This window comes from Lepidochelys kempii, chromosome 14, assembly GCF_965140265.1.
Source record: "Lepidochelys kempii isolate rLepKem1 chromosome 14, rLepKem1.hap2, whole genome shotgun sequence".
Lineage (NCBI taxonomy): Eukaryota > Metazoa > Chordata > Testudines > Cheloniidae > Lepidochelys > Lepidochelys kempii.
This window is the reverse complement of record NC_133269.1, coordinates 40,999,313-41,138,513: the sequence shown is the minus strand read 5'-3', so window position 1 is coordinate 41,138,513 and position 139,201 is coordinate 40,999,313. Positions and strand designations below refer to the sequence as shown.

At 52.8% G+C, this 139,201-nt stretch overlaps 7 protein-coding genes and 4 pseudogenes across 7 annotated transcripts in view; 1 reads left to right on the top strand and 10 right to left on the bottom strand.

The window, feature by feature from the left end:
• LOC140897903 (acetylcholinesterase-like) overlaps positions 1-252 on the bottom strand; it is a 3,639-nt gene extending 3,387 nt beyond the window's left edge. The window contains exon 1 of the mRNA XM_073311156.1: positions 1-252. This exon is cut by the window's left edge and continues 1,235 nt beyond it. Within this exon, the coding sequence (XP_073167257.1) occupies positions 1-252 (252 nt within the window).
• Positions 253-3,435: 3,183 nt separating this feature from the next.
• Positions 3,436-7,376, bottom strand: LOC140897533 (acetylcholinesterase-like). Its single transcript, XM_073310248.1, is given in 3 exon segments — positions 3,436-3,500; positions 4,582-4,748; positions 5,872-7,376. Coding segments are annotated over 3 exon segments (1,737 nt in total).
• Positions 7,377-16,964: 9,588 nt separating this feature from the next.
• Positions 16,965-21,705, bottom strand: LOC140897902 (acetylcholinesterase-like). The gene is made up of 3 exons (XM_073311155.1): positions 20,204-21,705; positions 17,996-18,144; positions 16,965-17,097 (listed from the first exon to the last, which is right to left on the bottom strand). Exons 1-3 carry the CDS (start codon positions 21,703-21,705, stop codon positions 17,060-17,062), a joined length of 1,689 nt encoding a protein of 562 aa, XP_073167256.1. The 3' UTR covers positions 16,965-17,059.
• An 18,461-nt stretch (positions 21,706-40,166) lies between these two features.
• On the bottom strand, positions 40,167-40,941 carry LOC140897532 (acetylcholinesterase-like; annotated as a pseudogene).
• A 10,411-nt stretch (positions 40,942-51,352) lies between these two features.
• LOC140897531 (acetylcholinesterase-like) lies at positions 51,353-57,617 on the bottom strand (annotated as a pseudogene).
• A 4,660-nt stretch (positions 57,618-62,277) lies between these two features.
• On the bottom strand, positions 62,278-67,762 carry LOC140897530 (acetylcholinesterase-like). The gene is made up of 4 exons (XM_073310247.1): positions 67,704-67,762; positions 64,825-66,328; positions 63,247-63,413; positions 62,278-62,312 (listed from the first exon to the last, which is right to left on the bottom strand). Exons 2-4 carry the CDS (start codon positions 66,318-66,320, stop codon positions 62,278-62,280), a joined length of 1,698 nt encoding a protein of 565 aa, XP_073166348.1. The 5' UTR covers positions 66,321-66,328; positions 67,704-67,762.
• A 4,126-nt stretch (positions 67,763-71,888) lies between these two features.
• On the bottom strand, positions 71,889-77,373 carry LOC140897529 (acetylcholinesterase-like). Its single transcript, XM_073310246.1, has 4 exons — positions 77,315-77,373; positions 74,436-75,939; positions 72,858-73,024; positions 71,889-71,923 (listed from the first exon to the last, which is right to left on the bottom strand). Exons 2-4 carry the CDS (start codon positions 75,929-75,931, stop codon positions 71,889-71,891), a joined length of 1,698 nt encoding a protein of 565 aa, XP_073166347.1. The 5' UTR covers positions 75,932-75,939; positions 77,315-77,373.
• Positions 77,374-81,466: 4,093 nt separating this feature from the next.
• LOC140897528 (acetylcholinesterase-like) lies at positions 81,467-87,710 on the bottom strand. Its single transcript, XM_073310245.1, has 4 exons — positions 87,652-87,710; positions 84,020-85,523; positions 82,436-82,602; positions 81,467-81,501 (listed from the first exon to the last, which is right to left on the bottom strand). The coding sequence occupies exons 2-4, from the start codon at positions 85,513-85,515 to the stop codon at positions 81,467-81,469; spliced, it is 1,698 nt and encodes a 565-aa protein (XP_073166346.1). The 5' UTR covers positions 85,516-85,523; positions 87,652-87,710.
• Positions 87,711-98,252: 10,542 nt separating this feature from the next.
• On the bottom strand, positions 98,253-103,124 carry LOC140897901 (acetylcholinesterase-like; annotated as a pseudogene).
• Positions 103,125-104,745: 1,621 nt separating this feature from the next.
• Positions 104,746-109,428, top strand: LOC140897527 (acetylcholinesterase-like; annotated as a pseudogene).
• A 23,198-nt stretch (positions 109,429-132,626) lies between these two features.
• LOC140897897 (uncharacterized) overlaps positions 132,627-139,201 on the bottom strand; it is a 7,815-nt gene continuing 1,240 nt past the window's right edge. The window contains exons 3-4 of the mRNA XM_073311133.1: positions 137,338-137,454; positions 132,627-136,677 (exon numbers count right to left, since the gene is read on the bottom strand). Of these exons, the coding sequence (XP_073167234.1) occupies positions 134,627-136,677; positions 137,338-137,454 (2,168 nt within the window). The 3' untranslated portion in view covers positions 132,627-134,626. The remainder of the gene's footprint in view (positions 136,678-137,337; positions 137,455-139,201) is intronic.

Below are 139,201 nucleotides of genomic sequence, written 5' to 3'. Positions count from 1 at the left end.
ATTGCCGAAGTCGGTGGCTTCCTGGACGTGGCTCCAGGGCTGGTGGGGAAGTGGTTTCTGGAAGCGCAAGGCCCCCACGGGGGGCTCGGCGTAGGGGATGCCCAGGAAGGCCGTTACTGAGCTGGAGCCGGCCGGGAGGCGCTTGCCCCGGATGGGGCCGCTGGTGGTGAGCACCACGGTGCAGTTGTCATCGGAGCCAGAGCTGGGGCCCGGCAGGGAGAGAAGGAGCAGGCAGGGGAGGAGTCCCAGCATTGCGGCAGCTGGAAGGGAAACACCCCACCAGAGGGAGTTACAGGGGAAGAGCCATAGGGCCTTTCCCCTTCAGCCATTGCCAGTCCTCATCTGATCCAAGCCCTCCACCAATAGATGGGGGCAGGAGGTTTCCTTTGCTGTCCTTGAGCCCCTTGAGCAAATACAGCCCTGCCGGTCAGTCACCCTGGCACACTGAGTCTTTTGCTGAGCTCACTATGGTATGTCCTTCACCTCACTGCAGGTGAGAGCGCCCTTCCTGCCCTGGGAGAACACGTCTGGACAGGAGGGCGACCATCACACTCCCCTACCGGTAGACCCCATCTTGCCCATCTCTAACCCCCTAGACTCCACTCCCCTCCCAGAGCTGGGGATAGAACCCAGGAGTCCTGACTCCCAGCCCCCACTGCTCTAACCCACGAGACCCCACTCCCTTGCCAGAGGTGGGGATAGAACCCAGGAGTCCGGCTCATGGTCATCTCACACAGTGGCTACACAAATTGTACCCCTGAGCTGTGAGACCCGAGACACTGACCAAGGCAGCAGAGAGCAGAAGAACAAGACAGGGCAGAGGGAATGGGGGGACAGTGACAAACAGGTGGTCCAGACCTGGGGAGGAAGCTGCAGCGTCTGTGTGGATGGGCACAGGATCTAGTGGGTTGGGGGGTCGGGCATCCTGGGTTCTAGCCCGAACTCTGGCAGGGGAGTGGGGCCTAGTGGGTTAGACAATGGGGGCTGGGAGTCAGAACTGAAGAGGCAGGTTCGGAGCATCAAACCCTCCTTGGAAATGCATCTCCTGGGAGCAACGGGAAATATAGAATCCAGACCCAAGGTCGGGGACTGGCTGGGTTCGGGGGCAGGGAATGAGACATGGGGCCTTTCCCCTCCAGGGGATGCTGGCTCTGATCCCGGCCCAGATCCCCCTGCCCCTGTCTCCGTATATTGGGGTAGAAAGAAGACTCATCCACCTGTGTGTGTGGGGTGACTGTCATGTGCACTGCCATCTGGCCGGGGAAGGAACCTGTCCCTGCGGCTTGTATTGTATAAGGACCTGCAACTGTCATCAAGAAACCACTGATTTTCATGGGCACCCCGGAGAATACGGCTTTTCCTTGATGTCCATTGAGCACGAGCAAAGAGGGGAGTGGGGTCTCGGAGCAGTGGGGGCTGGGAGTTAGGACTCCTGGGTTCTATCCCTGGCTCTGGGAGGGAAGTGGGGTCTAGTGGTTAGAGCGGGGAGGGGGGGCTGGAGACAGGACTCCTGGGTTCTATCCCCAGCTCTTGGTGTGGGGTCTGAGAAATGGTGTATTGGATGGGTAATTCGCAGGGCAGATCCCAGATCCAGCCCCCGATGCCGCATCATTCCCTCCCTTGACCCTCTCTCCCCGTCTTGGAGCTAGGGGGACCAGCAGCAGCACAGACTCACCTGTCCGTCCCCCCAGTGCAGTCGCCGCTTTGTGGCTCTCACTGCGGCTCACGGTTCAGCGAATGGGGGATGATGGATCCGACTGGATGGCTCCAACCCAGAGACTTACGGCCCCCGTGGTTTATTGATCCGGAGAGCAGTGACCTTGTTGAGCTCAGCTCATGCAGGGAGAAGGGGGGCATGGGCCAGCCGGAGGGAGTCCAGGGCAGGGGCCGAAGGCTTCGAGGCACAGCGGAAAGGCTCCGCCGGCTGAAATGCAGCCACCTCTGGGGTGGGGCAACGAATCACATCCACCCAGCAGTGCTGCTCGGGCATTGCTCCCTCGGCACCGAGATGTAGCCGCCTCTGGGGTGGGGCACAGCAGCCATTGAGCACACGGGAAGGTAACGTAATGGTTTAGGAGTCACGGAATTGCATAGGAGCTGGGAAGGCTGAGTTCACCTCCCAAGACTTAGTGGGGGTGTGGGAAGCGTCGGGGGGCAGGCCTCATTGGAAAGACCTTGGGGAATATGTTTTCTGCCCCAGGCAGTACATGGCAGAGTGGCCGCCCCAGCGGCAGTTGGGGTGAAGGATCGACTCCCTGCTCCAGCAGCTTGGGGGGAAGGATCGGGGAGAGGGTTAGGGCTTCAAAGGTTTCAACCACGCTGTGTGTAACTCGTGCATGCGCGAGCTGACGTCTGCACTGGAGAGCCAGGTTCGGCGCATCAAACCCTGCTTGGAAATGTATCTCCTGGGAGCAATGGCAAATATAGAATCCAGGCCCCGGGGCGGTGGGGAGTGGGACATGGGGCCTTTCCCCTTCTGGCCCCTGTCTCTGTATATTGGGATACAAAGAAGCCTCCACCACATCCCTGGCATATGCGGGGTGACAACTGGCCAGGCAGGAACTGTCCCTGTGGCTTGTCTTGTATAATGGCCTGCAACTTGTCATCAATAAAACACTGATTTTTTGAGACTCCAGCTCTTCCCCACTGTCCACTGAGCACCAGCATAGACAGGAGTGGGGTCTAGGGGTTAGAGCAGAGGGATGAGACCCTGGACTCCTGGGTTCTATCCCCAGCTCTGGGAGGGGAGTGGGGGTCTAGTGGTTAGAGCAGGACAGGCTGGGAGCCAGGACTCCTGGGTTCTATTTCTGGCTCTGGGTTGGGAGTGTGATCTCTGGGCTTCATCAACTGTCTGTCGAAACCCCAGAGCATCATTCACCTCCCCGTGCAATCTGTGCCCCCTGTTATCTCGACACAGACCTCCCAGCCCCCAACACACACACTCTCTCGCTCTCCCTCCCCACTGCTTAGGAGCAGCTAACCAATCTCGCACATCAGGGCAGTGTCTGTAGACTGAATATGCTTTAATGCACCGGGAGGCTGCAGGGGTCGGTTTAGTCCGGCGATGCCCGAGGGGTTTATCAGTGGTGGGATTAATAAATCAGCAGCTGCCGCAGGCGCTAACAGGAAGTGGAAGCTCTCATCTGCAAGAAGGTCGGGTCCCCCCAGCAGGGGAATTGTAATTGCTCAGTTCCTCATACGCTGCTTCCTGATCCCCCGACTTCTTCGGCGTTGTCCTGTGGGATACACAGCGAGGCGGGGGATAAACTCAGCCTGAGCAGGGTTTGGTCTGGCTGAAAGCGGGATGGGAAACCTGCAGCCGAAGCCTAGGTGCTGGAAGGAGGGGCTCAGTAGGGGGCGCTGTCCCCCCTGCAGGCAGTGCTGACCCTGGTGTGGCCCTAGGGGGCGCTGTGCTGCAGGGAGCAGGGCAGGGGCTCAGTAGGGGGCGCTGTCCCCCCGCAGGCAGTGCTGACCCTGGTGTGGCCCTAGGGGGCGCTGTGCTGCAGGGAGCAGGGTGGGGACTCAGTAGGGGGCGCTGTCCCCTCGCAGTCCGTTCAGACCACAATGCTACATTCTACCAGTAGGGGATGCTGTCCTGCTGGAGTTCCCGTGTTTCCAAGTAGCTGTGAACGCCAGTGTCCAACATGGAAAGTTCTGTTCTGCCTCCCATAAGAGGCCAGTGGCACACAGGATTCCCAGTGTCTATTGGTTTCTCCTTCATTCCCTTGTTACACAGCGGCCGGGCCTGTCCCCAGAACCCAGCTGCATTTCATTCTTTCATCACCTTCTTTCTCTTCCTCGCCCTTACTGGCCCCCAGCCCCCTCTGTTTTTGGATCCATCCTGTCATGCTGACACAGAGCTGGTCCCAGCTGGCAAATATTTTACTGTCTGTAACAGCCACTTCTGACAGGCCTGAGAAACTCACTACACCTAACACCCTGCTGTCACGGTATTTGTCCATAAACTCCGCCATGTGAAGCTTCTGTGATCCCAAGCCCTGTAATCATTGCGAGAGGTATGTATGGGGGATGTTTAAGGAGCTGTGTTTAAGTACTAAAAATATGTTTTGGAGACCAAGGGAAAAGTAGAGTTCTGCCGGACAAAGGATGGCTTATTCACCTGTCTATCTCGGTGCCCCAGTAACCGAAGCCTCACTTATGTACGGCATCCACATGAGGATTTGAAGTTAACTCAGGAGACAAGACACCGGCGAATGAATCATGGGGCGGGGAAAGGGAGGGCACCCTCACTCCGGGGACAAAATCACGCTTTTGGGGGGATACGAAGAGAAGAAAAAGGCCAAAGAGGAAGCACCACTAGGTGGCGCTGTTATGTAGTCTTCCAAAGTTCTTTAGCGCGCAAGCAAGTTTTGACTCTTGGGAAGACACACCGTGGAGGTGTGACATCCAATGTCCCCATGGGGTAAGGGGACTCAGATATGAGGCCCTTCCCCTTTGGGGGCGCTGGCTCTGATTGAGGCCCAGTGCAGAGGGGGGACTGGCTGGCTCAGAGGGGTGGGGGGAGGGTCACAGGGCCTTTCCCCTCTACAGCTGCTGTCTTCTCACCCCACTGCTGCTCACCTTTGGTGTTCGGCTGCATTCTGGTCAGCCACGCCAAGAACTTGCAGTGCCGGGCAGGCGATGGCCCCTTGACCTGGGGCAGCTCCATGCCAATGCGGAAGAAGTTCTGCTCCGTGGGGTCATAGTGGGGCCACTGCTCCCTGCTGTTCCCTGCCCCTGTGGGATTCCTGGGGGGAAACACGCCCCACAGAGGTTAGTACCAGGCCTGGGCAGGGATGGGAACATGCTTCTGCTGGAATCGGACATCCCAGACCAAGGGGTCATTAAAGTTGCAAAGTCTAGCCCTTTTCCAAAATGGCTACCATCCTTTGTTGTTCTTAAGGAGAGTGAAGCCGCAGGCTGCCCTCTGTTAAGATGGTGGCTACCTCCCGTCTCCTCATATGGGGTGATGCCACAGGTTGCCCTTTATAAAGATGGCTGCTGTCTCCAGGTGTTCTCAAGATTGAAGCCACAGGCTGCCCTAGGTTATGATGGCTGCCATTGGCCTACGGCCATTGCATAAAGTGAGACTGCTCCTAGGAACAACGGCATGGGTGGTGGGTATCATAGGCTGGGGGAGCTGTGGGCTCCAGTGGGGGGTGCAGAAGGGGCACGGCCTTGGGTTGAAGGGGCAGGGCTGGGGGGGCTAGCCTCCCCCAGCCAGCGGTTCACGTGCCACCCATGAACGATGGCCACTGTTTTCCGTTATCTAAGCCCTAAAAGTTAGTCTGCCATAGCTGACTGAGGAAGCTGTGCCGACCCAACTCCCAGTGTTGGTAGAAGGATGGTGCTGTGAATGCAGTGGTTGTGGCTGTGGGAGGCGCTGTTCCTACACCGATGGAAAATCCCCTTCCCTTGAGGTAGGCTGTGTCTACACTATGGGGTGACCCCGGTCTAGCTACGGTGCCGGAGCCATGATCATATGGTCTTCGTAGCATAGACATCCCCTGAGTTTGTGTGGCAGGGCTGGGAAAGGGCAGGCAGAGTTCTGAGATCATGGGCTACTAGCTAAAAAACATGTTTCCTTTAATGAGAGCGGGTGTGTTCATGGGATCACCGACCTCCTGATAAGGGAAGAAGGCAATTATCCCTAACCAGGAATCAGGGGGCTCAGATTTTACATCCCCGAAGTAAGTTCAGCTCTAGGTCAGGGGCTTCCACCAAATAGATTAACTGTTTTTCACAGGGACGCCTTCTTGCCATGGCATTGAGCCGGGTCTTCCTGGATGTTGTGTTCACCTGGCCAAAGGGTTACAGCAGCTCTCATGGTCTGGATCAGGGGCACAAGAGGATTCTGGGGAATTCCCTTACCCGCATCTGGCGAATTCTGACCAGTACTGCATCACCCTGCGGCTCAGCCCCACCTCAGCCTCCGTGTGCGTGTGGTTGGCTCCTCTCACGGACACCAGGGTCCCGAACGTGAAGAGCAGATCAGAGCTGTGTGGCACCCCCGTCCACTCAGGTGAAGACAAACCGCTGCTGCGGTGGGTGAAGTAGTAGGCATACACGGGATTGCCAGCCTCCGCCTCTCGCCCAGCCACCTCGGCTACCGGGCACACAACGGAATAGTCACCAAAGATTTGTTCCATGGCCCATCGGTACTACCCTTCCCCCTGCTCCTCCCCCTCCTGGCTGTACTGCTGTGCCATGTCCTGGACGGCCTTTTCTGGTGCCTCTGGCGCTATCAGCCTCACCAGTTTCAGCAGCTCTTGCCACCCGATGGAGCTGGCGTTCTCCAGGTTGAAGCTGTGGACACTGTCCCTTAGCAAGTAGGAGCCTTCGTTGGCAGTGATGCCAGTCAGGATGGGTATTATAGGCTGGTCATGCTGGGCCTGGAGTAGCCTTGGTGGTGTATCAGGGAGGAAATCCCCATCTGGTGTTGGCCCAAAGGACGTCCCGATCAGATCCGGGTACTGCAAGACGGAGAACTGGTGTTTGGGGAACTCCCCGGGTTCCTTCCCCTGCAGGCAGCCCACCAGGGCGGTGTTGTCACCAGCGGTGCAGCCCAGCAGCTGGCCCAGCCTCCAGCCCCTCCGCTTGGCCTTCGCGGGGGAAATCCAAGCCCACGGTGCTGTCGGGGCTCCGCTCTGCATCGCGACACGGGTGAAGAGGGGCCGGCTCCCCGGGGAGAGGAGGTGGAAGCCGACTGACGCAGCCCCGGCGCTCTGGCCGAAGAGCATCACGCGGGCTGGGTCCCCACCGAAGGCGGCCGCGTTGTCCCGCAGCCAGCGCAGCGCCAGTCGCTGGTCCCACAGGCCGGCGTTCCCCGGGGCGGCCGGGGGCAGGGACAGGAAGCCCAGCGCCCCCAGCCGGTAGTTCATGGAGGCCACGATCATGTTCTCGGTGGCGGCTAAGAAGCGGCCACTGTGGAGCTCTACAGAGGTTGCACCCATATAAAACCCCCCGCCGTGGATCCAGACAAGGACGGGGGCCGGCACGGGAGGCCGGGGATGGGGCACCCAGACGTTGAGGAAGAGGCAGTCCTCGGACTGTGGCATACTGACGAAGAAAATTTCGGCATCGGGGTAACTAGTAAGCGGAGGCTGGTGGCAGGCCTTGCCGAAGCCGGTGGCCTGCAGGACGTGGCTCCAGGGCCGGTGGGGAAGTGGTTTCTGGAAGCGCAAGGCCCCCACGGGGGGCTCGGCGTAGGGGATGCCCAGGAAAGCTGTCACTGTGCCAGAACCAGCCGGGAGGCGCTTGCCCCGGATCGGGCCGCTGGTGGTGAGCACCACGGTGCCGTCGTCATCGGAGCCAGAGCTGGGGCCCGGCAGGGAGAGAAGGAGCAGGGAGGGAACCACGTGGAGGAGTCCCAGCATAGCAGCAGCTGGAAGGGATGTGTTGGAGAACTGTGTTATGAATTGTGTTAGTCAAATATATACTAAATAATGCAAGAGGCATGGATATTATATATATAACAGTATAAGAAAATATACAGGAATTTTTGCTTTTGCATGTGATTTTGATAATACAGCACTTTTGACTTTGCTGCGACCGTTTGCACATCCAATAACTGGCTTGTGTGTCTGACCTGTAAAATCCTTGGGCTGTGAATATAGCAGGATGAAGCTGAGGGTCAGGAGGGAGCTGTTAACGCCAGCTGGGCATGAAGAAGCAAACCACAGAAACAGAGCAGTAAGAAGTATAACAACTGTTGGAAGGTCAGAACACCTGGCGGGTGCGTGGATGTGTAAGAGCAAGGCAGAGATGGGCTAGGTGTAATTCAAGATTAGCAGGAGAAGTAAAAGTGCATTGGTTTAGGTTACTTATTGTGATTTACGCACAAGAAGGTTGTTAACAAGGGCCTGTGGAGGGTGGCCCAGGCTGGAGGCCCTGCTACTCTGCTGCACCCTCAAGGAAACAGCTTTCTGAGAGGAAAAGAGCAGTGAATATTAGACCTCCCAGCTGGCAGCCATTTTGGACACCCGGTCCTCCAGCAGCTAGAAGGATTGGGGATTAGCAAGGGCCAATCAAGACCCAGCAGGCTGAAATTAAAGGACCTACTGGCTGCTAGCTTGACAGTTCTTGGTTGGAGTTAGTGGAGTGAGCCCACAAGTTGAGTGCAGCCCAGGCTGGGCCACCATCAGTGGCTGGTGTTCAGAAGGAGCCTCGCTGATTCAGTCCCTGAGAGGGGATTTAACTCAGAAGGTGTGACGGAATACACCCCTGCATTCACACCCTTCACGCTATTGCAATAACCTTTGTGCAAAATATGCCGTGTGAGGTATCATTTGAAAATGAATACCTCCCTGGTCAATAACGTCATGGTGAAATGTGTATAACAACATTCTCTGTAAAGTTATGAACATAAGCTGAAATCCGGTGTTTTTCAGACAAGTCTGGGGAGGGGGTAAACCTGTTTCTCAAGGATAAAGGACAAGGTGACACCCCAGCCAGGTGTCATCAAAGCTGATGGGCCATCACCTGTCAAGTGGCCATTCTTTGATAAGGAAGTGGAGCGGGGTGGGGGGCAGGAACAAACAGACCTGATCTTAGCAAGCAACAGCATGAAACCTCCTTCCCCCACTCCCAGACTCCATGCCTCCTTGCTCTCAGTTGGAAAGAACTTTTTCTGGGGGTTACACTCAGAAAAATGCCTTTCAGAGGGTGACTGAACTATAAAAGCGAGGGGCAAAAACACCCCAGTGGTATCTCTCCCTATCCATCTCTCTCTTTTCATCTAAGAAGACAAAAGAAACAGCCATCGGGCTTTGGGAACAGATCCTGGCCTGAGAGTCTGGTCAGCAATGTACTGAACAGATGTGGTAAGGGACTTCACCTTGACCTGAGTCTAGTTTGTTAAGTTTAGAAAGTGTCTTATCTTTGTTGTAGCCATTCCTGACTTCATGCCTCATCACTTAAAATCTGTCTCTTTGTAGTTAGATAAACTTGTTTGATTCTTTAATTTAATTTAATTTAAAACTCACCCAGTGTTGTGGATCATTTGGGTAACTCCCTTTAAGGTAGCAGGCTGTTGTATGTTGATCCCCTTAGAGGAGCAATGGATCTGATATACCTGGACTGTACAGGGGAGGGCTGGACAGTGCAGAACACATGTTTTTTGGGGAAAATCCAGGACTAGGAGTGTGTTGGGGTCACTCTGCAAGTAGTAACCCAGGCTGGTGGAACCCAGAGTGTGGCTGATGTTTGTGGACAGGCTGCGGGGGTCAGGATTGCTGGACCAGGGCTGTGGCTATACATGGACACTCAGGGTGTGACATGCATGCTGGCAGGCGAATTGTGAGGGACCCAGGTTGGGAGCTACAGCAGCAAAAGGCCCCCCAGGTTGCAGGGCATGTGGTGACACAGCCCCCCACTGGTCTGGATTGCACCCCGGAATGTGACAGAAGGGCAAGAAACTATTTTGTTCATAACTGGCCCTGAAGGGCAAGAAACTTCTCTATTCTGAATTCGTTGCACTCCAGAAGGAGGCTATGGATTGTGTAGCCTGAGCCACAGAAGACCCATGGAAGTAGGCTGGCAGCCTGCCCAGGGGGTGGGGGGAGCCAAAGAGAGTGGCAGTACCACGCTGGGGCAGCAAGGGGGTGCTCAAGAAATGAGTGCAGCCTGCCTCAGGGGGTTAGGATAGACAGGTTAACCAACGAGGTGTTGTGGTCAACTGAGTTGGTGCCATACAGAGGAGTGAAAGTAGATGGAGGAGAGCAGAAAAGTGAAGAAGAGCCAGGGGGAAGAAGAGTCGAATGTCGCCGAGAGGGGCAGGTTTGAAAAGAGTGGAGCCTTTACTTTCCTTGCCTCATCTGGCTGTGTGTGTACATTTAGTTCACAGGCGGGAATAGCATTGCCACAAGGAACGGGATAGGGGTTCTGTCGCCCATCCATCGCCAGCCATCCAAATACAGACAGTAGGAGGGAGCTCCTGTTACAACCCTCTGGTCTGTCCCCGCCACAGCACTCCGGAGGCCCCAGCTCCATGTCAGTGCACTTTGCTGTGTTCCCCACTGCAGTCAAGAGGCCCCTTCCTGCCAGGGACAAAGTTTAACAGGCTGGGACAGGCATCTACACGCTCCTTGCCTGAGCTGAGGGTAGAACCCAGGAGTCCTGGCTCCCAGCCCCGCACCTGGCTCTAACCCACTAGACTCCACTCCCCTCCTGGTGCCAAGGAGAGAACCCAGGAGTCCTGACTCTCAACCCACCCTGCTCCAACAGCTAGACCCAACTCCCCTCCTACAGCTGGGACTAGAACCCAGGAGTCCTGCCTCCCATCCCATCCCCCTACTCTAACCACTAATCCCCACTCCCCTCCCAGAGCTGGGGATAGAAGCCAGGAGTCCTGCCCGGTTGCCTTGCATGACGTCTGCAGGAATTGTACCCCTGAGCCCAGCAGCTGCGAGCAAGGCTACGGAGGGGATGGAAACCATGAATTTGACTAAAGTCCATGAAACTCCCCCAAATCGAGTGGTGTCACAACCTGGCACAGGGGGCTGCTGTGCTGCTCAGGTTTGGTCCACCTGCCCTTCTGTCTCCATCTACGGTGACCCTGTGTACCAGGTCCCAACGCCCGGAGTGGGGGAACTTGGACCCAGCAGCTGCTGCAGGGCGTGTGTGTGTGTGGGGTGAGTGCGGGGGCAGGGGGGGGTGAGCTGACTCTCCATCCCCATGGCCACCCGCTCCCTCCATTTCGGTGACTGATCAGATTCCCCCCCACACCCTGCACCTCTGCAGTGACATTGATAAAGAATGCAGTGAGATGATCGTAGCCCTAGGGGTGAGATCTGGCTCTCGGGCAGGGCAGCTTATCTCTCCCATGTTGGAGCTGGTGGGACCCAGGCAGCTCAGACTCACTTGCTTCTCTCCTTGGTGCAGTCGCGGCTTCGTGGCCCTTGCAGGGTTTCGTGCTGAGTGCGAAGGGTATTGGCTGGTGCTGAAGCTGACTGGATGCCTCCCAGATGCTGAGAACGGCAAAAACAGCCATCGGAGCATATTTATCCTCAGGTCGGCTCTGCAAACACAGTGGGAGGGGGATCTGGCCAACCGGATGGCACTGTTGGACTGGAGCCAAGGGCTTTGGAAACAGAGATCCAGGGCGGGTAAACAGCATGAGTAAGGATATGATTTGGTTACGGAGGTCATGGATTCCATGACTTTAACAGAGCTCCGTGATTTCCACTTCAGCCCCAGCCAGTGATGCTCTGTCAACCCATCGTGGCAGATGCTTCAGCCCCCCCGCAGCCAGTGGGGCTCCAGCTGTCAGTCCCCCATGGCCAGTGGGGGTTCAGCAGTCAGTCCCCACAGCACGGGGCTTCGACTTCCATAATTTATGGTTTATTGCCCATCTACTGCCCGTGAATTTTAATAAAAATCCCTGTGCCAAAATCTTAACCTTAAGCATGAGATTTCTAGGGACGGAAGGGATGTGATCCCTGAATTGCAGCCACCTCTGGGGTGGGACAGCCAATAACAGCTGCACAATAGACTGTTCCAATTCCATTGGCCAGCACTGAGAGGCAGCCACCTCTGGGGTGGGGCAGCTGGGTACCAGGAAGCCAATGGGGAATCCTGTGTCCAAATAAAGCAGAAGTGGATTTTAGAGGGGCAGGCAGAATGGAATATATAAAGGGGGTATTTAGCCAGGAGACCAGGGTTCATACCCTACCAATGAGTGAAAGTGCTAGGGGATGTTGAAAGACAAAGCAGGGACAGTGATTTGCTTATTTATTACTTTGGCTGAATTCGATTTAAACAAAAAATGTTGACAGAGAATATCGATCTTTATCTTTAACCAGATTTTTCTATTTCTATCCATTAAAAATTTTCCACAAAGGTACAGGGTGTTGTGTCAAACAGTAATTATTTAATGACAGTGGATGCGGGGATTCAAAAAGGTAAAGCCTTTTAAACTGTTAAAACACAAGTGGTCAACGTCAAACGGCAACCTATACAAAGTCAATAGCCTTAAATCTACGGTGTCCTCAAGCAGCAGGGGAATTAAACTCTGGAACAGACCTCCAGCTGAGGTTATGAAATCTCTCACTGGAGGTTTTTAAGGACAGACTGGACAAAGACCTGTCAGGGACAGTCTAGGTTTATTTGGTCCTACCTCAGCACAGGGGGCTGGACTTGATGACTTCTCAAGGCCCTTCCAGTCCCACATTTCTATGTTTCTTCTTACTTGGCCTACCTGTAAATTTCCACGATTATCGGTGGAAATATTTTTTGCACCTGTTTACCATGGAGGCGATGTCGACAGACATTTACTGTTAAAAATCGGTTCATTCCAAGTGTAGTTATTTCTCATGTGCAAGGCAGACTGTCCTGCAGCATTGCGCCCCCTAGTGGCACACTGGGACATTGGGGACAGTGCTGATTGTCAGGTACAGCACCCCTACAGTGCTCCCTGTCATATCTGCTGACTTCTGTCGGGCTCCTTTGAAATCCTACCCGTTCTGCATTCACTGGTGAGAGCCGCTCCAGGCAAGATCCTGGTTTTGACAACACATGGTTGCGTCACCATCATTAGTGAGAGCTGTGGAAATGTTTGTTCCTCCTGGGTCTGAAATTGCCCTAAGTTCCCTGGGTTGCTTCTCTTAGTAATCACTATAGGAGTTTTGTTATTTCTAGTTGCCAGCATTGGTCACAGGTTGGTCACTGTGGACCTGAGTTGGATGAGTCACAGCTGAGTGCATGTTACATCAAAAAATGTCACTTGGATATCTGGTGTGGTAGCAGAGGAGGGGCAGCGCTGTGGGGTGGGACTGAGGGGAAATGGCAGAGCTATGGGAGGAGATGGGGGGCAGCCCAGGGCTGGTATAGCAGGGGGCTGCAGGCTGAGATTGAAACACATCAGCAGAGCTGGAATAGCAGGATGCTGTGGGTCAGGCCTGAGGGGCATTCGCAGAGTTGTGGAGTATGGGGTGGAGGAGCCGAGAGCTGGGGTAGCAGGATGCTATGGGTCAGGACTCAGGGACATCGACAGAGCTCCGGGGAATAGGGGAGCTCAGGAGTGTGAGCGTATAGCCAGGTGCTGTGGGTCAGGAATGAGTAGGTGTCACGTTAGTTTTTCTCCTGTTGCTAATTTAATGTATCTCCATCCTGTTTGTTCTCCAGTTGATCCAAACCAACCCCTGGCCCTTTCCCTACATCATTCCTCCCTGGGAAATTCCTGCCCGGGGTGTTCCCAGGCCTCAGAACTGGCGGTGTGCCTCCTGAACTCTATTTACACCAGGAAGCTGTCGTCTCTCTGCACCGGGGAATTGTCTCTCCCTGGCCCAACATCTGCCAGACAGTGACCCAGAGAAGCCCGGAGTGGCCCAGGCTGTGCTCCATGCAGCCTCTGCCATGCTGTGTCTCATGTCGGGGGGTAGATCTGGAGGAGGGGATGTCATGGCTCGGCCTGTGCAGAGACTTGGGGACAGCTTTGGCTGGCTTGGCCCCTATGGCCAGCAGGGGGGATTCTGGTACAGTGTATACCCCACAGGCCTGTGCAGGCTGCAAGGGGACTGCGCACAGATGGGCACCACCTCTCTCTCTCCCTGCATCTCTCTATCTCCCCCTACTCCGCCCATCTCTCTGTCTCCTTCTCTGTGTCCATTTGCACCCTGCTGTGGGGGGCCTGCAGTGCCGGGAGTGTGCCATTGCGATCCCCCAGGTTGGCCGCATGCCAAAGGGGGACGCCTGCACCGCTGGGCTGGGCCAGTTCTGCAGCGACATCACAGTCATCAAATGTGAGTCTGAGACACCCCCATTCACCCTCCCTTATGTGCCTTCATTTACACACAAACCCCCATGATCACCAGCTGGGAGAGAATCCAGGACCTTCAGCGCCACAGCAAAGAGCTGTCACTTGGACTGAAAAGAGAGCTATCTTAGCTTGCAGCAGTGGTAGGGCTGTTATCTGCTGGGGGACAGCTGCCAGAGGACTAGTGTGTGACTCGATCTCTGACCTAAAAGTCACAATATTACAACAAAAAGACTTCAAAAACAGACTCCAGCGAGAGACTGCTGAATTGGAATTAATTTGCAAACTGGATACAATTAACTTAGGCTTGAATAGAGACTGGGAGTGGATGAGTCATTACACAAAGTAAAACTATTCCCCCCCTCCCCGCCCCCGTTCCTCAGACGTTCTTGTTAACTGCTGGAAATGGCCCACCTTGATTATCACTACAAAAGGTTTTCTTCCCCCTTCACCACCACCCCCCCCCACTCTCCTGCTGGTAATAGCTCATCTTAAGTGATCACTCTCCTTACAGTGTGTATGGTAACACCCATTCTTTCATGTTCTGTGTGTATATAAATCTCCCCACTGTATTTTCCACTGAATGCATCCGATGAAGTGAGCTGTAGCTCACGAAAGCTTATGCTCAAATACATTGGTTAGTCTCTAAGGTGGCACAAGTCCTCCTTTTCTTTTTGCGAATACAGACTAAACACGGCTGCTACTCTGAAAACTGAATTAATGATTCAGCCCCCCCCCACCCCCCCCGGCCACCCATTTCTGCACTATCATACAGTGTTTAGCTCAGGACACGGGGGGCTGCCTCTGTTCTTGGGTCCCAGGATGGCGTCTGCCTTAGGTGGTCTCACCCAGACCATTTAGGAGCAGGTGATGCCATGTAAATGGGCAGGGGGAAGAGGGGGAGATGGGTAACTTCAAGAGGCTGGCTGGGGTGGGGGAAGTGATTCTGGGCGGTGCCTCTTATGGCAGAGGCTGGGAGCAGAAGGGTTGTTGGGCGGAGCAGCTATGGGCGTGTGTGTGTGGAGGGGGCAGATTCTCAGCCTCCAGCTCTGGGACGTGTGTGGGGCAGGGGCCCATATTGCCAAACGTAGGAATTCAAGTCAGACCCCTCCCCCACCCCGTAAATCATGAGATCGTCCCCAAAATAATATTTTAAAAAAGCAACAGCTCATCTTCTGGTTTTCCCTGGTCTGTCTTTTGATTTTTGAACTCCCCCCCACCCCTCCCGTGTGTGCGCGTGCGAAAATCAGTCTGGCCAAGGATCCCAAATCGATTGGGTCAGGCGGTTGTGGCTCCTGGTTTCTTCCCACCACCCTGCCCAGCTATTCCTGCTGCTCCCCCAAACTCCCCCACCCATCCTGTCTCTCCAGTGCCCCCATCAGTTCCATCCCCACCCAGCCCCTGATCCCATCTGTCCTGTCCCCCAGCCTCAGCTCTGCTGCTCCTGGGATTCTTCAACCCCCACCCCCAGGGCTGGGGGGGGCTGCATCAGGGACCCCCGCTTGCAGCCCGGGAGGGGGCAGCTCCAGGGGCTCTTCATTCCCCAGTGCCCCTTCCCAGGCAGGGGGCAGGGGGCAGGAGCAGACATGACCCCATTGCTCACAGGAGGGGCGGGGGAAGGAGAGGGCAGGGCTGTCCTGAGCTGCCGAGCTCCTTTCACCCTCTCATGAGAACAGCTTTGGGCTGTGGAGGGGAAGGGGCCCATGCTAACCCTCTCCTCAAGCCCCTACCAACCTTAGCCAACTTCAGACCCCTAAACTTAGGCCTGAGCCAGCCCCAATTCTGCTTCCTTCCTTGCTTATGCAGGTGGTAACCCTATGACCTCACCACCTGTCTGCAGAGCCCCACTCACCCTGTCAGAGCTGGAGAAATAATCCTAAAGGCACCAGCAGATGATGACAGAAATGGTGTGATGCTTCTTCAACTGGGAGCTGAGCAGAACTGAGCCATGGGGCATGCTGGAAGTCAGGATCTGGGGGGCTTGCCCTTCTCAGAGGGTCTGAGCCTCTTTCCCTGCCCTCTGTGCACATGTCAGTATACGGGGGTCCCCCGTCCCTCTCGGGAGTGTTTGAGCCTCTTTCCCTGCACTCTGGAAAGCATATGCTCTGGGGGTCTACACCACCAGGTCTAGCTGCTAGGAGAATGAGTAGGTGATGGGATATGAGCCTTTCCCCTCTAGGGGCTGCTGGCTGCCATCCAGCCCCACAGACTGCAGGGAACTGTCTGGCTCATGGGAATGGGGAAAGGGATATGGGGTCTTTGGGTGGCTCTGGTTCCAGTGTTGATCATTCCCATCGGTGCATAGTGAATTGTGGAGGCTCAGTCCAGCCCCCCCTGTCCCAAACCCCTCCAGCTCCTGAGCAGGGAGGCTGGGGGCTGATTGTACCAGAGTCCCTGCTCCCAGAGGGGATCTGTGCAGGGAAGTGGTCATGGCGAGGGGGGCTGTGTATGTTTGTGGAGCTCTTTCTGTCCCTATACCCATTTAATCTCCTTTCTGTACACTTCCAGCTGATTGGGCAAGAACCTGTCTCTGTGGCTTGTATAATGGCCCACAAGTGTCATCAATAAACCACTGATTTCCTTAGATTCCCTGGTATGTATGGTTCTTTCTCACTGTACACTGAGCACCATCACGGAGGGGACTGGGGTCTAGTGGGTTAGAGCACAGAGGATGGAATTCATGACTCCTGGGTTCTCTCCTAAGGACTGGGAGGGAAGTGGGTTCTAGTGGTTAGAGCAGAGGGGGACTGAGAGTTAGGACTTCTGGGTGTTATCCCCAGGTTGGAGATGAGAGTAGGGTTTAGTGGATTAGACAAATGTGAGCTGGAAGCCAAGATGCCTGGGTTCGATCCCAGTTCCGTGAGGGGATTGGGGTCTAGTTGGCTAGACCAGGGGAGGCTGGGCGTCCGGACTTTTGGGTTCCATATCTGGCTCTGGATGCACAGTGTGATCTTCCGGTTTCATCATTTGCCTGTTCAAACCCCAGAGGATCATTTAGCCCCACCACCAATGTAATCGGTGTCCCTCATTATCACAACACTTAACTCCCAACCCAACCCCCAACACACACACTATCCCCCCTGCTCAGGAGCAGCTAATCATCAGACAGATAACATGTCTCCAGACTGAATATGCTTTAATGCACTGGGGGTGGAGGGATTGCAGAGGGAGGGCCAATCCATGGCCCAAGGAGGTTTATTAGCAGGATCCTCATCAGTGAATTAGCAGGTGCTAACAGGAACTGGATGCTCTTGTCTGCAGGGAATGTTCCCTCTGTGAGGGGATTGTAATTGCTCAAGTCTTCATTCACTGCTCCTTGGGCTGGGCACGTCCTGGGTCTGCTCCTGCAGGACATACAGCGAGTGAGGTTAACAGCAGTGGGGATGAGCTCAGACTATGTAGCGTTTGGTCTACTTGTAAACGGGAGGGGAGACCTGCAGGGGAAACCAGGTGCTGGATGGGCTCAGTATGGGACGCTCGCCCCCTACAGTCAGTGCTATTCCCCGTGCACTAGGGGGCGCTATGCTGCAAAGAGCGACATGGGGGGTTCTGGAGTTGGCTGTCCTTCCACAGTCAGTGCTCCTCCCAGTGCTACATTTTAGCAGTAGGGGATGCTGTGCTGCTCGATTTTCCATGTTTCCCAGCATCTGTGAACTCCGGTGTCCAATGTGCAAGGCTCTGTTTTGCCACCCCTAAGAGCTCCCCTGGCACAAAAGATTCCCAGTGGATATGGGATTCTCCTTCACTTCCTGTGCTACACAGTTACACAGCAGTCATGCCTCTCCCCAGAGCCGGCTGTGTTTCTTTCTGTCATTGCCCCTTTTCCCATTTTGGGCCACCTGCCCCTTGCCCCCACTATCCTTGGATCCCTCCCTCCATCCCCATTCACCGTGATGGGGATCCCCTTCTGAGTTCAAGCCTCCTCCACTGGAAGTGGGGGTACAGGAAACACGGGTGCCATCCTCCTTCCCAGAGTGGCTGAGCAAGTGAAGATGGGGTAGAACCTGAGGCTCCCTATAGCAGATGGGTTCTGGTGTCCCTAGGATAATTGAGATCTACCCCAGGCAGGAGAATGGGGCAACTCTAGGAGGCCAGAAGATCCCATGGAAATGGGTATCTCCCCTTTAGGGGGTGCTAGCTCCAATCCAGGTCGAAGGTGTGGGGAGTGACTGACTCAGGGGGGTGGAAACATAAGGCCTTTCTCCTCTAGGGCTGCCATCCTCTGACTCCACTGATGCTCACCTGCGAGCACTGATTCCAAGAAACCGCAGCGCCGGGCGGGCGATATCTTCTCGACCTTGGGTGGCTCCGTGCTGATGTGCTCGAAGTTCTGCTTTGTGGGGTCGTAGCGGGGCCACTGCTTCCCTCTGTCCCTCAACCCCAAAGGAGTCCTGGGGGAAAATTCAACATGCCACACAGAGGTTTGTACCTGGACTTGGCAGAGAGGGTAACAAACTCCAACTGGAGCTTGACATCCCAGGTGTAGGGGTGATTAGCAGCCAACTTGAAAAATTTGACCCCTTTCCTAAATAGCTCCCATCCGCTCTTGTTCCCAATGAGCATGAAGCCACAGGCTGCCCTTAGTTAAGATGGTCACTTCCTCTTGTTTGTCTCATGTGGGGTGAGGCTACAGGCTAAAGATGGCCACTGTCTCCCATTGATCTTGATGACATTGAAGCCACAGTCTGCCATGAGTCACGATGGCTGCCATTGGCCTACAGCCCTTTGCAAAGTGAGTTTGCCCCTAGGAAAGATGGCCACTGTTCCCCATTGTTTCCAAAGGGACTGAAGCCAGGCTTCCCCCAGGGAAGATGGGCATCCTTTGTGCTCACAGATGTAGGAAGAGGCAGTGTGGGGAGTGGAGTAACATGAGGGGACAGGGAAAGTCACAGGGGTGTTAGAGAACAAGGGAGCAGAGATAGGAGGATCTGCACTGGAAGATGGTCCAAAATCACCATATGTCCTTTCTTTAGATTGACTCGTCCTTCCAAACTGAACTGCCCTAATCAAAAATGGCCACCATCTCCCACTGTGCTGGATGAGACTGAAGTTACAATATGATTGCCCTGAGTTGGCTGCCATTTTCATACAGTCCTCGTATGTCCCAACTAGGCTGTCCCTAGGAAAGATGGCCACCACCTGCCATTGTTCTTAAGGAGCCAGAAGCCAGAGGCTGCCCTGAGTTAAGATGGCCTCCCTCTGTCTGAAGCCTGGGAAGTAGCAGGGACGTTGCCTGTAACAAAGATGGCAGCGGCAGCCTGTGGGAAGAGCGGCTCTTTGGCTCCCTCTGGAGGTGAAGAGAGGGACCAGAGTCAGCCTTTCTATCTGCTGATTGGCTAAATGCATACGCAGCTTCCCGGCTCCCCCTGTGGGTACATGGGGAAGTGGGATGAGGCTCCCGCCAGCCCGCAGGTGTAATCTGCATAGATGTCCCAGGTGCTCCATGCAGTGCCCGCCGGGGATTTCTTCATGTTTGACACTCACCGTCTGTGTCATGTTGACTGCGGGGAGGGGAAGAAGGTGGCAAGTGTGAGAATGCATGGGGGCGGGGTTAGCAAGTGGCCTTCCCTAGATTCATAGACTCCAAGGCCAGAAGGGAGCATTGTATTATCAGTTCTCTTCAGTTCCTAAAGTCTGATTTATATTCATTACGATCAACTTTCCCTGTCTTCCATATGTTGGATTTTTTTTCCTTTTTTTTTTTAATTTTCACAGCTGCCTTCACTCCCCTAGTCTGGGAATTACTGGGCCCAAGCTGGGTGGTGCGAACCAACAGGCAGAAGGCTGAAGATATTTGTATTGGAGTCTTGCTGGCTTATTTCCGGTGCAAGGGCACAAGTCTTTGTATCTAAGCCCAGGTATACGCTTAAATCTTAAATGGCCACATTTGTCTCCGTCAGAGATGTGACAAAACCACCCCCCTGACTGCCACAGCTGTGCTGACCTAGCCCTAGGTTAGCTGCAGTTATGTTGAAGGAAAGATGCTTTTGTTAAGGTAGCTCCTGATTTTGGGCAAGCGATGTTCCTCCAGTTCTGGAGCCACCCCTTTTGCTGCTGCAGGCTGTATCTACGTGACGGGTGGATGTACATATGCCTGTACAGTCTCCATAGCAGAGACATCCCCTGAGTTTGTGTGGCAGGGCTGGGAAAGGACAGGCAGAGTTTTGAAAGCACTGACTACTAGGTAAAAAACCTTGTGTCTTTGAATGAGAATTCGTAGGATTGCCGACATTCGGATGAGGGAAGAAGGGAATTAACCCTAACCTGGAACCAGGGGACTTAGCTTTTATTTCATTGAAGTAAGTTCAGCTCTAGGTTAGGGGCTTCAACCAAATAGATTTACTATTGTTCTAAGGGACCCCTTCTTTGACATGGCATTGAGCGGGTCTTCCTGGATGTTGTGGATACCTGGCCAAAGAGTTACAGATGGATTGTGGGGGATTCCCTTACCCGCTGCTGGCAAACTCTGCAAAGTGCCGCATTCCCATGTGGCTCAGCGCCACCTCAGCCTCCGTGTGCGTGTGGTTGGCTCCTCCTACAGATGCCAGGGTCCCGAACACGTAGGGAAGCGCAGAGCCGTGTGGCACCCCCGTCCATTCAGGTGTAGACAAGCTGCTGGTGCGGTGGGTGAAGTAGTAGGCGTACACAGGATTGCCAGCCTCTGCTTCCTGACTAGCCAGCTCGGCTACCGGGCACACAAATAGGTAGTCACCAGTAATTTGATCCATGGCCCATCGGTAGCGTGCCTCGCCCTGCCCCTTCCCCTCCCAGCTGTACCACAGTGCCACAGCCCGGACAGCCTCTTCCGGGGCTCCTGGAACCATCAGCCTCACCACCTGCAGCAGCTCCTCCCAGCCGATGGAGCTGGCGTTATCCAGGTTGAGTCTGGGAGCACCAAATATTAATATATAGGAGCCTTCGTTGGCAGTGAAGCCAGCCCCGATTGGTATAGGGTGGCTCTGCTGAGCCTGCATAAGTCTTGGTGGTGTATCAGGGAGGAAATCCCCATCTGGTGTCGGCACAAAGGGCAGCCCCAGCAGCTCCTTGTGGTGCAAGATGGAGAACTCATGTTTGGGGAACTCCCCGGGTTCCTTCTCCTGCAGGCAGCCCACCAGGGCCATGTCATCGTTATCAGTGCAGCCAAGCAGCTGGCCCAGGCTTCGGCCTCTCTTCTTGGCCTCCTCAAGCGAAATCCAAGCCCATGGTGCATTCGGGGCTCCACTCAGCAGAATGGCGTGGGTGAAGAGGGGCCGGCTCCCTGGAGAGAGGAGGTGGAAGCCGACTGATGCAGCCCCAGCGCCCTGGCCGAAGAGCAGGAAATGGGCCAGATCCCCTCCGAAGGCGGCTGCATTGTCCTGCAGCCAGCGCATCGCCAGTCGCTGGTCCCATAGGCCGACGTTCCCTGGGGCGGCCGGGGGCAGGGACAGGAAACCCAGCGCCCCCAGCCGGTAGTTCATTGAAGCCACGATCAGGTTCTTGGTGGCAGCTAAGAAGCGCCCATCATAGATGTCGAGTGAGGCTGCACCTGAGAAGAACCCCCCACCATGGATCCAGACGAAGATGGGGGCCGATGTGAGGGGCCGGGGATGGGACACCCAGACGTTGAGGAAGAGGCAGTCCTCGGACTGTGGCGTTTTGGGTGTCCATGTTTCGATCTCAGGGTAACCAGTAAGTTGAGGCTGGGGGCAGGCGTTGCCAAAGCTGGTGGCCTCCAGGACTTGGCTCCAGGGCTGGTGGGGAAGTGGTTTCTGGAAGCGCAAGGCCCCCACGGGGGGCTCAGCATAGGGGATGCCAAGAAAGGCCGTCACTGTGCCGGAGCCAGCCTGGAGGCGCTTGCCCCGGATGGGGCCGCTGGTGGTGAGCACCATGGTGTCATCATCCTCCAAGCCAGAGCTGGGGCCTGGCAGGGACAGGAGGAGGAGGCAGGGGACCGCGGGAAGAAGTCCCAGCATTGCAGCAGCTGTAAGGGAAACCCCCCAAGAGGGAGTTATAGGGAATGGATCTGGAGCCTTTCCCCTCTAAGGGGTGCTGGCTCCCATCCAGACCCAGCCACCTAAATCCAGACAGCAGGTCAGAACTCCCTATATCAGCCTGGATCCCCTTTAGAAAATACAACCCAAACCCCATGTCTTTTCTGTCTATGCTCCAGCTCACCGCTGAGCTCCAGATGTGCGTCAGCACTGAGTCTAGCTCTGGAAGAGGAGTGAAGTCTAGTGGGTTATAATGTGGGGAAGGGGGACTGGGAGCCAGGACTCCTGTGTTTCATCCCCATCTCTGGGAGGATATTGGGGTCTAGTGGGTGTTCGGATAAAGATATTCAGGCCTGTCTGTAACGGCCTATACTCTAAGAATTTAGGTGTATTCTTATCACTTGGCTAGTTCTAGAGGTATAAAAGAAAGAATCAAAATCACTGTCTGCTGGTGTAAGGGCCTTCTCTTACTGTGACAGTTTGTGGCCCTGTTCTTAGGCTAAGGCCTTTGGCTAAGCAGCAGAGGCAGCCATAAGCTGGGAAGCGACTGGTCACCTCCTCACATTCCAAACTAGTCACATTGAAATAAGGTGCTATTGGGCTGTTAGGCACTATCAGGACAGGATTGTATTCCTATCACCTCCAGAGAAAGGGAAGTGCCTAGAAAATGTAAAAGGAAACTTAGTTTGATAGCATCCTGTCTGGCAAGAACTCACTTATCAATAGCTGGGATGTGAAATCCTCACTTCTGTATTGTCCTGTCATTATAGTTCCCACTTTGCTATTTGTCTGTATAATCTCTGTCTGGTTCTGTGATTGTTCCTGTCTGCTGTATAATTAATTTTGCTGGGTGTAAACTAATTAAGGTGGTGGGATATAATTGGTTACATAATCATGTTACAATATGTTAGGATTGGTTAGTTAAATTTCAGAAAAATGATTGGTTAAGGTATAGCTAAGCAGAACTCAAGTTTTACTATATAATCTGTAGTCAATGAGGAAGTGAGTGGGTGGGAGGGGGTGGGCGTGTGGGGGAGGGAGATGGGAACAGGGAATGGGGATAAGAAAATTGGAATCATGTTTTGCTAAAGGGGGAAATGGGAACAGGGAATGGGAGTAAGGAAGTTGGAATCATGTTTGGCTAAGGGTAGGAATGGGAACAGGGACACAGGTGTAAGGCTCTGTGGTGTCAGAGCTGGGAAGGAGGATACTAAGGAAGGAAACTGGAATCATGCTTGCTGGAAGTTCACCCCAATAAACATCGAATTGTTTGCACCTTTGGACTTCGGGTATTGTTGCTCTCTGTTCATGCGAGAAGGACCAGGGAAGTAAGTGGGTGAAGGAATAAGCCCCCTAACAGTGGGTTTCGAGTAGTGGGGGGCGGGGAGCCGGGACTCCTCAGTTCTATCCCCAGGTTTGGGATGGGAGTGGGGTCTAGTGGATTAGAGCAGGGGAGGCTGGGAGTCAGGACTCCTGGGTTCTAGCCCCATGTTTGAGAATGGGGTCCATGGAAAGGGTATTAGCTGGGCAGTTACCAACAGTGATCCCAATTCCCACTTCTTCCATTTCCTTCTCTCCCTTGACCCCCTGTCCCTATCTCGCACCCAGTGGCACAGACTCTCCTACCCTTCTCGTTGGCGCAATCGCAGCGTTGTGGCTCTCTCTGTGTCTCACAGCTCAGGACGGCGGTGAACGAGGGGATGCTGGAGCAAATGGGAAGCCTCCAATGCTGAGAATAACAGCCAGGGAGCAGCCACTGGGGCTTATTTATCCTCAAATCTGTGTCCTCTTTGGCCTGTGCACACAAAGCGGGAGGAGGATCTGAGCTGGAGGATGGGGCTGTTGGAGAAGAGCCAAGGGCTTTGCAAACAGACTCAGCTGGGTAAACAGCGTGAGAGTTCTAGGGATAGATGGGCCATGATCCCTGAATTGCAGCCACCTCGGAGGATGGGGGTCGTTCCGCTGGGTACTCGGAAGTTCATAAGGAATCGTGTGTCCAAATAAAGCACATGTAGATTTTAGGGGAGGGGGCAGAAAGGAATAACTGAAGTGGGCATATAGACAGGAGACTAGGGTTCATACCGCACCACTGAGAGAAATTGATAGGAGATCATAGAATCCTAGGACTGGAAGGGACCTTGAGAGTTCATCTAGTCCAGTCCCCTGCACTCATGGCAGGACTAAGGGTATGTCTACACTACGGAATAAGGTCGAATTTATAGAAGTTGGTTTTTTAGAAATCGATTTTATATATTTGAGTGTGTGTGTCCCCACAGAAAATGCTCTAAGTGCATTAAGTGAATTAACTCGGCGGAGCGCTTCCACAGTACCGAGGCTAGAGTCGACTTCCGGAGCGTTGCACTGTGGGTAGCTATCCCACAGTTCCCGCAGTCTCCGCTGCCCATTGGAATTCTGGGTTGAGATCCCAATGCCTGATGGGGCTAAAACATTGTCGCGGGTGGTTCTGGGTACATATCGTCAGGCCCCCGTTCCCTCCCTCCCTCCGTGAAAGCAAGGGCAGACAATCGTTTCGTGCCTTTTTTCCTGAGTTACCTGTGCAGACGCCATACCACGGCAAGCATGGAGCCCGCTCAGGTAACCGTCACCCTATGTCTCCTGGGTGCTGGCAGACGCGGTACGGCTTTGCTACACAGTAGCAGCAACCCCTTGCCTTGTGGCAGCAGACGGTGCAATACGACTGGTAGTCGTCCTCGTCGTGTCCGAGGTGCTCCTGGCCACGTCGGCTGGGAGCGCCTGGGCAGACATGGGCGCAGGGACTAAATTTGGAGTGACTTGACCAGGTCATTCTCTTTAGTCCTGCAGTCAGTCCTATTGAACTGTCTTATGGTGAGCGGGCAGGCGATACGGACTGCTAGCAGTCGTACTGTACCATCTTCTGCCAGGCAGGCAGGAGATGAGGATGGCTAGCAGTCGTACTGTACCATCTTCTGCCGAGCAGCCATGAGATGTGGATGGCATGCAGTTGTACTGTACCATCTTCTGCCGAGCAGCCATGAGATGTGGATGGCATGCAGTCCTTCTGCACCGTCTGCTGCCAGCCAAAGATGTAAAAGATAGATGGAGTGGCTCAAAACAAGAAATAGACCAGATTTGTTTTGTACTCATTTGCCTCCTCCCCTGTCTAGGGGACTCAATCCTGTAGGTCACACTGCAGTCACTCACAGAGAAGGTGCAGCGAGGTAAATCTAGCCATGTATCAATAAGAGGCCAGGCTAACCAGGCTAAGAACCAGGCCAGGCTAAGAACGATAACTTAGGTGCACCATTTCTTATTGGAATCCTCCGTGAAGTCCTGCTTGAAATACTCCTTGATGTACAGACACCCCCTTTGTTGATTTTAGCTCCCTGAAGCCAACCCTGTAAGCCGTGTCGTTAGTCGCCCCTCCCTCCATCAGAGCAACGGCAGACAATCGTTCCGCGCTTTTTTTCTGTGCGGACGCCATACCAAGGCAAGCATGGAGGCCGCTCAGCTCACTTTGGCAATTAGGAGCACATTAAACACCACACGCATTATCCAGCAGTATATGCAGCACCGGAACCTGGTAAAGCGATACCGGGCGAGGAGGCGACGTCAGCGCGGTCACGTGAATGATCAGGACATGGACCATCTTCTCTGAAAGCATGGGCCCTGCCAATGCATGCATCATGGTGCTAATGGGGCAGGTTCATGCTGTGGAACGCCGATTCTGGGCTCGGGAAACAAGCACAGACTGGTGGGACCGCATAGTGTTGCAGGTCTGGGACGATTCCCAGTGGCTGCGAAACTTTCGCATGCGTAAGGGCACTTTCATGGAACTTTGTGACTTGATTTTCCCTGCCCTGAGGCGCATGAATACCAAGATGAGAGCAGTCCTCACAGTTGAGAAGCGAGTGGCGATAGCCCTGTGGAAGCTTGCAACGCCAGACAGCTACCGGTCAGTTGGGAATCAATTTGGAGTGGGCAAATCTACTGTGGGGGCTACTGTGATGCAAGTAGCCCACGCAATCAAAGATCTGCTGATATCAAGGGTAGTGACCCTGGGAAATGTGCAGGTCATAGTGGATGGCTTTGCTGCAATGGGATTCCCTAACTGTGGTGGGGCCATAGACGGAACCCATATCCCTATCTTGGCACCGGAGCACCAAGCCGGTGAGTACATAAACCGCAAGGGGTACTTTTCGATAGTGCTGCAAGCTCTGGTGGATCACAAGGGACGTTTCACCAACATCAACGTGGGATGGCCGGGAAAGGTACATGACGCTCGCATCTTCAGGAACTCTGGTCTGTTTCAAAAGCTGCAGGAAGGGACTTTATTCCCAGACCAGAAAATAACTGTTGGGGATGTTGAAATGCCTATAGTTATCCTTGGGGACCCAGCCTACCCCTTAATGCCATGGCTCATGAAGCCGTACACAGGCAGCCTGGACAGTAGTCAGGAGCTGTTCAACTACAGGCTGAGCAAGTGCAGAATGGTGGTAGAATGTGCATTTGGACGTTTAAAGGCGCGCTGGCGCAGTTTACTGACTCGCTTAGACCTCAGCGAAACCAATATTCCCACTGTTATTACTGCTTGCTGTGTGCTCCACAATATCTGTGAGAGTAAGGGGGAGACGTTTATGGCGGGGTGGGAGGTTGAGGCAAATCGTCTGGCTGCTGGTTACGCGCAGCCAGACACCAGGGCGGTTAGAAGAGCACAGGAGGGCGCGGTACGCATCAGAGAAGCTTTGAAAACCAGTTTCATGACTGGCCAGGCTACGGTGTGAAAGTTCTGTTTGTTTCTCCTTGATGAAACCCCCCGCCCCTTGGTTCACTCTACTTCCCTGTAAGCTAACCACCCGCCCCTCCTCCCTTCAATCACCGCTTGCAGAGGCAATAAAGTCATTGTTGCTTCACATTCATGCATTCTTTATTCATTCATCACACAAATAGGGGGATGACTACCAAGGTAGCCCAGGAGGGGTGGTGGAGGAGGGAAGGAAAATGCCACACAGCACTTTAAGCACAGCACTTTAAAAGTTTACAACTTTAAAATTTATTGAATGACAGCCTTCTTTTTTTTGGGCAATCCTCTGTGGTGGAGTGGCTGGTTGGCCGGAGGCCCCCCCACCGCGTTCTTGGGCATCTGGGTGTGGAGGCTATGGAACTTGGAGAGGAGGGCGGTTGGTTACAGAGGGGCAGCAGTGGCAGTCTGTGCTCCAGCTGCCTTTGCTGCAGCTCAACCATACACTGGAGCATACTGGTTTGGTCCTGCAGCAGCCTCAGCATTGAATCCTGCCTCCTCTCATCATGCTGCCACCACATTTGAGCTTCAGCCCTGTCTTCAGCCCGCCACTTACTCTCTTCAGCCCGTCACCTCTCCTCCCGGTCATTTTGTGCTTTCCTGCACTCTGACATTATTTGCCTCCACGCATTCGTCTGTGCTCTGTCAGTGTGGGAGGACAGCATGAGCTCGGAGAACATTTCATCGCGAGTGCGTTTTTCTTTCTTTCTAAGCTTCACTAGCCTCTGGGAAGGAGAAGATCCTGTGATCATTGAAACACATGCAGCTGGTGGAGAAAAAAAAAGGGACAGCGGTATTTAAAAAGACACATTTTATAAAATAGTGGCTACACTCTTTCAGGGTAAACCTTGCTGTTAACATTACATACATAGCACATGTGCTTTCGTTACAAGGTCGCATTTTGCCTCCTCCCACCACGTGACTAGCCCCTCAACCTTCCCCCCTCCCTGTGGCTAACAGCGGGGAACATTTCTGTTTAGCCACAGGCAAACAGCCCAGCAGGAATGGGCTCCTCTGAGTGTCCCCTGAAGAAAAGCACTCTATTTCAACCAGGTGACCATGAATTATATCTCACTCTCCTGAGGATAACACAGAGAGATAAAGAACAGATGTTGTTTGAATGCCAGCAAACATACACTGCAATGCTTTGTTCTACAATGATTCCCGAGTACGTGTTACTGGCCTGAAGTGGTAAAGTGTCCTACCATGAAGGACGCAATAAGGCTGCCCTCCCCAGAAACCTTTTGCAAAGGCTTTAGGACTACATCTAGGAGAACCGCAAATGCCAGGGCAAAGTAATCCTTTCACATGCTTGCTTTTTAACCATGTATAGTATTTTAAAAGGTACACTCACCAGAGGTCCCTTCTCTGCCTGCTGGGTCCAGGGGGCAGCCTTGGGTGGGTTCGGGGGGTACTGGCTCCAGGTCTAGGGTGAGAAACAGTTCCTGGCTGTCGGGAAAACCGGTTTCTCTGCTTGCTTGCTGTGAGCTATCTACAACCTCATCATCATCATCATCATCTTCTTCATCCCCAAAACCTGCTTCCGTATTGCCTCCATCTCCATTGAAGGAGTCAAACAACACGGCTGGGGTAGTGGTGGCTGAACCCCCTAAAATGGCATGCAGCTCATCATAGAAGCGGCATGTTTGGGGCTCTGACCCGGAGCGGCCGTTCACCTCTCTGGTTTTCTGGTAGGCTTGCCTCAGCTCCTTCAGTTTCACGCGGCACTGCTTCGGGTCCCTGTTATGGCCTCTGTCCTTCATGCCCTGGGAGATTTTGACAAAGGTTTTGGCATTTCGAAAACTGGAACGGAGTTCTGATAGCACGGATTCCTCTCCCCAAACAGCGATCAGATCCCGTACCTCCCGTTCGGTCCATGCTGGAGCTCTTTTGTGATTCTGGGACTCCATCATGGTCACCTGTGCTGATGAGCTCTGCATGGTCACCTGCAGCTTGCCACGCAGGCCAAACAGGAAATGAGATTCAAAAGTTCGCGGTTCTTTTCCTGTCTACCTGGCCAGTGCATCTGAGTTGAGAGTGCTGTCCAGAGCGGTCACAATGGAGCACTCTGGGATAGCTCCCGGAGGCCAATACCATCGAATTGTGTCCACAGTACCCCAAATTTGAGCCGGCAACGTCGATTTAAGCGCTTATCCACTTGTCAGGGGTGGAGTAAGAAAATCGATTTTAAGAGCCCTTTAAGTTGAAATAAAGGGCTTCACTGTGTGGACGGGTGCAGGTTTAAATCGATTTAACGTTGCTAAATTCGACCTAAAGTCCTAGTGTAGACCAGGGCTCAGAGGCTAAGGAGAATAATTTTTCTCCTCCTCCTTGTAACAACCATTCATATTCTTGAAAACTGTTATCATGTCCCCTCTCAGTCTTCTCTTCTCCAGACTAAACAAACCCAGTGTTTTCAATCTTGCCTCATAGGTCACGTTTTCTAGACCTTTATTCATTTTTTTTGCTCTTCTCTGGACTGTCTCCAATTTGTCCACATCTTTCCTGAAATGTGGTGCCCAGAACTGGGCACAATATTCCAGTTGAGGCCTAATCCGCTTGGAGTAGAGTGGAAGAATGACTTCTCGTGTCTTGCTTACAACACTCCTGCTAATACATCCCAGAATGATGTTTGCTTTTTTTGCAACAGTGTTACACTGTTGACTCATATTTACATTTTGATCCACTATGACTAAGGCTGAGTATCTGTCACGGAGGTCACGGATTTTGTGACTTTCCGTGACTTCTGTAGCGGCCGGTACTGTCTCAGGGCTAGCAGCAGCAGTTTGGGTATGTGGAAGGGGGCTCAAGGCTGGGGCAGAAGGTTGGGATGCGGGGCGGCACTTAGCTGGTGGGTGGGTGGCGGGGGGGGGGTGTGGAACCCAGCTCCCTCTGGAATGTCCCTGCAGCTCCTAGGGAGAGGAGCTAGGGGGTTCCATGCACTGCCCTCATCTGCAGCCGCTGCTCCCAAACTCCCATTGGCTGCAGGTCCCAGCCAATGGGGGCTGCGGAGTGGGCACTTGTGGTAGGAGTATCGCACAGAGCCCCCCTGGCTGCCCCTCTGCCTAGGACACATGAAGCCCCTCTGGCTGCCCCTCTGTCTGCAGGGACATGCGAAGCTGGGTATAGAGCCTGCGAGTCCCATCAACCCTCCCCACCCAGCACCAGTGGGGGTCCTGTACCGTGTGCTGCTGTCTGCCTCACACCCAGCACCAGCAGAGGTCCCCAGCACTCGCGGTGCCCCCAGTCCGCCCTCCCCCAGCAGCTGTGGCCCCCCTGGCCCAGGTTTTACTTATAAAAAAGTAAAATATATACATGCAACCCTTCTGCCCGTCAGAGTTGGCAGCAACAAGGGCCGGGTTCAGTATCTAGGGGATCCATTCCAATAACACAATGCAAACCGGCTCGAGCCCCCACCCCGTGACCTGGGACAAATATATACCACCCCCGCTGGGCGCCTCCAAGAAGCAATACTTCCCCTCTGGCAAGCACAGAGTCTGAGTGTAGCAAAAAGCCTTTTAATAACAGAGAGAAACAATGTGGCATTGTGTTGGGGAAACACCACCAACAGGATTCCTAACACAACCCATGAGCAAAAAAACCCACCCCAAGCAAATTGGGGCATGCCCTTTCCCTTTGGTTCTTGAGTCCAGCAACCCCGAATCACCCAAAGTCCCAAAAGTCCAATGACCCAAAAATCTCTGTCCCTGGTCAGGGAAGCCCCAGAGTTCGAAAGTTTATCTGCAGAGTTTTACCTCCCAACCTGGGTGGAGATGGGGGTGGGGAAGAGGTAAGGGGCACCTTACATGATCTGAAGCTGACTGCCCCAAAGCTCCACAGGGCTTCGCTCCGCTCCGCTCCACCAGCCGGTCCACGAACTGCTCCGCTCCGCGTCCCACAAGCAGCTCCTGCCATCTCGCAAACTCTTCCACGATATATCCTCAGGCTCCCCCCCTACTTAACACAACGCTCAGTGATTTCAGCTCTTAGTCAGTTTTAGCTCTTTGGTGATTTCAGCTTGTAGTAAGGGAGCCTTAGTGCTGGTGCACCATTAGCCCAAAGTGAATTCAGTTCAGCAGCCTGTAACTAGACTCCTAATAGAATCAAAACTAGCTCTGATATTCCACAGTGGAGCGAGGAGGAAGTGCAATTACCATGTAAGGCCTTCACCAGGGGGCCCATACCACCAAGTATTAATACCTACCCCCAGCCTCTCTCCATTCAGTGGGTTTTGGAACCGATGACCCTTGCCTAGCGAGTGCTGCTTAGTTGATGGTGAGTCCCTCCATCATAACAAAAAGCCAAGTACAGTTCTACTGTCCTTGATTCCCATAATCAGGGTAATAACAATTTATTCTTCCTGCCGCAATAACAGAGACACTGGGGATCTCACAGCAGCCAAAGTGACCATTTGGGCAGCTATGGCCTCATTCTAGGCGGGGTGGGTGTGCCTATGCAAATAAGATCAGCCCCTGAAGTTCTTCTCCACAACTTGCCACACCTCACCACCAGATGTCAGGGTGGAGCTCATCCTGACTCTGCTTACACATATATAGTATAGTACTATATATAGTAAAAGTCATGGACAGGTCACAGGCTGTGAATTTTTGTTGACTGCCTCTGACCTGTCCGTGACTTTTACTAAAAATATGACTAACACGTAGCCTTAACTATGACCCCAAAATCCCTTTCTGCAGTACTTCTATCTGGCAGTCATTTCCCATTATGTATGTGTGCAACTGATTGTTCCTTCCTAAATGGAGTACTTTGCGTTTGTCCTTACTGAATTTCATCCTATTTACTTCAGACGATTTCTCCTGCGTGTTCAGATCATTTTGAATTTTAACCCTATCCTCCAAAGCACTTGCAACCCCTCCCAGCTCGGTATTGTCTGCAAACTTTATCAGTATACTCTCTATGTCATTATCTAAATCATTGATGAAGATATTGAACAGAACCGGACCCAGAACTGATCCAGAACTGATCCCTGCAGGACCCCACTGCTGCCACCCTCTTAGCTTGTGAGAGCGCCTCCAGGGGAGATCCTGGTTCTGACAACATGTGGTTGGGTCATGAACATTATTGACAGCTTTGGGCATGTTTGTTTCTCCTGTGGGGTTGGTCTGAAATTGCCCTGAGGTCCCTGCGTTGCTTCTCATAGTCACATGGCAGTAGGGTTTTGTTATTTCTAGTTGTCACCATTTGTCTGAAGTTGGGTGAGTCACAGTGGGACCCTGAGTGCACATTATGCCAAAAAATGTAGCCTAGATATCTGTTGTGGCAGCAGGGGAAGGGAATTGCTGACGCGTGGGATTGAGGGGCATCAACAGTGTTGTGGGAGTGGGGGAGCCCAGGGCTGGGATAGCAGGGGGCTGGGGTTCGGGACTGAAGGGCATTGGATGAGCTGCAGGGTGTGGGGGGAGCTGAGAGATGGGTTAGCAGGAGGCTGTGGGTTGGGACCGAGGGCCATCAGCAGAGCTGTGGGGGGCATGGGATCCCAGAGCTGGGATACCAGGGGGCTATGGATCAGCTTTGAGAGGTATCAGCAGAGCTGTGGGGGGATGCCTAGGGGTGGGATACAGAGGGCTGGGGGTTGGGACTGAGGAGCAGTAGCATGGCTGTGGGGAGTGGGGGTGGGGGTTACGAATGAGTTGGTGTCAGCAAAGTTTTTTCCTGGGGCTAATTTAATGTATCCCCCATCCTGTTTGTTCTCCTGTTGATCCAAAAAGGCACTGTCCCTTTCCCTGAGTGATCCCCCGCTGGGAAATTCCTGCCTGGACGTTTCCCAGGCCTCAGAACCAGATCTGCTGCCTCCGGGGCAGCAGGGAACCTGTCGTCTCTCTGTGCTGGGGAATCATCTTTCCATGGCCCAGCATCTGCCAGTAACCTGGAGAAGCCCAGCATGGCCCGGACTCTGCTCCTCACAGCTGCTGCTCTGCTGTGCCTCATGCTGCAGGGGGGGGTTAGGTCTGGGGGAGGATGGCACAGCTCATTTGGTGCAGAGACTCAGGGACAGTTTTGGCTGGCTTGGCCCCTAGGGACAGCAGTAAGGATTCTGGTGCCGCAAGTACCCCACAGAATGAGCTGGCTACAGGGGGCTGTGCACAGATGGACACCCCCCTCTCTCCCGTCCCACATCTCTCTATCTCCCCCCACCCCGTCCGTTTCTCGGATTCCCTCTCGGTGTCCGTTTGCACCCAGCAGTGATAGAGCTCAGCATGGCGATGCTGCAGCCACAAGGTTTTCTGCAACATCCCCTGATGCCTCAGCAGATGCCTCAACACTGACACGGTAACGCTATATGGATGTAGACCTAACTCTCATACTGACACCATGACCCTATGCCCATAGTGCTAACCCTGACATCTTAACCCTATCCCCATAACCCTAACCCCCTCTATTCGACATTGGTGAGGCCTCATCTGGAGTACTGTGTCCAGTTTTGGGCCCCACACGACAAGAAGGATGTGGAAAAATTGGAAAACGTCCAGCGGAGGGCAACAAAAATGATTAGGGGACTGGAACACATGAGTTATGAGGAGAGGCTGAGGGAACTGGGATTGTTTAGTCTACGGAAGAGAAGAATGAGGGGGGATTTGATAGCTGCTTTCAACTACCTGAAAGGGGGTTCCAAAGAGGATGGCTCTAAACTGTTCTCAGTGGTAGCAGATGACAGAACAAGGAGTAATGGTCTCAAGTTGCAGTGGGGGAGGTTTAGGTTGGATATTAGGAAAAACTTTTTCACTAGGAGTGTGGTGAAACACTGGAATGCGTTACCTAGGGAGGTGGTGGAATCTCCTTCCTTAGAAGTTTTTAAGGTCAGGCTTGACAAAGCCCTGGCTGGGATGATTTAATTGGGGATCGGTCCTGCTTTGAGCAGGGGGTTGGGCTAGATGACTTCCTGAGGTCCCTTCCAACCCTGATATTCTATGATTCTATGATTCTACCTTAACCCTATGCCTATAGCCCTAACCCTAACACTGACATTTTAATCCTATGCCCATAACCCTAATATCTTAACCCTATTCCCAGCACCCTAACCTGCACAGTGACACCCCAACCCTAACACTCATTTCTTAACCCCACACCATAGCCAAATCCCTCACACTGTTACCTTAACCGTGTGCCCATAGCCCTAACCCTAACCCTGACACCTCAAACCTAACCCACACCATTGCTAATGCCCAAATGATATCCCTTAATCCTGTCTCCCAACCCTTATTCTACCCCCTAATTCAAACCCTATTATGCTCCTTGTATCCCATAGCCCTATAATCCTGTCACCTCGCCCAGCCCCCCCAGCGCTCTCGCTCTCTCCCCTTTACACTCTACCCCATCCCCACTAATGCTAACCAAGAACCCCACCATTTACCCCCACACCCAGCCCTACCCTATAAGCCTGTTGCATCTTCTACAATCCTAACAGTCACCCCGTAACTCTGAACTGAACAGTTCCAACTATGCCCCATCATCCTTCCACTTAACCCTAACCCTCAGCTGCAACCGGAACCCATAAATCCCAGTTCCCAGCCCTAACACCCTACTTATAATTCTGCTCCCCAAATCTGACCCTAACTCATAAACCTTTAACATTAAGACTAACCTTAGCCACCCTGCCCGTCAGCTCTCCTCAAGCCCTTCCCAGCTTTAGCCAGCTTCAGACTCCCAAAATTTAGGTTTGAACCAGCCCCAATCCCAACTCCGCTGCCTTCCTTGCCTAACCAGGATGTAAACCCATCACGACAAGGCCCATCAGCAGAGTCCCACTTGCCCTGTCTGAGCTGGAGAAATAATAATAAAAGTAGCAGAAAATGATGAGAGAAATAGTGGTTTGATGCTTCTTCAGCTGACATCTGACAGAGCTGAGCTGTGGGGCATGCTGGAAGTCAGGATCTGGGCGGCTTGCCCTTCTAAGAGAGTCTGAGCCTCTTTCCATGCCCTCAGTGCCTGTTCCTGTATATGAGGTATCAAGGTTCCCTCCCCACTCTGAACTCAAGGGTACAGATGTGAGGACCCGCATGAAAGACCCCCTACGCTTATTTCTACCAGTTTAGGGTAAAACTTCCCCAAGGCACAAACTCTTCGTGCTTGGAGGGTACACTGCCACCACCAAGTGATTTAACAAAGAATTAGGGAAAGGACCACTTGAAGTTCCTATTCCCCCAAAATATCCCCCCAAGCCTTACACCCCCTTTCCCGGGGAGGCTTGAGAATAAACAAGATGAGCAAAGACCAGCCTTGGGTTTTTAGGACCCTAAAAACCCAATCAGATTCTTAAAAAACAGAACTTTATTAGAAGAACAAAACAAAGATAAAAGAACAACTCTGTAAGATTAGAATGGAAGATAATCTCACAGGCAGTCAGATTCAAAACATAGAGAATCCCTCTAGGCAGAACCTTAAATTACAGAAAGAAGAAAACAAACAAACCCACAAACAAACCCCCCAGGAATACACAATCCCTCCAGCACGGCGAATTTCACAAGCCAAAAACAAAAGAAAATCGAATGCATTTTCTAGCCAGATTACTTACTAACTCTATAGGAGTTGGATTGCTTGCTTTCTTGATCTGTCCCTGGCAAAGGCATCACACAGACAGACAAAGCCTTCTTCCCCCCTCCCCAGATTTGAAAGTATCTTGTCCCCTTATTGGTTCTTTTGGTCAGGTGCCAACCAGGTTACTGGAGTTTCTTAACCCCCTACAGGGAAGAAAATTTTATAGTACTGTATCAGAGCTTCTTAACCCTTCCCTTTATATTTATGACATGAGGATCCCCTGCCCCTCTGGAGGGTGTTTGAACCCCTTTCCCGGCACCCTGCAAAGTACATGCTTTGGGGGTCCGCAATCCCAACCCCAGCTACTGGGACAATGAGTAGCTGATGGGATATGGGTCTTTCCCCTCTCGGGGCTGCTGGCTGTCATCCAGCCCCATGGACTGCAGGGTATTGTCTGGCTCATGGGAATGGGGAAAGGGAGATAGGGTCAGCTCTGATTGCAGTGTTGATCATTTCCATCAGTTCATAGTGAGCTGTGGAGGCTCTGCCCAGCCCCCCTGTCCCAAACCCCACCAGCCCCTGAGCAGGGAGGCTGAGAGCTGATTGGACCACAGAGTACCTGCTTCTCAGAGGGGATCTGTGCAGGGATATGGGTCATGGGAGGGGGAGGGGGTTGTGCTGTGTGTTTGTGGAGCTCTCCCTGTCCCTATACCCACTTAGCCTTCTCCTCCGCACCCTGCCAGCTCGCTGGGAAAGTACCTGTGTCTGTGGCTTGTATCGTATAATGGCCCACAAGTGTCATCAATAAACTACCCATTTACTGAGACTCCCTGGTGTGTACAGTTCTTCCTCACTGTCCACTGAGCACCAGCAAGGGGAGGGTTTGTTTCTAGTGGGTTAGAGCATGGAGGATGGGAGTCAGAACTCCTCGGTTCTCTCCCAAGAACTGGGAGGGGAGTGGGATCTAGTGGTTAGAGCAGAGGAGGGCTGGGAGTTAGGACTCCTGGGTGTTATCTCCAGCTTGGAGATGAGAGTAGGGTTTAGTGGAGTAGACAAATGTGAGCTGGAAGCCAAAATGCCTGGGTTCTATCCCAGTTCCATGAGGCAGTTGGGGTCTAGTTGGTTAGACCAGGGGAGTCTGGAAGTCAGAACTCCTGGGTTCCATATCTGGCTCTGGATGCACAGTGTGATCTCTGGGCTTTGTCATTTGCCTCTTCAAACCCCAGAGCATCATTTACTCCCTTATATAATCTGTGTCCCTCATTATCTCACCACTTAACTCCCAACCCCACCCACAATTCTCTCTCTCTCTCTCTCTCTCTCACACACACTGTCCCCCCTGCTCAGGAGCTTCTAATCAACCCACACACCAGGGCTCTGTCTCCAGACTGAATATACTTTAATGCACTGGGGTGGAGGAGATACAGAGGGAGGGTCAATTAATGGATTCCCAGCAGGTTTATGAGCAGGATTCTCGTTAATGAATCGGCGGGCGCTAATAGGAACTGGATGCTCTTGTCTGCATGGAGGGTTCCTCCCATCAGAGGATTGTAAGTGCTCAGCTCTTCATCCCCAGCCGCCCAGGCTGGGCACAACTTGGGTCTGCTCCTGCAGGACACAGAGCGAATGGGGTTAACAGCAGTGGGGATGAGCTCAGACTATGCAGGGTTAGGTCTACTTGCAAATGGGAGGGGAGACCTGCAGGGGAAACCAGGCGCTGCGTGGGCTCGGTATCGGACACTCGCCCCCTACAGTCAGTGCTATTCCCCGTGCACTAGGGGGCGCTTTGCTGCAGATAGTGGCATGGGGGGTTCAGCAGGGGGCAGTCCCTGCACGGTCAGGGCTGTCCCCTAGTGCTACATTGTTGCAGTAGGGGATGCTCTGCTGCTGGAGTTCCCGTGTTTCCCAGCATCTGTGAACCCCGGGGTCCAGTGTGCAAGGTTCTGTTCTGCCTCACCTAAGAGGGCCCCTGGCATTCAGGATTCCCAGCAGCCACTGGATTCTCATTCAGTCCCTGTTGTACACAATTACACAATGGCTGTGCCCCTCCCGAGACTCAGCTGCATGTCATTCTTTCACTGCCTCCTTTCTCTTCTGTACCATTACCAGCCACCTGCCCCCATCGCCCAGTGTCCTTGGATCCATCCCCATCCACCCTGCGAGGAATCCATGTGTCTGAGCTCATTCCTGCTTCATTGGAATGGAGGGTATATGGGGGAACCTTGGAGAGGAAACATGGTTGTCATCTTCCTACCCAGCCAAGCAATAGAAGAAGGGGTAGAACCTGTGTCTTCCCTACAGTAGATGAGTTCTGGAGTTCCCAGGGGATGCGATTTCTACCCCAGGCAGGAGAATGGGGCCTCTCTAGGAGGCCAGAAGATCCCATGGAAATAAGAATGTGAGCTGGGATCTTTCTCTTCTAGAGGGGAGCCATCTCCAATCCAGCCCCACGTTTGAGGAACTGGGGGACTCAGAGGGGTGGGGAGACACGGGACCTTTCCCCTCTAGGGCTGCCATCCTCCCATCCTACTGATGCTCATCTGGGACTCTTGGTTTCTCTGACAGCTGTGATGCCAAGAATTCACAGTGCAAGGTGGGAGATGCCTTCTCAACTTGGGGTGGCTTAAAGCTGACGCGCTCAAAGTTCTGCTTTGTGAGGTCATAGCGGGGCCACTGCTTCGCACTACCTTTCCCCACCATGGGTTTCCTTTGTGGAAAATGAACATGCTCCACTGAGGTTAGTATCAGGGATTGGCAGGGACAGGAACAGGGAGCTGGCACCAGCTGGCATCCCAGATGCAGGGGTGATGATGAGCCAACTTGAAAAGTTTGGCCCCTTTCCAAAATGGCTGCCATCTTGTGTTGTTTCAAATTAGAGTAAAGCCATAGGATGTTCTCAGTTAAGATGGCTGCTGCCACCCGGTCTTTACATATGGGGTGATGCTACAGGTTTCCCTGTATAAACATGGCCACTGTCTTCCAATTATCTCTATGAGATTGAAGCCACAGGCAGCCCTGAGTTATAATGGCTGCCATTGGCCTAGAGCCCCTTGTAAAGTGAGACCTTCCCTAGGGAAGATGGCCACTGTTTTCCATTGTTTGCAATGGGACTGAAGCCAGGCAGATGGGCATCCTTTGTGCTCACAGACACAGGAAAGGGCAGCGTGGGGGACAGAGCAACATGCAGCGGGGTGGGGGGGGTGGATGGGGAAGGACAGGGAATGACACTGGGATGTCAGGGAACATAGGAAGACCTGAATTGGGAAGGGAGCCTGAAGCCACCATTTGCCCTCATTTAAGATGGCCTCTCTCACTTGTCCTTTCAACTAGGATGATGTGACATGCTGCCCTAATAAAAACGGTCACCATCTTACACTGACCCAATATGGCAGTTCTTATGTTCTTATGTACTTCCCCTCTCGGAAGTCTGGAATCTGAGTGTAGGAAAGAAACTTTTCATGACAGGAGGGAAGTAACCCATCATTAATTTGGGAAAACGCCCCAAAAAGAGTTCATAAACATTAGGCATGAGCAAAAGACCCACTCCCGAGTAAGCTGGGCAGTTCCTTTTCCCTCAGGTTCTTAAGTCCAGCAACCAAATGTCCCTTTGACATGCCCGTCCCATTCCCTGTACCCCACTCACAGTTGTTGTCCTTGGTTAGTGCAGGCCCAGAGTTCAGAGGTGCATCTGCAGAGTTCACTTCCCCCCCCCGGGTGGAGTGGCGGGGAAGAAGGTACCTTGCTCGCTCCACTGTCTGGGCACTTGTTCACTGCTCCTCTCTGCTGGCCACCCTGCCAGCCCACTTGCCATGACGTTTTCAGGTCCCACCACTTAACACAGGTCTCAGTGATTTTAGCTGTCAGTGCACGAGCTTACTAATACATACTGGGCAGTCTCTTGCATCAGAGACACTGTCCCAAAGCAGATCTAATACTTAGAGCTGGTTATCAGTGATTTCAGCTTTGCGGTGTGTAATAAGACTCTCAATCAACTTGGTTATCACACACTAAAGAGAAAAAGGATTAAAGAATGTCCAGGGTACTTAAGCAAAGCCCACACCACCAGGCACAAGTGCTTATCCCCACCTTTTCATAACTCACGGAGCTTTGGCACCCATGTCCCCTGCCTAGCGAGTGCCGTTTAGTTGAGGGTGAGTCCCTCAATCAGGGTACAAGCAGTTCTGCTGCCCTTGATTCACACAACAAAGATAACAACCCTTTATTACCCCTGTCCCAATAACAAAGAGTCTGGGGATCCAACACCAGCCAAAAGTGATCATTTGGGCAAAGAAATGCCATCATGCTGAGCCCCTAGGCAGGGGGCTTGTGCCCATGCAAACGAGATCAGCACCTGAAATCCTCTTCTCCAGCTCATCACTCGATGTCAGGGAAGAGCTCATCCAGACCTTGCTTACACTTGTTTATTTTTTCTGCAAGGGAGCATGCCAGTCTACATATGCCCGGATGTACACTTAATAGTTAAGTTGCCACAGTTATCTCAGTCGGAGACGTGAAAAAAACATACCCAGACTGCCAAAGCTGTGCTGACTTAGCCCCTGGAGCAGCTGTAGTTATGTTGTTGGAAAGCGGCTTTTGTCGATGTGGCTCCTGGTTTTTGGGCAGGTGATTTCCTCCACCGCTGGAGCAACCCCTTTGGCTGCTGCAGACTGTATTGACATGATGGGTGCTATAGCGATGCCTGTATAGTATTTGTCGCATGGACAGCCCTGGAGTTTGTGTGGCAGGGCTGGGAAAGGGCAGGCAGAGCTTTGAGATCACTGGCTACTGGCTAAAAGTCTTGTTTCCTTGAATGAGGATGGGTGTGTTTGTGGGATCACCGACATCCTGATGCGGGAAGAAGGGAATTATCCCTAACTTGTAACTAGGGGGCTCAGATTTTACCTTCTTCAAGTAAGATGAGCTCTAGGTCAGGGGCTTCACCCAAATAGATTAAGTATTTTTCAGAGGGATCCCTTCTTCCACATGGCATTGACCCGGGTCTTCCTGGAAGATGTGGACACCTGGCCACAAAGATACAGCTGCGCTCAGGGTCTGGCTCATGGGGGCAAGGGGATTCTGGGGGATTCCCTCACCTGCTTCTGGTGAACGCCGCAACATACTGCAGCACCTTCTCTTCTGGTGCCTCTGGCACTATCAGCCTGACCACCTACAGCAGCTCCTCCCAGCCGATGGAGCTGGCATTCTCCAGGTTGAAGCTGGGGGTAGCAAAAATTAGTATGTAGGAGCCTTCGTTTGAGGAGGAACCAAATCCGATTGTCATAGGCTGGTCGTGCCTGGCCTGCAGGAGTCTTGGTGGTGCATCAGGGAGAAAATCCCCATCTGGTGGTGGCACAAAGGGCAGCCCCAGCTACTTCTTGCGGTTCAAAATGGAGAACTCGTGTTTGGGGAACTCTCCGGGTTCCTTTCCCCTGCAGGCAGCCCACCAAGGCCGTGTCATCGCTATTGGTACAGTCCAGCAGCTGGCCCAGCCTCTGGCCTCTCTCCTTGGCCTCCTCAAGCAAAATCCAAGCCCATGGTGCATTCGGGGCTCTGCTCTGCAGTGTGGCCCTGGTGAAGAGGGGCCGGCTCCCTGGGGAAAGAAGGTGGAAGCCGACTGACGCAGCCCCAGCGTCCTGGCCAAAGAGTATGAAATGGGCTGGGTCCCCACCGAAGGCGGCCGCGTTGTCCCGCAGCCAGCGCATCGCCAGTCGCTGGTCCCACAAGCCGGCGTTCCCCGGGGCGGCTGGGGGCAGAGACAGGAAGCCCAGTGCCCCCAGCCGGTAGTTCATGGAGGCAACAATCACTTTCCCAGTGGCAGCTAAGAAGCGCCCATCATAGATGTCGAGTGAGGCATGAACATTATTAACGGCTCTGGGCCTGTTTGTTCCTCCTGGGGGTAGGTGGGTCTGAAATTGCCCTGAGGTCCCTGGGTTGCTTCTCATAGCCCTGGTCTACACTAGGACTTTAGGTCGGATTTAGCAGCGTTAAATCGATGTAAACCTGCACCCGTCCACACAATGAAGCCCTTTATTTTGACTTAAAGGGCTCTTAAAATCGATTTCCTTACTCCACCCCTGACAAGTGGATTAGCGCTTAAATCGACGTTGGCGGCTCGAATTTGGGGTACTGTGGACATAATTCGATGGTATTGGCCTCCGGGAGCTATCCCAGAGTGCTCCATTATGACCGCTCTGGACAGCACTCTCAACTCAGATGCACTGGCCAGGTAGACAGGAAAAGAACCGTGAACTTTTGAATCTCATTTCCTGTTTGGCCAGCGTGGCAAGTTGCAGGTGACCATGCAGAGCTCATCAGCACAGGTGACCATGATGGAGTCCCAGAATCGCAAAAGAGCTCCAGCATGGACCGAACGGGAGGTACGGGATCTGATCGCTGTTTGGGGAGAGGAATCCGTGCTATCAGAACTCCGTTCTAGTTTTCGAAATGCCAAAACCTTTGTCAAAATCTCCCAGGGCATGAAGGACAGAGGCCATAACAGGGACCCGAAGCAGTGCCGCATGAAACTGAAGGAGCTGAGGCAAGCCTACCAGAAAACCAGAGAGGCGAACAGCTGCTCTGGGTCAGAGCCCCAAACATGCCGCTTCTATGATGAGCTGCATGCCATTTTAGGGGGTTCAGCCACCACTACCCCAGCCGTGTTGTTTGACTCCTTCAATGGAGATGGAGGCAATACGGAAGCAGGTTTTGGGGACGAAGAAGATGATGATGATGAGGAGGTTGTAGATAGCTCACAGCAAGCAAGCGGAGAAACCGGATTTCCGGACAGCCAGGAACTGTTTCTCACCCTAGACCTGGAGCCAGTACCCCCCGAACCCACCCAAGGCTGCCCCCTGGACCCAGCAGGCGGAGAAGGGATCTCTGGTGAGTGTACCTTTTAAAATACTATACATGGTTTAAAAGCAAGTATGTGAAAGGATTACTTTGCCCTGGCATTTGCGGTTCTCCTAGATGTAGTCCTAAAGCCTTTGCAAAAGGTTTCTGGGGAGGGCAGCCTTATTGCGTCCTTCATGGTAGGACACTTTACCACTCCAGGCCAGTAACACGTACTCGGGAATCATTGTAGAACAAAGCATTGCAGTGTATGTTTGCTGGCATTCAAACAACATCCGTTCTTTATCTCTCTGTGTTATCCTCAGGAGAGTGAGATATAATTCATGGTCACCTGGTTGAAATAGAGTGCTTTTCTTCAGGGGACACTCAGAGGAGCCCATTCCTGCTGGGCTGTTTGCCTGTGGCTAAACAGAAATGTTCCCCGCTGTTAGCCACAGGGAGGGGGGAAGGTTGAGGGGGTAGTCACGCGGTGGGAGGAGGCAAAATGCGACCTTGTAACGAAAGCACATGTGCTATGTATGTAATGTTAACAGCAAGGTTTACCCTGAAAGAGTGTAGCCACTATTTTATAAAATGTGTCTTTTTAAATACCGCTGTCCCTTTTTTTTTCTCCACCAGCTGCATGTGTTTCAATGATCACAGGATCTTCTCCTTCCCAGAGGCTAGTGAAGCTTAGAAAGAAAAAAAAACGCACTCGCGATGAAATGTTCTCCGAGCTCATGCTGTCCTCCCACACTGACAGAGCACAGACGAATGCGTGGAGGCAAATAATGTCAGAGTGCAGGAAAGCACAAAATGACTGGGAGGAGAGGTGGTGGGCTGAAGAGAGTAAGTGGCGGGCTGAAGACAGGGCTGAAGTTCAAATGTGGCGGCAGCGTGATGAGAGGAGGTAGGATTCAATGCTGAGGCTGCTGCAGGACCAAACCAGTATGCTCCAGTGTATGGTTGAGCTGCAGCAAAGGCAGCTGGAGCACAGACTGCCACTGCAGCCCCTCTGTAACCAACCGCCCTCCTCCCCAAGTTCCATAGCCTCCACACCCAGATGCCCAAGAACGCGGTGGGGGGGCCTCCGGCCAACCAGCCACTCCACCACAGAGGATTGCCCAAAAAAAAGAAGGCTGTCATTCAATAAATTTTAAAGTTGTAAACTTTTAAAGTGCTGTGCTTAAAGTGCTGTGTGGCATTTTCCTTCCCTCCTCCACCACCCCTCCTGGGCTACCTTGGTAGTCATCCCCCTATTTGTGTGATGAATGAATAAAGAATGCATGAATGTGAAGCAACAATGACTTTATTGCCTCTGCAAGCGGTGATTGAAGGGAGGAGGGGCGGGTGGTTAGCTTACAGGGAAGTAGAGTGAACCAAGGGGCGGGGGGTTTCATCAAGGAGAAACAAACAGAACGTTCACACTGTAGCCTGGCCAGTCATGAAACTGGTTTTCAAAGCTTCTCTGATGCGTACCGCGCCCTCCTGTGCTCTTCTAACCGCCCTGGTGTCTGGCTGCGCGTAACCAGCAGCCAGGCGATTTGCCTCAACCTCCCACCTCGCCATAAACGTCTCCCTCTTACTCTCACAGATACTGTGGAGCACACATCAAGCAGTAATAACAGTGGGAATATTGGTTTCGCTGAGGTCTAAGCGAGTCAGTAAACTGCGCCAGAGCGCCTTTAAACGTCCAAATGCACATTCTACCACCATTCTGCACTTGCTCAGCCTGTAGTTGAACAGCTCCTGACTACTGTCCAGGCTGCCTGTGTACAGCTTCATGAGCCATGGCATTAAGGGGTAGGCTGGGTCCCCAAGGATACATATGGGCATTTCAACATCCCCAACAGTTATTTTCTGGTCTGGGAATAAAGTCCCTTCCTGCAGCTTTTGAAACAGACCAGAGTTCCTGAAGATGCGAGCATCATGCACCTTTCCCGGCCATCCCACGTTGATGTTGGTGAAACGTCCCTTGTGATCCACCAGAGCTTGCAGCACTATTGAAAAGTACCCCTTGCGGTTTATGTACTCGGCGGCTTGGTGCTCCGGTGCCAAGATGGGGATATGGGTTCCGTCTATGGCCCCACCACAGTTAGGGAATCCCATTGCAGCAAAGCCATCCACTATGACCTGCACATTTCCCAGGGTCACTACCCTTGATATCAGCAGATCTTTGATTGCATGGGCTACTTGCATCACAGCAGCCCCCACAGTAGATTTGCCCACTCCAAATTGATTCCCAACTGACCGGTAGCTGTCTGGCGTTGCAAGCTTCCACAGGGCTATCGCCACTCGCTTCTCAACTGTGAGGGCTGCTTTCATCTTGGTATTCATGCGCCTCAGGGCAGGGGAAAGCAAGTCACAAAGTTCCATGGAAGTGCCCTTACGCATGCAAAAGTTTCGCAGCCACTGGGAATCGTCCCAGACCTGCAACACTATGCGGTCCCACCAGTCTGTGCTTGTTTCCCGAGCCCAGAATCGGCGTTCCACAGCATGAACCTGCCCCATTAGCACTATGATGCATGCATTGGCAGGGCCCATGCTTTCAGAGAAATCTGTGTCCATGTCCTGATCACTCACGTGACCGCGCTGACGTCGCCTCCTCGCCCGGTATCGCTTTGCCAGGTTCTGGTGCTGCATATAGTGCTGGATAATGCGTGTGGTGTTTAATGTGCTCCTAATTGCCAAAGTGAGCTGAGCGGCCTCCATGCTTGCCTTGGTATGGCGTCCGCACAGAAAAAAGGCGCGGAACGATTGTCTGCCGTTGCTCTGACAGAGGGAGGGGCGACTGACGACACGGCTTACAGGGTTGGCTTCAGGCAGCTAAAATCAACAAAGGGGGTGTCTGTACATCAAGGAGTATTTCAGGCAGGACTTCACGGAGGATTCCAATAAGAAATGGTGCACCTAAGTTATCGTTCTTATTGGAACAAGGAGGTTAGCCTGGCCTCTGATTGATACATGGCTAGATTTACCTCGCTGCACCTTCTCTGTGAGTGACTACAGTGTGACCTAGAGGAATGAGTCCCCTAGACAGGGGAGGAGGCAAATGAATACAAAACAAATCTGGTCTATTTCTTGTTTTGACCCACTCCATCTATCTTTTACATCTTTGGCTGGCAGCAGACGGTGCAGAAGGACTGCATGCCATCCACATCTCATGGCTGCTCGGCAGAAGATGGTACAGTACGACTGCTAGCCATCCTCATCTCTTGCCTGCCTGGCAGAAGATGGTACAATACGACTACTAGCAATCCTCATCTCTTGCCTGCCTGGCAGAAGATGGTACAGTACGACTGCTAGCAGTCCGTATCGCCTGTCCGCTCACCATAAGACAGTTCAATAGGACTGACTGCAGGACTAAAGAGAATGACCTGGTCAAGTCACTCCAAATTTAGTCCCTGCGCCCATGTCTGCCCAGGCGCTCCCAGCCGACGTGGCCAGGAGCACCTCGGACATGACGATGAGGGCTACCAGTCGTACTGTACCGTCTGCTGCCACAAGGCAAGGGGTTGCTGCTACTGTGTAGCAATGCCGTACCGCGTCTGCCAGCACCCAGGAGACATAGGGTGACGGTTACCTGAGCGGGCTCCATGCTTGCCGTGGTATGGCGTCTGCACAGGTAACTCAGGAAAAAAGGCGCGAAATGATTGTCTGCCCTTGCTTTCACGGAGGGAGGGAGGGAACGGGGGCCTGATGATATGTACCCAGAACCACCCGCGACAATGTTTTAGCCCCATCAGGCATTGGGATCTCAACCCAGAATTCCAATGGGCAGCGGAGACTGCGGGAACTGTGGGATAGCTACCCACAGTGCAACGTTCCGGAAGTCGACTCTAGCCTCGGTACTGTGGAAGCACTCCACCGAGTTAATGCACTTAATGCACTTAGAGCATTTTCTGTGGGGACACACACACTCGAATATATAAAATCGATTTCTAAAAAACCGACTTCTATAAATTCGACCTTATTCCGTAGTGTAGACATACCCCTAGTCACTCGCCAATAGGGGTTTTGTTTTTTCTAGTTGCCATCATCGGTCACAAGTTGGTCACAACTGAGCTAAGTTGGGTAAGTCAGAGCGGGACTCTGAGTGCATATTAGGCTAAAAGGTTTAGCCCAGATTTGTGGTGTGGCAGCCAGAGAGGGGGAGCTGTGCTGCGTGAGACTGAGGGACACTAACAGCTGCAGGAATGGGGGAGTCCAGGGCTGGGACAGCAGGGTCTGCGGGTTGGGGTTGAGGGTTACCGATAGAGCTGTGCGGGGAGCCCAGAGCCGGGATAGCAGAGGGCTGGAGGGCAGGACTCAGGACTGACAGGCATTGGATGAGCCATGAGGTCTGGGGGAGCTGAGGGAGGGGTTAGCAGGAGTCTGTGGGTTGGGATTGAGGGTCATTGGCAGAGCTTTGGGGGGTGGGTTCTCAGAGCTGGGTTACCAGGGGGCTGTGGATCTGCATTGAGGGGTATCAGCAGAGCTGTGGGGGATGCCTAGGGGGTGGGATAGCAGAGGGCTGGGGGTCGGGATTGAGGAGCATCAGCGGAGCTGTGGGGAGCCAAGGGCTGTGAGGGGATAGCTGGGGGCTATGAATCAGGAGTAAATAGGTGTCAGCAAAGAGTTTTCCTGGGGCTAATTTAATGTATCCTACATCCTGTTTATTCTCCTGTTGATCCAAAAAGGGACAGTTCCTTTCCCTGTATAATTCCCCCTCTGGGAAATTCCTGCACTGGCGGTTCCCATGCCTTAGAACCAAATCTGCTCTCTCTCAGGAATCAGGAATACTGTCGGGGTATCATCTCTCCCTGGCCCCAGCGTCTGCCAGTGACCTGGAGTAGCCCAGCATGGCCTGGGCTTTGCTCCTCACAGCCACTGCCCTGCTGTTCCTTGTGCTGGGGGGTAAGTCTGGGGGAGGGGTGGCTTGGCTCGGCCTGTGCAGAGACTCGGGGACAGCTTTGGCTGGCTTAGCTCCTAGGGCCAGCTGGGGGATTCTTCTGCAGCGTGTACCCCCAGGGATAAGCTCACTGCAGATAGGGCTCTGTGTGCAGATAGGCAAGCACCTCTCTCCATCCTCCATCTCTCTATTTTCCCCCATTCTGTCCATCTCTCTGACGCTCTCTCTGTGCCCATTTGTACCCACTGCGGGGGGCCTGCAGTGCCGGGAGTGCACCATTGCGATCCCCCAGGTTGGTTGCATGCCGAATGGGGACACCTGCACCCCTGAGCCAGGCCAGTTCTGCAGTGTCATCACAGTCATCACACTATTACCAGCAGGAGAGTGGGGTGGGGGAAGAGAAAACCTTTTCTAGTGGTAAACACCCATTTTTTCATGGTTTGTCTGTATAAAAAGATCTTCTGTACTTTCCACAGTATGCATCCGATGGAGTGAGCTGTAGCTCACGAAAGCTCATGCTCAAATACATTGGTTAGTCTCTAAGGTGCCACAAGTCCTCCTTTTCTTTTTGCGAATACAGACTGACACGGCTGCTACTCTGAAACCTTAACAGTGAAACCCAAACCCTAACACTCATTTCTTAACCGCATACCAATAGCCCTAATGCTAACACTCTTGCCTTAACCCCATATCCATAGCCCTAACCCTAACACTGAAACCCCAAACCTAACCCGCCCAATTGCTAGTGCCCAAAGCCAATCCCTTAATCCTGTCGACCAACCCTTATTCTGCAGCAGGGGTCTCAAACACATGGCCCGCGGGGTTATTTTCTGCGGCCCGCCAACTCCCCCGGCGTTTACCTACAGAGGCTCCGGCCTGGCCCAGCCTGCACTGGGGGCAGGGCAGGCTCCCTGCCTGCCTGCCCTGCCCCCTTGCCGCTCTGGAAAGTGGCCGGGACCTGGGGGAGGAGGAGGAGGATGGGAGGGGGACAGGACATAGGGGTCTGTGTGTTGCCCTGGACGCGCCTCCAGGTACCTCCCCCGAAGCTCCCATTGGCTGCGGTTCCCCGTTCCCAGCCAATGGGAGCTGCGGGGGGTGGTGCCTGGAGGCGCGGCCAGGGCAATACACAGACCCCTGTGTCCCCCCGGCCCTCCCACCAGGTTCTGGCTGCTTCCCAGAGCGGCGCAGGGGCAGGGCAGGCAGGTGGGGAGCCTGCCCTGCTCCCGGTGCATGGGCTGGAGCCTGCCCCCAGAACCCCTCCTGCAGCCGAACCCCCTGCCACACCCCACACCCGTCCTGCACCCCGACCACCTGCCCTGAGTCCCCTGCTGCACCCCGCTCTCGGACCCCCTGCCCTGAGCCCCTTGCCGTACCCCACACCCCTCCTGCACCCCAACTCCCTGCCCTGAGCCCCCTGCTGCACCCTGCACTCCTCCTGCACACCCTGGGGGCAGGGAGGGGGTGAAGTTGGGGTGGGGATTTCAGGAAAGGGGTTGGAATGGGGGCAGGGAAGGGGTGGGAAGAGGTGGGGCAGGGGCAGGGCCTCATGGAAGGGGTGGAGTGGGGTCAGTGATGCGGCCCTTGGGCCAATGTACTAGTCCTCATGTGGCCCTCGTGGTCCTTTGAGTTTGAGACCCCTGTTCTACACCCTAATTGTAACCCTATTATGCTTCTCTTATCCCACAACCCTATCACCCTGCCACCTAACCCAGCCTCCCAGCCCTCTCATCCTGTCCCCACCTCTGCCCTCTACCCCATCCCCACTAATGCTAACCAAGAACCCCACCATTCAACCCCACGCCCTGTCCTACTTTACAAGCCTGTTGCCTCTCCTGTAACCTTATCTGCATCACCCTAACCCTGAACGTAACAGTTCCAGCCACCCTACCACTTAACCCTAACATCCAACTGGAATTGGATCCGCCAAGCTCCAAAAACTGACCCTAACACCCTAATTATAACTCTGGTCCCAACATTTGACCACCTGACTCTAACTCTTAAACTTTTAACCCTTAAATCTACCCCGAGACACCCCGCCTGCCAGTTCTTCTCAACCCCCTCTCAACTATAGCTGGCTTTAGACCCCAAATTTTAGGTCTGAGCCAGCTCCAATCCCACCCTACTTCCTTCCTTGCCTATCCACACTGTAAACCCATCCCAGCACAGCCCATCTGATTCACCCCACTTGCCCTTTCAAAGCCAGAGAAATAATAATAAAGGCAGCAGTGAATGATGAGAGAAATGGTGGTTTGATGCTGCTTCAACTGAGATCCGAGGAGATCTGAGAGAACTGAGCCATAGGGCATTCTAGAAGTGGGGATCTGGAGGGCTTGCCCTTCTAAGGTGGTCTGAGCCTCTTTCCCTGCTCTCTTTGCCTCTGACAGTCTGTCCCCTATCCCACTAGGGGGTGTCTGAGCCCCTCTCCCTGCCCCCCAAAGGGGAATCATCTGCCTCAGGAGGATGGGGAAAGGGACATGGGGTCTTTGCCCTCGGGGGAGTGGGGACTCTGGTTCCGGAGTTGATCATTCCCACAATGAGTTGTGGAGGCTCAGCCCTCAGGTGGGCAGGTGCCCCTGTGCCAAACCCCACAAGCCCCTGAGCAGGGAGGCTAAGGGCTGAGCAAGAACCTGTCTCTGTGGCTTGTATCATATAATGGCCCACAAGTGTTATAAATAAACCACTGATTTGCTGAGACTTGCTGGTGTGTACGGCTCTTCCTCACTATCCACTGATTACCAGCAAGGAGGGGAAGGGGTTCAGTGGGTTAGATCATGAAGGCTGGGAGAGAGGACTTCTGAGTTCTATCCCAAGAAATGGGAGGGGAGTGGTTAGAGCAGAGGGGGTGCTTGGAGTTAGGACTCCGGGGTATTATCTACTCCTGGAGGAATTCTGTGTTATTGCACATGCGCAGAATTCATGTGCCACGCAGAATCCACCCCCATCCCCGCAACAGAAAATGCTTTCTGCTGCAGTTGTGCATTTTGCCCACTAGGATCCTCTGTGGTGCCAGAACAGAAAGCATCCACTCATTGGCCAGCCCCAGGTGGGGAGAGGGAAGAGAAGAGGCTTCCTTCCTCACAATGCCCTGCCAGTGGGGCCAGGTCAGGAGGCATGGTATATGTGGGGACAGACAGCGAGGGGCACATGGAACTTCTTGGGGGGGGGCACAGACAGGGGTTCATAACAGCTGGAAGGGGGGAGAAACTGGAGCAGGGGCTGAATTGGAGTAGGGGTGCAAGGCCACAAGGGGATGCGGGGAGGGTGTTCAAGGATACATTGGGATGGGGAGGGTGTGCAGGGCCACATGGAGGAAGGAGGTGGCTGAGAGGGGGCACAGGGCCTCATGGGGACAGGGGGGAGGGTGTACAGGGAAACATGGGGGAGGGGATGGCTGAATGGGGGCACAGGGCCAAATGGGAACAGGGGGAGAGGGTGTAGGAACACATGGGTGGAGGACAGTGGCTGAGTGGGGATAGAAGGACACGTGGGGATGGGGGGATGGGGTGCAGGGACATATGGGGACAGGGGCAGATGTGCCTGACTACATGAGAGAGCCAAGGGGTCAGCCAGGCTCTGCATGGGGGAGGCTCCCCAACTCCCTAACAATCCCTCCCTGCCCCCCAAAACACTTGTCCAATATTTCTCCCACCCACTCCCAACAATCCTTTACAAGTCCTTTACAGGCTCCTTTCCAGCAATTACTTCACTCTCCCTTAGCTCTTCTGTTACCCCTGATTCCCCCAAGCCTTTCAACTGCTTCTGGGGGTGGGCGGGAAATTTGTTTCTGCGTTGTAGTTTAAATGAATTATTACTCAAAGTTCTGCATTAATATGCTTACTAAGGAAATGATTTGTCAAAAAACATTTCCTGAATCTTTTTTGTTGTCTGTATTGTTTCAGACATACTTGCTGACAGGTATTTTGAGATAAATTACCAAAATAATTGAAACACGTCTGATTATATTGTGTTACTTTGACAAATAAAATATGCAGAATTTTGCAGAATTTTAAAATAATGTGCACAGAATTTTTAATTTTTTGGCACAGAACTCCCCAAAGAGTAATTATCTTCAGCTTGGGGACGAGAGTGGGATTTGGTGGATTAGACAAGTGTGAGCTGGAAGCCAAGATGCCTGGGTTCTATTTCAGCTCTGGGAGGGGATCGGGGTCTAGTTGGTTAGACCAGCGGAGGCTGGGAGTCAGGACTCTTGGGATTCATTTCTAGCTCTGAATGCACAGTGTGATCTCTGGGCTTTGTCATTTGCCTTGTGAAAACCCAGAGCATCATTTAACCTCCTCACCCTCCCCACCAATGTAATCTGTGTAACTCATTATTTCAACATTTAACCCCAAAACACACACACACAAACACACACATACACAAACACACTCACTCTCTCTCCCCTGCTCAGGATCAGCTAATCAACATCACACACCAGGGTTTTGTCTCTAGACTGAATATCTTTAATGCACTGTATATGGAAGAGTTGCAGAAGGAGGGTCAATCCATGGATTCCAAGGGAGTTTATTAGCAGGAGCCTCGTTAATGAATCAACAGATACTAACAGGCACTGGATGCTCTTGTCTGCAGGGAGGGTTCCGCCTGTCAGGGGATTGTAAGTGCTCAGCTCTTCATTCACAGCCCCCTGAACCGGACATGTCTTCTTGGGTCTGCTCCTGCAGGACACAGAGCGAGTGGGGTTAACAGCAGTGGGGATGAGCTCAGACTATGCAGGGTTTGGTCTAGTCGCAGATGGGAGGGAAGACCTGCAGGGGAAACCAGGTGCTGCACGGGCTCAGTATGGGATACTCACCCCTTGCAGTCGGTGCAAATCCCTGTGCACTTGCGGGCGCTTTGCTGCAAAGAGCAGCATGGGGGGATCATCAGAGGGCTGTCCCCGCACAGACAGTGCTCCCCCACTGCTATATTTTAGCAGTATGGGATGCTGTGCTGGTGGAGGTCCTGTGTTTCCCAGCATCTGTGATCCCCACTGTCCAATGTGCAACATTCTGCTCTACCTCCCATAAGAGCCCCTCCGCCTCTGGCATAAAAGATTCCTAGCCTCTTTTGGATCCTCCTTCACTTCCTGTGCTGCACAGTTACACAATGGCCATGCCCCTCCCCAGAGCCAGCTGTGTGTTATTTTTTCACTGCCTCTTTTCTCTTCAGTGCCATTATGGGCCACCTGCCCCTAGCCCCCTCTGTCCTTGGATCCATTCCTCCATCCTCACCCACCCCTGTTAGGCATCACCCTGTCTTAGCTCATGCCTCCTCCACTGGAAAGGGGTGTGTATGGAGTTTGGCTGGTACAGGAAACACGGGTGTTATTGTCCTGCTCAGAGGGGTTGAGCAAGTGAAGATGGGGCCGAACCTGGGGCTGCCCCACAGTAGATGGATTCTGGAGTTCCCAGGGGACAAGAGATCTACCCCAGGCAGGAAAAAGGGGCATCTCTAGCAGGCCAGAAGATCCCATGGAAATGTGAATATGATTCAGAGTCTTTCTCCTCTAGGACTGGCTGGGTCATGTTACGAATTATACCTTGTAGGACACGCACACAAGTGCTACGAATTACACCTGGTAGGACACGCACACAAGTGCTACGAATTACACCTTGTAGGACACGCACACAAATGCTGCGAATTATACCTGATAGGACACGCACACCAGTGCTGCGAATTATACCTGATAGGACACGCACAGTTCGAATCTAGGCTGAGGCACAGAAACAAAGTCCACAACTGCAGAGTTCCCAAAAGACACTAAGTTTATTACGCTTGAGCGTGGTGCCCCCCTGCTAGCCAGGAGGGGACCCTGAATGCAGATTATACAAAGGTTATATACTTTTTAGCAAAGCATGTTGCTCTCGTGCATCGGAAACCTTAGCTAATAAACAAACCCTTGTCTTATCTACCACCTATCCCTGCTTGGTGCATTCCTCGTGCTATACCAGTATGTTAATTACACAGCATGGTCCTAAAGCTATGCATCAGTAACTTTTATTATCAGGATGGGAGGCCTCACATCAAGGCCAAGAGACAGGGAGTTAGAGACTGACAAAAACCAGATACTGGGAGTCAAGGCAGGCTGGAGACAAGGAGGAGGATTTTCACAGGGATTCAATATCTAAGGATTACTCCTCCTGGTGTATGATGTGCTGGCATTTAAACAATGGTGGGCCCCAAACCAAAATGGAGTCACATGTGCTAACTTTTCCTTAACAGTCAGAGGGGTGGGGAGACATGAGGACTTTCCCCTCTAGGGCCGCTGTCCTTTCAGCCCTCTGATACTCACCAATAGAGCTCGGCTTCTATGTGAGCAGTGTTGCCAAGAACGTGCAGTGGTGGGCAGGGGCTGTCTCCTTGACTTGGGGCGGCTCCAGTCCGATGCGAAAGAAGTTCTGCTTTGTGGGGTTGTAGGGGTGCCATTGCCTCCCACTGACCCCTATCTCTTTGAGGATCCTGTGGGGAAATTCAACACACTCTGCAGAGATTAGTACTAGGCCTGGGCAGGGATGGGAACATGCTCTGACTTGAGTCTGACATCCCAGTTGCAGGGGTCATTAGGAGCCAATTTGGCCACTTTCCAAAATGGCTGCCATCCCTTATTCCCAATAAGAGTGAAGCCAGAGGCTGCCCTGAGTTAAGATGGCTGCTGCCTTGTACTTTCTTTATATGGGGTGACTCTACAGGTTGCCCATTATAAAGCTGAGTAATGTCCCCATTGATCTTGTTGACATGGAAGTCACAGGCTGCCCTGATTTATGATTGTTGCCATTGGGCTACGGCTCTTTGTAAAGTGAGACTGACCCTAGGAAAGATGACCACTGTTCCCCATTGTTTCTAATGGGACTGAAGCCAGGCTTCCCCCAGGGAAGATGGGCATCCTTTGTGCTCATAGACATAGGAAGGGACAGTGTGGGGAGCAGAGTAACATGCGTGTGTGTGTGTGTGTGTGGGGAGACAGGGAATTACACTGGGATGTCAGGGAACATAGGGGCATAGATAGGAGGATCTGAACTGGAAGGAAATCTGAAGCCACCATTTGTCCTCACTTAAGATGGCGCCTCTCAGTTGTCCGTCCAACTAGGATGAGGTCACATGCTACCCTAACCAAAAATGGCCACCATCTCCCAATGTGGTCAATGAGATTGAAGCCACAAGCTGTCCTGAGTCAGCTGCCTTTTGCCTAGAGCCCTTTCACGTGGCAGCCAGGGTGTCCCTAGGAAAGATGGCCACCACCTGCCATTGTTCTTAAAGGAGCCAATAGCCACAGGCTGCCCTAAGTTTAGAAGGTTTCCCTCTGCTTGAAGGCCTGCAAGTAGCAGGGACGTGGCCTGGAGGAAAGATGGTGGAGGTGGCCTGTGGGAATAGCTGCTCTCTGGCTCCCTCTGGAGGCAAAGTAGGGGAACAGAGGCCAGCTTCCTGGACTAATCTGCATATGCAGCTCCCCCGCTCCCCCTGTGGGGTAGATGGGGAAGTAGAAGGGGCACCATCCTGCTAGTAGGTGTAATTTGCAGATGTCCCAGGCACTCCATGCAGTGCCCAATGCTGCACAGTTGGGGATTTTCCCATGTGTAGAGCTCACAATATGTGTCACATTGGCTGTGTTACTGCAGGGATGGGAACAGGGTGGCAGGTGTGAGAACACATGGATAAAGGGTAGACAATGGCCCTTCCTAGATTCATAGATTCCAAGCCCAGAAGGGACCATAGTGATCATCTCATCTGACCTCCTCTATAACACAGGCTACAGGAGTTTCCCCAAACAATTCCTAGAGCAAATCTTTTAGAAAAAGATGCAATCTTAATTTAAAAATCATCAGTGATGGAGAATCTACCATGACCCTTAGAAAATTGTTCCAATCATTAATTCCTCTGTATATCTTATTTGAAGTCTGAATTTATCTTGCTTTGACTTCCCACCTTTAGATCATGTCAGACCTTACTCTGCTAGACTGAAAAGCCCATTACTAAATATTTGGTTCCTAGGTAGGTATTTATAGACCTCTTCACCTTCTCTCAGTAAAGCTACATAGATTGAGATCCTGGATTCTGTCACTATAAAACAGGTTTTCTAATCCTTTTGTCATTCTTATGGCTCTTCTCTGGACCCTCTCCAATTTATCAACACCCTATAATTGCCCAGGTGATCTCATTTACCCCTTTTATAAATTGGCATGACATTATCTTTCTTCCCATCTTCTGGAACTTCCCCTGTGCTCCAAAATATTTTGAAAATCAACATTAATGAGCCAGAGAGCTCCTTAGTCAGCTCTTTTAAAACTCTTGGATTCAGATTATCTGGACCTGCTGATTTAAAAATGTCTAATTTTGGTAGCTTCTGTTTAACATCCTCCAGAGATACTAGTGTAATGGAAAGAGTGTTGTCATCCCCATATGATGAGACTATATCATCTGTTTTTCCCCCAAATACAGAACAGAATTATTTATTGTAGACTTCCACCGTTTCTGCATTACTATTGATAATTCTGCCATTTCCACCTAGTAATGGACTAATCCCATTATCAGGATTCTTTTTGTTCTTACTATCATTTTAAAAAATCCTTATTGTCCTTAACTCCACTGGTCATAGATTTCTCCTTGTGACTCTTTGATTCCCTCCTCAATTTTCTACAATTGCTAATGTCTGATTTATATTCATTGCTATCAAATTCTCATTTCTTCCATGTGTGGTATATTGTTATTATTGTTATTTTTTTGTATAGCTGCCGTCCCTTCCCTAATCTAGGAAACAACGGACCCAAGATGCGTGGATAGGACTAGAATGGGGAATGTTGAAGAGATTTTTTTTTGGAGTTTTGCTTGCTTATTTTTGACATAAGGGAGTGTATCTTTGTATCTATGCCCTGGTGTACGCTTAAAAGTTAAGTTGCCACTCTTAACTCAGTCAGAGATGTGAGAAAACCCACAAATATGACTGCTGCTCCACTGCTGGAAAAACCCTTTTGGCTGGTGCAGGCTGCATCTACTTGATAGTTGGTGTAGCCATGCCCGTATAGTCTCCGTAGCAGAGACATCCCCTGAGTTTGTGTGGCAGGGCTGGGAAAGAGCAGGCAGAGCTTTGAGAGTACTAGCTCCTAGCTAAAAACCTTGTTTCCTTGAACGAGGATGGTTGTGTTCATGGGATCACGGACATCCTGGTGAGGGAAGAAGGGAATTAGCCCTACCCTGGAATCAGGGGGTCAGATTTTACCTCCCTGAAGTAAGTTCAGCTCTCGATCAAGGGCTTCAACCAAACAGATTAGCTATGTTTCAAAGGGACCCCTTCTTTGCCATGGCTCTGAGTCGGGTCTTCCTGTATGTTACGGACACTTGGCCAAAGAGTTACAGGCTAGCTGTTTTCCCGGGCTGCCTCAGGGGCACAAGAAGATTCCCTTACTTGCTCCCGGCAAACTTCCCGCAGTACTGCATCATCGTTTGGCTCATCGTTGCCTCGGCCTCCGTGTGTGTGTGGTTGGCTTCTCCCACGGACGCCAGGGTCCCGAACAGGTAGGGCAGCCCAGAGCCGTATGGCACCCCCGTCCACTCAGGTGTAGATAAGCCGCTCGTGCGGTGGGTGAAGTAGTAGGCGTACACAGGACTTCGGGCCTCTGCCTCTCGCCTAGCCACCTCGGCTACCGGGCACACAAAAGGGTAGTCGCCAGCAATTTCATCCGTGGCCCATCGGTATCGTGCCTCGCCCTGCCCCTCCCCTTCCTTGCAGTACCGCTCTGCCACGGCTCGGATGGCCAATTCTGGGGCTTCTGGCACCATCAGCCTCACCACCTGCAGCAGCTCCTCCCAGCCAACATTGCTGGCGTTCTCCAGGTTGAGGTTGGGAGCACCATAGATAAGCATGTAGGAGCCTTCATTGGCGGTGAAACCGGCCACGATGGGCATAGGCTGGTTGTGCCTGGCCTGCAGGAGTCTTGGTGGTGTATCAGGGAGGAAATCCCAGTCTGGTGTCGGCACAAAGGGGAACGCCAGCAGGTCCTTCTGGAGCAACACAGAGAACTGGTGTTTGGGGAACTCCCTTGCTTCCTTCCCCTGCAGGCAGCCCACCAGGGCCGTGTCTCAGCGCAGCCCAGCAGATGGCCCAGCCTCTGGCCTCTCTCTTGGGCCTCTTTGAGTGAAATCCAAGCCCATGGTGCATTTGGGGCTGTGCTCTGCAGCGCTGCGTGGGTGAAGAGGGGCCGGCTTCCTGGGGAGAGGTGGCGGAAGCTAAGTGACGCAGCCCCAGCGCCCAGGCCGAAAAGGAGGAAGCTGGCTGGGTCTCCACTGAAGGCAGCTGCGTTCTTACACAGCCAGCACATCGCCAGTCGCTGGTCCCACAGGCCGGTGTTCCCCGGGACGGCCGGGGGCAGGGACAGGAAGCCCAGTGCCCCCCAGCTGGTAGTTCATGGAGGCCACGATCATGTTCCCGGTGGCGGCTAACAAGCACCCATCATAGATGTCGAGGGAGGCTGCACCTGAGAAGAACCCCCCGCCATGGATCCAGACAATCATGGAGAACATATCATTGGTCCGGGGATGGGGCACCCAGATGTTTAGGAAGAGGCAGTCCTCGGACTGTGGCATTTTGGGTGTCCATGTTTCTGCCTCAGGGTAACCAGTAAGTGGAGACTGCAGGCAGTCATTGCTGAAGCTGGTGGCCTCCAGGATCTGGCTCCAGGGCTGGTGGGGTATTGGCTTCTGAAAGCGCAAGGCTCCCACGGGGGGCTCGGCGTAGGGGATGCCCAGGAAGGCCGTCACTGTGCTGGAGCCGACCTGGAGGAGCTTGCCCCGGATGGGGCCACTGGTGGTGAGCACCACGGTGCCATCGTCATCGGAGCCAGAGCTGGGGCCCAAGAGGGAGAGGAGGAGCAGGTAGGGGAAAGCGAGGAGGAGTGCCAGCATCGCGGCAGCTAGAAGGGAAACCCCCTCCCAGAGGGAGTTATAGGGAACGAGATACGTGGCCTCTCCCCTCTACAGGGTGCTGGGTCCCCTCCAGTCCCAGCCACCTAAATCCAGATAGCAGGAGGATGCTCCCTACATCAGCATGGATCCGCTTTAGCAAATAGAACCCCCTGGTCCTTTCCACCCATGCTCTGGCTCCCTGCTGTATTCCCTGCTCTGCATCAATCCTGATTCCCATTCTGGGAGAGGACTGGGATCTAGTGGTTCAAGTTGGGAGGGAGGCTGGGATTGAGGACTCCTGAATTCTATCCTCAGCTTTGGGAAGGCAGGGCTAGTGGGCTAGAGCGTCGGGCTCTGGGAGCCAGGGCTCCTGGGTTCTATCCCCAGGTCTGGGAAAGGAATGGGGTATGGTGGGTTATACCACTGTGGGACCGGAGTCAAGAGTCCTGGTACTGGGCAAACTGGTTGAAATTATAATCAAGAACAATATTGTCAGACATAGAGATGAATATAATTTGTGGAGGAAGAGTCAGCATGGTTTCAGTAAAGGGAAATCATGCCTCACTAATCTACTAGAATTCTTTGAGGTGGTCAACTCAGGTCGACCACTAGATCCCAGTGGTTAGATCGCCGGTTCAGCAGGCCTTGATAGCCCTACCCAGCATGGCTAAGTGCCGTAGGAGGGATCGTCATTAGTAACCCTGTTGAGGCCACTCGGTGCTTCTGTCCCGGGAGCTGCAATGTCCTTCGAAGATACTGCAGCATGTTCATTCAGCAGAGCTCGATGTTACTCGCAAACGAAGACCACAGGCTCAGTCCGGTGGCGAAGGCGCTCAGCCAGGTTTATTGTCCACGAAGCCCGGTCCTGGCTCCCTGGGTCAATGCCTGGGTCAAGGAATCCCTGTTGAGGTTACAGGGACAAACCATCCCGATGAGTCGAAAGAATAGTAAATATGGCAGGCGACCAGCTTGGCTTAATGGTGAAATCCTAGCGGATCTTAAACATAAAAAAGAAGCTTACAAGAAGTGGAAGGTTGGACATATGACCAGGGATGAGTATAAAAATATTGCTCGGGCATGTAGGAATGTTATCAGGAGGGCCAAATCGCACCTGGAGCTGCAGCTAGCCAGAGATGTCAAGAATAACAAGAAGGGTTTCTTCAGGTATGTTGGCAACAAGAAGAAAGCCAAGGAATGTGTGGGCCCCTTACTGAATGAGGGAGGCAACCTAGTGACAGAGGATGTGGAAAAAGCTAATGTACTCAATGCTTTTTTTGCCTCTGTTTTCACTAACAAGGTCAGCTCCCAGACTGCTGCGCTGGGCATCACAAAATGCGGAAGAGATGGCCAGCCCTCTGTGGAGATAGAGGCGGTTAGGGACTATTTAGAAAAGCTGGACGTGCACAAGTCCATGGGGCCGGACGAGTTGCATCCGAGAGTGCTGAAGGAATTGGCGGCTGTGATTGCAGAGCCACTGGCCATTATCTTTGAAAACTCGTGGCAAACCGGGGAAGTCCCGGATGACTGGAAAAAGGCTAATGTAGTGCCAATCTTTAAAAAAGGGAAGAAGGAAGATCCTGGGAACTACAGGCCAGTCAGCCTCACCTCAGTCCCTGGAAAAATCATGGAGCAGGTCCTCAAAGAATCAATCCTGAAGCACTTGCATGAGAGGAAAGTGATCAGGAACAGCCAGCATGGATTCACCAAGGGAAGGTCATGCCTGACTAATCTAATCGCCTTTTATGATGAGATTACTGGTTCTGTGGATGAAGGGAAAGCAGTGGATGTATTGTTTCTTGACTTTAGCAAAGCTTTTGACACGGTCTCCCATAGTATTCTTGTCAGCAAGTTAAGGAAGTATGGGCTGGATGAATGCACTATAAGGTGGGTAGAAAGCTGGCTAGATTGTCGGGCTCAACGGGTAGTGATCAATGGCTCCATGTCTAGTTGGCAGCCGGTATCAAGTGGAGTGCCCCAAGGGTCGGTCCTGGGGCCGGTTTTATTCAATATCTTCATAAATGATCTGGAGGATGGTGTGGATTGCACTCTCAGCAAATTTGCGGATGATACTAAACTGGGAGGAGTGGTAGATACGCTGGAGGGGAGGGATAGGATACAGAAGGACCTAGACCAATTGGAAGATTGGGCCAAAAGGAATCTGATGAGGTTCAATAAGGATAAGTGCAGGGTCCTGCACTTAGGACGGAAGAACCCAATGCACAGCTACAGACTAGGGACCGAATGGCTAGGCAGCAGTTCTGTGGAAAAGGACCTAGGGGTGACAGTGGACGAGAAGCTGGATATGAGTCAGCAGTGTGCCCTTGTTGCCAAGAAGGCCAATGGCATTTTGGGATGTATAAGTAGGGGCATAGCGAGCAGATCGAGGGACGTGATCGTTCCTCTCTATTCGACATTGGTGAGGCCTCATCTGGAGTACTGTGTCCAGTTTTGGGCCCCACACTTCAAGAAGGATGTGGATAAATTGGAGAGAGTCCAGCGAAGGGCAACAAAAATGATTAGGGGACTGGAACACATGAGTTATGAGGAGAGGCTGAGGGAGCTGGGATTGTTTAGCCTGCAGAAGAGAAGAATGAGGGGGGATTTGATAGCTGCTTTCAACTACCTGAAAGGGGGTTCCAAAGAGGATGGCTCTAGACTGTTCTCAATGGTAGCAGATGACAGAACGAGGAGTAATGGTCTCAAGTTGCAGTGGGGGAGGTTTAGATTGGATATTAGGAAAAACTTTTTCACTAAGAGGGTGGTGAAACACTGGAATGCGTTACCTAGGGAGGTGGTAGAATCTCCTTCCTTAGAGGTTTTTAAGGTCAGGCTTGACAAAGCCCTGGCTGGGATGATTTAACTGGGAATTGGTCCTGCTTTGAGCAGGGGGTTGGACTAGATGACCTTCTGGGGTCCCTTCCAACCCTGATATTCTATGATTCTATGACTCTATACACTGCCACTCACACATGTATTAATACTTACCCCTAACAGCCCACGGGACCTGCAACCCCTGGGCTCCATTGCCCAACCCTAACACCCTAATTATAACCTGGCTCCCCAAATCTGACTACCTGACTCTAACTCTTAAGCCTGTAACCCTTAAACCTACTCCTCGTCAGCCCGCCCCTCAGCTCTCCTCACAGCCATAGCTGGCTTCAGACCCCAGATTTTAGGTCTGAGCCAGCCCCAAGCCCAACCCCACTTCCTTCCTTGCCTATCCAGATTGTAAACCCAGCACGACCCAGTCCAGCCCGCGTGCAAAGTGCCACTCACCCTGTCAGAGCAGGAGAAATAATAATAGATACAGCAGTTAACGATGGGAGAAATGATGGTTCAATGCTTCTTCAACTGAGGTCTGAGTTGAACTGAGAGAACTGAGCCATAGGGCATGCTGGAAGTCAGGATCTGGCGGGCTTGCCCTTCCAGGGGATGGGCGTTTTGCAAGAGTTGTGCCAAGCCCATGTGCTCTAGGGGTTTGCGACACCACCCCGGTTACTGGGACAATGATTAGGTGGTTGAACAGGGGCCTTTCTCCTCTAGGGGAGGCTGGATCTGATGTGGGGAGGGGCAGGGAAGGGGGAACCAGCTGGTTCAGGGGATGGGGAAAGGGACATGGGGCCTTTACTCTCTCTCTCGAGGGCACTGGTTCCAGATTTTGTCATTCCCATCAGTGTGCACTGAGTTGTGGAGGCTCAGCCCAACCCCCAGGTGGGCCAGGGCCCCTGTCCCAAACTCCACCAGCTCCTGAGCAGGGAGGCTGAGGAATGACTGGACCACAGAGTCCCTGCCCCTCAGAGGAGATCTGTGCAGGGAATGGGGTCATGGGGAGTGGGTGATGTGTGCATTTGGGGCACTCTCCCCATACCCTGCCAGCTGGCTGAGAAAACATCTGTCTCTGTGGCTTGTATTGTATAGTGGCCCACAAATGTCATCAATAAACCACCAATTTCCTTCGACTCCTTGGTGTGTACAGTTCTTCCTCACAGTCCAGTGAGCACCATCCAGGAGAGGATTGGGGCTAGTGGGTTAGAGCAGAGAGGCCGGGGGTCAGGATTCCTGGGTTCTCTCCCAAGGACTGGGAGGAGAGTGGGATCTAGTGGTTAGAGCAGAGGGGGGCTGGGAGTTAGGACTCCTGGGTGTTATCCCCTGTCTGAGGACGAGAGGGGGTCTAAGGGTTAGAGACATGTGAGCTGGAAGTCAAGACGCCTGGGTTCTATCGCAGACCTTGGAGGGCATTGGGGTCTAGTTGGTTAGACCGGAGAGGCTGGGAGTCAGGACTCCGGCGTTCCATATCTCTGGGTGCAGAGTGTGATCTCTGCACTTTGTCATTTGCCTCTTCAAACACCAGAGCAGCATTTACCCCCGATGTAATCTTTGTTCCCCATTATCTCAACACAACTCCCATCGCACCAACACGCTCTCTCTCTCCTACTCAGGAGGAGCTAATCAACCTCACACACCAGGGCTCTGTCTCCAAACTGAATACGCTTTAATGCACTGGGGGTGGAGGAATTGCAGAGGGAGGGTCAATCCATGGATTCCCAGCTGGTTCATTAGCAGGATCCTCGTTAATGAATTGGCAGGCACTAACAGGAACTGGATCCTCTGGTCTGCATGGAGGGTTCCCCCCATAAGGGGATTGTAATTGCTCAGCTCTTCATTCATGGCCCCCCAGGCTGGGCAGGTCTTCTCCTGTGGAACACACAATGAGTGCGGTTAACAGCAGTGGGGAGGAGCTCAGACTCTGCGGGGGTTTGTCTACTTGTAAACAGGAGAGGAGATCTGCAGAGGAAACCAGGTGCTGCAAAGGCTCAGTATGGGATGCTCATCTCTTACGGTCAGTGCTAATCTCTGTGCACTAGGGGGTGCTTTTCTGCAAAGAGCGGCTTGGGGGGGAGTCAGGAGGGAGCTGTCCCCCCACATTTAGTGCCCCCCAGTAATATATTCTAGCAGTGGGGAACGCTGTTCTGCTAGAGATCCCGAGTTTTGCAGCATCTGTGACCCCAGGGTCCAACGTGGAAGCTTCTGTTCTGCCTCCCATAAGCGGCCCCCTGGCACACGGGATTCCCAGTGACTATTCGATTCTCCTTCAATCCCTGTCTTACACAGTTACACAGTGGCTGCATCCCTCCCGAGAGCCAGCTGTATGTCATTCTTTCTTTGCCACCTTTCTCTTCTGTGTCATTACAGGCCACTTACCCTCAGCCCGCAGTGTCCTCAGATCCATCGCTTCATCCCCAGCCACCCTACCGGGAATCCCTCTGTCTGAGCTCATGCCTCCTCCCCTGAAATGGGGGCTACGTGGGGAGCCGATGGAGAGGAAACAAGGTTGTCATCTTCCTACCCAGAGGGGCTGAGGAAGAGAAGATGGGGTAGAGCCTGGGGCTGCCCCACAGCAGATGGGATCTGGAGTTCCCAGGATATGCAAGTTCTCCCCCAGACAGGAGAATCTAGGAGACCAGAAGATCCCATGGAAAAGGGAATGTGAGCTGGGATCTTTTGCTGCTGGAGGGGAGCCATCTCCAATCCAGCCCAAGGGTTGGGGGCCTGGATGGCTGAGAGGGGTGGGGAGAGACGGGGCCTTTCCCCTCTAGGGCTGCCATCCTCTCATCCCGCTGATGCTCACCTGGGACTTTTGGTTTCTCTGACAGCAATGATGCCAAGAATTCACAGCGTGAGACGGGTAATGCCCTCTCAGGTTTGGGCGGCTTCAGGCTGATGCGCTCAAAGTTCTCCTTTGCGGGGTCGTAGGTGGGCCACTGCTTCCCGCTATCCTCTCCCACCATGGGTTTCCTGCATGGAAAATGAACATGCCTCACTTAGGTTAGTATTGTGGCTTGGTGGGGACAGGAATGTGCCCCAGCTGGTGTCTAACATCCCAGATGCAGGGGTTTGGCCTCTTTCCAAAATGGCTGCCATCCCATGTTGCTGCAAATGAGAGTGGAGCCAGAGGCTGCCCTCAGTTAAGATGGGTGCTGCCTCCCAGTCTTTTCATATGGGGTGATGCTACAGGTTGCCCTTTATAAACTTGGCCACTTTATTTCGTTGTTCTCCATGAAATTGAAGCCACAGGCGGCCCTGAGTAATAATGGCTGCCATTGTAAAATGAGACTTCCTCTAGGGAAGATGGCCACTGTTTTCCATTGTTTGCAATGGGTCTGAAACCAGCCTTCCCTCAGCAAAGATGGACATCCTTTGTGCTCACAGACAGGTCAGAGTAGTGTGGGGAGCAGAGCAACATACGGGGTGCAGGGGGACATGGCCAGGGAATGTGGGGGCATAGATAGGAGGATCTGAACTGGAAGGGAGTGTCTAGTTTTGCTCTTACTTAAAATGGCATCTCTCACTTGTCCTTTCAACGAGGATGCCGCCCTATCAGGGTAAGCTGCCACCACCAAGTTATTTAACAAAGAATTAGGGAAAGGGCCACTTGGAGTTCCTATTCCCCCAAAATATCCCCCCCAAGCCTTACACCCCCTTTCCTGGGGAGGCTTGAGAATAATATCCTGACCAATTGGTTACAAAGTGATCACAGACCCAAAGCCGTGGGTCTTAGGACAATAGAGAAATCAGTCAGGTTCTTAAAAGAAGGATTTTATTTAAAAAAAAAGAAGGTAAAAATCACCTCTGTAAAATCAGGATGGAAAATAATTTTACAGGGTAACAAAAGATTCAAAAACACAGAGGATTTCCTTCTGGGCCAAACTTTTAGGTTACAAAAAGAAAACCAGAAATACACTTTCCTCTCAGAACAGAGAAAATCACAAGCCAAAACAAAAATAAGCTAATGCATTCCCTTGCTTGTACTTACTGATTCTGATGGAGTTGGATTGCTTGCTTCCAGCCAGGTTACCTGAGCTTCTTAACCCTTTGCAGGGAAAAGGATTTTGTGCCTCTGGCCAGGAGGGATTTTATAGTACTGCATACAGGAAGGTTGTTACCCTTCCCTTTATATTTATGACAGGCCCCTTAACCTTCTCCTAGTTAGACTACATAGATTGAGATCCTTGAGTCTATCGCTATAAGGCAAGGTTTCTAATCCCTTAGACATTCTCGTGGCTCTTCTCTGGACCTTTTCCAATTTATCAAGACCCTATAATTACCCAGGTGATCCCATTAAACCTTCTTATAAATTGGCATGGCATTAGCTTTCTCCCAGTCTTCTGGATCAGGGGGACAAGAGGATTGTGGGGGATTGCCTTACCCGCTCCAGGCGTACACCGCAAGGTACTGCATCACTCTGCGGCTCAGCGCTACCTCAGCCTCTGTGTGGTTGGATCCTACCACGGATGCCAGGGTCCCGAACACGTAGGGGATCTCAGAGCCGTGTGGCACCCCCATCCATTCAGGTATAGACAAGCCACTGCTGCGGTGGGCGAAGTGGTAGGTGTACACAGGATTTCCAGCCTCTGCCTGTTGCCTTGCCATCTCCAGTACCGGGCACACAACTACATAGTCACCAGCGATTTGTTCCATGGCCCATCGGTACTGTGCCTCTCCCTGCTTCTTCCCTTCCTGGATGTACCACCGTGCCATGGCTTGGATGGCCTTGTCTGGCACCCCTGGCACTATCAGCCTCACCACCTGCAGCAGCTCCTCCCAGCCGATGGAGCTGGCGTTCTCCAGGTTAAAGCCGGGGGCAGCAAAGTATAATATGTAGGATCCTTCGTTGGTGACGAAACCAAGCCCGATGGGTATTGGCTGGCCGTGCCTGCCCTGCAGGAGTCTTGGTGGTGTATCAGGGAGGAAATCTCCATCTGGTGTCGGCACAAAGGGGAGCCCCAGCTGCTTCTTGCGGTTCAAGATGGAGAACTGGTGTTTGGGGAACTCCCCGGGTTCCTTCCCCTGCAGGCAGGCCACCAGGGCCGTGTTGTTACCATCGGAGCAGCCCAGCAGCTGGCCCAGCCTCTGGCCTCTCGCCTTGGCCTCTTCAAGTGAAATCCAAGCGCATGGTGCGTTCGGGGCTCCGCTCTGCAGTGCGGCCCTGGTGAAGAGGGGCCGGCTCCCCGGGGAGAGGAGGTGGAAGCCGACTGATCGAGCCCCAGCATCGTGGCCGAAGAGTAAGAAATGGGCCGGGTCCCCACCGAAGGCGGCCGCGTTGTCCCGCAGCCAGCGCATCGCCAGTCGCTGGTCCCATAGGCCGGCGTTCCCCGGGGCGGCCGGGGGCAGGGACAGGAAGCCCAGCGCCCCCAGCCGGTAGTTCATGGAAGCCACGATCAGATTCTCAGTGGCGGCTAAGAAGCGCCCATCATAGATGTCGAGTGAGGCTGCCCCTGTGAAGAACCCACCACCGTGGATCCAGGTGACGATGGCGGCTGGCGGAGAGGGACGGGGATGGGGCACCCAGACATTGAGGAAGAGGCAGTCCTCAGACTGTGGCACTTTGAATGTCTGTGTTTCAGTCTGAGGGTAACCAGTGAGCAGAGGCTGGTGGCACATATTGCCAAAGCTAGAGGCTTCCAGGACGTGGCTCCAGGGCTGGTGGGGAATTGGCTTCTGGAAACGCAAGGCCCCCACGGGGGGCTCGGCGTAGGGGATGCCCAGGAATGCCGTCACTGTGCTGGAGCCGACCTGGAGGCGCTTGCCCCGGATGGGGCCGCTGGTGGTGAGCACCACGGTGCCATCGTCATCGGAACCAGAGCTGGAGCCCAGCAGGGAGAGGAGGAGCAGGCAGGGGAAAGTGGGGAGGAGTCCCAGCATCGCGGCAGCTGGAAGGGAAACCCCCGCAGAGGGAGTTATAGGGAACTGGATACATGGTCTGTCCCCTCTACGGGGTGCTGGGTCCCATCCAATCCCAGCCACCTAAATCCAGACAGCAGGAGGATGCTCCCTATGTCAGCATGGATCCCCTTTAGCAAATAGAACCCCCTTGTCGGTTCCACCCATGCTCTGGCTCCCTGCTGTGTTCCCTGCTCTGCATCAATCCTGACTCTCATTCTGGGAGGGGAGTGGGATCTAGTGGTTAGAGATGGGAGGGAGGCTGGGATTGAGGGCTCCTGGGTTTTATCCTCAGCTTTGGGAAGGGAGTGGGGTCTAGTGGGCTAGAGTGTCGGGCTCTGGGAGCCAGAGCTCCTGGGTTCTATCACTGGTTCTGGATAGGGAATGGGGTATGGTGGGTTATACCACTGTGGGACCGGAGTCAAGAGTCCTGCTACCGGGCAGAAATAGGACAGAAAATATCATGTTGCCTTCATATAAATCCATGGTATGCCCACATCTTGAACACTGTGTGCATATGAGGTCGCCCCATCTCAAAAAAGCGATACTGGAATTGGAAAAGGTTCAGAGAAGGGCAAGAAAAATGATTCGGGGTATGGAACGGCTTCCGTATGAGGAGAGATGAATAAGACTGGGACTTTTCAGCTTGGAAAAAAGATGGCTAAGGGGAGATATGATTGAGGTCTGTAAAATCATGACTGGTGTAGAGAAAGTAGATAAGGAAGTGTTGTGTACTGCTTCTCATATCACAAGAACTAGGGGTCCCCCAATGAAATTAATAGGCAGCAGGTTTAAAATGAATAAAAGGAAGTATTTCTTCACACAGCGCACAGTCACCCTGTGGAACTCCTTGCCGGAGGATGTTGTGAAGGGCAAGACCGTAACAAGGTTCAGAAAAGAACTAGATAAATTCATGGAGGATTGGTCCATCGATGGCTGTTAGCCAGGATGATCAGGGATGGTGTCCCTAGCCTCTGTTTGCCAGAAGCTGGGAATGGGCGACAGGGGATGGATCACTTGATGATTCCCTGTTCTGTTCATTCCCTGTGGGGTACCTGGCATTGGCCACTGTGCAAAGACAGGATCCTGGGCTAGATGGACCTTTGGTCTGACCCAGTAGGGCCATTCTTATGTTCTTATGCTCTGGGAAGGCAGTGGGGACCAGTGAGTGAGAGCAGGGGGTGCTGGGAGGCAGGACTCTTTGGGTTCTCTCCCCAGTTCTGAGAATGGGGTCTGTAGAAAGGGTATTAGGTGGGTAACTGCCTAGACTGATCCCAATTCCTGCTGTTCTTCCACTTCATTCACTCCCTGGACCCCTCTGTCCCTATCTTTGAGCCAGTGGGGCCCCGGGTAGCACAGACTCACCTGCCCTTCTCCTTGGCACACTCACAGTCGTGTCTTGCGTCTCAGCAGGAATGGGAGCTGGGTGGATGCCTCAGATAGCAAGATTAACAGTCAGGGAGCAGCCACGGGGACTTATTTATCCTCAAATCCATGTTCTCATTGGGCTGTGCACACACGGGGGAAGGAGGATTGGGGCCGACTGGGTGGAGCTGCAGGGGAGGAGTCAAGGGCTTTGGGAACAGAGATCCAGTTGGGTTCACAGGGTGAGAGGTCTAGGGCCTGAAGGGCCGTGATCCCTGAATTGCAGCCACCTCTGCGGAGGGGCAGCTGGGTAACAGGAAATGAACTGGGGATCCTGTGTCCAAAGAAAGCACAGTGTTGATTTTTGGGTAGGGGGCAAAATGGAAGAAGTAAAGGGGGTGTTTAGCCAGGGGACCCAGGCGCATTCCCCACCCTGGAAGGATAGTGCCTGGGGATGTTCAGTGACAAGCGGGGCTTATGGCTAATGAGCAGGTGAGCACTTGCTGTAGCCCAGCACCAGTCCGGGGCATTTGGGTCTGCACTGACTCCAAGGGGAGGGCGCCCCCTAGTGAGTCCCCACACCCCTCCCTGCTGCATTGATTCCCCTAATGCCACGCTGGGGTATGGAGGTCAGCACAGATTGTGAGGGGAGAGGACCCTAGTGAGTGAATGCGTCCCTGTGGTAGGGCACATCCAAATGCCAGACGCCTTCTTGTCAACTTGATTGAATTGGCCTCGTTGGTACTGACCCCGCGCTTGCTAAGGCAACTCCTATCTTTTCAGGTGCTGTATATTTATACCTGCCTACTGTATTTTCACTCCATGCATTGATAAAGTGGGTTATAGCCCACGAAAGCTTATGCCCAAATACATTGGTTAGTCTCTAAGATGCCACTAGGACTCCTTGTTGTTTTTGCTGATACACATCTGAAAGCTACCCCTCTGAAATCTGTCTGGGGACAGCACCGCTGCCCAGCTCCCTGTAGCATCTGCAGATTTTCCGAGGTCTCCCTTTCAAATCCTGCCCTTGCTGCAGCCCTCTTAGCTTGGGAGAGCCGCTCCAGGTGAGATCCTGGTTCTGACATCATGTGATTGAGTCAGGATCATTAATGACAGCTCTGGGCATCTTTGTTCCTCCTGGGAGGGTGGGAGTAGGTCTGAAATTGCCTGAAGGTGCTGGGCTGCTTCTTAACCTCATTTGGCAATAGGGGTTTTGTTTCTTCTAGTTGCCACCACTAGTCACAAGTTGGTCACTGTTGACCCAAGTTGGGTGAGTCATGGCAGAATGCTGACTGCATATTACTTTGGCGTGGCAGAAGTCAACGTTTATTTCTTTATAATTTTGATGGATAATATCAAAGTTCGTTTTAAAGGATTTTTTTTCAATTTTTATTAATTTCAGCTTTTGGGAAATTCTGGGGGCAGGTCAGACAATTATTTAATGGCAGGTGAGAGCCAATAAGTTAAAGTTTCATGCACTGTAAAACATCAATTGTCAACCCCCCCCTCTCAAAAGATATAAAGTAAGTTGAACTTCAATACATTTTCAAGCGGGATTTTCCTTATTTTGAGTATCTGTACATTTCATTGATTATCAATGGAAATATTTTTCCATCAGATTGTGTGTGCGCAGTGAAATCGATGTATTATGAAGTGTACCGATGTATTGTAATCTTTCCAAGCCTAATATCGCTAAGGAGATTTAGCATAGATATCTGGGGCAGCAAGAGAGCAGGGGAGTTTCTGCTGGGTGGGATTGCGGAGAACTGGCAGAGCTGTGGAGGGGGGAAGCCCACAGCTGGGAAATCAAGAGGCTGTGGCTCAGGATCTGTGGGGAGTGGGGAGAAGTGAGGGCTTGGATGGGGCAGGGTTTGCAGGAGGAGACTGATGGTGATCGGCAGAGCTGGGGGAGAGGGATGGAGCCCAGAGCCGTGATAGCAGGGGGATCAGATTGGGATTGAGGAGTGTCGGTGGAGCTGTGGGGAGAGGGGAAGCCCAGGGCAGTGAGGGGATAGCCAGGGGCTTGTGTGTCAGGAGTGAATAGAGATTAGGTGAATTTTTCCCCTGGGGCTAATTAATGCATCCTCGTCCTGTTCGTTCTTCTGTTGATCCAAACAAGTCACACGTTGGGTAATCAGTTGACTTGTGTGTGCGTGTTCTTTCCGTGCCCTGTGCAGCTCTGTGCAGATCGCCGGTTCAGCAGGCCTCGAGAGCCCTACCCAGCATGGCTAAGTGCCGTAGGTGGGATCGTCATTAGTAACCCTGTTGAGGCCACTCGGTGCTTCTGTCCCGGGAGCTGCAATGTCCTTCGAAGATACTGCAGCATGTTCATTCAGCAGAGCTCGATGTTACTCGCAAACGAAGACCACAGGCTCAGTCCGGTGGCGAAGGCGCTCAGCCAGGTTTATTGTCCACGAAGCCGGGTCCTGGCTCCCTGGGTCAATGTCTACACTGCCACTCACACATGTATTAATACTTACCCCTAACAGCCCACGGGACCTGCAACCCCTGAGCTCCATTCCCCAACCCTAACACCCTAATTATAACCTGGCTCCCCAAATCTGACTACCTGACTCTAACTCTTAAGCCTGTAACCCTTAAACCTACTCCTAGTCTCCCCGCCCCTCAACTTTCCTCACAACCATAGCTGGCTTCAGACCCCAGATTTTAGGTCTGAGCGAGCCACAAGCCCAACCCCACTTCCTTCTTTGCCTATCCAGATTATAAACCCAGCACGGCCCAGTCCAGCCCGCGTGCAAAGTGCCACTCACCCTGTCAGAGCAGGAGAAATAATAATAGATACAGCAGTTAACGATGGGAGAAATAATGGTTCAATGCTTCTTCAACTGAGGTCTGAGTTGAACTGAGAGAACTGAGCCATAGGGCATGCTGGAAGTCAGGATCTGGCGGGCTTGCCCTTCCAGGGGATGGGCGTTTTGCAACAGTTGTGCCAAGCCCATGTGCTCTCGGGGTTTGTGCCACCAGCCCCGCTTACTGGGACAATGATTAGGTGGTTGAACAGGGGCCTTTCTCCTCTAGGGGAGGCTGGATCTGATGTGGGGAGGGGCAGGGAAGGGGGAACCAGCTGGTTCAGGGGATGGGGAAAGGGACATGGGGCCTTTACTCTCTCTCTCTCGAGGGCTCTGGTTCCAGATTTTGTCATTCCCATCAGTGTGCACTGAGTTGTGGAGGCTCAGCCCAACCCCCAGGTGGGTCAGGGCCCCTGTCCCAAACTCCACCAGCTCCTGAGCAGGGAGACTGAGGAATGACTGGACCACAGAGTCCCTGCCCCTCAGAGGAGATCTGTGCAGGGAATGGGGTCATGGGGAGTGGGTGCTGTGTGCATTTGGGGCACTCTCCTTATCCCTATACCCACTTCGCCTCCTCCCCATACCCTGCCAGCTGGCTGAGAAAACATCTGTCTCAGTGGCTTGTATTGTATAGTGGCCCACAAATATCATCAATAAACCACCAATTTCCTTCGACTCCTTGGTGTGTACAGTTCTTCCTCACAGTCCAGTGAGCACCATCCAGGAGGGGATTGGGGCTAGTGGGTTAGAGCAGAGAGGCCGGGGGTCAGGATTCCTGGGTTCTCTCCCAAGGACTGGGAGGAGAGTGGGATCTAGTGGTTAGAGCAGAGGGGGGCTGGGAGTTAGGACTCCTGGGTGTTATCCCCTGTCTGAGGACGAGAGGGGTCTAAGGGTTAGAGACATGTGAGCTGGAAGTCAAGACGCCTGGGTTCTGTTGCAGATCTTGGAGGGCATTGGGGTCTAGTTGGTTAGACCGGAGAGGCTGGGAGTCAGGACTCCGGCGTTCCATATCTCTGGGTGCAGAGTGTGATCTCTGCACTTTGTCATTTGCCTCTTCAAACACCAGAGCAGCATTTACCCCCGATGTGATCTTTGTTCCCCATTATCTCAACACAACTCCCATCGCACCAACACGCTCTCTCTCTCCTACTCAGGAGGAGCTAATCAACCTCACACACACGGGATCTATCTCCAGACTGAATACGCTTTAATGCACTGGGGGTGGAGGAATTGCAGAGGGAGGGTCAATCCATGGATTCCCAGCTGGTTCATTAGCAGGATCCTCGTTAATGAATTGGCAGGCACTAACAGGAACTGGATCCTCTGGTCTGCATGGAGGGTTCCCCCCATAAGGGGATTGTAATTGCTCAGCTCTTCATTCACGGCCCCCCAGGCTGGGCAGGTCTGCTCCTGTGGAACACACAATGAGTGGGGTTAACAGCAGTGGGGAGGAGCTCAGACTCTGTGGGGGTTTGTCTACTTGTAAACAGGAGAGGAGATCTGCAGAGGAAACCAGGTGCTGCAAAGGCTCAGTATGGGATGCTCATCTCTTACGGTCAGTGCTAATCTCCGTGCACTAGGGGGTGCTTTTCTGCAAAGAGCGGCTTGGGGGGGAGTCAGGAGGGAGCTGTCCCCCCACATTTAGTGCCCCCCAGTAATATATTCTAGCAGTGGGGAACGCTGTTCTGCTAGAGATCCCGTGTTTCGCAGCATCTGTGACCCCAGGGTCCAACGTGGAAGCTTCTGTTCTGCCTCCCATAAGCGGCCCCCTGGCACACGGGATTCCCAGTGACTATTGGATTCTCCTTCAATCCCTGTCTTACACAGTTACACAGTGGCTGCATCCCTCCCGAGAGCCAGCTCTATGTCATTCTTTCTTTGCCACCGTTCTCTTCTGTGTCATTACAGGCCACTTACCCTCAGCCCGCAGTGTCCTCAGATCCATCGCTTCATCCCCAGCCACCCTACCGGGAATCCCTCTGTCTGAGCTCATGCCTCCTCCCCTGAAATGGGGGCTACGTGGGGAGCCGATGGAGAGGAAACAAGGTTGTCATCTTCCTACCCAGAGGGGCTGAGGAAGAGAAGATGGGGTAGAGCCTGGGGCTGCCCCACAGCAGATGGGATCTGGAGTTCCCAGGATATGCAAGTTCTCCCCCAGACAGGAGAATCTAGGAGACCAGAAGATCCCATGGAAAAGGGAATGTGAGCTGGGATCTTTTGCTGCTGGAGGGGAGCCATCTCCAATCCAGCCCAAGGGTTGGGGGCCTGGATGGCTGAGAGGGGTGGGGAGAGACGGGGCCTTTCCCCTCTAGGGCTGCCATCCTCTCATCCCGCTGATGCTCACCTGGGACTTTTGGTTTCTCTGACAGCAATGATGCCAAGAATTCACAGCGTGAGACGGGTAATGCCCTCTCAGGTTTGGGCGGCTTCAGGCTGATGCGCTCAAAGTTCTCCTTTGCGGGGTCGTAGGTGGGCCACTGCTTCCCGCTATCCTCTCCCACCATGGGTTTCCTGCATGGAAAATGAACATGCCTCACTTAGGTTAGTATTGTGGCTTGGTGGGGACAGGAATGTGCCCCAGCTGGTGTCTAACATCCCAGATGCAGGGGTTTGGCCTCTTTCCAAAATGGCTGCCATCCCATGTTGCTGCAAATGAGAGTGGAGCCAGAGGCTGCCCTCAGTTAAGATGGGTGCTGCCTCCCAGTCTTTTCATATGGGGTGATGCTACAGGTTGCCCTTTATAAACTTGGCCACTTTATTTCGTTGTTCTCCATGAAATTGAAGCCACAGGCGGCCCTGAGTAATAATGGCTGCCATTGTAAAATGAGACTTCCTCTAGGGAAGATGGCCACTGTTTTCCATTGTTTGCAATGGGTCTGAAACCAGCCTTCCCTCAGCAAAGATGGACATCCTTTGTGCTCACAGACAGGTCAGAGTAGTGTGGGGAGCAGAGCAACATACGGGGTGCAGGGGGACATGGCCAGGGAATGTGGGGGCATAGATAGGAGGATCTGAACTGGAAGGGAGTGTCTAGTTTTGCTCTTACTTAAAATGGCATCTCTCACTTGTCCTTTCAACGAGGATGCCGCCCTATCAGGGTAAGCTGCCACCACCAAGTTATTTAACAAAGAATTAGGGAAAGGGCCACTTGGAGTTCCTATTCCCCCAAAATATCCCCCCCAAGCCTTACACCCCCTTTCCTGGGGAGGCTTGAGAATAATATCCTGACCAATTGGTTACAAAGTGATCACAGACCCAAAGCCGTGGGTCTTAGGACAATAGAGAAATCAGTCAGGTTCTTAAAAGAAGGATTTTATTTAAAAAAAAAGAAGGTAAAAATCACCTCTGTAAAATCAGGATGGAAAATAATTTTACAGGGTAACAAAAGATTCAAAAACACAGAGGATTTCCTTCTGGGCCAAACTTTTAGGTTACAAAAAGAAAACCAGAAATACACTTTCCTCTCAGAACAGAGAAAATCACAAGCCAAAACAAAAATAAGCTAATGCATTCCCTTGCTTGTACTTACTGATTCTGATGGAGTTGGATTGCTTGCTTCCAGCCAGGTTACCTGAGCTTCTTAACCCTTTGCAGGGAAAAGGATTTTGTGCCTCTGGCCAGGAGGGATTTTATAGTACTGCATACAGGAAGGTTGTTACCCTTCCCTTTATATTTATGACAGGCCCCTTAACCTTCTCCTAGTTAGACTACATAGATTGAGATCCTTGAGTCTATCGCTATAAGGCAAGGTTTCTAATCCCTTAGACATTCTCGTGGCTCTTCTCTGGACCTTTTCCAATTTATCAAGACCCTATAATTACCCAGGTGATCCCATTAAACCTTCTTATAAATTGGCATGGCATTAGCTTTCTCCCAGTCTTCTGGATCAGGGGGAGAAGAGGATTGTGGGGGATTGCCTTACCCGCTCCAGGCGTACACCGCAAGGTACTGCATCACTCTGCGGCTCAGCGCTACCTCAGCCTCTGTGTGGTTGGATCCTACCACGGATGCCAGGGTCCCGAACACGTAGGGGATCTCAGAGCCGTGTGGCACCCCCATCCATTCAGGTATAGACAAGCCACTGCTGCGGTGGGCGAAGTGGTAGGTGTACACAGGATTTCCAGCCTCTGCCTGTTGCCTTGCCATCTCCAGTACCGGGCACACAACTACATAGTCACCAGCGATTTGTTCCATGGCCCATCGGTACTGTGCCTCTCCCTGCTTCTTCCCTTCCTGGATGTACCACCGTGCCATGGCTTGGATGGCCTTGTCTGGCACCCCTGGCACTATCAGCCTCACCACCTGCAGCAGCTCCTCCCAGCCGATGGAGCTGGCGTTCTCCAGGTTAAAGCCGGGGGCAGCAAAGTATAATATGTAGGATCCTTCGTTGGTGACGAAACCAAGCCCGATGGGTATTGGCTGGCCGTGCCTGCCCTGCAGGAGTCTTGGTGGTGTATCAGGGAGGAAATCTCCATCTGGTGTCGGCACAAAGGGGAGCCCCAGCTGCTTCTTGCGGTTCAAGATGGAGAACTGGTGTTTGGGGAACTCCCCGGGTTCCTTCCCCTGCAGGCAGGCCACCAGGGCCGTGTTGTTACCATCGGAGCAGCCCAGCAGCTGGCCCAGCCTCTGGCCTCTCGCCTTGGCCTCTTCAAGTGAAATCCAAGCGCATGGTTCGTTCGGGGCTCCGCTCTGCAGTGCGGCCCTGGTGAAGAGGGGCCGGCTCCCCGGGGAGAGGAGGTGGAAGCCGACTGATCGAGCCCCAGCATCGTGGCCGAAGAGTAAGAAATGGGCCGGGTCCCCACCGAAGGCAGCCGCGTTGTCCCGCAGCCAGCGCATCGCCAGTCGCTGGTCCCATAGGCCGGCGTTCCCCGGGGCGGCCGGGGGCAGGGACAGGAAGCCCAGCGCCCCCAGCCGGTAGTTCATGGAAGCCACGATCAGATTCTCAGTGGCGGCTAAGAAGCGCCCATCATAGATGTCGAGTGAGGCTGCCCCTGTGAAGAACCCACCACCGTGGATCCAGGTGACGATGGCGGCTGGCGGAGAGGGACGGGGATGGGGCACCCAGACATTGAGGAAGAGGCAGTCCTCAGACTGTGGCACTTTGAATGTCTGTGTTTCAGTCTGAGGGTAACCAGTGAGCAGAGGCTGGTGGCACATATTGCCAAAGCTAGAGGCTTCCAGGACGTGGCTCCAGGGCTGGTGGGGAATTGGCTTCTGGAAACGCAAGGCCCCCACGGGGGGCTCGGCGTAGGGGATGCCCAGGAATGCCGTCACTGTGCTGGAGCCGACCTGGAGGCGCTTGCCCCGGATGGGGCCGCTGGTGGTGAGCACCACGGTGCCATCGTCATCGGAACCAGAGCTGGAGCCCAGCAGGGAGAGGAGGAGCAGGCAGGGGAAAGTGGGGAGGAGTCCCAGCATCGCGGCAGCTGGAAGGGAAACCCCCGCAGAGGGAGTTATAGGGAACTGGATACATGGTCTGTCCCCTCTACGGGGTGCTGGGTCCCATCCAATCCCAGCCACCTAAATCCAGACAGCAGGAGGATGCTCCCTATGTCAGCATGGATCCCCTTTAGCAAATAGAACCCCCTTGTCGGTTCCACCCATGCTCTGGCTCCCTGCTGTGTTCCCTGCTCTGCATCAATCCTGACTCTCATTCTGGGAGGGGAGTGGGATCTAGTGGTTAGAGATGGGAGGGAGGCTGGGATTGAGGGCTCCTGGGTTTTATCCTCAGCTTTGGGAAGGGAGTGGGGTCTAGTGGGCTAGAGTGTCGGGCTCTGGGAGCCAGAGCTCCTGGGTTCTATCACTGGTTCTGGATAGGGAATGGGGTATGGTGGGTTATACCACTGTGGGACCGGAGTCAAGAGTCCTGCTACCGGGCAGAAATAGGACAGAAAATATCATGTTGCCTTCATATAAATCCATGGTATGCCCACATCTTGAACACTGTGTGCATATGAGGTCGCCCCATCTCAAAAAAGCGATACTGGAATTGGAAAAGGTTCAGAGAAGGGCAAGAAAAATGATTCGGGGTATGGAACGGCTTCCGTATGAGGAGAGATGAATAAGACTGGGACTTTTCAGCTTGGAAAAAAGATGGCTAAGGGGAGATATGATTGAGGTCTGTAAAATCATGACTGGTGTAGAGAAAGTAGATAAGGAAGTGTTGTGTACTGCTTCTCATATCACAAGAACTAGGGGTCCCCCAATGAAATTAATAGGCAGCAGGTTTAAAATGAATAAAAGGAAGTATTTCTTCACACAGCGCACAGTCACCCTGTGGAACTCCTTGCCGGAGGATGTTGTGAAGGGCAAGACCGTAACAAGGTTCAGAAAAGAACTAGATAAATTCATGGAGGATTGGTCCATCGATGGCTGTTAGCCAGGATGATCAGGGATGGTGTCCCTAGCCTCTGTTTGCCAGAAGCTGGGAATGGGCGACAGGGGATGGATCACTTGATGATTCCCTGTTCTGTTCATTCCCTGTGGGGTACCTGGCATTGGCCACTGTGCAAAGACAGGATCCTGGGCTAGATGGACCTTTGGTCTGACCCAGTAGGGCCATTCTTATGTTCTTATGCTCTGGGAAGGCAGTGGGGACCAGTGAGTGAGAGCAGGGGGTGCTGGGAGGCAGGACTCTTTGGGTTCTCTCCCCAGTTCTGAGAATGGGGTCTGTAGAAAGGGTATTAGGTGGGTAACTGCCTAGACTGATCCCAATTCCTGCTGTTCTTCCACTTCATTCACTCCCTGGACCCCTCTGTCCCTATCTTTGAGCCAGTGGGGCCCCGGGTAGCACAGACTCACCTGCCCTTCTCCTTGGCACACTCACAGTCGTGTCTTGCGTCTCAGCAGGAATGGGAGCTGGGTGGATGCCTCAGATAGCAAGATTAACAGTCAGGGAGCAGCCACGGGGACTTATTTATCCTCAAATCCATGTTCTCATTGGGCTGTGCACACACGGGGGAAGGAGGATTGGGGCCGACTGGGTGGAGCTGCAGGGGAGGAGTCAAGGGCTTTGGGAACAGAGATCCAGTTGGGTTCACAGGGTGAGAGGTCTAGGGCCTGAAGGGCCGTGATCCCTGAATTGCAGCCACCTCTGCGGAGGGGCAGCTGGGTAACAGGAAATGAACTGGGGATCCTGTGTCCAAAGAAAGCACAGTGTTGATTTTTGGGTAGGGGGCAAAATGGAAGAAGTAAAGGGGGTGTTTAGCCAGGGGACCCAGGCGCATTCCCCACCCTGGAAGGATAGTGCCTGGGGATGTTCAGTGACAAGCGGGGCTTATGGCTAATGAGCAGGTGAGCACTTGCTGTAGCCCAGCACCAGTCCGGGGCATTTGGGTCTGCACTGACTCCAAGGGGAGGGCGCCCCCTAGTGAGTCCCCACACCCCTCCCTGCTGCATTGATTCCCCTAATGCCACGCTGGGGTATGGAGGTCAGCACAGATTGTGAGGGGAGAGGACCCTAGTGAGTGAATGCGTCCCTGTGGTAGGGCACATCCAAATGCCAGACGCCTTCTTGTCAACTTGATTGAATTGGCCTCGTTGGTACTGACCCCGCGCTTGCTAAGGCAACTCCTATCTTTTCAGGTGCTGTATATTTATACCTGCCTACTGTATTTTCACTCCATGCATTGATAAAGTGGGTTATAGCCCACGAAAGCTTATGCCCAAATACATTGGTTAGTCTCTAAGATGCCACTAGGACTCCTTGTTGTTTTTGCTGATACACATCTGAAAGCTACCCCTCTGAAATCTGTCTGGGGACAGCACCGCTGCCCAGCTCCCTGTAGCATCTGCAGATTTTCCGAGGTCTCCCTTTCAAATCCTGCCCTTGCTGCAGCCCTCTTAGCTTGGGAGAGCCGCTCCAGGTGAGATCCTGGTTCTGACATCATGTGATTGAGTCAGGATCATTAATGACAGCTCTGGGCATCTTTGTTCCTCCTGGGAGGGTGGGAGTAGGTCTGAAATTGCCTGAAGGTGCTGGGCTGCTTCTTAACCTCATTTGGCAATAGGGGTTTTGTTTCTTCTAGTTGCCACCACTAGTCACAAGTTGGTCACTGTTGACCCAAGTTGGGTGAGTCATGGCAGAATGCTGACTGCATATTACTTTGGCGTGGCAGAAGTCAACGTTTATTTCTTTATAATTTTGATGGATAATATCAAAGTTCGTTTTAAAGGATTTTTTTTCAATTTTTATTAATTTCAGCTTTTGGGAAATTCTGGGGGCAGGTCAGACAATTATTTAATGGCAGGTGAGAGCCAATAAGTTAAAGTTTCATGCACTGTAAAACATCAATTGTCAACCCCCCCCTCTCAAAAGATATAAAGTAAGTTGAACTTCAATACATTTTCAAGCGGGATTTTCCTTATTTTGAGTATCTGTACATTTCATTGATTATCAATGGAAATATTTTTCCATCAGATTGTGTGTGCGCAGTGAAATCGATGTATTATGAAGTGTACCGATGTATTGTAATCTTTCCAAGCCTAATATCGCTAAGGAGATTTAGCATAGATATCTGGGGCAGCAAGAGAGCAGGGGAGTTTCTGCTGGGTGGGATTGCGGAGAACTGGCAGAGCTGTGGAGGGGGGAAGCCCACAGCTGGGAAATCAAGAGGCTGTGGCTCAGGATCTGTGGGGAGTGGGGAGAAGTGAGGGCTTGGATGGGGCAGGGTTTGCAGGAGGAGACTGATGGTGATCGGCAGAGCTGGGGGAGAGGGATGGAGCCCAGAGCCGTGATAGCAGGGGGATCAGATTGGGATTGAGGAGTGTCGGTGGAGCTGTGGGGAGAGGGGAAGCCCAGGGCAGTGAGGGGATAGCCAGGGGCTTGTGTGTCAGGAGTGAATAGAGATTAGGTGAATTTTTCCCCTGCGGCTAATTAATGCATCCTCGTCCTGTTCGTTCTTCTGTTGATCCAAACAACTCACACGTTGGGTAATCAGTCGACTTGTGTGTGCGTGTTCTTTCCGTGCCCTGTGCAGCTCTGTGCAGATCGCCGGTTCAGCAGGCCTCGAGAGCCCTACCCAGCATGGCTAAGTGCCGTAGGTGGGATCGTCATTAGTAACCCTGTTGAGGCCACTCGGTGCTTCTGTCCCGGGAGCTGCAATGTCCTTCGAAGATACTGCAGCATGTTCATTCAGCAGAGCTCGATGTTACTCGCAAACGAAGACCACAGGCTCAGTCCAGTGGCGAAGGCGCTCAGCCAGGTTTATTGTCCACGAAGCCCGGTCCTGGCTCCCTGGGTCAATGTCTACACTGCCACTCACACATGTATTAATACTTACCCCTAACAGCCAACGGGACCTGCAACCCCTGAGCTCCATTGCCCAACCCTAACACCCTAATTATAACCTGGCTCCCCAAATCTGACTACCTGACTCTAACTCTTAAGCCTGTAACCCTTAAACCTACTCCTCGTCAGCCCGCCCCTTAGCTCTCCTCACAGCCATAGCTGGCTTCAGACCCCAGATTTTAGGTCTGAGCGAGCCCCAAGCCCAACCCCACTTCCTTCCTTGCCTATCCAGATTGTAAACCCAGCACGGCCCAGTCCAGCCCGCGTGCAAAGTGCCACTCACCCTGTCAGAGCAGGAGAAATAATAATAGATACAGCAGTTAACGATGGGAGAAATGATGGTTCAATGCTTCTTCAACTGAGGTCTGAGTTGAACTGAGAGAACTGAGCCATAGGGCATGCTGGAAGTCAGGATCTGGCGGGCTTGCCCTTCCAGGGGATGGGTGTTTTGCAAGAGTTGTGCCAAGCCCATGTGCTCTAGGGGTTTGCGACACCACCCCGGCTACTGGGACAATGATTAGGTGGTTGAACAGGGGCCTTTCCCCTCTAGGGGAGGCTGGATCTGATGTGGGGAGGGGCAGGGAAGGGGGAACCAGCTGGTTCAGGGGATGGGGAAAGGGACATGGGGCCTTTACTCTCTCAAGGGCACTGGTTCCATATTTTGTCATTCCCATCTGTGTGCACTGAGTTGTGGAGGCTCAGCCCAACCCCCAGGTGGGCCAGGGCCCCTGTCCCAAATTCCACCAGCTCCTAAGCAGGGAGGCTGAGGAATGACTGGACCACAGAGTCCCTGCCCCTCAGAGGAGATCTGTGCAGGGAATGGGGTCATGGGGAGTGGGTGCTGTGTGCATTTGGGGCACTCTCCCCATACCCTGCCAGCTGGCTGAGAAAACATCTGTCTCTGTGGCTTGTATTGTATAGTGGCCCACAAATGTCATCAATAAACCACCAATTTCCTTCGACTCCTTGGTGTGTACAGTTCTTCCTCACAGTCCAGTGAGCACCATCCAGGAGGGAATTGGGGCTAGTGGGTTAGAGCAGAGAGGATGGGGTCAGGATTCCTAGGTTCTCTCCCAAGGACTGGGAGGAGAGTGGGATCTAGTGGTTAGAGCAGAGGGGGGCTGGGAGTTAGGACTCCTGGGTGTTATCCCATGTCTGAGGACGAGAGGGGGTCTAAGGGTTAGAGACATGTGAGCTGGAAGTCAAGACGCCTGGGTTCTATCGCAGACCTTGGAGGGCATTGGGGTCTAGTTGGTTAGACCGGAGAGGCTGGGAGTCAGGACTCCGGCGTTCCATATCTCTGGGTGCAGAGTGTGATCTCTGCACTTTGTCATTTGCCTCTTCAAACACCAGAGCAGCATTTACCCCCGATGTAATCTTTGTTCCCCATTATCTCAACACAACTCCCATCGCACCAACACTCTCTCTCTCTCTCCTACTCAGGAGGAGCTAATCAACCTCACACACCAGGGCTTGGTCTCCAGACTGAATATGCTTTAATGCACTGGGGGTGGAGGAATTGCAGAGGGAGGGTCAATCCATGGATTCCCAGCTGGTTCATTAGCAGGATCCTCGTTAATGAATTGGCAGGCACTAACAGGAACTGGATCCTCTGGTCTGCATGGAGGGTTCCCCCCATAAGGGGATTGTAATTGCTCAGCTCTTCATTCACGGCCCCCCAGGCTGGGCAGGTCTGCTCCTGTGGAACACACAATGAGTGGGGTTAACAGCAGTGGGGAGGAGCTCAGACTCTGCGGGGGTTTGTCTACTTGTAAACAGGAGAGGAGATCTGCAGAGGAAACCAGGTGCTGCAAAGGCTCAGTATGGGATGCTCATCTCTTACGGTCAGTGCTAATCTCTGTGCACTAGGGGGTGCTTTTCTGCAAAGAGCGGCTTGGGGGGGAGTCAGGAGGGAGCTGTCCCCCCACATTTAGTGCCCCCCAGTAATATATTCTAGCAGTGGGGAACGCTGTTCTGCTAGAGATCCCGTGTTTCGCAGCATCTGTGACCCCAGGGTCCAACGTGGAAGCTTCTGTTCTGCCTCCCATAAGCGGCCCCCTGGCACACGGGATTCCCAGTGACTATTGGATTCTCCTTCAATCCCTGCCTTACACAGTTACACAGTGGCTGCATCCCTCCTGAGAGCCAGCTCTATGTCATTCTTTCTTTGCCACCGTTCTCTTCTGTGTCATTACAGGCCACTTACCCTCAGCCCGCAGTGTCCTCAGATCCATCGCTTCATCCCCAGCCACCCTACCGGGAATCCCTCTGTCTGAGCTCATGCCTCCTCCCCTGAAATGGGGGCTACGTGGGGAGCCGATGGAGAGGAAACAAGGTTGTCATCTTCCTACCCAGAGGGGCTGAGGAAGAGAAGATGGGGTAGAGCCTGGGGCTGCCCCACAGCAGATGGGATCTGGAGTTCCCAGGATATGCAAGTTCTCCCCCAGACAGGAGAATCTAGGAGACCAGAAGATCCCATGGAAAAGGGAATGTGAGCTGGGATCTTTTGCTGCTGGAGGGGAGCCATCTCCAATCCAGCCCAAGGGTTGGGGGCCTGGATGGCTGAGAGGGGTGGGGAGAGACGGGGCCTTTCCCCTCTAGGGCTGCCATCCTCTCATCCCGCTGATGCTCACCTGGGACCTTTGGTTTCTCTGACAGCAATGATGCCAAGAATTCACAGCGTGAGGCGGGTAATGCCCTCTCAGGTTTGGGCGGCTTCAGGCTGATGCGCTCAAAGTTCTCCTTTGCGGGGTCGTAGGTGGGCCACTGCTTCCCGCTATCCTCTCCCACCATGGGTTTCCTGCATGGAAAATGAACATGCCTCACTTAGGTTAGTATTGTGGCTTGGTGGGGACAGGAATGTGCCCCAGCTGGTGTCTAACATCCCAGATGAAGGGGTTTGGCCTCTTTCCAAAATGGCTGCCATCCCATGTTGCTGCAAATGAGAGTGGAGCCAGAGGCTGCCCTCAGTTAAGATGGGTGCTGCCTCCCAGTCTTTTCATATGGGGTGATGCTACAGGTTGCCCTTTATAAACTTGGCCACTTTATTTCGTTGTTCTCCATGAAATTGAAGCCACAGGCGGCCCTGAGTAATAATGGCTGCCATTGTAAAATGAGACTTCCTCTAGGGAAGATGGCCACTGTTTTCCATTGTTTGCAATGGGTCTGAAACCAGCCTTCCCTCAGCAAAGATGGACATCCTTTGTGCTCACAGACAGGTCAGAGTAGTGTGGGGAGCAGAGCAACATACGGGGTGCGGGGGGACATGGCCAGGGAATGTGGGGGCATAGATAGGAGGATCTGAACTGGAAGGGAGTGTCTAGTTTTGCTCTTACTTAAAATGGCATCTCTCACTTGTCCTTTCAACGAGGATGCCGCCCTATCAGGGTAAGCTGCCACCACCAAGTTATTTAACAAAGAATTAGGGAAAGGACCACTTGGAGTTCCTATTCCCCCAAAATATCCCCCCCAAGCCTTACACCCCCTTTCCTGGGGAGGCTTGAGAATAATATCCTGACCAATTGGTTACAAAGTGATCACAGACCCAAAGCCGTGGGTCTTAGGACAATAGAGAAATCAGTCAGGTTCTTAAAAGAAGGATTTTATTTAAAAAAAAAGAAGGTAAAAATCACCTCTGTAAAATCAGGATGGAAAATAATTTTACAGGGTAACAAAAGATTCAAAAACACAGAGGATTTCCTTCTGGGCCAAACTTTTAGGTTACAAAAAGAAAACCAGAAATACACTTTCCTCTCAGAACAGAGAAAATCACAAGCCAAAACAAAAATAAGCTAATGCATTCCCTTGCTTGTACTTACTGATTCTGATTCTGATGGAGTTGGATTGCTTGCTTCCAGCCAGGTTACCTGAGCTTCTTAACCCTTTGCAGGGAAAAGGATTTTGTGCCTCTGGCCAGGAGGGATTTTATAGTACTGCATACAGGAAGGTTGTTACCCTTCCCTTTATATTTATGACAGGCCCCTTAACCTTCTCCTAGTTAGACTACATAGATTGAGATCCTTGAGTCTATCGCTATAAGGCAAGGTTTCTAATCCCTTAGACATTCTCGTGGCTCTTCTCTGGACCTTTTCCAATTTATCAAGACCCTATAATTACCCAGGTGATCCCATTAAACCTTCTTATAAATTGGCATGGCATTAGCTTTCTCCCAGTCTTCTGGATCAGGGGGAGAAGAGGATTGTGGGGGATTGCCTTACCCGCTCCAGGCGTACACCGCAAGGTACTGCATCACTCTGCGGCTCAGCGCTACCTCAGCCTCTGTGTGGTTGGATCCTACCACGGATGCCAGGGTCCCGAACACGTAGGGGATCTCAGAGCCGTGTGGCACCCCCATCCATTCAGGTATAGACAAGCCACTGCTGCGGTGGGCGAAGTGGTAGGTGTACACAGGATTTCCAGCCTCTGCCTGTTGCCTTGCCATCTCCAGTACCGGGCACACAACTACATAGTCACCAGCGATTTGTTCCATGGCCCATCGGTACTGTGCCTCTCCCTGCTTCTTCCCTTCCTGGATGTACCACCGTGCCATGGCTTGGATGGCCTTGTCTGGCACCCCTGGCACTATCAGCCTCACCACCTGCAGCAGCTCCTCCCAGCCGATGGAGCTGGCGTTCTCCAGGTTAAAGCCGGGGGCAGCAAAGTATAATATGTAGGATCCTTCGTTGGTGACGAAACCAAGCCCGATGGGTATTGGCTGGCCGTGCCTGCCCTGCAGGAGTCTTGGTGGTGTATCAGGGAGGAAATCTCCATCTGGTGTCGGCACAAAGGGGAGCCCCAGCTGCTTCTTGCGGTTCAAGATGGAGAACTGGTGTTTGGGGAACTCCCCGGGTTCCTTCCCCTGCAGGCAGGCCACCAGGGCCGTGTTGTTACCATCGGAGCAGCCCAGCAGCTGGCCCAGCCTCTGGCCTCTCGCCTTGGCCTCTTCAAGTGAAATCCAAGCGCATGGTGCGTTCGGGGCTCCGCTCTGCAGTGCGGCCCTGGTGAAGAGGGGCCGGCTCCCCGGGGAGAGGAGGTGGAAGCCGACTGATCGAGCCCCAGCATCGTGGCCGAAGAGTAAGAAATGGGCCGGGTCCCCACCGAAGGCGGCCGCGTTGTCCCGCAGCCAGCGCATCGCCAGTCGCTGGTCCCATAGGCCGGCGTTCCCCGGGGCGGCCGGGGGCAGGGACAGGAAGCCCAGCGCCCCCAGCCGGTAGTTCATGGAAGCCACGATCAGATTCTCAGTGGCGGCTAAGAAGCGCCCATCATAGATGTCGAGTGAGGCTGCCCCTGTGAAGAACCCACCACCGTGGATCCAGGTGACGATGGCGGCTGGCGGAGAGGGACGGGGATGGGGCACCCAGACATTGAGGAAGAGGCAGTCCTCAGACTGTGGCACTTTGAATGTCTGTGTTTCAGTCTGAGGGTAACCAGTGAGCAGAGGCTGGTGGCACATATTGCCAAAGCTAGAGGCTTCCAGGACGTGGCTCCAGGGCTGGTGGGGAATTGGCTTCTGGAAACGCAAGGCCCCCACGGGGGGCTCGGCGTAGGGGATGCCCAGGAATGCCGTCACTGTGCTGGAGCCGACCTGGAGGCGCTTGCCCCGGATGGGGCCGCTGGTGGTGAGCACCACGGTGCCATCGTCATCGGAACCAGAGCTGGAGCCCAGCAGGGAGAGGAGGAGCAGGCAGGGGAAAGTGGGGAGGAGTCCCAGCATCGCGGCAGCTGGAAGGGAAACCCCCGCAGAGGGAGTTATAGGGAACTGGATACATGGTCTGTCCCCTCTACGGGGTGCTGGGTCCCATCCAATCCCAGCCACCTAAATCCAGACAGCAGGAGGATGCTCCCTATGTCAGCATGGATCCCCTTTAGCAAATAGAACCCCCTTGTCGGTTCCACCCATGCTCTGGCTCCCTGCTGTGTTCCCTGCTCTGCATCAATCCTGACTCTCATTCTGGGAGGGGAGTGGGATCTAGTGGTTAGAGATGGGAGGGAGGCTGGGATTGAGGACTCCTGGGTTTTATCCTCAGCTTTGGGAAGGGAGTGGGGTCTAGTGGGCTAGAGTGTCGGGCTCTGGGAGCCAGAGCTCCTGGGTTCTATCACTGGTTCTGGATAGGGAGTGGGGTATGGTGGGTTATACCACTGTGGGACCGGAGTCAAGAGTCCTGGTACTGGGCAAACTGGTTGAAATTATAATCAAGAACAATATTGTCAGACATATAGATGAACATAATTTGTGGAGGAAGAGTCAGCATGGTTTTAGTAAAGGGAAATCATGCCTCACTAATCTACTAGAATTCTTTGAGGTGGTCAACAAGCATGTGGCCCAAGGGGATCCAGCGGATATAGTGTACTTAGATTTTCAGAAAGCCTTTGACAAGGTCCCTCACCAAAGGCTCTTATGCAAAGAAAGCTGCCACGGGATAAGAGCGAACGTGCTGTCATGGATTAGTAACTGGTTAAAAGACAGGAGAGAAAGGATAGGAATAAATGGTCAGTTTTCAGAATGGAGAGAGGTAAATAGTGGTGTCCCCCAGTGGCCTGTTCTGGGACCAGTTCTATTCCACAAATTCATAAATGATCTGGAAAAAGGGGTAAACAGTGAGGTGGCAAAATTTGCAGGTGATACAAAATTACTAAAGATGGCTAAGACCCAGGCAGACTGCAAAGAGCTACAAAAGGATCTCTCAAAATTGGGTGACTGGGCAACAAAATGGCAGATGAAATTTAATGTTGATAAATGCAAAGAGGCGCATATTGGAAAGCATAATCCCAACTATACATATAAAATGATGGGGTCTAAATGAGCTGTTCCCATTCAAGAAAGAGATCTTGGAGTCATTGTGGATAGGTCTCTGAAAACATCCACTCCATGTGCAGCGGCAGTCCAAAAAGCAAACAGAATGCTGGGAATAATTAAGAAAGGGATAGATAATAGGACAGAAAATATCATGTTGCCTTCATATAAATCCATGGTATGCCCACATCTTGAACACTGTGCGCATATGAGGTCGCCCCATCTCAAAAAAGAGATACTGGAATTGGGAAAGGTTCAGAGAAGGGCAAGAAAAATGATTCGGGGTATGGAACGGCTTCCGTATGAGGAGAGATGAATAAGACTGGGACTTTTCAGCTTGGAAAAAAGATGGCTAAGGGGAGATATGATTGAGGTCTGTAAAATCATGACTGGTGTAGAGAAAGTAGATAAGGAAGTGTTGTGTACTGCTTCTCATATCACAAGAACTAGGGGTCCCCCAATGAAATTAATAGGCAGCAGGTTTAAAATGAATAAAAGGAAGTATTTCTTCACACAGCGCACAGTCACCCTGTGGAACTCCTTGCCGGAGGATGTTGTGAAGGGCAAGACCGTAACAAGGTTCAGAAAAGAACTAGATAAATTCATGGAGGATTGGTCCATCGATGGCTGTTAGCCAGGATGATCAGGGATGGTGTCCCTAGCCTCTGTTTGCCAGAAGCTGGGAATGGGCGACAGGGGATGGATCACTTGATGATTCCCTGTTCTGTTCATTCCCTGTGGGGTACCTGGCATTGGCCACTGTGCGAAGACAGGATCCTGGGCTAGATGGACCTTTGGTCTGACCCAGTAGGGCCATTCTTATGTTCTTATGCTCTGGGAAGGCAGTGGGGACCAGTGAGTGAGAGCAGGGGGTGCTGGGAGGCAGGACTCTTTGGGTTCTCTCCCCAGTTCTGAGAATGGGGTCTGTAGAAAGGGTATTAGGTGGGTAACTGCCTAGACTGATCCCAATTCCTGCTGTTCTTCCACTTCATTCACTCCCTGGACCCCTCTGTCCCTATCTTTGAGCCAGTGGGGCCCCGGGTAGCACAGACTCACCTGCCCTTCTCCTTGGCACACTCACAGTCGTGTCTTGCGTCTCAGCAGGAATGGGAGCTGGGTGGATGCCTCAGATAGCAAGATTAACAGTCAGGGAGCAGCCACGGGGACTTATTTATCCTCAAATCCATGTTCTCATTGGGCTGTGCACACACGGGGGAAGGAGGATTGGGGCCGACTGGGTGGAGCTGCAGGGGAGGAGTCAAGGGCTTTGGGAACAGAGATCCAGTTGGGTTCACAGGGTGAGAGGTCTAGGGCCTGAAGGGCTGTGATCCCTGAATTGCAGCCACCTCTGTGGAGGGGCAGCTGGGTAACAGGAAATGAACTGGGGATCCTGTGTCCAAAGAAAGCACAGTGTTGATTTTTGGGTAGGGGGCAAAATGGAAGAAGTAAAGGGGGTGTTTAGCCAGGGGACCCAGGCGCATTCCCCACCCTGGAAGGATAGTGCCTGGGGATGTTCAGTGACAAGCGGGGCTTATGGCTAATGAGCAGGTGAGCACTTGCTGTAGCCCAGCACCAGTCCGGGGCATTTGGGTCTGCACTGACTCCAAGGGGAGGGCGCCCCCTAGTGAGTCCCCACACCCCTCCCTGCTGCATTGATCCCCCTAATGCCACGCTGGGGTATGGAGGTCAGCACAGACTGTGAGGGGAGAGGACCCTAGTGAGTGAATGCGTCCCTGTGGTAGGGCACATCCAAATGCCAGACGCCTTCTTGTCAACTTGATTGAATTGGCCTCGTTGGTACTGACCCCGCGCTTGCTAAGGCAACTCCTATCTTTTCAGGTGCTGTATATTTATACCTGCCTACTGTATTTTCACTCCATGCATTGATAAAGTGGGTTATAGCCCACGAAAGCTTATGCCCAAATACATTGGTTAGTCTCTAAGATGCCACTAGGACTCCTTGTTGTTTTTGCTGATACACATCTGAAAGCTACCCCTCTGAAATCTGTCTGGGGACAGCACCGCTGCCCAGCTCCCTGTAGCATCTGCAGATTTTCCGAGGTCTCCTTTTCAAATCCTGCCCTTGCTGCAGCCCTCTTAGCTTGGGAGAGCCGCTCCAGGCGAGATCCTGGTTCTGACATCATGTGATTGAGTCAGGATCATTAATGACAGCTCTGGGCATCTTTGTTCCTCCTGGGAGGGTGGGAGTAGGTCTGAAATTGCCTGAAGGTGCTGGGCTGCTTCTTAACCTCATTTGGCAATAGGGGTTTTGTTTCTTCTAGTTGCCACCACTAGTCACAAGTTGGTCACTGTTGACCCAAGTTGGGTGAGTCATGGCAGAATGCTGACTGCATATTACTTTGGCGTGGCAGAAGTCAACGTTTATTTCTTTATAATTTTGATGGATAATATCAAAGTTCGTTTTAAAGGATTTTTTTTCAATTTTTATTAATTTCAGCTTTTGGGAAATTCTGGGGGCAGGTCAGACAATTATTTAATGGCAGGTGAGAGCCAATAAGTTAAAGTTTCACGCACTGTAAAACATCAATTGTCAACCCCCCCCTCAAAAGATATAAAGTAAGTTGAACTTCAATACATTTTCAAGCAGGATTTTCCTTATTTTGAGTATCTGTACATTTCATTGATTATCAATGGAAATATTTTTCCATCAGATTGTGTGTGCGCAGTGAAATCGATGTATTATGACGTGTACCTGTTGTACCAATAAAATAAAAACCAGCAGGATCTTATTAAAGGGAAAAAGGCAAAATACCACATTTATTGTGAATACAGAAAGAATCATAGTAAGCAGTTAGTTAGTTATAGCTATAACATTCCATTCAATCTCATATTTAGTCACACATTCGTTCATATAAACACACACACACACACACAGGTTCTGCAAGGTTGTTATCATAGTTACCAGCCTTAGAGTTGCTCATGCCAAGCCACTGGCCAGATGGCCTGGACACGAGGAGGGAGCAGGGCCTTGTCAGATGCACATCTGACGCGCCTGGAAGTTGGTTTGCAGAATCAGACCCCAAAGTTCTCACTTTTTAGAGTCTATTTTTATCGGAATTTCTTCCTATGCCAGTCTATGGGAATTGCTTCATCATGCTGTTGCTGAATCAATCAGCAGATAGCACATTCCTGACGGCTCCAAGATGTTATCTTGTTCTTTGGTTCTCCCATTCTTGAGGCTGTTGGGTGGATTCCAGTCTGCCCACCGGGGGGGGGTCCTCTGGTTATTTCCACTTGACGCCTTCTTCAGCCGATGGACACTGGATTCTTAGGCTGGCACCTCCCTGATCATTCAGTTATTATCCACACCAAGCATCCATCCACATACATCCTCTATCTCTATTTTAATCACAATTGTTAATACAACAAAAGGGCGGGGAGTCTCTGGGTGCTGTTTCTGTTGTTCGAGTATTGCTTTGAGTCTCTCTCTCTGTGAATTGCTTTGAGAACAGACTCTGTCTTAGAATGTACTAACACAGTTAGCAGCTTGCAAGTTTCACACACAGAGGGAGAGAAACAGCACCAAAAACCAAGAGACCTCTTCATTAGTAATACCCTGGAATTTAAACTCTGGGGAATCAAACTCATTTGTGATTTTAATACAGAACTTCTTTAATATGATCCAACAGAATCCCCCTTTTGACACTAAGATTTATAATCGTCAGTGTCACTTTCTATGTAGCCTATTCAAGAGAAAGTACTGTGAGGCTGTCATAAATATAAAGGGAAGGGTAAACCCCTTTGAAATCCCTCCTGGCCAGGGGAAAGCTCCTCTCACCTGTAAAGGGTTAAGAAGCTAAAGGTAACCTCGCTGGCACCTGACCAAAATGACCAATGAGGAGACAAGATACTTTCAAAAGCGGGGAGGAGGGAGAGAAACAAAGGGTCTGTGTCTGTCTGTAGTCGTCTTGGCCAGGGACAGAACAGGAATGGAGTCTTAGAACTTGTAGTAAGTAATCTAGCTAGGTATGTGTTAGATTATGATTTCTTTAAATGGCTGAGAAAAGAATTGTGCTGAATAGAATAACTATTTCTGTCTGTGTATCTTTTTTGTAACTTAAGGTTCTGCCTAGAGGGGTTCTCTATGTTTTTGAATCTAATTACCCTGTAAGATATCTACCATCCTGATTTTACAGGGGGGATTTCTTTATTTCTATTTACTTCTATTTTTTATTAAAAGTCTTCTTGTAAAACACTGAATGCTTTTTCATTGTTCTCAGATCCAAGGGTTTGGGTCTGTGGTCACCTATGCAAATTGGTGAGGCTTTTTATCCAACATTTCCCAGGAAAGGGGGGGTGCAAGTGTTGGGAGGATTGTTCATTGTTCTTAAGATCCAAGGGTCTGGATCTGTAGTCACCTAGGCAAATTGGTGAGGCTTTTTACCAAACCTTGTCCAGGAAGTGGGGTGCAAGGTTTTGGGAAGTATTTTGGGGGGAAGGACGCGTCCAAACAGCTCTTCCCCAGTAACCAGTATTAGTTTGGTGGTGGTAGCGGCCAGTCCAAGGTGTAATATTTTGTACCTTGGGGAAGTTTTGACCTAAGCTGGTAAAGATAAGCTTAGGAGGTTTTTCATGCAGGTCCCCACATCTGTACCCTAGAGTTGAGAGTGGGGGAGGAACCGTGACAGAGGCAATTTGAGTTTGTGATTCCAATTCATGCCACATACATGATCCTAGTGATGTATCTTTACTACAAGGTTCTGGGGCAACAGGCAAGGTGAGGCACACCCACTTTTGAGGAGTCCATTCGGTACTACCTCTAGTGTCCAATAGCTTCCCTCCCTCCCCAGCCCACTGGCTCAAGGTCCAGGGTAGCCAAAAGGATCCCATGTGTAATATGGGGAGTGGGTTAACCTTCAATACCTTTGCCTCCAGGGACTGTTGGTGTGCAATTTTGACAACAATTTCTCCCATTAACAAGTCTGGTTTACAATAGTGGAAACATATTGCATCCATTCATATTGATAAGTGTCAAACAATGATCTCTTTCTTTTTTAACAAATGCATCAAACCCTTAATATTTCCCAATATGACCCAGAACATTTTGTGTTCCAAAGTAGCTAGTGCAAGTATCTGCATTTCAGTGCATCCCATAGCTATGGCTGTGTAGTTTCCTATTTCTAATATTTTTTTTTCTTATGGATAAGCCATGTGGTAGTATTAAGCCATTACTAAAGATTCCATTGGCCTTTTAGGTTACCCAGACCAATTTGGACCAAGTCTACATTGGCATGTACTTGTTTTTGTATCAGGCTGTCCTGTAGCTGGGACAGAAAGCTTAATTTATTTTTAAGTTCCTGCAGGTCTTCAGTATTTTTTTTTTTAAACACACAACAGTGCTAGCAACAACACAAAACACAAGACAAAACATAGAACACAGAACACAATTTCTATTGTGACAGTAGATTCATGGTATTGGGTTGCTTTTCAGCTGGCAGCTTTTCCTGATTTTCTGAAAGACAAAAAGAACATGTTTCTACCCCTTTTGGGGTGGCAGATTATTGCTTAAAATATTTCTTTTACAAATACCCTTGCTGATTGCAGGCAAAACAGAGAAATTGCCCCCATATTTTCCTGTTTTTGTTCTATAGGCAGGCCAGGTTTCAATGGCTTTTATCTTTTAAGGGTTATGGGGAAATTATCCCACTGTTTAGTCATTAAATCCCTGAGTTTTCCTTCTTATACAGCAGACCAAGTTTATAATGTTTTTCCTGCTGTGTTAAGCTTTAAGTTTTATTTACAGGTAATAACTGAGAAGCATCATTACCATACGACCTTAAAGGATTTTTCCAAAAATCATACACACTATACGTTGTTACAGGGATACTTATTATCATTAAATTTATTAAAATTATCTTGTTATCCCATGCCTTTTATTTAGACAATTTGTTTGCTGACCAGGTATGTCCTTTATCTGCAGCTCCTTTGTGCTGCTAGTTCTTTCCTTCCTTTATCATTTAGGTAATTTGCATTTTCACAGAAACTTCCTGCTTTTGGATTTAAAGCCATCAGCAGCTCAGAGACTCTATCTTAAAAGGGACACAATCAACTTTCACCAGAGTTTTGATTACTTTTAACTTCTGCTTCCAAAACACACAGCAATCTGAAAAAGAAAACCCAACCTATTGTGGCTCCCTTTGGAGCCCTAATAGCATTTTAATTAAGTAGCATGGTATGTTTGCATTTCTTTTGCCCCTTCTACAATATACCCTGCACATGTTCTGGGGCAAATGCACATTCCTTCCATAGTTTAACTTCTATAACATTATCCAGATCCATTTTTACATAAGGTGTCACTATTTCTTTTTTTGCTTACAGAGTTTTCATGTACCTTTATCAAAGTGACAGTCTGATTACTCAGAGCCATTTTAAGACTCAGTGTTTCTAACATTGCTTCTTTTTGTTTTGTGCACCTCACCCCTGCTGTTGCTTCAGAGAAGCACTGTCTTTTTTTAATTTTTTTTTTACTACAACTCTCATCTGCTATTTTGTTACAAAAACAAACAAACAAAAAACAAACAAAAAGAATCCAAAACAATTTTTTTTATATATTCTCCTGATTTTGACTGCCCTGCTGCAGCCACAACTTAAAAACATTTTAAATTTTGTAAAGCATTGAGTTACCTTTTAAGGGTTAAATGCCAAATCCCAAAGCCAAACAACACTAATTACCTGTGTCTAGCAAAAAGGTCTGTCAGTTTTGCAACTTTGAATTAAAGAGTCAAATGGACTTTTAGTGGCATTAACAAAAACAAAACTAACTGGTCCTTAGAACTTTACATATTTACACACACACAGACAGATACATACACGTTTTCTTTTCCTTAACATCCCTTCCACACTGCTCTGTTTTTTACATCTTACATTCCCTTTATACATTTGAGGCAGTTAAGTTCCAACAGAACCCTCTTATGTTCTTTTAGCAAATTTGACTAAATTGTCCAGTCAAATGATTTTAATCAGATAGTTTATTTTTGCCTGGCTAATTTACAGACATTCCTTTGGAAAAGGGCCCATTTTTCTTTCAGAATGGCTGCAAAGAAACCAAGAATGCTCTTTCTCTAACACTTTTCCTTTTTAACATTTTCGGTTAAAAGTTGTTTGGGTGAAATACAAAGTTTAACTGCTTAATTCCCTCCAGCCTCTGCAGAGTTAACTTTTTTTTTTTTTTTACTCTCTTTTCTCTTTGTAATTATGCCTGGGGGTGCCATACATAGGACCTTCTCCCCCTTTACCTGCCTCCCTCCAGCCTCTGCAGAGTTAACTTTTTCACTCTTTTTGTATTCCTGGAGTGCCTCTTTCACTATTTTCAGCTGGCTTTGGATATTTGTAGCCAGCACCTTCCAATTGTCTGCTCCCTTTTCCATTTGTGCCTTTTCCTCTTTACATGAAGACAAGCGGAGGGAAGAATCCTTACATGCCTCCCACAACAACCAAATTGCTGCTGCATCTCTTTTGGCAGCACTAGAAGGTTTGTATATGAGGATATACTGAGCCAATCTATCCTCTAGGTCCGAAATAGTGCAGACATCAGCTAGGGCTTGTTTAGTCCAAGGACTGTGCCCAAATTTTTGAAGGATTTGTTTAAAAGGTGTAATTTCTTTAACAAAAGGTGAGGTTGGAGTTCCTTCTGACTCCATTCCTCCCTCTAGTACTGGCTTACCCTGTTTTCTTTTAAACATCTTAACATGGATATTTCAATCTCTTTGTCACTGCTGGTATTACTTAGCAAGTGACACAGCCTAGATTCTGAAATCATAGCTTAATCTATGTGTTTTTCCCCTGCTACCTTCCCGGAGGCCAGCAGGTCCCCTGCTACCTTCCCAGAGGCCAGCAGGTCCAGTTAACCTATTTCTCCCTGCTACCTTCTCGGAGGCCAGCAGGTCTGGTTAACCTGTTTCTCCCTGCTACCTTCTCGGAGGCCAGCAGGTCCGGTTAACCTGTTCGTCCCTGCTACCTTCTCGGAGGCCAGCAGGTCTGGTTTAATCTGTTTTCCCTACTACCTTCTCGGAGGCCAGCAGGTCCCCTGCTACCTTCTCGGAGGCCAGCAGGTCTGGTTTAATCTGTTTTCCCTACTACCTTCTCGGAGGCCAGCAGGTCCCCTGCTACCTTCTCGGAGGCCAGCAGGTCTGGTTTAATCTGTTTTTCCTGCTACCTTCTCGGAGGCCAGCAGGTCTGGTTTAATCTGTTTTTCCTGCTACCTTCTCAGAGGCCAGCAGGTCCCCTGCTACCTTCTTCGAGGCCAGCAGGTCTGGTTAACCTAATAGAAATGCCTAGCTCACTAGAGCTGGCGGTGTGCACACCAATATTTACAATAACTGAGGTTTTTTACCAATATTCCCCCTTTCGCAATTCTCCACCAAAATGTTGTACCAATAAAATAAAAACCAGCAGGATCTTATTAAAGGGAAAAAGGCAAAATACCACATTTATTGTGAATACAGAAAGAATCATAGTAAGCAGTTAGTTAGTTATAGCTATAACATTCCATTCAATCTCATATTTAGTCACACATTCGTTCATACAAACACACACACACACACAGGTTCTGCAAGGTTGTTATCATAGTTACCAGCCTTAGAGTTGCTCATGCCAAGCCACTGGCCAGATGGCCTGGACATGAGGAGGGAGCAGGGCCTTGTCAGATGCTCATCTGATGCTCCTGGAAGTTGGTTTGCAGAATCAGACCCCAAAGTTCTCACTTTTTAGAGTCTATTTTTATCGGAATTTCTTCCTATGCCAGTCTATGGGAATTGCTTCATCATGCTGTTGCTGAATCAATCAGCAGATAGCACATTCCTGACGGCTCCAAGATGTTATCTTGTTCTTTGGTTCTCCCATTCTTGAGGCTGTTGGGTGGATTCCAGTCTGCCCACCGGGGGGGGGTCCTCTGGTTATTTCCACTTGACGCCTTCTTCAGCCGATGGGCACTGGATTCTTAGGCTGGCACCTCCCTGATCATTCAGTTATTATCCACACCAAGCATCCATCCACATACATCCTCTATCTCTATTTTAATCACAATGGTTAATACAACAAAAGGGCGGGGAGTCTCTGGGTGCTGTTTCTGTTGTTACAGAGTATTGCTTTGAGTCTCTCTCTCTGTGAACTGCTTTGAGAACAGACTCTGTCTTAGAATGTACTAACACAATTAGCAGCTTGCAAGTTTCACACACAGAGGGAGAGAAACAGCACCAAAAACCAAGAGACCTCTTCATTAGTAATACCCTGGAATTTAAACTCTGGGGAATCAAACTCATTTGTGATTTTAATACAGAACTTCTTTAATATGATCCAACATACCGATGTATTGTAATCTTTCCAAGCCTAATATCGCTAAGGAGATTTAGCATAGATATCTGGGGCAGCAAGAGAGCAGGGGAGTTTCTGCTGGGTGGGATTGCGGAGAACTGGCAGAGCTGTGGAGGGGGGAAGCCCACAGCTGGGAAATCAAGGGGCTGTGGCTCAGGACCTGTGGGGAGTGGGGAGAAGTGAGGGCTTGGATGGGGCAGGGTTTGCAGGAGGAGACTGATGGTGATCGGCAGAGCTGGGGGAGAGGGATGGAGCCCAGAGCCGTGATAGCAGGGGGATCAGATTGGGATTGAGGAGCGTCGGTGGAGCTGTGGGGAGAGGGGAAGCCCAGGGCAGTGAGGGGATAGCCAGGGGCTTGTGTGTCAGGAGTGAATAGAGATTAGGTGAATTTTTCCCCTGCGGCTAATTAATGCATCCTCGTCCTGTTCGTTCTTCTGTTGATCCAAACAACTCACACGTTGGGTAATCAGTCGACTTGTGTGTGCGTGTTCTTTCCGTGCCCTGTGCAGATCGCCGGTTCAGCAGGCCTCGAGAGCCCTACCCAGCATGGCTAAGTGCCGTAGGTGGGATCGTCATTAGTAACCCTGTTGAGGCCACTCGGTGCTTCTGTCCCGGGAGCTGCAATGTCCTTCGAAGATACTGCAGCATGTTCATTCAGCAGAGCTCGATGTTACTCGCAAACGAAGACCACAGGCTCAGTCCAGTGGCGAAGGCGCTCAGCCAGGTTTATTGTCCACGAAGCCCGGTCCTGGCTCCCTGGGTCAATGTCTACACTGCCACTCACACATGTATTAATACTTACCCCTAACAGCCAACGGGACCTGCAACCCCTGAGCTCCATTGCCCAACCCTAACACCCTAATTATAACCTGGCTCCCCAAATCTGACTACCTGACTCTAACTCTTAAGCCTGTAACCCTTAAACCTACTCCTCGTCAGCCCGCCCCTTAGCTCTCCTCACAGCCATAGCTGGCTTCAGACCCCAGATTTTAGGTCTGAGCCAGCCCCAAGCCCAACCCCACTTCCTTCCTTGCCTATCCAGATTGTAAACCCAGCACGGCCCAGTCCAGCCCGCGTGCAAAGTGCCACTCACCCTGTCAGAGCAGGAGAAATAATAATAGATACAGCAGTTAACGATGGGAGAAATGATGGTTCAATGCTTCTTCAACTGAGGTCTGAGTTGAACTGAGAGAACTGAGCCATAGGGCATGCTGGAAGTCAGGATCTGGCGGGCTTGCCCTTCCAGGGGATGGGTGTTTTGCAACAGTTGTGCCAAGCCCATGTGCTCTAGGGGTTTGCGACACCACCCCGGCTACTGGGACAATGATTAGGTGGTTGAACAGGGGCCTTTCCCCTCTAGGGGAGGCTGGATCTGATGTGGGGAGGGGCAGGGAAGGGGGAACCAGCTGGTTCAGGGGATGGGGAAAGGGACATGGGGCCTTTACTCTCTCTCTCTCGAGGGCTCTGGTTCCAGATTTTGTCATTCCCATCTGTGTGCACTGAGTTGTGGAGGCTCAGCCCAACCCCCAGGTGGGTCAGGGCCCCTGTCCCAAACTCCACCAGCTCCTGAGCAGGGAGGCTGAGGAATGACTGGACCACAGAGTCCCTGCCCCTCAGAGGAGATCTGTGCAGGGAATGGGGTCATGGGGAGTGGGTGCTGTGTGCATTTGGGGCACTCTCCTTATCCCTATACCCACTTCGCCTCCTCCCCATACCCTGCCAGCTGGCTGAGAAAACATCTGTCTCAGTGGCTTGTATTGTATAGTGGCCCACAAATATCATCAATAAACCACCAATTTCCTTCGACTCCTTGGTGTGTACAGTTCTTCCTCACAGTCCAGTGAGCACCATCCAGGAGGGGATTGGGGCTAGTGGGTTAGAGCAGAGAGGCCGGGGGTCAGGATTCCTGGGTTCTCTCCCAAGGACTGGGAGGAGAGTGGGATCTAGTGGTTAGAGCAGAGGGGGGCTGGGAGTTAGGACTCCTGGGTGTTATCCCCTGTCTGAGGACGAGAGGGGTCTAAGGGTTAGAGACATGTGAGCTGGAAGTCAAGACGCCTGGGTTCTGTTGCAGATCTTGGAGGGCATTGGGGTCTAGTTGGTTAGACCGGAGAGGCTGGGAGTCAGGACTCCGGCGTTCCATATCTCTGGGTGCAGAGTGTGATCTCTGCACTTTGTCATTTGCCTCTTCAAACACCAGAGCAGCATTTACCCCCGATGTAATCTTTGTTCCCCATTATCTCAACACAACTCCCATCGCACCAACACGCTCTCTCTCTCCTACTCAGGAGGAGCTAATCAACCTCACACACACGGGCTCTGTCTCCAGACTGAATACGCTTTAATGCACTGGGGGTGGAGGAATTGCAGAGGGAGGGTCAATCCATGGATTCCCAGCTGGTTCATTAGCAGGATCCTCGTTAATGAATTGGCAGGCACTAACAGGAACTGGATCCTCTGGTCTGCATGGAGGGTTCCCCCCATAAGGGGATTGTAATTGCTCAGCTCTTCATTCACGGCCCCCCAGGCTGGGCAGGTCTGCTCCTGTGGAACACACAATGAGTGGGGTTAACAGCAGTGGGGAGGAGCTCAGACTCTGTGGGGGTTTGTCTACTTGTAAACAGGAGAGGAGATCTGCAGAGGAAACCAGGTGCTGCAAAGGCTCAGTATGGGATGCTCATCTCTTACGGTCAGTGCTAATCTCCGTGCACTAGGGGGTGCTTTTCTGCAAAGAGCGGCTTGGGGGGGAGTCAGGAGGGAGCTGTCCCCCCACATTTAGTGCCCCCCAGTAATATATTCTAGCAGTGGGGAACGCTGTTCTGCTAGAGATCCCGTGTTTCGCAGCATCTGTGACCCCAGGGTCCAACGTGGAAGCTTCTGTTCTGCCTCCCATAAGCGGCCCCCTGGCACACGGGATTCCCAGTGACTATTGGATTCTCCTTCAATCCCTGTCTTACACAGTTACACAGTGGCTGCATCCCTCCCAAGAGCCAGCTGTATGTCATTCTTTCTTTGCCACCGTTCTCTTCTGTGTCATTACAGGCCACTTACCCTCAGTGTTCTCGGATCCGTCTCTTCATCCCCGGCCACCCTACCGGGAGTCCCTCTGTCTGAGCTCATGCCTCCTCCCCTGAAATGGGGGCTACGTGGGGAGCCGATGGAGAGGAAACAAGGTTGTCATCTTCCTACCCAGAGGAGCTGAGCAAGAGAAGATGGGGTAAAACCTGGGGCTGCCCCACAGCAGATGGGATCTGGAGTTCCCAGGATATGCAAGTTCTCCCCCAGACAGGAGAATGGAGCATCTCTAGGAGACCAGAAGATCCCATGGAAAAGGGAATGTGAGCTGGGATCTTTTGCTTCTGGAGGGGAACCATCTCCAATCCAGCCCAAGTGTTGGGGGCCTTGATGGCTGAGAGGGGTGGGGAGAGACGGGGCCTTTCCCCTCTAGGGCTGCCATCCTCTCATCCCACTGATGCTCACCTGGGACCTTTGGTTTCTCTGACAGCATTGATGCCAAGAATTCACAGCGTGAGGCGGGTAATGCCTTCTCAGGTTTGGGCGGCTTCAGGCTGATGCGCTCAAAGTTCTCCTTTGCGGGGTCGTAGGTGGGCCACTGCTTCCCGCTGCCCTCTCCCACCATGGGTTTCCTGCATGGAAAATGAACATTCCCCACTGAGGTTAGTACTGTGGCTTGGTGGGGACAGGAACGTGCCCCAGCTGGTGTCTAACATCCCAGATGCAGGGGTGATTAGGAGCCAACTTGAAAAGTTTGGCCTCTTTCCAAAATGGCTGCCATCCCATGTTGTTGCAAATGAGAGGGATGCCAGAGGCTGCCCTCAGTTAAGATGGGTGCTGCCTCCCAGTCTTTTCATATGGGGTGATGCTACAGGTTGCCCTTTATAAACATGGGTACTTTATTCCGTTGTTCTCCATGAAATTGAAGCCACAGGCAGCCCTGAGTAATAATGGCTACAATTGGTCTACGACCCTTTGTAAAATGAGACTTCCCCTAGGGAAGATGGCCACTGTTTTCCATTGTTTGTAATGGGTCCGAAGCCAGGCTTCCCTCAGCCAAGATGGGCATCCTTTGTGCTCACAGACCGATCAGGGCAGTGTGGGGAGCAGAGCAACATGCAGGGTGTTGGGGGGGGGAGCATGGCCAGGGAGTGTGGGGCCATAGATAGGAGGATCTGAACTGGAAGGGAGCGTCTAGTGTTGCTCTTACTTAAGATGGCGTCTCTCACTTGTCCTTTCAACTAGGATGCTGCCCTTACAAATCTCACTGTGATCAGGGAGACTGAAGCCACAAGCTGCCCTGAGTCAGCTGCCATTTGCCTACAGCCCTTGCACATGGCAGCCAGGTTGTCCCTAGGAAAGGTGGCCTCCAGAGATACTAGTGGAATGGAGGGTGTTGTCATCCCCATACAATGAGACTCTATCATCTGGTTTCCCCCCAAATACAGAACAGAATTATTTATTGAACGCTTTTGCCTTTTCTGCATTTCTATCAATAATTCTGCCATGTCCACCTTCTAAAGGACCAATCCTATTGTAAGGATTCTTTTTATTCCTAATATATTCAGAGAACTCCTTATTGTCCTAAATTCTGCTGGACATAGATTTCTCTGTGTGTCTCTTTGCTTCCTTTATCAATTTTCTATAATTCCTAATGTCTGATTTATATTCATTACTGTCAATTTGTGCTTTCTTCCATGTGTGGTCTGGTCTATTATGTTTTTGTTTTTTACAGCTGCCTTCCCTTCCCTAATCTGGGAAGAAATTGGCCCAAGTTGGGTGGCTATAACCAAAACGGGGAATGTTGAAGAGGTTTCTTTTGGGGTTTTGCTTGTTTATTTTTCATGCAAGGGAGCATGTCTTTTTTTATCTATGCTCTAATGTGTGCTTAACAGTTACATCACCACAGTTTCCTCAGGCAGAGATGTGAAAAAAACGCATCCCTGACTGACACAGCTGTGCTGACCTCACCCCTAGGGGAGCTGTAGTTATGATGATGGAAAGGTGCTCCAGGGTAGCTCCTGTTTTCTGGGAAGGTGATTCTTCCCAAGTACTGGAGCAACTCCGTTTGCTGCCGCAGGTTGTATCGACAGGATGAGCTGACGTAGCCATGCCCGTAGAGGGTTTGTAGCATAAACATCCCCTGCGTTTGTGTGGCAGGGCTGGGAAAGGGCAGGCAGAGCTTTGAGGTCATTCACTACGAGCTGAAAACCTTGTTTCCTTGAATGAGGATGGGTGTGTTCGTAGGACCAGCGACATCCTGATGCGGGAAGAAGAGAATTATCCCTAACCTGTAACTAGAGGGCTCAGATTTTACCTCCCTGAAGTAATTTCAGCTCTAGATCAGGGCTTATCATAGAATATCAAGGTTGGAAGGGATCTCAGGAGGTCATCTAGTCCAACCCCCTGCTCAAAGCAGGGCCAATCCCCAATTTTTGCCCCAGATCCCTAAATGGCCCCCTCAAAGATTGAATTCGCAACCCTGGGTTTAGCAGGCCAATGCTCAAACCACTGAGCTATCCCTCCCCCCAAGGGCTTCACCCAAATAGGTTAACTATTTTTCAAAGAGACCCTTTCTTTGCCATGGCATTGAGCCGGGTCTTTCCAGATGTTGCGGACACCTGGCCAAAGAGTTACAGTGGCTCTCATGGTCTGACTCAGGGGGACAAGAGGAATGTGAGGGATTTCCTTACCCGGCGCTGTCAAACACCTCAGCATACTGCATCACCTTGTGGCTCAGCAATACCTCAGCCTCCGTGTGGTTGGCTCCTACCACGGACGCCGGGGTTCTGAATGGGTAGGGCAGCTCAGAGCCGGGTGGCACCCCTGTCCACTCAGGTATAGTCAAGCTGCTAGTGCGGTGGGCGAAGTGGTAGGTGTAGACAGCACTGCCGGCCTCTACCTCTCGCCTAGCCACCTCTGCTACCGGGCACACAAAGAGGTAGTCACCAAAGATTTGATGGTCCATCGGTACTGCCCTTCCCCCTGCTCCTCACCCTCCTGGCTGTATCTCTGTGCCATGGCCTGGGCGGCCTCTTCTGGTGCCCCAGGCGCTATCAGCCTCACAACATACAGCAGCTCCTCCCAGCCGATGTTGCTGGAATTCTCCAAGTTGAATCTCGGGGCAGCAAATAGCAGTATGTCGGAGCCTTCACTGGTGGTGAAACCGGCCACGATGGGCATCAGCTGGCCGTGCTCAGCCTGCAAGAGTCTTGGTGGTGTATCAGGGAGGAAATCCCGGTCTGGTGTTGGCACAAAGGGCAATCCCAGCTGCTTCTTGCGGCTCAAGACGGAGAACTCGTGTTTGGGGAATTCCCCTGCTTTCTTCCCCTGCAGGCAGCCCGCCAGGGCCATGCTGTTACCGTTGGAGCAGCCCAGTTGCCGGCCCAGCCTCTGGCCTCTCTCCTTGGCCTCCTCAAGTGAAATCTAAGCCCATGGTGTGTTTGGGGTGCCACTCATCAGCACGGTGCTGGTGAAAAGGGGCCAGCTCCCTGGGGAGAGGAGGTGGAAGCTGACTGACGCAGCCCCAGCATCCTGTTCAGCGAATATGAAATGGGCTGGGTCCCTGCCAAAGGCGGCTGCATTGTCCCTCAGCCAGTGCGTTGCCAAGTGCTGGTCCCACAGGCCGGCATTCCCCGTGGTGTCCGGGGGCAGGGACAGGAAGCCCAGAGCCCCCAGCTGGTAGTTCATGGAGGTCACAATCACTTTTGTTGTGGCAGCTAAGAAGCTCCCATTATCGAGGTCTAGTGAGGCTGCACCTGAGAAGAACCCCCCGCCATGGATCCAAACAATGACAGGGACCGGTGTGTGGGGCCGGGGATGGGATACCCAGATGTTGAGGAAGAGGCAGTCTTCGGCCTGCGGTGTTTTGGGTGTGAACGTTTCAGCCTCAGGGTAACCAGTAAGTGGAGGCTGGAGGCAGGCATTGCCGAAGCTGGTGGCCTCCAGGACGTGGCTCCAGGGTAGGTGAGGAAGCAGCTTCTGGAAGCGCAAGGCCCCCACAGGGGGCTCAGCGTAGGGGATGCCCAGGAAGACTGTCACTCTTCTGGAGCTGACCGGGAGGTGCTTGCCCCGGATAGGGCCAGTGGCAGTGAGCACCACGGTGCCATCGTCATCGGAGCCAGAGCTGGGGCCCGGCAGGGAAAGGAGGAGCAGCAGAGGAGCATGGGAAGGAGTCCAAGCATCACAGCAGTTGGAAGGAAACACTGCCCCGTCCCTGCGAGGGAGTTATTGGGAAAGGTATGGGGCCTTTCCCCCCAGGGTTGCTGGTTCCCATCCAGAGCCAGCTACATAAATATAGACTTGAACAGAGGGGGAAAGGGAGTGGAGGAAGTGGAATAACAGCTAGAATTGGGATCACTCTTGGTAATTACTCACTTGATACCCTCTCCACAGATCCCATTCTCAGAGCTGGGCATAGAACCCAGGAGTCCCGGTCCCCGTCCCCACCGCTCTAACCCACTAGACCCCACTCCTCTTCCAGAGCTGGGAATAGAACCCAAGAGTCCTTGTCCCCAGCCCCCCTGCTCTAACCCACTAGATCCCTCTCCTGTCCCAGAGCCAGGGACAGCAAGGGAAGGGAGCATCTGATCTGCCTTTTGTTGTTTCCTCCTGGCTGTGCAGTGAATTCTCACTACTGAACCCATTGCCTGCCTCCTCCTGGCACCCAACAGGCCCGAACCAGCAAGGATCCCCGAGAGAGCATCTGCCCAAGGAGAGCCCGGGGTCACAGCTGCTGGGCTCAGGGATACAATTCTGGCAGGCGCTGTGAAAGGCAACTTCAGGCAGGACACCTGGGTTCTATTCCCAGCTCTGGGAGGGGAGTGGGGTCAATTGGTGAGAGCAATGGGGGCTGGGAGACAGGATTTCCGGGTTTTATCCCCAGCTCCGGGAGGGGAGTGGGGTCTAGTCAATTAGAGCAGGGGTGGGCGCTGGGTTCTATCCCCAATTGTGGGAGCGGACATTGTGGTCACCCCACAACCTCTTCCACTCCGTTCCCCAAGAACTCAGTTCCACTCCAGTCCGGTCGCTCTGGTCCCTGTATTTGGCACACAGCAAAGCTACGCTCAGTGGATCAGACTCAAGCGTAGGGGGCGGGCGTAGGGCCTACCCCACACCCAAAGCTACGCAGCAAACCTCTTCCTTTGTAGACGTTTACACGTTACTCGGCATTCGCGACACATTGCATCCCGTATTTTGGGACTGGCTCCGTCACTTTGCAGGAACAAATCCCTCTGCAGCATGCACTGTCCATGCACTGTCATTGGACGACTTACTCTTTCCCTCATCTTACGTTCCAGGCTTCTCTTGTCCATTTTTATCATGCCCGTCGTAAATGGCTCCCTGGGGGTTCCCCCTTATTTCAGCTCAGACAGACTTTCTGCTTCCAGCCTGCTGATTTATTTACCTCCCTAATCCTGTCTCCCAAGAGATGAGGCCTCACCCATGTCCAATTATTGATGTCAAGCCACGACTACAGGAGAATGGGGTCTAGTGGTTAGAGCAAGGGGCTGGGAGGCAGGACTCTTGGGTTTTATCCCCAACTCTGGGTGGGGAGTGAGGCCTAATGGGTTAGAGCAGGAGGCCTGGGAGTCAGGGATGACACAGATCTGGGACTGGGAGAACGGGGTGACTGACCAGATGCTGTATTTTTGAAAGGGGATCAAGACTGATATGGGGAGCTCCCACAGCTGTCTGGATTTGCATGGCTGGGACTGGATGGGAGCCAGCGCCCCCTAGAGGGGAAAGACCCCAGATCCTGTTCCCTATAACTTCCTCGGGGGGGTTTCCCTTCCAGCTGCCGCGATGCTGGGACTCCTCCCTGCGCTCCCCTGCCTGCTCCTCCTCTCCCTGGCAGGCCCCAGCTCTGGCTCCGATGACGATGGCACCGTGGTGCTCACCACCAGCGGCCCCATCCGGGGCAAGCGCCTCCCGGCCGGCTCCAGCACAGTGATGGCCTTACTGGGCATCCCCTAGGCCGAGCCCCCCATGAGGGCCTTGTGCTTCCAGAAGCCAAAACCCCACCAGCCCTGGAGCCAAGTCTTGGACGCCACCAGCTTTGGCGACGCCTGCCTCCAGCCTCCACTTACTGGTTACCCTGGTGCCTATATTTGCAAATCCAAGATACCGCAGTCCGAGGACTGCCTCTTCCTCAACATTTGGGTGCCCCATCCCCAGCCCTGTGAGCCAGCCCCGTCCTCGTCTGGATCCATGGCATGCCTTTTGTCTCTGGTGTAGCCTGCCTTGACGTTTGCGATGGGCGCTTCTTAGCCGCCACCAAGAACGTGATCGTGGCCTCCATGAACTACCGGCTGGGGGCACTGGGCTTCCTGTCTCTGCCCCCAGCCACCCCAGGGAACGCCGGCCTGTGGGATGAGCGCCTGGCGCTGCGGGACAACGCGGCCGCCTTCAGTGGGGACCCAGCTCGTTTGATGCTCGTTGGCCAGTGTGCTGGCGGTTCCTCAGTGGGCTTCCACCTACTCTCCCCGAGGAGCCAGCCCCTCTTCACCCGCGCTGTGCCACAGAGCGGAGCCCCGACAGCACCATGGATTTCGAGTTCCCTGGAGGAGGCCAAGGAGAGAGGCCAGAGGCTGGGCCAGCTGCTGGGCTGCACCGATAGAGATGAGACCGGCCTGGTAGGCTGCCTGCAGGGGAATTCCCCAAACACGAGTTTGCCATCTTGCGCCGCAGGAAGCAGCTGGGGTTTCCCTTTGTGCCGACAGGAGATGGGGATTTTCTTCCTGATACACCATCAAGACTCCTGCAGGCTAAGCAGAGCCAGCCTATGCCCATCCTGACCGGCATCAACGCCAGCGAAGGCTCCTGCATAGTAATCTATGCTGGCTCCAGATTCAATGTGGAGAATGCCAGCTCCATCAGCTGGGACGAGCTGCTGCAGGTGGTGAGGATGATAGTTCCAGAGGCACCAGAAGAGGCCGTCCGGGCCGTGGCACTGCGGTACAGCCAGGAGGAAAAGGGGTAGGGTGAAGCATGGTACCGATGGGCCATGGATCAAATCCTTGGTGACTACTTCATTGTGTGTCCAGTAGCCAAGGTGGCTGGGCGAGAGGTAGAGACCGGCAGTCCCGTGTATGCCTACTACTTCACCAACCACAGCAGCGGTTTGTCCACACCTGGGTGGATGGGGGTACCACAAGGCTCTGAATTTCCTTACCTGTTCAGGACCCTGGCATCTGTGGGAGGAGCCAGCCACACGCCCATGGAGGCCGAGGTGGGGCTGAGCTGCAGGGTGATGCAGTACTTTGCGGTGTACCCCTGGAGCGGGTAAGGGAATCCCCCAGAATCCTCTTGTGCCCCTGATCCAGACCGTGATCTAACGAGCAGCTCTAACTCTTTGGCCAGGTGTCCACAATATGCAGGAATATTCTCAATGCCATGGCAAAGAAGGGGTCCCTTTGAAAAATAGATAATCTCTTTGGTTGAAGCCCCTGACCTAGAGCTGAACTTACTTCAGGGAGGTAATATCTGAGCCCCTTGATTCCAGGTTAGCGATAATTCCCTTCTTCCCACATCAGGATGTCGCTGGTCCTATGAATACGCCCGTCCTCATTCAAGGAAACAAGGTTTTCAGCGAGTAGTGAATGACCTCAAAGCTCTGCCTGCCCTTTCCCAGCCCTGCCGCACAAACGCAGGGGATGTTTATGCTACAAACACTATACGGGCATGGCTATGTCAGCTCATCCTGTCGATACAACCTGCAGCAGCAAACGGGGTTGCTCCAGCTGGGGAGGAACATCAGCTGCCCAACAAATCGGGACCGACATTGACAAAAGCATCTTTCCATCAACATAACTACAGCTCCCCTAGGGGCTAGGTCAGCACTGCTGTGGCAGTCAGGTGTGTGGGTTTTTTCACATCTCTGACTGAGACAATTGTGGCAACATAACTTTTAAGCATACACCGGGGGATAGATAAGAAGACATACTCCCTTGCACTAAAAATAAGCAAGCAAAACCTCAACAAAATGTCTTCAACGTCCCCCATTCTAGTCCTAACCATCCAGCTTGGAACCATTGATTCTCAGATTAGGGAAGTGAAAGCAGTTGGGAAAATTAAAAAAATAATATCCAATACATAGAAAAAAGGGACGGTTGATAGTAATGAATATAAATCAGACATTAGGAATTGTAGACATCTGATAAAGGAAGCAGAGAGACACATGGAGAAATTTATGGTCAGCAGAGTTGGGGACAATAAGGAGTTGTTTGAATATATTAGGAATAAAAAGAATCCTGATAATGGGATTGGTTCATTTATTATTAGGTGGAAACGGCAGAATTATCAATAGTAATGCAGAAAAGGTAGACGTGTTCAATAAATAATTCTGTTCTGTATTTGGGGAAAAAAACAGATGATATAGTCTCATTGCATGGGGATGATAACACTCTTTCTATTCCACTAAAGTCTTGGGAGGATGTTAAACAGAGGCTATTAAACTTAGACATTTCTAAATCAGCAGGGCCAGATAATTTACACCCAAGTGTTTTAAAAGAGCTGGCTGAGGAGCTTGCTGGCCTGTCTATGTTGATTTTCAGTACATCTTGGAGCAGCGGGAAAGTTCCACAAGACTGGACGATAGTAAATGTTGTACCAATTTATAAAAAGGGTAAATGGAATGAACTGGGTAAGCATAGGGCTGTAGTAAAATGGCAGCCAACTCAGGGCAGCTTGTGGCAACAATTTCATTGAGCGCAGTGGGAGATGGTAGCCATTTTTAGTTAGGGCAGCATGTGACATCATCATGTTTGGAAGGACAAGTGAGAGGGGCCATCTTAAGTGAGGGCAAATGGTGGCTTCAGACTGCCTTCCAGTTTAGACCCTCCTATCTGCACTCCCATGATCACTAACACTGCAGTGTCCTCTCTGTCGCCCTCATCCATATTGTTCAGACTGCCACACTGCTTCTTCCTATGTCTGTCAGCCCATGTTCCCTGAGGGAAGCCTGGCTTCAGTCCCATTGGAAACAGTGGCCATCTTTCCTAGAGGCAGTCTCCCTTTAGAAAGGGCTGTAGGCCAATGGCAGCCATCATGACTCATGTCAGCCTGTGGCTTCAATGTCATCAAGATCAATGGGAGATAGCCACCATCTTTATTAAGGGCAACCTGTAGTGTCACCCCATATAAGGAGAACAAGTGGAAGCAGCCATCTTAACTGAGGGCAGCCTCTGGCTTCACTCTCATTGGGAACAATAGGGAATGGCAGCCATTTTAGAAAGGGGCCAAACTTTGCAAATTGGCTCCTAATGACCCCTGCCTCCAGGAGACAGACTCTGGCCAGAGCCCGTTCCTGTCTCTGTTAAGCCCGGGTACTAACTCTGTGTGCTCTGTTGAATTTCTCCCTAGGATCCCCTTCAAGAGAGAGCAGTGGCCCCTCTATGACCCCATAAAACAGGACTTCTTCTGCATTGGACTAGAGTCATTTGAGGTTGAGAAGATGGCCCTCACCCAATGCTGCAGCATCTTGGCATCACTACTTGTAAAGAAGCTGAGCCCCGCAGGTGAGCATCAGTGGGGTGAGAGACAGCAACCCCAGAGGGGAAAGGCCCCATGTCCCCCTCCCTCTGAGCCAGGCAAATCCCCCCACCCCTGGGGTTGGATTGGAGCTGGCATCCCATAGAGGGTGCCACTAGTACCCTGGAATACATTCCCATTTCCAGGGGATCTTCTGGGCTCCTCGAGATGGTCCATTCTCCTGCTTGGGGTAGTTCTCGCATCCCCTGGGAACTCCAGAACCCATCTGCTGTGGGAAGCCACAGGTTCTGACTCATCTTCACTTGCTTGACCCCTCCAGGAGGGCAATGACACCCGTGTTTCCTGTATCAGCCCAACCCAGTGTGCCCCCATTCCAGCGGAGGGGGCTTGAGCTCAGAGAGGGATTCCCAGCAGGGTAAGTGGGGGTGAAGGGATGGATCCAATGACAGTGGGGGCTCTGGGCAGGTGGCCCGTAATGGCATGGAAGAGAAAAGAGGCAATGACAGAAAGAAACACAGCTGGCTCTGGGGAGGGGCGCGGCCGCTGTGTAACTGTGTAGCACAGGGAGCGAAGAAGAATCCAATAGTTACTAGGAATCCTGTGTGCCAGGGGGCCTCTTCTGGGAGGCAGAAGAGAACCTTGCTCGTTGGGCCCCGGGGTTCACAGGTGCTGGGAGACATGGGAACTCCACCAGCACAGCATCCCCTACTGCTAGAATATAGCACTGGGGGGGAGCCCTGACTGTGCCGGGACAGCCCCCTGCTGAGCCCCCCATGCCGCTCTTTGGGGCTCAGCACGGGGATTAGCACTGACTGCTGGGGGTGAGCGTCCCACACCGAGCCCACGCAGCGCCTGGTTTCCCCTGCAGGTCTCCCCTCCCGTTTGCAAATAGACCAAACCCTGCATAGTCTGAGCTCATCCCCACTGCTGTTAACCCCACTCGCTGTGTGTCTCACAGGAGCAGAGTCAGGACGTGCCCAGCCCAGGGGGCTGTGAATGAAGAGCTGAGCACTTACAATCCCCTGATGGGGGGAACCCTCCCTGCAGACAAGAGCATCCAGTTCCTGTTGGCGCCTGCCGATTCATTAACGAGGATCCTGCTAATAAACCCCCTGGGAATCCATGGATTGACCCTCCCTCTGCAACTCCTCCACCCTGAGTGCATTAAAGCATATTCAGGGGATGGATCACTTGATGATTCCCTGTTCTGTTCATTCCCTCTGGGGCACCTGGCGTTGGCCACTGTAGGAAGACAGGACACTGGGCTGGATGGTCCTTTGGTCTGACCCAGTGTGGCCGTTCTTATGTTCTTATGTTTAGTCTGGAGACAGAACCCTGGTGTGTGCGGTTGATTAGCTGCCCCTGAACAGGGGGGACAGCGTGTGTGTGTGTGTGTGTGTATGATAGAAGAGCTGTTTGTGTGTGTGTGTGTGTGTAAGGGCTCTGGATTGGAGTGCTTTATATATATATGCAGGGGTGGCAGTTGTGAAGGTGTGGGCTCTATCCCTGGGACCTGAGTCAGAGATCCCCATCCTCCCCCACCCCAATCCTGGGAGTTCACACGCTTCTGTGCAATGCAGATGCTGTTAACCTGTAGTACTCCTTGCTGCAAGATATTGCCCTTAAGGCTCATGCTCCTGCCCTCTCACACACACTGTGGCTGATTCATACTTGCCACCCACCTCCCCTCTGCCACTAATGCTCTCCGCCCCCCCGCCACTCCCAGGTGAGCCACCAGTCCCACCCTGTGCCCTTGGTCGGCCTGGCCCGCCCCCAGCTATTCCTGGCTTTGCTGAGGGTAGCGCTGGTGGATGGGATGTACTGAGACTGAGGGAGGGAATTTGGAATGTTCTTGCCCCTGGCAAGGGGATGGGAGAGATCTTGGGTGCTATCCCCTCCAGGACACCACTGACCCCAATGGCACCAGGGGGCGCTGTGCTGCAGGGACTCAGTAGGGGGCGCTCTCCCCTTGCAGTCGGTGCTGACCCCAATGGCACCAGGGGGCGCTGTGCTGCTGGGACTCAGTAGGGGGCGCTCTCCCCTTGCAGTCGGTGCTGACCCCAATGGCACCAGGGGGCGCTGTGCTGCTGGGACTCAGTAAGGGGCGCTCTCCCCTTGCAGTCGGTGCTGACCCCAATGGCACCAGGGGGCGCTGTGCTGCTGGGACTCAGTAGGGGGCGCTCTCCCCTTGCAGTCAGTGCTGACCCCAATGGCACCAGGGGGTGCTGTGCTGCTGGGGCTCAGTAGGGGGCGCTCTCCCCTTGCAGTCGGTGCTGACCCCAATGGCACCAGGGGGCGCTGTGCTGCTGGGACTCAGTAGGGGGCGCTCTCCCCTTGCAGTCGGTGCTGACCCCAATGGCACCAGGGGGCGCTGTGCTGCTGGGACTCAGTAGGGGGCGCTCTCCCCTTGCAGTCAGTGCTGACCCCAATGGCACCAGGGGGCGCTGTGCTGCTGGGACTCAGTAGGGGGCGCTCTCCCCTTGCAGTCGGTGCTGACCCCAATGGCACCAGGGGGTGCTGTGCTGCTGGGGCTCAGTAGGGGGCGCTCTCCCCTTGCAGTCAGTGCTGACCCCAGTAGCACCAGGGGGCACTGTGCTGCAGGGACTCAGTAGGGGGCGCTCTCCCCTTGCAGTCGGTGCTGACCCCAGTAGCACCAGGGGGCGCTGTGCTGCAGGGACTCAGTAGGGAGCGCTCTCCCCTTGCAGTCAGTGCTGACCCCAATGGCACCAGGGGGCGCTGTGCTGCTGGGGCTCAGTAGGGGGCGCTCTCCCCTTGCAGTCGGTGCTGACCCCAATGGCATCAGGGGGCGCTGTGCTGCAGGGGCTCAGTAGGGGGCGCTCTCCCCTTGCAGTCAGTGCTGACCCCAATGGCACCAGGGGGCGCTGTGCTGCTGGGGCTCAGTAGGGGGCGCTCTCCCCTTGCAGTCAGTGCTGACCCCAATGCCACCAGGGGGCACTGTGCTGCAGGGAGCCCTACAAAAACATCAGCAAGAAGCAATGGGCAGATTCAAGCGGTCCAAGGGCCTTTATTCACACAAAGAGGCTAGTGGCCTGATAGGTGGACTGATCCCCTCCCCTCTTAGGGCTGGGAGACCTGAACCTCCTTCTTGTGGGGGTCGTACCACACCAGCAGGATCAACTGGGCGTTTCCGACCCTGAACTCCACCCAGCACCCGTCGCTCTGCAAGACGAGCCTGCTGTCCTGACCCAGCCACATCCAGACAGGCTGGTGGCTCTTCAGCAGCTCCATGGCCCGGCTGAAGCAGGCAGCCAGCCCCTCCATCATCAGCCCCTTCTCCTCCAGCTCATTCTTCTTCCTCAGCACTTCGGTCTGGCTCAGGTCTTCACTGCAGTGAACCACGTCTTCCATGGGATGCTCTACCCGGGGGCTGTGGCGTCTCGGGCGGGGGCCATGTGCCCTCTGCTGAGTTTGGTTCTGATGGAGGTCGATGATCAATTTGCACCAGGTTTTGGGGCCAGATCAGCTGTTCGATCCCCTCCCCCTAGATGACAAGGTGGGAAATACATGGGTTTTGGATCCCCCTGGTCAGATCCATGGGCCCATCCAGCCCAGCATCCTGGCCCCATGCCACCCTAGATCAACGGGCCCGTCAATCTGGTATCACCCCTCCTCCCTGCCACCCTGGATCAGACCCATAGGCCCATCTAGCCCCGTATTCCCCCACCTCCTTTTTGCCCCAGATCAGAACCAGGGGCACATCCACCCCCACCCTCTCACACCACCCTGATATCCTCCCCCATCACCATCCTGGGTCAGACCCATAGGCCCATCTAGCCTGGTATCCCGCCTCCCTAGATCAGACCAGTGCACCCATCTAGCAACCTACGGAGAGCCAAGCTCCTAACAGATCCGATGCCCACTAGCCAGAGGCTGATGCTAGAAATCCAGGGCCAATTTGCCACCTTGTGTACATTGCAGCCTCCCTCTGCAGCCTGGGGGGGCCGGGGGGGCACTCACAGGTTTAAACCTGTGTCAGTGGTGGATTCTCTGCCACTTGAAGCCTGTCAGTCACGATTTGAGGATGCCAGGAACTGAGTCAAAGGTTCAGGTCTATCACAGGAGTGGGTTGGCAAGGTTCTGTGGCCTGCGACAGGCAGGAGGTCAGACTAGAGGATCAGGACCCGGGCTGTGGCCCCGCCCATGCTCCACGCTTGGGCCTGCGTCCTGGAAGTTGGGCCAGTGCTCAGGCCGGCCGGTAGCCCGGGGGTCAGAGCGGCTGGGGCCTCAGGCGGAAGGGGGCAGGGCCAGGGCCTGGCCTCCCCAAAATGGGGGTTCACATGCCGCCCGTGCCTTCTGACCTTAAAGTCTATGAGTCCAAGGTCAGTGGATCCGGGGCAAGTGACTCCCGTGGGGGATCTGTCCCGTCGCCTTTACACGGTAGGTGATGGAGAAATTGAGAAGAGTCGGGCAGGGGGCAGCTGAAGAGATGCAACGTCAGATGATGTGTCCCATTCCCCCCACAACTCTAATCCCACTGTGACACTCAGCTGGGATCCTCGCCCGTGGATGCCAGCTCCTTCCCCCATACCCTAGTCCAGCCTCCCCAAGGCTGGGACACCAGCTTATCTGCCTCCTCTGCCCTAAACACACAGCTCCCAGCTATTGACCTTCAGCTCCCAAGGGCTTTGGCCCTGGCCCAGACGCAAGCAGGATGGAGCAACTCCCCCCCCCACCCCCACGCACACACACAGGGCTTTGTCTCTTTCCCCTGAAACTGTCAACGGAGCAGGAGAAACTGCTTCTCAAACACACACACACACACACAGAGTGGATAAACAGGATTGTTCCCATGCTCCAGAAGGGGAAACTGAGGCACAGAGCAGGGAGAAGTACCCTGTGCCCCTCCCAGAGCTGGGGCTAGAACCCAGGAGTCCTATCTCTCAACCCCCACTGCTCTAACCCACTCGCCTCCCAGAGCTGGAGACAGAACCCAGGAGTCCTGTCTCCCAGTCCCTTCCTGCTCTAACCACTTGACACCACTCCCTCCCAGAGCTGGGCACAGAACCCAGGAGTCCTGTCTCCCAGTCCCCTCCCGCTCTAACCACTTGACCCCATTCCCTCCCAGAGCTGGGCACAGAAGCTAGGAGTCCTGGCTCCCAGCCCTCACTAGTCCAACCCAGGAGAGAATATTTACTCCTTCTCATTATTTACTCCATCTCCTAACACAAAAACTAGGGGTCACCCAATTAAATTAATAGGCAGCAAGCTTAAAACAAACACAAGAAAGTATTTCTTCACACAGTCAACCTGTGGAACTCCTTGCCAGGGGATGTTGTGAAGGACAAGACTATAACAGGGTTCAAAAAAGAACTAGATACATTCATGGAGGATGGGTCCATCAATGGCTACTAGCCAGGATGGGTAGGGATGGTGGCCCTAGCCTCTGTTTGCCAGAAGCTGGGAATGGGTGACAGGGGATGGATCACTTGAGGATTACGTGGTCTGTTCATTCCCTCTGGGGCACCTGGCACTGGCCACTGTGGGAAGACAGGATCCTGGGCTAGATGGACTTTTGGTCTCACCCAGTATGGCCGTTGTTATGTTCTTAATTCTCAAGTCTCCTGAGCTGTGTTCAGAGCACTGGGTGCATGGAGCAGAGATTAAAGGCCCGAATGGATGTTTTTCCTCCTTGTTTTTTTCCCGTATAAATAGGAGAAGGAGGGTCATATCTCAGCTCCATGGCGCTGGGGGAACGCTTGCTAGAGGACGCTCATGCAGCCTGGGACCTTTCTCAGCTATTCATTGCAGGAGGGTGGAAAGGGGTTTGAACCGTTAACAAAAGAAATTTTCCAGATGGAAAATGAGGTTAATACACCTCCCCAACCCTGTCTGTATTTAGACTGTCTCTCGCTGTGTGTCTGGGCAGCGCCCAGCACTACGGGGCCCTGATCTCAGCTGGGGTAGGGGCTGTCTCTCGCTGTGTGTCTGGGCAGCGCCCAGCACTACGGGGCCCTGATCTCAGCTGGGGTAGGGGCTGTCTCTCGCTGTGTGTCTGGGCAGCGCCCAGCACTAAGGGGCCCTGATCTCAGCTGGGGTAGGGGCTGTCTCTCGCTGTGTGTCTGGGCAGCGCCCAGCACTACGGGGCCCTGATCTCAGCTGGGGTAGGGGCTGTCTCTCGCTGTGTGTCTGGGCAACGCCCGGCACAACGGGGCCCTGATCTCAGCTGGGGTAGGGGCTGTCTCTCGCTGTGTGTCTGGGCAGCGCCCAGCACTAAGGGGCCCTGATCTCAGCTGGGGTAGGGGCTGTCTCTCGCTGTGTGTCTGGGCAGCGCCCGGCACAACGGGGCCCTGATCTCAGCTGGGGTAGGGGCTGTCTCTCGCTGTGTGTCTGGGCAGCGCCCAGCACTACGGGGCCCTGATCTCAGCTGGGGTAGGGGCTGTCTCTCGCTGTGTGTCTGGGCAGCGCCCAGAACTACGGGGCCCTGATCTCAGCTGGGGTAGGGGCTGTCTCTCGCTGTGTGTCTGGGCAGCGCCCGGCACAACGGGGCCCTGATCTCAGCTGGGGTAGGGGCTGTCTCTCGCTGTGTGTCTGGGCAGCGCCCAGCACTACGGGGCCCTGATCTCAGCTGGGGTAGGGGCTGTCTCTCGCTGTGTGTCTGGGCAGCGCCCAGCACTACGGGGCCCTGATCTCAGCTGGAGCCTCTGAGTGTTGCAAAAGCAGCTGTTTAACGGGCTCTGTAACGAAGCCAAACAGGTACATTTTAGAATATTGCTTGTGGCAGTTTCTCCCAGAGACACCTATGTGCTTTAATTAACTAGTAATCTCCGCTCCCCCAGCTCTTTCCTCACCTGGGACCTCTGGTTTTTAATGTCTGGGATGGTTTCCCCTCCCTCCAGGATTGCTGTTGCACAAATTTCAGAGGCACCTATCGGCGGCAACCGATATCAGCACGAGACGATCCCTGCCCTGAAAACCCTACAGTCTAAATGGACACAGGCAGGTTCATTCTCCCCATTTTACAGACACGTACTGACTTGGGCAAGGTCACCCCAGTGGTGGATTGCTGCATGGGCCCACGGGGCCCCAGCCAATTTGGGGCCCCGGGAAAAATCTCTCCCCCACCCGCTGTGGCCCCGTGGCCGGAGGAGCTCTCACTCCCCACTGTGGCTCCAGGGAACAGAGCTTCTCTGGTGAGCAAGCTGCCGGGGGGGGGGGAGGGCGCAGCGGAAAGGAGCGAGCAGAAGGCAGGGCTATGGGGGAAGAGGCAGAATGGGGTGGGGCCATGGGCGGGGCCACAGGTGGAAGGAGCAGAATGGGGTGGGCTGTGGGCGAGACCGCAGGTAGAAGGGGCGAGGCTGTGGGCGGGGCTGCAAGCAGAAGGAGCGGAATGGGGGCGTGGCCGCAGGAGGAAGGGGCAGGGCCCCACTTGCTCCGTCCCAGGGCCCCAGGAGACCTTACTCTGCCTTTAATGGGGTCACGCAGAGAGTCTACGGCAGAGCCAGGGTTTGAGGAGCCACACTTCCGGCCTCCCTTCTGCCTCAGAGCCGCCCCCCGAGTGCGTCTGTGGAGCCTGATTCTTCACCCTGGGAGGCGAAGGGAGCGGATCTGAAATGCTCGGCGGAACAAGGAGAAAGGAGCGAGATCTGGGTGGCAGGGTGTTTTATTTTGCCATGGCGCTAGGAGGCGCAGGACAGAAGCCCCAGCGCGGGGCTCCCATGCGGTGTTCCCTCACGGTGCCGGTGTGGGGGTCGTACCAGACCAGCAGCGTCTGCTTGATCTGGCCGGCGCGGAGCTCCAGCCACTTCCCGTCACTCTGCAGGACGAGCCGGATGTTGGTCCAGGGCTCCACGGGCCGCTTCTGCACCACTTCCATGGCCCGGCTGAAGCAGGCGGCCAGCCCCTCCGTCATGGGCCCCAGCCTCTCCGCCCCGTTCTTCAGCCGCAGCAGCTCCAGCGCGTTCAGGCCGTGGGTGCACACCCCGGCCAATGTGCCGCCCCCCTCTGGGAGAGCTTCCTCACTCTGCATGAGTGGGTGTGGCGTGGGCAGCGCCTCCTGCAGGGGGAGAGGGTGAAGCGCAGGAGCTGAGGACACGCGGAGGGTCCGATCCTCACCCAGCATGGGATCGGCCTCTGTGATTGCACACAGCGCCCCCCGGCTGGTGCTCCTCAGCTCTGCCCTTGCAAAGGATTCCCCCTCCAGGGGGCAGAGGTGAGGTTTGTCTCCAGGGCCTGTCTGGTCCCAAATCCCTCCCCGGTGTCCCATGAAAGGTGGCTCCACTCCTGGCAGCATCTGGGACTGTTCTCTGCGGGGAATCAGGCCCACGTGTTGTTCTCCAGTTCACGAACCAGAGAGAGAAAGAGAGACGCAGAAACAGAGAATGTACCAGAGACCCCGTCCCCTATGCCCCACTGACCCCAAGAATTCTGGCTCCCAGGCCCCCCTGCTCTAACCACTAGGCCCCACTCCCCTCCCAGAGCTGGGGATAGAACCCAAGAGTCCTGGCGCCCAGCCCCCCTGCTCTAACCACTAGGCCCCACTCCCCTCCCAGAGCTGGGGATAGAACCCAGGAGTCCTGGCTCCCAGACCCTCCCCCTGCTCTGACCCCAATTCTAGGGACACTCATCTGCAGCACTCAGGTGACCTGAGGTTGGCTAATGCATGTGGTTGCCAGCTCCTTCCCCAGGGCTTGGGGAGAGCCCCCACCGGTCACCTTATCCCAGCCCCCAAAGGGCCAGGATACCAGTGTATGTGGCTCAGTTCTATCCAGCCCATACCCCTCTTCCCACTGCGGTCCGGCTGGCTGCCTCTGGGCCCTGGAGCAGTGCAGGGCGGGGGAGATGGTTACAAGGATTCTGTGACCATCTTCTTTAAGGGAAGGGAAAGGCGCAGCTCTCTCTGTAAGCAGAAGTTGGGTCTGGGGCTGTGGGGAGAGGCCAGGCCTGCAAGGTCACTCCTCTAATGGAAGGGTTTGTCTCAGTGGTTGGCCTACGAGGCTGAGCGTCCAGATTCCAGGATTCTGTCCCTGTTTCTGTGAGAAGAGTGGGGTGTAGTGGGTTAGAGCAGGGGGGCTGGGAGCCAGGGCTCCTAGTTTCTCTTCCCAGGTCTGGAAGATCCAGCGGGTTAAAGCAGGGGGGGTAAAGATCCAGCACACCTGGGTTCTAGCCCCAGCTTGGGGAGGTGAGTGGGGTTCAGTGGGTTAGAGCAAAGGGAATTAAATTCCATATGCTACTGAGACTTTCTTTCATTCTCGCGTGTTTCCTCTCACATTCATTTCTCTTCCCAACACACATTCCTCTCTTCCAATCTCTCCCCTTCCTTACTGCCCCTTTTCCCCTTAGGATAGGAACTAGACCCGAGTCCTGCATGGCCTCCCGTCCTGAGCGGTGTTGCAGAAAGCTGAGGCTGATGGGACGACAGAGAAACAATGGGATCCCCCTTTTCGGGCTGCTCAAGCAACCAGGCCTGCATGAGACATTTCAAACATCACCTGAAGCTCGGGAAGGAAGACCACACCTCAGGCTCTGCGGAACTGTCTGATAGGGGGACAGCTGCTCCAGGCAGGAGACGGGGCTTTCTCAGGTGGCTGGTCCCAGACTGTGGATCAAACTCCCCCAGGAAGGAAGAGCCACCCCAATCCTACCTCCCCTTCTGCTCCAGGGGCCAGGTATATGTCTTTGACCCACCTTCTCTGACACACATATATAGCAACATGTGTATTTAAAGGGGGCACGCTTCCCTCACAGTCAGTGGTGACCCCAATGCCCCAGGGCACTGCTAGGGGGTGCTGTGCTGCAGGGAATGGGGTGGGATATGCAGTAGAGGACACTTGCCCCTCAAGGTCAGTGCTAACCCCAATTTCCCAGAACAGTGCTAGGGGGCACTGAACTGCAGGTAGCTGGGGATTCAGTAGGAGGCACTCTCCCCTCACAGTCAGTGCTGACCTCAAAACCCTAGAACAGTGCTAGGGGATGGTGGCCTGCAGGAGGCAGGGGCCCTCTCCCCTTGCAACAGACTACCCCTGTATTCACCCCTTGCACACTGTTATAATAATCTTTGTACAAAGTACACCTTGTGAGGTATCATTTGTAAACTCATAATTTGCTGGACATTATTGTCCTGATAAAATATGTGTGGCAACAGCGTATGTGAAGTTATAAGATGTTGGTGTATGGTCTTGTTAACACATTTTTCCAAACCACAGCCCTGCCCAAACAGAAGTTGGGAAAAAGGTCTGTCCTAAACAAAGGAACGTATGCTCTGCTTCATTTGCATTTAAGCAGCAATCAGAGGCATCAAGCAGGAAGGGTAGAAAAGGAACCACAAGCAGGTGAGGAAGAACAGCAGGAAACATCCTTTCTTGCACTCTCTTTGTCTCCTGCATCTCAGCTGGAAATGTTTTCTAACAGAGGGGCTGACACTATGAAAATGAGGGACAAATACCCCTTCTCTTTCCTTTCTCTCTGTCCATGGATTCACTGCACCACGCGGAACAAAGGAAGCAGCTGTTGAACTGGGGCTGGGGTCCTGACCTAAGAAGTTTGGCCAGTAAGACTATTGAGAGCATGTGATGAGCTTCAAATTTAACAAAGTTTGTTAAGTTAGGCATTTAGTTGAGTTTTATCTATATTTTTCTTGTAACCATTTCTCACTTTTATGCCTCATGACTTCTACTCCCTGAAAATCTCTCTCTTTGTAATTAATAAACTTGTATTGTTTTATCTAATCCAGTGTGTTTAAATTGAAGTGTCTGGGAAACTCCATTTGGGATGGCAAGTTGTGTGCATATTATTTCTATTAAAGAAAAACTGACTTTGTATTAGCCAGGAGAGGGCTGGGCAGTACAGGACATACATTTCGGGGGAAAGGGGGACGGAATCTAAGACTGGGAGTGCATTGGGGTCATCCTGCAGTACAACCCAGGTTGGTGAGAGCCAGAGTGTAACCCAAGTGTGGCTGGCAGGCTGCAGTTACACACACAGAAGCCAATTCCAGTTTGGAGGTGTCATGGGCATTTATTTAGGGGCAGCAAGGAGAGGGACCAAGGCCCGGGGACCATCCAGCACGATTGTTTCCCAGCCTAGGACGGGGAGGAGACTTGAACCTCCTTTTTGTGCTGGTCGTACCACACCAACAGGTGTTGGCTGGCGTCTCCTGTCCTGAACTCTAGCCAGCGTCCATCTCCTTGGATGATGATCCTGGCATTCTCCCAGAGCCAGTACTGCCTGGGGTCCTGCTGGGCCACCAGATCTATAGCCTGGCTGAAGCAGGCAGCCAAACCCTCCGTCATCAGCCCCTTCTCCTCCAGCTCATTCTTTTTCCTGAGGACGTCTATTGGGGTCACTTTCTTGCCGCATTCAACAGTGAATTCCATGCTGAGGCCAAAGGTTCCTTCCCTGACCTCCTGGTTGAAGGCTGCCAAGAACTGAAATAAATCGATGCATTGTGGATTAAGGGAGTGGCGGGTGGGGGTGGAGTCCCACTGTGCTGCAGTATCTCAGCTTTCATGCAAAAGAAAAAAGTTTGTTTCTAGCCCTCACAGCAGTGAAGAAAACATCCCAAACGTGGAGTTGGTGTAACCAAAGCAGTGATGCCTGAGTCTGCAGGCAGCCTGGGCCAGTCGCTCTGAGAGGCTGCCGCCTTCACCATGGTGGAACGTTGACTCTGAACCCTAATGACTACCTTTCAAACACATTGGTGATCAAAGCATGTAAGAACAGAAAGGAACTAGCATGGTCTGACGATCCACACGTCCCTCTGCAAGAAGCAGTTTTTACTGGTGTTGTGAGTGGATGGGGTTTTGGTTGTGGGTGGAGCCTGGGAAATACCACTACCCATTTGGGGGGAGAAGGGTGTGAAGGGACAGCATGTTGATAAGGAATCCCATTATCCTCCAATTTCTTGTATTCTCTATACCTGCAGCACTGCCTACAGACCCCACCCAAGAGGGAGGGCTTATTTGACTAAGCACTGTACATGCATATAGTGCAGTGGTTCTCAAACTTTTGTCCTGGTGACCCCTTTCGCAAAGCAAGCCCCTGAGTGCAACCCCCCCCCCCCTTACACATTAAAAACACTTTAAAATATATTTAACACCATTATAAATGCTGGAGGCAAAGCGGGGTTTGGGGCGGAGGCTGACAGCTCGCGACCGACCCCCCCCTCCATGTAATAACCTCGCGACCCCCTGAGGGGTCCCGACCCCCAGTTTGAGAACCCCAGTTATAGTGTATATCTCTTACTATTAGAACCTAATCTAGCCCCAGAGCTGAAGCTAGAACCCAGGAGTCCTGACTCCCAGTCCCCCTTGCTTTAACCAGTAGGCCTTACTCCCCTCCCAGAGCCAGGAAGGTGGGAGGAGGGCAGACAGGAGATGGGAGCGTGGAAATTCTCACATTTGGGGGTGAAGGAGGAAAGGTAATTTTCTCAGGGGAGTTGGGAGGGGGCTGGAGAGATGTGGGGTTGTGGGGGGCGGGGACAGGGTACAAGCCCCGTGACCAACCAGCTCCTTCGCCGCCGGGAAACCTGGCGTCTGTTGCTCTGTCCGCTTAGCCTGTGATTTGCTGCCAGCGACGCAGCACCTGTGCCAGGCCGGGGCAGGCCCTGAACACGTGGGACGTGCAGCCAGATGCGACTGAGTAACCGGGCAGGGCGTGGAGCCAGGCGATAAGGGTAAAACTGATCTGGGCGGGAGCCAGAACTTTTCCAAGGGCCAGGCCCTGACTCTGGACTGAGTGCCCCCAGGAACAAAAGGCAAGGCCAGCCCAGCCCCCTGTTGTCCGCTCCGTGTGCCAGCTGCATTCGTTGACCTGCCTTCTCTAGCAATATGTGGATTAGTGGGAAGGGGGGGCACGCTCCTGGAGCTCCATTCCTCCCCCGCCCCCAGCTTCCTCTATTTCCCTGCTGCTCACCCAGATCTTCCCCCTGTGTCACCCTTATTCCCCCCTCCCCGACTTCCAGCTCCCCCCATTCTCAGCTCAATGCTAGGGGCTCACTGTGTCCCATCCCCCCTCGGTCCCCATGCCACAGGCTCCATCTGCCCCCATCCCTCCTCACTCCCCGTGCTATGGGCTCGCTGCCCCCATACTCCCCTCGCTTCCCATGCCATGGGCTCTGGCTGCCCCCATCTGCCCTCGCTCCCCATGCCATGGGCTCTGTGTGCCCTGCCATCACCCCTCCCCCCAATGCCCAGGGATCTGTCTGCCCTGCATTCTTCATACCAGAGTCCCCCACTTTCCCTCCACCAGGGATGCTGTGTACTGCACTCCCCCATCCCATAGCAGGGTACCCCATTATCCCCTGCATGCCAGAGGCTGAGTGAACTCCTGCTTTGCTGCCACACCCATTATTTGTCCGGGAGATAAATCATTCAAGGTGCCAACAGGTTCATCTCCACTGGGAGGCTGGGCAGGGGTATGTTTAAGCTGGAAAGCATTGGCTTGTCGCTCTGGCACAGGTGCTTGATGTTGGGCTGCGCTAATCCCGGGCGGGGCAGAATTCGATGTTTTATTTTTAAATTTTTGAATTTCGATAGGGAAAAAAAATTGGTTTTTATTTTTTAACCTGTTCGTCCCAATTATGATTGATTTTAATTTAAGTTCTTACAGGTGACAGTGGCCAGGACGAGCGCCCCTCCCCCCCCCCCAAATGCCGGGGGAGGCCACCCCTCTGCTGAGTTTCCCCCCTCCTCACAGGCCTGGCTGGGGGGGCGGGGTGTGTGACACTCTGTACCTCAAAGCAGCACCCTGGAACCCCCATATTCACTCCTGTCATATAATTATGTCCTATTTCATACAAAGCGTGTCACATAAGATAGTGATTCTCAACCAGGGGCTCTTCCAAGGATTACATCAACTCCTCTGGATATTTGCCACATTTTACAAGAGGCTAATTAAAAAGCCCTAGTGAAGTCAGTGCAAACTAAAATTTCAGACAGACCATGACTTGTTCATACTGCTTCATATGCTACACACTGAAAGGGAAGTACGATATTTATCTCCCAATTGCTTTATTTTATAATTCTATGAGAAAGGCAGCAATTTTCCAGTGCGAGCGGCTGTGACAGGTCTGTATTGTTATGTCTGATTCTATAAGGACGTTGTTTTTAAGTGAGGTGAAACTTGGGGGTAGGCAAGACAGATCAGACTCCTGGAAGGAGGACAGTCGTCTGGAAAGGTTGAGGTGCTGTAGGAAATGAGCAATCCTGTAAGCGATTGGCTTTGCCTCGCCAGCCTCAAGGGGAAGGAATAGCGAAGGCTCATGAATGTCTCCTCACGGGTCACTTGGGAGAGGAGGCCCAGGACCGAATGGCTAATTCAACATCTGTGCACTCAGGCACCCAGCCTGGGACTCAGGTTTTGAGAGGGACCTGTGTAACTGACCACCCAGAGGGGAGCAGGCACACAGCTGACTTCTTGGGGACAGAGATTGGGGTGACAGAGGGTACCCCAATCCAGGTCCCACCTTTTCAGGACGCGGGTCCTGATAGGCGTTTGGAAAGGAACCGTGTCTCTTTAAATCAAGGAGAAAAAATGTGGTCAAAGGCTGTATTGTCGTGTTCAGAAATAGTATGGAAATCAGTGGTTTTCAAACTTTTTGTATTAGTGATCCCTTTCACACAGCAAGCCTCTGACCCCCTCCTTATAAATTAAAAAGGGGGGAGGCAATTTAATTTAATGGGGGCTCGGTGCTGTCAGCCCCACAGAGCTGACAGCTCATGACCCCTATGTAACTACCTTGTGACCGCTGAAGGGTCACGACCCCCAGTTTGAGAACCCCTGATAAATAGACCTGACCTGACATTATCATGTTTATACAGAAGAAAAAGTCCGGCTATATAGCCAAACTGTATAGCAATGTCACCAGATTCTTTAATCGTGCATTATCGTCATACCTACAGTAAGTGCTGTGACTGCAGACAAAACTAGCCATCCTATGAACCAGTATAATGTAACTTAAACAGCTGCTGTTTTCTTGGAAAGGCTAGCATACCTCAAGATTTTCCCTCTTCTTCCACTGTTAATTCTTAGAATAACTATTTTATGTAACATTTTCTTTTCGATTGCCCCCAAATTTCCAATTCTCCCACATGTCAGGAAAAAAATGGACCCCCTTCTATTTTTTCCCAGACGTTTACAGGTTTTTTTCTCCTAGACCTTCACATCTCTAATCTCAGCTTTCATTCAGAACAAAAAGAAAGTGTCTAGCCCTAATGATTGCGAAGAAACCCTCCCAAATGTGTCCTCTGTGTATGTCTGCCTGAGTTTGTCCAGAGCCTGAGCCCATTGATCTGAGAGGGAGAGATGCTTTCTCAGGTGCAACTGATGCAGTGACTTCTGCCTGAGTCTGCCGAGAGTCTGAGCCGAATGCTCAGACAGCAGGAAGCTGCCCCTTGTATCTCTATAGGGCATTAAGTACCTGGGGCCGGGGTGCTGTGAGGAAGAGCACAGCTGACCCAACCCCCTATCCAAGCAGGAACACCCTAACTGCTGCATTCAGTACTGCGGGAGAGGGGCTCCTGTCACCCCTGTGGTGCAGAAGGGGGGCCTTGTACCACTGCCTCTTGGGAAGGTTGGGAGAGGTAGTGGAGCAGGTTCTGCCTCTCAGTCTCACTCCAACTGGGTGCAGGGCCAGTGGGAAGGATGCTGGGCATGTCCCTGGGGCTGGAGCGGGGAGGGTCCTGCAGTGGGGGAACAGAAAAAGAAGGGGGGCACAGGAAGGGGAGACAAGGACAGAGGGGGTAGGATCCAGACCAGGGGAGGAAGTGGGAAATCCCCACACCTTGGGGAGGAGGAAAGCTATTTTTCTTAGTGCGAGGAGAAGACAGGAGAGAAGCAGGATGGTGGGGGTAGGGGGTACGAATCCCAGACCTACCAGTTCTGATGCTGCTCCTGGGTCCCTGATGTGCAGCTTAGCAGCAAGCAGAGAAGAAGCTGGCTTTCCCCTCTGCTTAGCTTTCGCTTTCCTTTCCTCCCTGTGACGCACTGCCCAAATGGGAAAGGGAGGGGCAGAGATTCTGCCAGGCTTTATAAGCATGACAAACCAATTAGCCAGGTTTCAGAGTAGCAGCCGTGTTAGTCTGTATTTGCAAAAAGAAAAGGAGTACTTGTGGCATCTTAGAGACTAACGAATTTATTTGAGCATAAGCTTTCGTGAGCTACAGCTCACTTCATCGGATGCATACTGTGGAAAGTACAGAAGATCTTTTTATACACACAAACCATGAAAAAATGGGTGTTTACCACTACAAAAGGTTTTCTCTCCCCCCACCCCATTCTCCTGCTGGTAATAGCTTATCTAAAGTGATCACTCTCCTTACAATGTGTATGATAATCAAGGTGGGCCATTTCCAGCACAAATCCAGGGTTTCACAAGAACGTCTGGGGGGGGAGGGGGTAGGAAAAAACAAGGGAAAATAGGTTACCTTGCATAATGACTTAGCCACTCCCAGTCTCTATTCAAGCCTAAGTTAATTGTATCCAATTTGCAAATGAATTCCAATTCAACAGTCTCTCGCTGGAGTCTGGATTTGAAGTTTTTCTGTTGTAATATCGCAACTTTCATGTCTGTAATCGCGTGACCAGAGAGATTGAAGTGTTCTCTGACTGGTTTATGGATGTTATAATTCTTGACATCTGATTTGTGTCCATTTATTCTTTTCCGTAGAGACTGTCCAGTTTGACCAATGTCCATGGCAGAGGGGCATTGCTGGCACATGATGGCATATATCACATTGGTGGATGTGCAGGTGAACGAGCCTCTGATAGTGTGGCTGATGTTATTAGGCCCTGTGATGATGTCCCCTGAATAGATATGTGGGCACAGTTGGCAACGGGCTTTGTTGCAAGGATAGGTTCCTGGGTTAGTGGTTCTGTTGTGTGGTATGTGGTTGCTGGTGAGTATTTGCTTCAGGTTGGGGGGCTGTCTGTAGGCAAGGACTGGCCTGTCTCCCAAGATCTGTGAGAGTGTTGGGTCATCCTTCAGGATAGGTTGTAGATCCTTAATAATGCGTTGGAGGGCTTTTAGTTGGGGGCTGAAGGTGACGGCTAGTGGCGTTCTGTTATTTTCTTTGTTGGGCCTGTCCTGTAGTAGGTGACTTCTGGGAACTCTTCTGGCACTGTCAATCTGTTTCTTCACTTCAGCAGGTGGGTATTGTAGTTGTAAGAATGCTTGACAGAGATCTTGTAGGTGTTTGTCTCTGTCTGAGGGGTTGGAGCAAATGCGGTTGTATTGCAGAGCTTGGCTGTAGACGATGGATCGTGTGGTGTGGTCAGGGTGAAAGCTGGAGGCATGTAGGTAGGAATAGTGGTCAGTAGGTTTCCGGTATAGGGTGGTGTTTATGTGACCATTGTTTATTAGCACGGTAGTGTCCAGGAAGTGGATCTCTTGTGTGGACTGGACCAGGCTGAGGTTGATGGTGGGATGGAAATTGTTGAAATCATGGTGGAATTCCTCAAGGGCTTCTTTTCCCTGGGTCCAGATGATGAGGATGTCATCAATATAGCGCAAGTAGAGTAGGGGTATTAGGGGACGAGAACTGAGGAAGCGCTGTTCTAAGTCAGCCATAAAAATGTTGGCATACTGTGGGGCCATGCGGGTACCCATAGCAGTGCCTCTGATTTGAAGGCATACATTGTCCCCAAATGTAAAATAGTTATGGGTAAGGACAAAGTCACAAAGTTCAGCCACCAGGTTAGCTGTGACATTATCAGGGATAGTGTTCTTGACGGCTTGTAGTTAGCCAGGGTGAGCCAGACCCCCTTAGGAGACTCACCTCCTCTTCTAAAGGGACTCCTGGGTTCTCTCCCCAGCTCTGGGAGGGGAGTGGTGTGGGCCTCGTGTTTAGAAGCAGGAGGGGGCTGGGATTCAGGACTCTTGGGTTCTCTCCCCAGCTCTGGGGAGTGGGGTCTAGTGGTTAGAGCATAGGGAAGCCAGGACTCTTGGGTTCTATTCCTATTTCTGGGAGGCTGTTTATCCCGCACTGGGGGGTTGTGTTGAGCATGGGGACCAGATCTGAATGGGTGGGGGGGGGGGTGAGTGTGACTCAGTGGCTGGGTTGACACTGGGTTTGTGGGGTGTGTGGCCCCAGTTGTTAATGGGGTAGCTGCATCTCCCACCAGCACTGCCCAGCCCCCCGGGGTTAGTGGACTCAGCAGGGTGGTTGAGAGCAGACCCGGTCCCAGAGCCCCAACTCCCTTCTGACCCCTAGAGGGGATCCCTGCAGGTGCAAGGCTGAAGTCCATGTGTGTATGAGTGTGTATGTCTAGGGTCAGTCCCCAGTGCGGGTGCAGCAGCTGGGCAAGTTCCTCTTGCCCACACAGTGCCCACTGCTGGTACACCTCAGCCTCGCACCTGCAGTTACCCCCCTGCCTCCAGCCTGACCTCCCCTTACTGTGAGAGTGGGGCCCGCAACTGGCTCTTAAAAAAATCATAGTCTCTAGCAAAATGTGGTGGGAGCCAAATCTTAATAACTGTCTCTGCATCTCCGTTTGGGATGTGACACACACACACTGTTTCTGTCTCATGGGGCTCTTCTCCGCATGTCTTAGCGGAAGGCATAATTAAAGACAAGCAAACAAACAACTACTTTATTATTAAATAAATGAAAAATATATGAAACAAACCCAAACAGTAAACAGTCCCAATCTCTGCTCTCCGGTTCTCTCTGGGGAGCGTTTTCAACAGATTGTGTGACATGGGGACACTGAGGAAAAAAAATAATCCAAATTCACTTTTAAAATGGATTAGTAGAACCTCATTAAATCCCTGTGTGGATGCTCTTATTAAGAATTAGAGCCCTGGTCTACACTAGGACCTTAGGTCGAATTTAGCAGCATTAAATCGATGTAAACCTGCACCCGTCCACACGATGAAGCCCTTTATTTAGACTTAAAAGGGCTCTTAAAATCAATTTCCTTACTCCACCCCTGACAAGTGGATTAGCGCTTAAATCGGCCTTGCTGGCTTGAATTTGGGGTACTTGGGACACAATTCGACGGTATTGGCCTCCGGGAGCTATCCCAGAGTGCTCCATTGTGACCGCTCTGGACAGCACTCTCAACTCAGATGCACTGGCCAGGTAGACAGGAAAAGAACCGCGAACTTTTGAATCTCATTTCCTGTTTGGCCAGCGTGGCAAGCTGCAGGTGACCATGCAGAGCTCATCAGCACAGGTGACCATGATGGAGTCCCAGAATCGCAAAAGAGCTCCAGCATGGACCGAACGGAAGGTACGGGATCTGATCGCTGTATGGGGAGAGGAATCCGTGCTATCAGAACTCCGTTCCAGTTTTCGAAATGCCAAAACCTTTGTCAAAATCTCCCAAGGCATGAAGGACAGAGGCCATAACAGGGACCCGAAGCAGTGCCGCGTGAAACTGAAGGAGCTGAGGCAAGCCTACCAGAAAACCAGAGAGGCGAATGGCCGCTCCGGGTCAGAGCCCCAAACATGCCGCTTCTATGATGAGCTGCAAGCCATTTTCGGGGTTTCAGCCACCACTACCCCAGCTGTGTTGTTTGACTCCTTCAATGGAGACGGAGGCAATACGGAAGCAGGTTTTGGGGATGAAGAAGATGATGATGATGATGAGGTTGTTGATAGCTCACAGCAAGCAAGCGGAGAAACCGTTTTTTGTGACAGCCAGGAACTGTTTCTCACCCTGTACTTGGAGCCAGTACCCCCCGAACCCACCCAAGGCTGCCTCCTGGACCCAGCAGGCGGAGAAGGGACCTCCGGTGAGTGTACCTTTTAAAATACTATACATGGTTTAAAAGCAAGCATGTGAAAGGATTACTTTGCCCTGGCATTCGCGGCTCTCCTGGATGTACTCCCAAAGCCTTTGCAAAAGGTTTCTGGGGAGGACAGCCTTATTGCGTCCTCCATGGTAGGACACTTTACACTCCAGGCCAGTAACATGTACTCGGGAATCATTGTGCAACAAAGCATTGCAGTGTATGTTTGCTGGCGTTCAAACAACATCCGTTCTTTATCTCTCTGTGTTATCCTCAGGAGAGTGAGATATAATTCATGGTCACCTGGTTGAAATAGAGTGCTTTTCTTCAGGGGACACTCAGAGGAGCCTGTTCCTGCTGGGCTGTTTGCCTGTTGCTGAACTGAAATGTTCCCTGCTGTTAGCCGGGGGGAGGGGGGAGGGTTGAGGGGGTAGCCACGCGGTGGGGGGAGGCAAAATGCGACCTTGTAACGAAAGCACATGTGCTATGTATGTAATGTTAACAGCAAGGTTTACCCTGAAAGAGTGTAGCCACTATTTTATAAAATGTGTCTTTTTAAATACCGCTGTCCCTTTTTTTTCTCCACCAGCTGCATGTGTTTCAATGATCACAGGATCTTCTCCTTCCCAGAGGCTAGTGAAGCTTAGAAAGAAAGAAAAACGCACTCGAGATGAAATGTTCTCTGAGCTCATGCTGTCCTCCCACACTGACAGAGCACAGACGAATGCGTGGAGGCAAATAATGTCAGAGTGCAGGAAAGCACAAAATGACCGGGAGGAGAGGTGGCGGGCTGAAGAGAGTAAGTGGCGGGCTGAAGACAGGGCTGAAGCTCAAATGTGGCGGCAGCGTGATGAGAGGAGGCAGGATTCAATGCTGAGGCTGCTGGAGGACCAAACCAGTATGCTCCAGTGTATGGTTGAGCTGCAGCAAAGGCAGCTGGAGCACAGACTGCCACTACAGCCCCTGTGTAACCAACCGCCCTCCTCCCCAAGTTCCATAGCCTCCACACCCAGACGCCCAAGAATGCGGTGGGGGGGCCTCCGGCCAACCAGCCACTCCCCCACAGAGGTTTGCCCCCAAAAAAGAAGTCTGGCATTCAATAAATTTTAAAGTTGTAAACTTTTAAAGTGCTGTGCTTAAAGTGCTGTGTGGCATTTTCCTTCCCTCCTCCACCACCCCTCCTGGGCTACCTTGGTAGTCATCCCCCTATTCGTGTGATGAATGAATAAAGAATGCATGAATGTGAAGCAACAATGACTTTATTGCCTCTGCAAGCGGTGATTGAAGGGAGGAGGGGAGGGTGGTTAGCTTACAGGGAAGTAGAGTGAACCAAGGGGCGGGGGGTTTCATCAAGGAGAAACAAAAAGAACTTTCACACCGTAGCCTGGCCAGTCATGAAACTGGTTTTCAAAGCTTCTCTGATGCGCACCGCGCCCTCCTGTGCTCTTCTAACTGCCCTGGTGTCTGGCTGTGCGTAACCAGCAGCCAGGCGATTTGCCTCAACCTCCCACCCCGCCATAAACCTCTCCCCCTTACTCTCACAGATATTGTGGAGCACACAGCAAGCAGTAATAACAGTGGGAATATTGGTTTCGCTGAGGTCTAAGCGAGTCAGTAAACTGCGCCAGCGCGCCTTTAAACGTCCAAATGCACATTCTACCACCATTCTGCACTTGCTCAGCCTGTAGTTGAACAGCTCCTGACTACTGTCCAGGCTGCCTGTGTACAGCTTCATGAGCCATGGCATTAAGGGATAGGCTGGGTCCCCAAGGATAACTATAGGTATTTCAACATCCCCAACAGTTATTTTCTGGTCTGGGAATAAAGTCCCTTCCTGCAGCTTTTGAAACAGACCAGAGTTCCTGAAGATGCGAGCGTCATGTACCTTTCCCGGCCATCCCACACTGATGTTGGTGAAATGTCCCTTGTGATCCACCAGAGCTTGCAGCTCTATCGAAAAGTACCCCTTGCGGTTTATGTACTCGCCGGCTTGGTGCTCCGGTGCCAAGATAGGGATATGGGTTCCGTCTATGGCCCCACCACAGTTAGGGAATCCCATTGCAGCAAAGCCATCCACTATGACCTGCACATTTCCCAGGGTCACTACCCTTGATATCAGCAGATCTTTGATTGCATGGGCTACTTGCATCACAGCAGCCCCCACAGTAGATTTGCCCACTCCAAATTGATTCCCAACTGACCGGTAGCTGTCTGGCGTTGCAAGCTTCCACAGGGCTATCGCCACTCGCTTCTCAACTGTGAGGGCTGCTCTCATCTTGGTATTCATGCGCCTCAGGGCAGGGGAAAGCAAGTCACAAAGTTCCATGAAAGTGCCCTTACGCATGCGAAAGTTTCGCAGCCACTGGGAATCGTCCCAGACCTGCAACACTATGCGGTCCCACCAGTCTGTGCTTGTTTCCCGAGCCCAGAATCGGCATTCCACAGCATGAACCTGCCCCATTAGCACCATGATGCATGCATTGGCAGGGCCCATGCTTTCAGAGAAATCTTTGTCCATGTCCTGATCACTCACGTGACCGTGCTGACGTCACCTCCTCGCCCGGTATCGCTTTGCCAGGTTCTGGTGCTGCATATACTGCTGGATAATGCGTGTGGTGTTTAATGTGCTCCTAATTGCCAAAGTGAGCTGAGCGGCCTCCATGCTTGCCTTGGTATGGCGTCCGCACAGAAAAAAAGCACGGAACGATTGTCTGCCGTTGTTCTGACGGAGGGAGGGGCGACTGACAACACGGCTTACAGGGTTGGCTTCAGGGAGCTAAAATCAACAAAGGGGGTGTCTGTACATCAAGGAGTATTTCAGGCAGGACTTCATGGAGGGTTCCAATAAGAAATGGTGCACCTAAGTTATTGTTCTTATTGGAACAAGGAGGTTGGTCTGGCCTCTGATTGATACATGGCTAGATTTACCTCGCTGCACCTTCTCTGTGAGTGACTGCAGTGTGACCTAGAGGAATGAGTCCCCTAGACGGGGGGGGGGGGGGAAGCAAATGAGTACAAAACAAACCTGGTCTATTTCTTGTTTTGATCCACTCCATCTATCTTTTACATCTTTGGCTGGCAGCAGACGGTGCAGAAGGACTGTATGCCATCCACATCTCTTGCCTGCCCGGCAGAAGATGGTACAATATGACTGCTAGCCATCCTCATCTCTTGCCTGCCCGGCAGAAGATGATACAGTACGACTGCTAGCAATCCGTATCGCCTGCCTGCTCACCATAAGACGGTTCAATAGAACTGACTGCAGGACTAAAGAGAATGACCTGGTCAAGTCACTCCAAATTTAGTCCCTGCGCCCATGTCTGCCCAGGCACTCCCGGCCAGGAGCACCTCGGACACGACGAGGACGGCTACCAGTCGTATTGCACCATCTGCTGCCAGAAGGCAATGGGTTGCTGCTACTGTGTAGCAATGCCGTACCGCGTCTGCCAGCACCCAGGAGACATACGGTGACGGTTACCTGAGCGGGCTCCATGCTTGCCGTGGTATGGCGTCTGCACAGGTAACTCAGGAAAAAAGGCACAAAACGATTGTCTGCCCTTGCTTTCACGGAGGGAGGGAGGGAAGGGGGGCCTGACGATATGTACCCAGAACCACCCGCGACAATGTTTTAGCCCCATCAGGCATTGGGATCTCAACCCAGAATTCCAATGGGCAGCGGAGACTGCGGGAACTGTGGGATAGCTACCCACAGTGCAACGCTCCGGAAGTTGACTCTAGCCTCGGTACTGTGGAAGCGCTCCGCCGAGTTAATGCACTTAATGCACTTAGAGCATTTTCTGTGGGGACACACACACTCGAATATATAAAACCGATTTCTAAAAAACTGACTTCTATAAATTCGACCTTATTCCATAGTGTAGACATACCCAAAGTGACCTCTATCAGAAGCAAATTAAGCTAAACTGAATTAACTGAAATGAAATGAAGGTGAGAGACAAGTAAAAGATACATGATCTCTCTAACATCCTAGGACCGATACGGCTACAACAACACTGCAAATGATTAAACAAATGTCTCATTCCACCCCTTTATTTTATACCATGATCCACTTGCCTGCTGCATTATTTCCCATGTATTTGTTGTTAACCTTTTCCTGAAGACTTAAGAGGGAAAAAAACCCCAACAACCTAATTCTGGAAAAAATCCCACACTTTTAAATACTGTTTGCCCTGCACTGTCGAACCTGAGAAGACAACAATTACAGGGGGAGTTTTTAAAAAACAATGTAGCAAATGGAGAAATATTATTTTAATGACGAATTGATAGCACAATGGTTCATTTTCTCTGACATTCCCCTTCCCCCTGAGGCCCAGCCCCCACGACATCCCTTCTCCCTGAGCTCATGCCCCCACACCGCCCCTTCCCATGAGGCCCCACCTCCATGCTGCCCCTTCTCCCTGACCCCCGCCCTGGCCTTGCATCACCCCTTCCCCCTGAGGCCCTGCTCCCGCCCTGCCTCTTCCCCCCCAAACCCCGCCCCCTGGTCACTCTTCTCTGCCCCTCCCCGGGCCAATAAAAAGTGGGAAGGCCATGGCCCCCTGACCCGCCCTGTGCTTGTGCCCCTGGAACCCAGGTGTCCTGCTACCAGAGCTCTAGCTGGAGCATGCTGCCCCCTAGGGCGGGGTACCTGTCTTGCCCGGGTCTCCTGATTTACAGACCTGCTAGGCTGCACTGTTTTCTAATAGGCAACAATTCAAATGCCCAGAGAAAGTGGAGTTCAGTAATCCAGTTGCTAGTGGGACTGGATAGGACAGCAGGTGGCCTCATCAGCAGGGGGCAAGTCATAGCAGCCTCCAGGTCTCAAAACCCAGTTGAGGCTTTTATGCCCCCCTGGGCAGGTTTGTGAGGGTGAATGGGACACAGACAGTCTCTGTCATCCCCACCCAGGACAGGTGACCAGCTGCGCTAAGTGACGGGACCCGGCCTGGATTCAGGACCCACGAAGGGGCGTCATCTCCCCCAGCTTCCTTCTCAGTTCCGCTCAGGGTCATCCCCTAAGAATTACGGGGTTACTTCTCCTGGGATGGCCTCCCAGCCCTTCCCACGCTCCAGCCGGCCCCCGAGAGATTTCCTGCCTCTCGCCCCTGCATTGAGTTAACAGTTCTCAGTCACCAGGTCCCCAAGAGCAAACCTGGTGGTGTCCCTATGTAATCCACTGGGTGAGCGTTCATTCCCAGTCCCCCTCTGTGCCAATCCACAAGGTATGAGTTGTGACAGAACCTGACTCAAAGCTTTAAATCAAGCTGTAGCAGACTACTCATGCTTTTAACTCTGGCTGTTCCTGGTTCAATCCCAGCATTTCGACCAGCTCCCGCCTCCCTCCTCCTGACTGCATCAGGAACCACTAAAGGGATCAAGATCTAGCTTCCTTCCCCCCCATTTCAGCCTCGTCTCCCAGACTCGACTACCAACGTCCGTTCTGGTGAAAATCCTGGATCCTGCTTTGAAATGTTTCCTGACACAGCAGCTCGAAGAATCGCTGAGCTAATGGGGAACGGTATAAAATGTGGTATTCTGGCTAACAGGGAATGGTGTAAACGTGACACTCCGGCTAATGGGGAATGATATAAATGTGACACTGACTAAAGGGGAATGAAATAAATGTGACACTCTGGCTAATGGTATAAACCTGGTATTCTGGCTAATGGGGAGTGGTATAAATGGGATGCTCGGGCTAATGGGGGACGACATAAATGTGGCACCCAGCCCCGCTTGCTCCTGGGACTTAGCGCCTTTAGCCTGTGAACGCTTGCCAGAAACCATCCCGAAATGGGCCCTTATCCTGCAGCAGTGAGTCCCATGGGTCCGTTCTGCCTCCCATTTCCAGGCGTTCTCCTTTTTGACCTTTGCAGCCTGGCCTCCTCTCCTCCGGAGTGCCTGAGTGCTGGGTGCTGCCCACTGAGAAGCGGTACCTCCGCCTTTCCCCAACTTCTGTCCAGTGCCTCCTCTGAAACCACCTATGGGTCATGGATTGTTCTGTGCGAAAAGTTTCTCTCTCAAGCCTTTATTTCATCCACGGACGAGCGGGAGGCAGCCCTGACGCCTGCCCAGTGGAGGGGAGATAGAGACCGGGGAGAGGGCGTGCGTGAGGGTGGACGTCAGGGGTCGATGTGGTTTAGGGAAAGTGACGGCACCTCCCCTCCCTCTGCTGCTTCCCATCCAACTTGGGTGAGAGGAGGAGATTCCTCTTCATGGCGTGCCGGCCACTAGGGGCTCACTGATCAGCGGCTGGGTGCAGCCGAACACGCGTGACGGACGAACATTAGCCCCAGTTAGTGCATGGATTGGAATTCTTGGCCCTGAGAGGATTCCCCGATGCCTAATACAGATCAAACTCAAAGGGGTTCCTCTCCCAGGTGGACTCCTTGTTATCTCATCCCTAGCAGACACCTTCCCTCTTAGTTGCACCTTTGGCAGGAAGGTTCCTGGGGTTGGTTTCCCTGTTGTCTCATTAGGGTCCCTTCCTGGTGGTCGCGTTCCCCCTTACTCAGCCCCTTGGGAGGAGGGTTTCTCTCTGGGGTGGTTCCTCTGATGCCGGTAGAGATGGGAGCTGCGCCCGAAGCATTTCCCACAGTCGGCGCACTGGAAAGGCTTTTCGCCGGTGTGGACACGCCGGTGCCGCTCCCAGTGGGAACTCCAGGCGAAGCCCTTCCCGCAGTCAGCACAGCGGAAGGGTTTCCCCCCAGCGGCGTGGAGCCGCCGGTGCCTGGCCAGCGCCGGTGCCTGGCTGAAGCTTTTCCCACAGTCCCCGCACCGGTAGGGTTTCTCCGCTGCGTGGGAAGGCCGGTGCTGGTCGAGGTCCGTGACGCAGCTGAAACTTTTCCCGCAGTCGCCGGAGCCGTGGGATGTGTCCTCTCTGCCAGCCCGGTGCTTGGCCAGCGCCGAGCTGTGCCCAGAGCTCTTCTGCTGGCCTGCGTGCACCCGTTTGTGTTTCACCAGGTGGGCGCTCTGGCTGAAGGCCTCCCCGCACTCCCCGCAGGTGTGGGACCGCTCGCCGGTGTGGACCCGCCGGTGCCGGGCCAGGTGCGAGCTCCAGGCAAAGGCTTTCCCGCAGTCTCCGCACCGGAAAGGTCTGTTGCCCCAGCGATGCTTGGTCAGCACGGCGCTCTGTGGGCACTGGTGGGGCGGACCCGCTGCGTGGAGGAGGCGCCGGTGTCTGTCCAGCTGGGAGCCTCGAGGGAAGTTTTTCCCGCAGTCGGGGCAGGGATGGGGGGAGTTGTCCCCCGCGGGGCTCGTCTGGGCTGAGCTCTCCCCACTGTCGGGCTGCCTTTCGGTGTGGCTTTTCCGGTGCCTCACCAGCGCCGCGCTCCGAGCAAAACTTTTCCCACAGTCGCTGCACTGATGGGGTCTCTCTGCCGCTGGGCGTTTCGCAGCCAGGCGGCGTCTCTCCCCGCCGGCGTGGCACCCCCGGTGTTTGGCCAGTGCCGAGCTGTCCCCAAAGCTCTTCCCGCAGTCCGGGCACCCGTAGGGCCTCTCGCCTGTGTGCACCCGCTTGTGTTTCACCAGGTGGGCGCTCTGGCTGAAGGCCTCCCCGCACTCCCCACAGGTGTGGGGCCGCTCGCCGGTGTGGACCCGCCGGTGCCGCTCCAGGTGGGAGCTCCAGGCAAAGCCTTTCCCGCAGTCCCCGCACCGGAAGGGTTTGTCTCCCCGGTGGCTCCGACGGTGCCGGGCCAGAGCGGCGCTGCGGGGGAAGCTCTCCCCGCACTCGGGGCAGCGGTGGGGCTGCCGGGGGGCTGCGTGGGCCCGCTGGTGCTTGTGGAAGAAGGCGCTGCTGTTGAAGGCCTTGCCGCAGTCCGGGCACTCCAGGGGCTTCCCGCCGGCGTGGGCCCGCTGGTGCCGGTAGAGGTGGGAGCTGCGCCCAAAACATTTCCCGCAGTCGGCGCACTGGAAGGGCCGCTCGCCGGTGTGCAGCCGCCGGTGCCGGGCGTAGTGTGAGCCCCAGTCGAAGCCCTTCCCGCAGTCGGCGCACTGGAAGGGCTTGATCCCGGTGTGGAGGCGCAGGTGAGTGGCCAGGTGGGAGCCCACCCGGAAGCGCTCCCCGCACTCCGAGCAGCGGTAACGCTTCCCGCCGGGGGCCTGGGGACGGCGGCGCGGGCCGGGCTCCTGCCCCGCGTGGGACCGCTGGTGCGTAAGGAGGGCGGAGCTCTCGATGAAGCTCTCCCCACACTCCGGGCACGGGTAGGAGCCCTGCCCCACGTGGGATCTCTGGTGGGTAAGGAGGGCGGAGCTCTCCGTAAAGCTCTCCCCGCACTCCGGGCACAGAGAGGGCTCCTCTCCTGCACTGAGCCTGGCTTCGGGGCTCTCCCCCAATCTGCCTCTCCGCGGGGCTGCCCCATCCCGGACTTTCTTGAAGCCTCCGTTGCATGGAGCTTCTCTGCCCTGTCTCTTCCCCGGCGGCTTTCCTTGCTGGCCTCCGGACCTGCCGGCCTTGCCCCCTTTGGCATTGCGGGCCACCTTCCCCCCGCTGCTTCCCGATGATGCCGTCTCAGGGCCTCCTGTCTGTGGAGCCTCCCCTTCGGTCTCGCTTGCTGTCCCTGGGGTAAGGAGAGAGTCCAGATGTAAGCCAAGCCATGTGCCGGGGGGCATTGCAGGGACTCCCCACCACCTCTCCTCACTCCTCCCTTCCCCCCATACTCCCTGTTCCCACTGTGCCAAGGGCTCTGTGTGTACCCCCAATCTTGCTGTGCCCCCTTTTCTAGAGGCTGTGAATGCCCCTCTTCTTTCTGTCTGGGAGAGAAGTCATTCCAGGGGCCAGTGGGAGGACGGGCAGAGAGGAAACCAGGCAGTAGTTATGTTAGAAAGCGCTCACGGCACCATCAACCAGCGGCTTGATCAACAGACAACTGCAGAGGTGCTGGAATCTTGGCTGGGCTCCTCAGCTGGCAGGGGCTCCGTGTGTCTTGTCTCCCCCCACCACCCCCCATTTTCGGTTGTCTGATTTTCCCCAAAGTGGATCGGGTTCTGACCGCTCGTCCCGAGAACATGCCCCGAAACTTTGGAATCGAGCGGACGTGGCATCCCAAAGTCATTGCAGACACTGTCGTGTTGAGTGGAAGGGCCCCCCAAAAAGCTTGGCCGTCAAGCCAAGGTGCTGAGCCGGAAGTGGGAGAGCTCCCAGGGGGGCTTCCTTGGGAAAGCCAGCTCCCGACTTTGCTCCCAGATGGTTTCTGAGCTGGTCGAACGGGTTTCCTCACCTGGGCTGGCGTCTCTCGGGAGGTCTCTTCCCCCAGAGCCCTGGAGATCCGGGGGGACCCACGGCTCTTCCCCTTGCTCCAGCCGGGAGATCACGTCCGGTTTAGGGATGGGATATTCTGCACATGGGTACGGGGATAAAAGAGGGGAGAGATTAGGGTTTGTCAAGCCATTCACCTGACAGCCTCCTTAATACTCTGCATCAGCCGCCACCTCCCACCCAGCGTGGGCTTTCCCAGTCCCACCGCACCCCACCTCCTGGCCTGTCTCTCCTGCCTTCTCACCAGCTGGGCCTGGTGCAGTGTGTGAGCTTGTCTCCCCATATTGGCTGGCCCCGGTACTGCTACTGGGTTGATCCCTCGGGATTTCCTGAGGCAAGCTGTGTTCCTTAGATGCATGAGCGGGGCACCTATGGCCCCTGCCACATGCAGCTGCCCCACCCGTGAAGCATCCTTGGCCCATATGCAGCACCATATGCAGAGATGGTATGATAGGATAACATGATTTTGCCAATTAATTGATCTTTAAATATTCATGGTAAATAGGCCCAATGGCTTGTGATGGGCTGTTAGATGGGGTAGGATCTGAGTTACTACAGAGAATTCTTTCCTGTGTATCTGGCTGGTGAATCTTGCCCATATGCTCAGGGTTCTGCTGATCGCCATATTTGGGGTCGAGAACGAATTTTCCTCCAGGGCAGATTGGAAGAGGCTCTTGGGGTTTTTCGCCTTCCTCTGTAGCATGGGGCACGGGTCACTTGCTGGAGGATTCTCTGCACCTTGAAGTCTTTAAACCATGATTTGAGGACTTCAATAGCTCAGACATAGGTGAGAGGTTTATTGCAGGAGTGGGTGGGTGAGATTCTGTGGCCTGCATTGTGCAGGAGGTCAGACTAGATGATCATAATGCTCCCTTCTGACCTTAATATCTATGAATCTATGAACCCAGCACTCTTAAATCCCAGCCCAAAACCCTACCCACCAATTCATTCCCTTTCTCTAATCCGTGAGCTCTATTTGCAGTTCTGTGCAAGCCGGCGAGTCGGGCAGCCTTGGTAATCGAACCTGCTTCTCCTTAAACAAAACCGAACCACAACCTCGGAAATGAAATGAAAACAAAAATCGTCGTGAATCCAGCCCTACAGCTGAGCCATGATGCGCTCACAAGCCAGACCGGGGCAGAGACGCGGTTTTGCTTTTTTCGGGTCAAAGCCTTATGGAACCTCCATGGCCTCGGTGCTTGAGCGCCCTCTTGAAGCCAGCCCTTAACTCCGCCCCTTCGTGCCCACCAATGAAGCTACAATCTTGAATGAACTGAACTGGTAGAAACGTTTTCATTGGAAAATGGGGTTCTGTCAAAACTGACATTTCCCCCACTGGGAAAATGTCGATTTCAATGGAATTTTTCCAAAGTGTTTCGTGTCCTACGAGGTAGGGCTGGCTTCTGATCTGTTACGCCCGAGGTGACACAAAATCAAATATTATTACTAATTCATCCTTGCAGTATTCACCCAACATAAGCACGGCCAAACCGGGGCAGAGCAATGGTCCATCTAGCCCAATAGCCTATCTCGGCCGCTGGCCAGTACCAGAGCTGCAGGGGGACAAGACAAAACTCCTACTGATTTCAAAGGTGCTTTGTGAGGACTGTGGGACTCCGGTCACTAGGGCAGAGCTGTTCTTTGCATCCCAGGGAGCACAGAGGTCCATGAGAAGCAAAGAGTAACTTAGAGCAGCCTTGGAGCTGCTCTTACTCATGCTGACCAGCACCGTGCACAGCCCCAGTGTATGAGACAACTTCATAGACTCATAGAATATCAGGGTTGGAAGGGACCTCAGGAGGTATCTAGTCCAACCCCCTGCTCAA

Coding starts and splice junctions, on each gene's coding strand:
- LOC140897530 (XM_073310247.1), bottom strand. CDS start 66,320: ATGCTGGGACTCCTCCCCACTTTCCCCTGCCTGCTCCTCCTCTCCCTG. Junction 63,414..64,824: donor GCGGTGTACGCCTGGAGCGG/GTAAGGCAATCC, acceptor TTTTCCATGCAG/GAAACCCATGGTGGGAGAGG. Junction 62,313..63,246: donor AGAGAAACCAAAAGTCCCAG/GTGAGCATCAGC, acceptor TGTGTTCCACAG/GAGAAGACCTGCCCAGCCTG.
- LOC140897529 (XM_073310246.1), bottom strand. CDS start 75,931: ATGCTGGGACTCCTCCCCACTTTCCCCTGCCTGCTCCTCCTCTCCCTG. Junction 73,025..74,435: donor GCGGTGTACGCCTGGAGCGG/GTAAGGCAATCC, acceptor TTTTCCATGCAG/GAAACCCATGGTGGGAGAGG. Junction 71,924..72,857: donor AGAGAAACCAAAAGTCCCAG/GTGAGCATCAGC, acceptor TGTGTTCCACAG/GAGCAGACCTGCCCAGCCTG.
- LOC140897902 (XM_073311155.1), bottom strand. CDS start 21,705: ATGCTGGGACTTCTTCCCGCGGTCCCCTGCCTCCTCCTCCTGTCCCTG. Junction 18,145..20,203: donor GCAGAGTTTGCCAGCAGCGG/GTAAGGGAATCC, acceptor ATTTTCCCCCAG/GACTCCTTTGGGGTTGAGGG. Junction 17,098..17,995: donor CTTGGAATCAGTGCTCGCAG/GTGAGCATCAGT, acceptor TATGTCCTGCAG/GAGCAGACCCAGGACGTGCC.
- LOC140897528 (XM_073310245.1), bottom strand. CDS start 85,515: ATGCTGGGACTCCTCCCCACTTTCCCCTGCCTGCTCCTCCTCTCCCTG. Junction 82,603..84,019: donor GCGGTGTACGCCTGGAGCGG/GTAAGGCAATCC, acceptor TTTTCCATGCAG/GAAACCCATGGTGGGAGAGG. Junction 81,502..82,435: donor AGAGAAACCAAAGGTCCCAG/GTGAGCATCAGC, acceptor TGTGTTCCACAG/GAGCAGACCTGCCCAGCCTG.